General features: G+C 33.6%; 6 protein-coding genes and 1 non-coding gene across 7 annotated transcripts; 5 read left to right on the forward strand and 2 right to left on the reverse strand.

The window, feature by feature from the left end:
- Positions 1-2,740: 2,740 nt before the first annotated feature.
- Positions 2,741-37,295, reverse strand: LOC123668482 (autophagy-related protein 9A). The gene is made up of 16 exons (XM_045602212.1): positions 36,895-37,295; positions 33,007-33,277; positions 32,766-32,886; positions 32,555-32,679; positions 24,723-24,850; positions 23,782-23,966; positions 16,563-16,741; positions 12,793-12,924; positions 10,646-10,820; positions 9,903-10,049; positions 9,414-9,474; positions 7,387-7,550; positions 6,299-6,409; positions 5,427-5,600; positions 3,960-4,097; positions 2,741-2,966 (listed from the first exon to the last, which is right to left on the reverse strand). The coding sequence occupies exons 1-15, from the start codon at positions 37,052-37,054 to the stop codon at positions 3,999-4,001; spliced, it is 2,232 nt and encodes a 743-aa protein (XP_045458168.1). The 5' UTR covers positions 37,055-37,295; the 3' UTR covers positions 2,741-2,966; positions 3,960-3,998.
- Positions 37,296-54,821: 17,526 nt separating this feature from the next.
- LOC123668523 (dephospho-CoA kinase domain-containing protein) lies at positions 54,822-59,659 on the forward strand. Its single transcript, XM_045602258.1, has 4 exons — positions 54,822-55,022; positions 55,107-55,398; positions 57,461-57,664; positions 59,532-59,659. Exons 1-4 carry the CDS (start codon positions 54,911-54,913, stop codon positions 59,620-59,622), a joined length of 699 nt encoding a protein of 232 aa, XP_045458214.1. The 5' UTR covers positions 54,822-54,910; the 3' UTR covers positions 59,623-59,659.
- A 13,507-nt stretch (positions 59,660-73,166) lies between these two features.
- LOC123668650 (alpha-enolase-like) lies at positions 73,167-81,905 on the forward strand. Its single transcript, XM_045602361.1, has 4 exons — positions 73,167-73,249; positions 74,145-74,367; positions 75,094-75,187; positions 80,626-81,905. Exons 1-4 carry the CDS (start codon positions 73,167-73,169, stop codon positions 81,903-81,905), a joined length of 1,680 nt encoding a protein of 559 aa, XP_045458317.1.
- A 10,316-nt stretch (positions 81,906-92,221) lies between these two features.
- Positions 92,222-95,872, reverse strand: LOC123668580 (lysophospholipid acyltransferase 5). Its single transcript, XM_045602311.1, has 4 exons — positions 95,707-95,872; positions 94,703-95,422; positions 93,503-93,637; positions 92,222-93,387 (listed from the first exon to the last, which is right to left on the reverse strand). The coding sequence occupies exons 2-4, from the start codon at positions 95,409-95,411 to the stop codon at positions 92,804-92,806; spliced, it is 1,428 nt and encodes a 475-aa protein (XP_045458267.1). The 5' UTR covers positions 95,412-95,422; positions 95,707-95,872; the 3' UTR covers positions 92,222-92,803.
- A 9,918-nt stretch (positions 95,873-105,790) lies between these two features.
- On the forward strand, positions 105,791-105,870 carry LOC123669074. The gene has a single exon (XR_006745682.1). It is a non-coding gene; the product is annotated as a U6atac minor spliceosomal RNA (small nuclear RNA).
- A 3,670-nt stretch (positions 105,871-109,540) lies between these two features.
- On the forward strand, positions 109,541-110,741 carry LOC123668524. The gene has a single exon (XM_045602259.1). It carries the CDS (start codon positions 109,578-109,580, stop codon positions 110,739-110,741), a length of 1,164 nt encoding a protein of 387 aa, XP_045458215.1. The 5' UTR covers positions 109,541-109,577.
- Positions 110,742-114,602: 3,861 nt separating this feature from the next.
- On the forward strand, positions 114,603-120,802 carry LOC123668396 (ubiquitin carboxyl-terminal hydrolase isozyme L5). Its single transcript, XM_045602127.1, has 7 exons — positions 114,603-114,798; positions 115,799-115,886; positions 116,937-117,006; positions 117,748-117,853; positions 118,400-118,627; positions 119,256-119,413; positions 120,076-120,802. Exons 2-7 carry the CDS (start codon positions 115,814-115,816, stop codon positions 120,413-120,415), a joined length of 975 nt encoding a protein of 324 aa, XP_045458083.1. The 5' UTR covers positions 114,603-114,798; positions 115,799-115,813; the 3' UTR covers positions 120,416-120,802.
- The last annotated feature ends 1,094 nt before the right edge of the window (positions 120,803-121,896 follow it).

Consider the following 121,896-nt stretch of genomic DNA (forward strand, 5'->3'; position numbering starts at 1 on the left):
TTTAAAAAAAGAATTAGCGAAATCGGTCCAACCGTTCTCGAGTTTTGCGCTTAGCAACACATTCAGCGACTCATTTTTATATTATAGAAGAAGATTATTATTATTATTATTATTTATGACGTTAAAACTTCAACGAAACGAAATACTCCATTATCAGTAGGCTTTTGATTTATCTTTCATACAAAAGTCTAAACTATCAATAATGAGGCTATCAGGGCTAACTATAGTTGTACTTAACTTTCATCTACATTTAAAAACTTACAAGGCTAATCCCAGAAACGTTTAATTACAAATCTAGAATTTTATTAAAGTTATCGACTGAATCCAGTAGTATGATACACTAGTGTCTATGAAGACTGTTTATGTGCAACGCTAAGGCAGTGCGATTTGTGGCCGACTACTTTATTTACTACATTCAGCTCAAAAAAAATAAAATCTACATCTACACACATGTTACAAAAATAACTAATGAGTGCTTATAATACTACCTTTTATGCAGGTTTATTATTGCTCGTTTGACAGAATTGCAAATCATTTCTTTTGTTTTATTATTATTATTATTATTATTATTATTTAATTATAAAATTGATTTGTACTGTCAGTGTCGATAGAATTTTTAATACAAAGTTCGAAAAATATCAACCGAGAGCGGTTAACTGCTAATAAAAATTAAGCGAAAGCATTTCACAAGCCGATAAAAAAAATTTAATATCACGACCGAATCACTTCGTAATCGAATTATTATGTTATTTATCACAGTAAACTACCATTTACTAGCCGATGAGACCTACGTATTGTCATTGCAGTGTGAACATTAATTGTATTAGAAACGATCGTCGATTGTTACAGGTACTAAGCTAATTTACATTTAGTTAACGTACAAAAATTCAAATTCTTAATAAAAATCTATTCATTAATATCGTTTTTATACCATTAATCACTATGTACGAAATATTAGCAAAATATATGAGATACGTTATTTTACTTCTCACAAGCGATTTTAGTAAAGATTGTTGAACAATGACTTATAAAAATTACTAGATACAGGATGCACATTTAACACATAATTATCATCAATTTTCACATAGTTTTATATACATATGTAAATATAATAAATGACGTGACATAATTTACATTTGGTACTAATATTACATATAATAACACAATAATAACGTCGTTGTTATGGTATACATATAATTTAAATAATGGTGTCACACAATTATGAAACAATTGATATATAAAGTTGGTGTTAATACTAAAAAAATATTAATTTGTGTGCGTTTCTATAAACTTGGACTTTGGACGTGACATTCACGATTTTCTCGCTGAGTTCACATAACACATTAAAATAATCCGTATTAATCATTTAAAACATAGGAGTTTTACTTCCTACAAATTAGCAAATCAGATGAAGTAGTCAAACTATTGATGCATCTTATTAAATCAATTTAACGTAAGTTATTTTAAAAGAAGATCATTTTTTATATCAACTGTTATTACTTCACATTTTGATTACTTTATAAATATAAGGCAGTATTACAGAATTAAAAAATTAACTTTAAAAGTTTATTACTTATAATAAAACATACGTGCGTTTTGAATGCCTATTGTATATAATTTTGTGAATTTTACTTTCTTACCAGATTCATATCAATTTGAGCATGTCAGCATTATTAAAAAGCCACACACATATACAAACATACTTATTGCAGCGTCGAAATGTATATACGTATAATGATGTACATAATTTATGTACTGAGACTGTACTCTTGTATTACATATACTGATTTATGTATTGAATAAAACAGTGTGGGTAACTCACAATTGTGCACCAACATACAAAAAAAAAGCGCATAAACATTATTATCACATGTACATAACACACATTGATGGGTAACTAACTATATAATAGTCTATTTTCGTTAATAAAATAGCGAGTCATCGTTGTCATTCAGCTTATCACACCCTTGACCAATTAAATTTATTTAAAAGCGACTTATTTTATTTATTTTGAATTTTATTTAACGATTAGCGATGAGTCGCTGCTTTCTTATCAAAAATACACTGTATTTCCGACCGTAATTTACATTTCATATCAGCCAGTATTTACCTTAAATAATAATAATAAAAAAAATAACAAAATCAATATTGTGGCTTATAACACGGTATGTATTTCAGATAAATTGGAGGTAATCACAACCTAAATGTGTCATAAAAGAAGTTATAAAAAAAAAAAACAAATCTCACCACAAATTGGCACAGAACACAACCACTTCATGAAATAAACGTGACAAATACAAAGGATTGTGAGTAAACACACTTACACAGTACACACATACTTATACGACAAAAAAAAAAGTGATTTTTTATTTTAATTACTAGACTGGTTTTGGTGTTTACTGCTTAAGAATCGATTTTCATATAAAGCCCCCGGTATGAAAAATATATGAGGAGTGGAAAAACTGAACGATAGACCTCGTTACGTTTCTCGTAACGCCATCTATGATTTGATTTACTATGTATTTGATATGGTATTAATTTTTTTATTAAGACTAGTAAGCCTTTTTTGTGCCTATTTAACATTTGGTCATCTTTGTGATACGACGCTTTGTGAGGAGGGCGTTAATGACTGCGACACAGTTTTATACTAATGTAGTTATTATCGTTACAAATTGTTTTTGTTATATACCAAATATTCGAAATAAATAAATATTATTATTATTATTATTATTATTTAGTTAATCGATCTGAAGGAGTAAACTCCAGTCGTACGTCGGAGTAGACTCACACTTTTTATTTTTAAATTTTTCGTTACACGTGTTGATAATACACAAGTTCAGTTCGGCGCAGAGGTCACTAAGATGAAATTGAAGGTCGGAGGTCAAAAGGTCAGATGTTCGATTGTCGCTCATAGGCAATTACCACATCTGTTCACGTACTTATAATGTTCTAATTAGCACGACTCCCTGAGAAAAAAAAAATTGTATATATTTTTACGATCTTAATAGTAATATGAATGAACAAGTTCTAAATTAAGTAAAAACTCATTTTCATTAACTAACACAGATTTTTTTTATTTAGAAATGGATATATTTTAGAACAATGGAAACTATACACAAGATACACCTGACCAACAAAACAGTGTATATTAAAATTTTATTCGTACTGTATTTTTTACCGATTTTATCTTTTCCAACGAAGAATTGTATAAAAATAATCCAACATGCAAACAAGCCGTCAGGTATACAACAGTTCTAGAAGCTTCATTAAATATTAACTGACGTAAGTGTGCCCACAGCACGAAATATTCTACTCAAAATCTGGATCAGCCCGTCTGGGAAAGTACCTCAACTTTACAGAAGATCACAGCTTAATAATACTGCTTTCAAGCATTTTGGTTTTGTGGTGAGTAAGGTGACCAGTTTCTGGGCAGGGTAAGGGGTAGGGTCAACGCGCTTGATATGCTACCTGTGTTGCAGGTGTCTATAATTTACGGTAATCGCTTACCATCGGGTGAGCCGTACGCTTGTTTGCCGAACACACGACTGAAGTAAAACTTCTACACAATATGGCTGCACTTTGTCTTAGATATACGAAACGTAACTGGCTATGAGAGAAAGAGAGAAAGAGAATGTGTGCTCGCACCTCTCTCTTACTCCTTTCGCCTCGCCCAATCACATTTTTCGTAACTCTCTCGTTACGCATTCACCAGCTTACTTCGCAAGTCAAGCGTGTGTAAAGAAGTTTTACTTCAAAAACCTGCGTGCTTTAGCTCCTACAGTAATATACGAAACGTAACTCACTCTCTCTCTCTTTCTATCTTCACTAACTTATATCTCCCTCTCAACTTCCGTTCGCCTCTTACGATCACACTTTTCGTAACGCCCTCGTCATGCATTCACCAGCCTACTCCCCAAGTCGAGTGTGCGTAAAGTTTTACTTCGAATATACGACCATACCCGCTAGACCCACACAGCGCGGGAAGGGTCACGCCACTGTTATGGGCGGTGGAGGAGAGGCGTGTTCTCTCCACTCTCCCAGCGACTCGATCTCCTTTCGCTACAGTTGTTGGTACAGCACGCTGGGTCTGGTCTCATCTGTAAACAAAATATTTATAAAAAATTAATCAACGAAATGTATGTACGCACATAACTTCCAAATATTGCAGATAATGTATGTTTTTTTTATGTTCATTATTGCCAGGACAATTGTGGTATACAGGATTGTATAACACTAAATTTAAAGAAAATCGATATATCTAAAATATAGATAAAAATAATTATATCATGATAAAAATATGGCGGTATATTTTACGTATTACATGTTTTACGTTACACGTACGTAAATTTATTGGGTACAAAAAAAGTATAACGGACACTTTGCGACAAAGAAAAAATAATCAAAGCCATTGCCGACCATATCCCCAACCCCCCGGAAGCTCTGGCCACATTGGTAATTATACCACTGGACACAACACTGCCTTAGAGCAGTACGATATGGCTCCCAATATACCTTAAAGTCAATTTAATGCTATTATTAAACATAATTTATCCGTCTAAGCTTTCAAGAGAACTATACAACATTTACAGGTTTCTAGACAATGAATAATGCTGTTAAAATAAAACCGACTAAAATGATGCGTAGATAAAAATGACAAAATTATGTTTTCAATCTGACGCTATATCATCGAAAGTAACCTAGATATTTGAATTTTTGATAAGGTCACATTTATTATTGAGTTTTTATTTTACTTTCGTATTTTAATGACATGTGACATTACGCAAACTGTTTCAAGTGATACACCATTTTAAGCAATACAATCGAATGTGTAAAAATAACCAACATTTATATACCACACTAGTAACACATCTAATAACTTATAAATAAAATAGTCTGTTTCATCCGCATATATGATAAATATTCATCTCCCAGTTGAATCGAATTTTGCTCTTATTTATTGATTGTAGCCGCATTCTAATTATTATAATTAATTCAATAACTCCTAAGTTGTTCCTTACAATTTTAACAATTTGCTAGTAAAATTGTCACAATATTATTCCCGCTTTAAATTAATAGTAATAATTGACAAATGTAACTAACTAATTGTTACCTATAATAAAATTTAATTTTTTTATTATAATAAGGTAATTATGATATCCTCTAATAGTAACAAAAGTCATGTCAACTTTATTTCCTACAACTGTTACGATTATGATGCGATTACTTGATTTATATTTTTATTTTTTTTTAATTCAAGCATGTATGGCATAAATAAAGCCCTATTATTATTATTATATGACTGGATGTCACTTGTATGATATATGTCATGATGTATTCTTATTATCATTTTTATTATAACAAGAAGGGATAGGCTGGAGGGAGAAGCTGATTTGAGATTGAACTTGTCATTTTTGGACTTGACCCACCTGTTCATACTGCAGGTCGTACAAGTGAAGCGTGCTGACAGACATGTCGCGGACTTCATTTGGGAGGGTGTCTGCAGCTCCAATCCCAAGAGCACTCGCACCCAGAGCACTACTAGCACCCGCCAGCCCTGAAGACACCCCTTCCGCTTCCTCATCGCTGATCTCATCCATGTCCTAGTACAAAATATACACATTAGAAAACAATTTAGAAAAATATAACTTTTATGCTAACGGGCCTGGGTCACATCTCCACATGACGTGACATTAATTTATATAGAAATACAAAACTTTTGTACTAGCAGATGCAGGTCACATCTCAACTTATAACATGACACGGCGTTACATAAATATGATAGCTATAGAGTACAGAATATACAGGGGTTTGTTGTGAACTGGGCGTTTATATTTGATTGACAGAAGGTTACACTATCCTTGTCTATCCGTTTATAAGTAACCACGGCTAGTAAAAATTGCCTTTCTAATAATTGGCAAAATTAAAAAAAAAAGCTTACAAGTTGTAGTTTTATTTTACAAATAAAAATAAAGGAAAGCAATTATGTAGATAATCTTCAGTACTAAAGCTTTGTATAATAATAAATCATATCACTCAAATAAACAAAATTATAGAATTTTTACAGCAGACTTGTATCATCTATAGTTTCTAATAGATTATGATAAATAATAAAATATTTTTTATTAAATTAAATATTTTAGTATTTTAAGTATATTGGGGCTTGGGTTGTCTAGAAGAAATGACTAAAAGTCCGCCCATTATACTTCACAGTCTGTAAATGTTTTTTAAATGTGTTTATTGTTTAAAATGTAGTTGTAAAGTAGAAATAAATAAAATAAATTATAAAACCGCTACTTACGGGAAGCTTATATTGCGCGTTTTGTTGCTGGTAACCCGAAAATATGGCAGGAAAAGGAGTAGTCGTACCAAATATACTTTGCTGTATAAATGAACTGAGCATTGTCTTATTCTGGAAAAAATAATACAAGCTTACACTAACTAAAGTTACAACTATTCTCTAAAAGTTTTATTTATAACCTTTTTATTTTCTTCTTACGTTAATACAAACTCATTAAAATATAAATGAAGCAACAAATTGTGTTTTAATATTTGTATTAATACAACCAAAGAATCTCCTATTTAGTTAATATCAATATTTTTGTATTAATTGTAAATCATCAGACAGACAATGTCTTACTAGTGTTCAACTTGATTAATCAATGCTTATAATATGTAATTTTATAATATCTATATTTTTAAAGAACTAACTTACGTCATCAACTAAAATTAGCTAATTTAAATACAAAGTTAAATTAAAAATATATTGATTCCTCTAACATTTAATTAAACATTTTTGAATATCATATCAAAAATTGACCGCTCCAGCGGGGTTCGAACCCGCGTCTCCGACTGACCGTGTCGGCGCTCTAGCCAATTAAGCTATGGAACGATGTACCCGCTAGATCGAAATTTTTGAAATGATGATTTTTATATTTGGTTTAAGCGTTCGCGTAAGCGGGGTTCGAACCCCGCTGGAGCGGTCAATTTTTGATACGATATTCAAAAATGTTTAATTCCTAATGTGTGGGTAACACAAAGATAAAATCGTACATATTTAGTATTTTCTATAATATAAAAATGAGTCGCTGAATGTGTTGCTAAGCGCAAAACTCGAGAACGGTTGGACCGATTTCGCTAATTCTTTTTTTAAAATATTCCTTGAAGTACGAGGATGGTTCTTATGGAGAGAAAAATTCAAAAAAAAAATTAATAAAATTAAAGAATCTACTGTTAGGCGATACGAAGTTCGCCGGGTCAGCTAGTTAAATATAAATTTAACGATAACTTAACACTTTTTTATACTGCTAGGTCGAGAAATAAGCTACTGGCTCACCAGATGGTAAGCGATCGCTGCTAATAACAGAATCCCCGACCCCGTGTACTCACGAGTGCGTGGTTCGCGGGCAGTGCCTGGTGGACGCTCTGGCGCAGCGATCGTAGGAACTGGCGCTGAGGCTCCGCGGGCTGCCAGGCGGGGTGGCGGCACGAAAACGCGACCAGCGAGAGCTCCGTCTTGCCCTCCTCCGCTTGGTTGTATTGCGTGTTGCACGCTATTACATACAAAGCATCATCATTACAGCCTATACAGTCCACTGCTGGACATAGGCCTCCACAAGTTTACAAGTTTTTGCCCATAGTCACCACGCTGGGCAGGCGGGTTGGTGACCGCAGTACTGGCTTTGTCGCACCGACGACGCCCGTCTTCGGCCTGTGTATTTCAAAGCCAGCAGTTGGATTGTTATCCCGCCATCGGTCGACTTTTTAAGTTCCAAAGTGGTAGCGGAACTGTGTTATCCCTTAGTCGCCTCTTACGACACCCACGGGAAGAGAGGGGGTGGCTATATTCTTTAGTACCGTAGCCATACAGTACCATACAAAAACACATAAAAAAATACATACAAAACATATTAATACAATATACACAAAAAAGAACAAAAACCCTTTTGTGATTGATGATGAATGTTTATTTATAAGTCACTTCTTTTATTTTTTCTTACACTAATAACATGGCGCACCGAACATGCATTTTTTTCGTTGATAGTAAGTTAGGCTGATCCGTCACGCTCTGAGATGAAATCGACACCAACAATTTATACTACGCCAACTCGAATTTTCGATAAGTTGGTTTTTTAAATGCAAACTTAATAAAATGTGTTTTTATATGTAATAACAAAATTGTGAAATTGAAATTAATAAATTAACTATTAAAGATACCAAATTTCAAATAAGTTTCTTAATTAATATAAAAGGTATCACGTTATTCCCTTTTATAAGCCTCTATTATAAAATTCACTTTTATGAGTTAGCTTAGTATAAAATGCTGGTGTCGATAATACTTGATTTGGTAAACTCGAAACCACCGAGTGTATCCGAGCGAGAAAGATACAGTCAGCTGCTCTTCGCTGTGTTTAGTATATTCACAATGAAGTTTTCACTTCTGCCGTACGGCCTGAAGCACACAGTTTATTTTTTATTTTGTGAATGTATTAAGTGTATAGTTATGACAATGTAAATCCATAAAAAACATGTACAACAAATCCATATCCAACAAGCCATGTCGTGGTCAGGGCGTTTGGACTAGTGTATTATGTGTGTTTCCGGACCGCCGACACAGGAGAATATTCTATTGGGGGCCGTTGAGTGTGAAGCCTTTATTTATGAAACGGTTAATTTTTATTTTTAAACTAATTGGTATAGTGCGTTCAACGAGCCGAGATACCAAATGTAAACAAACCAAATGCGAGGTCATTCAACTATGCTGGGTTTTGTAACCTTTTTTTACTTGCACAAAATTTTTAAATGTAAAATATATTTATATGTTGTAATTACTGAATTAAATATAATAAATTAAATATAATAAATTAAATATAATTATGTATTTAAGATTTGATACTTCTTAAATAATAATTATCGAAATATAAAAATCACGCGAGCGCTTCAGGACACGAAATGAAATAAAAATAAATAATACAAATTCAAAGGGCCGTACGCGGTCCGATTTTTTTCAAGGCCAGTTAAAATATCGTTCGACCTTGCAGTGAGACGTGCAGCAGATAGCAAACAAACAAGATAGAAAGAGATAGACTACATTTTGTTTGTTCCGTCGTTGCTACGAAAAAATGATGGGCTTTGTCTACATTTGGTATCTCTTCTCGTTGAACAGACTTTAGTTACTTTTTTTTTCTTCATAACTCTTTTATTATTGCACCAATAATAAAATGAGATTAAAAAATATTTGAAAATAAATATCATCATAACTTAAAATCAATATAAATACTGATTGGCGTGTGACACAACGGTCAGAAAATCAGAACTTTTTCTAAAGAATATCTCAATATTGCCTCTGTTCATGATTAAATGACAAAAAAGGAAAAATTCTTACCAATATTTTAAATGTAACATGAATGAATTACCTTTGTTTCCGTTTTTGCCAGGAACTTGCCAATCAGGATGACCGTGGCGTCGTATATCCAACTGCGAACGTTACAAACTTTTACTTCAATGCGAACATTAAACTTACACATAATAAATTGGTTTAAAATAGATGAATATAATATATAAATAAATAAAAAAGTTACTAATAATAGAAAGGTTCGATAGCGAAATATAGAGAACAAATTGCGATAAATAACTGTATTATACTGTAACTATCTTAAATAACAAATATATAAAAGTTATCTCCTGTTATTTTACTGTCATCCCATATTATAAATCACACAAAAATAAAATTATACTATCATATCAGTTAAAAACTGAAATAGTTGATGAAAGAATGAAATGCTGAGAGACGCACTAGTGATAGCGCTAAAGATGTAAACGATTTTAGTGTTATTAAAATGATCGTAATAATAAAAATAAAATAAAAACACGAAGAAATTAAAGGTAATTAAGAACTAAAATACCTGAGCAAAGGAACACACGTCGCCAATACCGAGCACGCTTACGGTAAAATTCCTATAAAAATCGACAATGTCCAACGAACGCGAACGCAGTGATAGCAACACAAACGGACACAGCAGAGGACTTAGAAGCTCAAAAAGTATGTAGACCTGGGAACAAACAAACATACACATAAATAAAGATATTTTAATATACACACACGGTCGCCTGCTACTAAGGTAGGAAATTTAATGTCTTTGTGTAAGGTAACAATCGGCTGATGTAACAACATATATAGGCTGGTCGACTTCTCACTGCATTCCAAAAAAAAATTGCTATCCCTTTTTTAAATTTTAAGACTAACATAATTATTTAGGAGACCATGAAAGGTACCCCTCATTCTAACAGAAGTACCTTGACCTTTCAGAAGATCACAGATAAATAACACTGCTCTCAAACAGTGTCCTGTTCCTATGACCAGTAAGGTGGCCAGAGCACTTGGGGAGTGGCCAGAGCAGCTGGTGTTGATGGAGAGAATATGGTAACCGCTATCACCCGGGCCGTACACTTGTTTACCACCCTTGTTATATTTAAAAAAATCTAACGTTCTGGTTGTTTTCTCTGTATCATAAAAAAATCATATTTTTTCTACTGATCTGATCACTGGCAAACTTGATCAAATGGTTGGCACTCTCCCAGCACATTCAAGAGCTATTCCGATCTTACCGAACATTATAAATTATAAGAAAAATGTATTGTATGGTACCGCTCTATACTGGAACAATTGCTGGAAGTGAGTGGCCACGTCCTTTGTGTGGGCTCGACCACGCCACGCGACCGGCAAGTAATGTACGTGACCGAGCACTTGAACAAGTAGCTCCTCGCCCCTGGCCGGTCCCGTATACACTCCGCCCAAACGGTCCTCTTCACCTATCAGCGACCTACAACAGACAATAAAATTATTTGTGTTAGCTATAAAAAAAAAAAAAAACGATTTCAATTACATCACTTTTGATTCTAGGGTAAAAATCGCGGTAAGCTCCGTAGAATGCAGTGTCCAGAGTAACCGTGAAAGGTTTAAAAAAATCACTTACATCGACAAGTAATACGACGTAGGTAGTCGGTAAAACGGCCAATTAAATACGTGTTATACCTCAAAAAGTACTCTTCAGATCACGATCAAATTTAAATGGGACCAAATAAAAAGCTACTATCCATATATCCATATCCATCGACTATTCGATAATAAAATAATTGTGTTTGCTCGCAAACGAAAAAAAAACCGACTTCAATTACATCGACGAGTAATACAACGTAGGTCGACGAAAAAATAGTCAAATAACTACGCGTTATCAAGGATTACTCAAAAAGTAGTTATCAGATCTCAATAAAATTTATATGTGACCACATGACAAACATCAGCTATCGATTAAATTAAAAATTATCAAAATCGGTACACCCAGTAAAAAGTTATTGCGGATTTTCAAGAGTTTCCCTCGATTTCTCTGGGATCCCATCATCAGATCCTGGTTTCCTTATCATGGTACTAAATTTGGGATATCTCCTTTTCAACATAAAAAGAATTATCAAAATCGGTACATCCAATAGAAAGTTGTGCGGTATAATACAACGTAGGTCGACGAAAAAAGCGTCAGGTAAAAACGCATTATTAGATATAACTCGAAAGTAGTTGTTAGATCTCAAATAAATTTAAATGGGACCAATTGGCACACACCACCTTTCGATTAAAATAAAATTTGTCGAAATCGGTCCACACGGTCAAAAGTTCTGATGTAACATACATAAAAAAAAAACAAAAAAAAAACAGTCGAATTGAGAACCTCCTCCTTTTTTGGAAGTCGGTTAAAAAAGAATCATCAAAATCGATTCACCCACGAAAAACTTATATGATAGCACACATAAAAAGTACAATCGAATTGATAACCTTCTCCTTTTTAGTCGGTTAATAATACCCGATAAAACAATGTAAAATGATCAAAAATGTAGATAAAGTATCCTGTGGGAAATTTACTCAACTAAAAAAAAAAACCTAACCTTATAAAAAATGGAAGTATAAATGATTATTATTATTGATTGCAAAGGTATTACATTTTATTCAAAAAATATATTAAATATGAAGAATTATAGGCCTTAAAATTAACCAGTATCAACATAAGTTCATAATTGCCCGAATACAACGACTAATATTGGCATTATATTTTCATCTTATTGTCAGTCCATAATAAAAAATCGAAAAATAAATATAAACTTAAATAGTAGAAAATAGTATGAACGTTGTCCTGCCCAGAGAACACCTACCAAATTTTATTGCTTACATACCGATAGCAGAGCTACCTACCGGGTCTAATTGGGATAAAAAAAAACTACCCTATCTCCTAAGTTGGACCAAATTAAAGATGCTTACAAAATTTGATAAAAATTGGTGTAGTAGTTTAGGAGATTATCGATAACATACATTGTGAGACGAAATTTTTATATATACATATAGACATATCTTCTTAATATATATAAATTACGAGTCACGTTGTCTGCGATGGTCTCCTAAACTACTTAATCAATTTTAAACAAATTTGCACACCGTGTCCAGTTTGAGTTGGTTCAGGTTGTAGCTGTGTGGCTATGGCATTAAAGAATATAGCCCCTCCTGCTTCTCTCACGGTTAGCTATATGTAGCTTGCTCAAGAGTAGGAAATTCGAATATATATATATATATATATATATATATATATATACCCCGGACAGTAAAATGAAAAATGTTGTTTATAAACAAGTAGTGTAAATAATGAGAAAATGTTTTAATTATTTCAACTACCACGTAATCTCATATCAACTCCCGAGCGAAGCCGGGTATCATAGCTAGTATATATATATGTATATATCAAAAAACTTTACCTAGCTCCCGCAATAACGCAGCCAAGTATCGTGATGATAGTCAGTACATGTTCAACTAACAACACGTCCTCGTCGTAAACAGACAGCACCACGAGCACGCCTAAAACGCTCGCTGATATAAACACGACATTTCTGGAAAAAAAAAATTACTTTTAGAACAAATTGATACCATCTTTATAAAAATTTCGTTATCTCACAATATGAACTAATTTACTGTAGATATTTTAATTATTTAATTCTAAAATAATAAATTAAATTATTACTATAATTGTGTAACACAACGACATGTGACGAGTTGAATGTGATTGGTACATTCTTTATTGAACTAAAAAAAAAAACAAGTAAAAATCATATTCACAAAGAAGGTTGGCAAGGTTGAACTTATCTCTATAAGAGATCTCTACCAGTCTACCCATGGTGGTGAGAATTGATGTTACCGCGGGGTACTGTAGTGCAAGAGTGATTAATAATAATGATTATAAATCTATAAACTTATTCAAAATTAATAATATAAAATACTTGTCTACATACACACTCATCATCTAATCATGAAATCATGTAATCATATTCACAATCCGCCAACCCACAATAAAGCAGCGTGGTGGATTAAGCTCTGTTCCGTCTCCGACTGGGGAAAGAGGCCAATACCCAGCAGTAGGATGTTACAGGCTAAAGCGAGCGATGAAATTGTTTTTTTTTTTTTTTAATTTTTTTATTTGTATAACAAAACGTTAAAAAGATCAGTTTAGTCAAATAAAATGTTTCGTCAAAAAATTTAATTTCTTACCACTGTTGGTTACGCGGTATTGCAGTATCAACGACGATATTGTTCATCTATTCGGTATTCATAGTAGTGCTACAAAAGTTTTGATTTTAATTTTTTTTTAAGTATTAAAAGTAAAAGTGACTTTTTATATCAACACATTTCACTATTAGTATGCAATGCCATTATAATTTCATCAATTGAATCTTAATTTAAACATAACATACAACATATTATTTTAATTGAAAATAAGCAAACACTTTTTTTCTATAACATATACACGGTCGTCTCTTCCTACAAAAAGTCTGTTCTTACTACAAGCAACTTACTGCTTGTGTATATTATTTTTTCGATAAATGCACATGCATGGGTACTTTTATAAAAATAACAAGATGTATCCCACCTGGCCTCGAGGCGAGAATCTAACACGCAACCCGCGGCGCAGAAACCAGTGTCACTGCAAACTGCGCCAACGGGTTACTCAAATATTTTTTAATTATATAACACCATTTCAAAACATAGCTTATCAAAATAAGTAAAATTTTATAATACTGAAGATTCAATTATAATACTCGAAACTTTAAAATTGTTGTTGATAATTGATTCCATTTTTATTTGTCCTTCTAAAAATAAAATAGCTCAACATCATCTTTGGCATCCTCCCAGAATTAATAATAGAAAAAACGTTGTACATAATAATAATTATATGCAGTTTAACTGAAGAAAACACAAAGCGAATAGAAGCAACGAATGTTCTGTATCTATATCCGTACTTTACAAGTCAAATGACTACCTTTGTTCCGAATGACGCAGCGCGCTATATAAATGAATTATTCGAGACGTGGATCGGCAAATTTTAAATTCAAACAAAATGTGTATAACCAAATCTTAACTTAAGTGTAACAAAAAACCTTTTTTGTTATACGTTAGTACTTTAGAACTAGAAAGACACGTCTATACTGATTTTTTTTTACATCATTCGATTTTTCGATGGTAAATTTTTGAGCTAAGAACGTAATCATATTTCAATTTTTAAATGATTCGTAATTTATTAATACCTCTATACTTTCATGACTTAGTACGACTAGGTTGTTTAAGTATGTTTTTATATCATATCATAGTTTTTTATGGAAACTGTGTTAACATAAATGGCTTCCTGCATTTATTTTTCATACATCATGCAACATTGATGTTAATATAATATCTTTTATACTTTATTAATTAGAACGCTAGTATGATATTGTTATATATACCACGAGCAGGGAAAACAAGCGTACGGTAGAAAAATGATAAGTGAATACCGTAACCAATATTATAGACATCAACACCAGGATCATTGTAAGCACTTGGCCAACCCTACCCCCGACCCTATCCAGTAACTCTGGCCACCTTACTCACCACAGGAACAAAGCAATACTTTAGACCACTAATATGTAGCTCTAATATTCTGTATGGTTGAGGTACTTGCCAGTCGGGCTCCGAAATTTATCAAGATATTTCCTGCTATACCATATCTCAGTAAGAATGAATCAAATATGGCCTAATATAATATATTTATTTATATAATACTTTATTCTACATTTCTAATTTTATAAGGAAATCAACAATATTCTCTAACTTAAAAGAGTTTAAGAGCCATTTCACAAAAATCGGTAACAATCCGCGAAATTGTAATATTTTGACGTCGTTAATCTCAGTGTTGGATGCAATAATGTAATTTATATTCTTGAAATATAATAGAGCAACCTTTGTTGTAGTCCATAGTCAGATCAGAATTTTGATTTATATTATGTGTATAAAATTATTAACCTTTTCATCAGCCTCCTCTCTGGGTAAACGGTCGCAATGTATACTTTGAAGTCCTACTTTTCAATAACCTCTACGTTGAAACCATTTTTAAAAAATATCATAATATGTGGAATATAATTTTGTTGTCCACTATCATAGATTTTTATTCCATTTGTATCTCTATTAAACGATAAAAAAAATTTAAAGTTACGAATATTTTCCAAATAAGTACAATTTTAAAAGCGATATTTCTCTTAGAAAACTAAGAAATTTTAACGAACTATCTTCATCAAAGTAAACTTACATCATTAAGGAATACAAAAAAAATAATTAAAAGATGTAATTATTTTTAATACATTTTATATTAAATAATAAAAAGATAGTATATATTGCCACGCATCAAGCCCGGTAAATCAGTCGAGCGCTAGCGCTCTTAGAGGTAAGGTCCACGCCAAATTCTGCGCAGCCGTCTCTTTCGCTCACACGCGCCAAGCGCCTGTTGTTATAGCGGATAAAACGCATTTGATACTTTCATAATAAAATATAAATAAAATAAACATATTACGAAAATGACTGTAAAATAATATAATGATAATTTCTGTAAACAAATGTATAATTTAATTTTCTTTTCTCACACTATCAATACAAATAGGCATTTCAATCTGTTTGTCTTGTTATTTGTTAATTAATATGTTTGTCGGTGTCGATGTCATTAAATGCTTTTTTATTCATATCGTAAATATTAGATTCATTCGTAAACTGAAAAAACTAAATCAATTTAAAAAAATTGTTTAATAAAATTGATTTTTTTAATATTATTTTAAATTTATTGACTGTTGTTATATAACATACTTGAAATTTTTAACAAATTAATTATGTAAAAAACATTTTATACCATAGTTATAATTTTTATTATACATCAGAAAATGATCACGATGGTCTTTTGGTTGTCACACTATACGTACTAGCACAAAGATCGCGCGGCTCGTACGACTCGCGCGATGCGACCAAATTTACCTAAACTTGCAGAGCGTAAAATTGTGAAATGGCTCTTAAACGCAGTTTCATCACTAATAGTGATCTCTTACAGACAACCCCTATCAATAGAAAAATTATCGATAACACAATAAAATATGAAAATTAATTATTTCAATTACGTAAAATATATTAATTATGTAGAATATTTGTAATTATATCTTGTAAACATGTTACCACTTACTTAGCAATAACCGTCGTGATGGGGGAAGAGAAGCTTGCCATGTACTTCGTAGCAGGTTTATGAGCTCTGTTGAGTCTGTCCCTTATTTCGTGTTCGAGTTCATTAAAATGACGCAAATTGACCCTCGCATATAACGACCACGTGCGGAGCCCGAGGGAACCCGGTGATCTCTTTATTAACTGAAATAGAAAAAAAACTCATTTCATTTCGTGCTACAAATCAAATTCAACAGAAACTGCAGAACATATAGCATCTAATAAGTACCATACATAATTATGTTAATAAATATTGTATGTTTTCCTACTGTAGTGTGTAAGTACTTAGTTATATTGAATAGTCTTAAGTCAGCAAGTTACACCGATATACCGAGCAGCGAGCTTCATACATTTATAAAGTGGGGAAACTAAAACTAAACGAACGTGTTTACTTTCCTACTTACGACCTACCGTGACTACTAACACTACACAATACATGGCGACCCTGCCATAGAACTGGCGGAAACATCAACTCTTCTTGACGAACAACATTTTTTTTTTCAATGTCTACTAACTTCATTCGATACCCTAATCTGGGCATGAGGAAAGGTCAAAGTAAGTAGGATATCAGAGAGGAAGTTGTCATCGCACAAACATCGCCTGGTGGTGACAATCATGCTGAAGCAACCGTAAGCTACCGCAGCCGTGCCCGAGATGCTCGTGACCACGGCGACGACATCGAGCCGAAAGTGGAAAGTGCTAAAGTGCGTAGTACGTAGTACGCAATGTTATTGACACTGTATAACTATAAAAATATCATACTACATTTAAAGAAAATTTATTACGTACCTATATTATAATTAGGTTTTAATTTTATTAGGCAATCAGATTCAGAAAATATGGCTGCAGAACAGTTTATAAACGGCAGTTAGCCTCTTGCCTAAAATGACCGATGACGACCAAATAACAAAAGATCTTATTGATTCAATAGAGTTGTATGATTCGATGCTCTTAGATGATAATAAAAAAACTGTTAATAAATTTTGTTTTGAAAAGTAGATTATCCAGCGGAACAAAATGCGTTCAGAAACTTCTTAATAGTTCTATTGATTTACATTTAAAGGATATGCGTACACATTTGCTTACTCGGAAATCGGATATAAAAAAGCAGGATGATAAGTCTGTTAAAAAGTTAGGATATGAAATAGAAAAATTGTTTATCGATTTAACAATTTATCAGGCTAACGGAGAAGAAACCGTGTGTTGCAATAGTGTTTTTCCGATGGATTAAGAGGCCAAAGAGTAGGAACCATAATTGCGTCGCGCAAATTAACTTCTCCAAAGATGCCATCAGAGTTGCGGAGGATGAGTGTAGCGCATCTTTGAACCATCAGATTTTCTCATATAATAATGATAGGAACAGGCATGCTAAAGGGACATGATTATTGACACCCCACCTCCTACATATATACAAAAAGGGGTATAAACGAAAAGGACTACTAACTTGGGAGATTTTAATGCCCTAGTTTTTTTTTTATATTTAAATAAAAAACTATGTTACTTAACACGTTGTTCGAAACCCAATTCCGCCCCTATAACGAATCGTATCTTTTTCTACCTCAAATTGCTCCAATTCTTCGAATTATTATTCGAGTCTACCGATGTCGCAATACCATCAGCACGGCACGTGGCGTGGAAGCGGTTCACGTGGAGCGTCGAGTTACGGTGCAGCGGGCCGCGCTCATTCAGCTAATCGCAATACATCGAGGTATGGCCATAGTTATCATGATAATCGTAATAATATTGTGAATATTTCTAATGATAGAACTTTAAATCATTTCACTTCGAATGACCAAGGTGAAGAAAACGAGAGCTTTTTTATATAATTAAGTTACATCCACGGGCTTTTGAAACACGTGTCCTTTTTTATTTCTAAAAAATGCTATTCTTTTATCAAGGTAGGCGTTATTCAACATCATTGTTTGAGTTAGACTAACTTTTTGTCTCCAACAGAAACGTGAGTCCACCGACCGGTTTTTATTTTAAGTATTTTAACGTATAATAATTTTTTTTAACTATTCTATCATTTTTTTTATTATTATTGTAACGAAGTTTCTTACGGCAGGCTTGAAATTTGGCTGGGCGACCGAACTAAAAAAAATGTGATACTTAAACCGTAAGAAAAATATATAACGGAAGTGACGTAACATTAGTCACACGACTGTATAATACCTATGACGTTTGTAAAACTAAAATATTACTAGTAAACTTTTTTTAAAATTATTTATATCATTTTATACTGTCGACAAAAATAAATAAAGACATACGTTTTTTTATTTCACTTAATAGTTTGAATCATTATTATTATTTTGTTTGATTTATTTTATTTCACGGTATTTGTTATTTTCTAAAATACTAAATTTCCTAAATACTTTTATGTACTTAATTAAACACCAATCAACAAAATTAAAAAAAATCAAGAACTAGAAAATATATATAAAATTCAACATATTTTTTCAAATTGTGTTACTTTTATACTATCCGAAGGAACTTCGTTCCTACCTGGTGTCCCATGACACCATGTCGTTCATTATCTAAACGATCAACACATTTTCCTAATAATAATATATTTATTTCTAATATAATCTTACATTATTTACATGCGTAAAGGTTTTTTTTAAAATACATATTTTAATGTTATATCATATCACCACCTACTGCCCCCAAGCAAAGCAACCTATTCGCATTTTACTTTAACATCGCGAGAACACTCAACGACGGTGGTGTCTCTATTATGAACCACCATCTTGAGATTATGCTCGAGAATGTCTTTTTCTGTAGCCTCCGCCACCCTCCTGACGAAACGACAGATCGCGTCATTCCTGTCGTCGGTGTAGTATAAACAGGCCTTGGTGTGTCTAGTCACCGCGACTACCGCGTGCGAAATGCCGTCTTGTATTCGCTGCCTCCCATTCCTCGTCTGGATGACAATGACACTCTCACTCGTCTGGCCCTGCGCCTCGTTGATAGTCAAGACACGCGACTCCTCCCCTTTCCCGTATCCTTGGTCCACCAGCAATTTCATCTCTTCCTGCGTGAAAACCAGGTACAGGGTCCAATTCTGTCTTGCAGAGATTCGCGCGCCCGTGAAGCTTTCCAAGCGCAGGGAACGGATTATTGGACTTGAACTATAGATGTCATTGTAGACCTCGCTGATGGCGAAGGCGACATCCTTGGAGTTTCGGTGCGTGCAAGACAACTCCCACGATATGCCTGTTATCAGGGTTGGTCTGCTGTACCGCATCTTGAACAGGTTTTCCCTGTCGATTTAAGGCAGCTGGTTAATGTCCCCAATGAGGCCCACGCAGTCGCAGTCTGTCACTGCCTTATCTCTTTCAAACACCATCACTTTCGTCTTCTTTACATTCATCTTCATTCCCTTTCTTACAAAAGCTCCACTCATAGCCGTTACCATCTCCTGCAACTCCTCGGCCGAAGACGCAAGTAATACTTGGTCATCAGCATAGAGAAGACATTTGACGAGTAACTCATTCATTCTCAACCCACTTTCACTCTCTTTTAAATCTGTCAAACAATTTTCCATGAACAGATTAAACAGCCACGGTGACGCTACACATCCCTGTCTAACACCTTTTTCGATATTAAGCCATTCAGTTAGCCCCGTTTATCCTCACACAAGCACTAGAATTCCTATAAAGAAATTGCAATGCTCATATGAGGACACTGCTCACACCATTCACGGACAGTGCTGACCACAATTAATTCCTCATCGCTCTATCATAGGCCTTTTCTAAATACACGAACGCGCAATAGACTTTTTTGTTTTTAGCCGAACACTTTTCGGCTACGCACCGCAAAGAAAAGACCTGATCCGTACATCCCATTCCCTTTCTAAATCCCGCTTGTGCATCCCATACTTTTTCGTCTGTTTCATTCACAACCCTCTCAATCATTAATTTTGCATTCAATTTACCGACGACGCTGAAAAGGCTTATACCGCGGTAATTTATGCAGTCCTGCCGTGACCCTTTTCCCTTGTACAATGGGACGATTACGGCTTTGCACCAGTCTCCCGGTACTTGCCCATTTCACCAGCACAAATTGAAAAGGCGATACAGCTGGCTAGCCACTATGCCATGTCCAGCCTTCAGCATTTCGACGGTAATCCTGTCATACCTTGCAGCATTAGCTAATCTCATACTTTTCAACGCTTTCACAATTTCATCCATGCTTATCTCACTTTCATCACCATTTATACTCTCTTCCATGGAAAGTGCCGTATGTCGTACCTGCAATTCCTCTCTTTCGAACAAACTTTCAAAACACTCTTTTCATCTCTTTAGCACACATTCTTCTCCTTTTATTATAAAAGCGCCTCCTCCGCGCAGCTCTGTCGGTGCATAGACTCCAAGTATAAAAAATCGAGTGAGTCCGACTTTTAGCCTGATCAGAGGAGTCTTGGGCTTACACATTCATGCTCCATCACACATTCAACCATTCGAGAGGAAAGAATCACACCAACTCCCTGACAGCCTCAGCTGGTTTGGGGGACTCCCGACCAGTATGCCGTGTAGGGACCATGAACTGTGGTGTCACATCCCTTCCTTTTCATTTCGTTCACGCACAGAATATTTATACATCGTTCATCCATCATCTGACATACTTCATCTACCTTACCATCCATTCCTCCTCTTACATTCAACGTAGCGAAGCGACTCTCCATAGGCCACTTTTCGCCCCCGCGAGAAACGAAAAGTGATGGGTAGCGAACCACATCGCCGCCTTTACCTCTCGGTTTGCCTTTGTTATGGCCAGGAACACGGTAAGGGCATTTTACGTGTGTTCAGACGATATGGACGCTGGTCGAAGTCTTGGTGATGTTACTTGCCCCATATCGGCCCTTGTTCGAGCAGCTGGTGGCCCTTCCGGGTGCTTCGGACTGTCATCCTCGGTGAACCTTTTCAACGCCTCCATTTGCCGCTCGCTTGTATAGACCTAATTGGGGGCGAGGTGGGGCAGTTTATTTGCCTCGTTTTGGCGAGATCATCGATTGGATAAACTTCACCATCGACATCAGACTCGGTTCCGGTTTCGGTGTGGCCTTTGTGATATTGAAAAGAGATCTTGTGACGGCATTGATTGGATTAATTTTAGAATAAATAATTTAGATTTTTTTTAAATAGATACAGGAGCCTCTTTATCAGCGATTAAATATGAATGATTATTAAGCTTAACTAAACGTAACTGTACGGTCAACCAAGAAAATGGTGTATCAGTTTTGATTTAGTTATTAAAAGATATTACTGAAAAAGTCATATAATAATGACTTAAACCTAATTGATACGTATTCATACGTCATTATTATACATGACATTTTAATAACCAGGTTAAGACGGCAATAGAAGTTGTCAGATCGATCTGCAAGCGAAACTAATCTTTATCACCTATGAATCTATAAGGTTGCCTGGAAGAAATCGTTGCCTGTTTCAACTAATGCAAAAATATTAATTTTTTTAACCTAATTAAACTTATGTTACTTTTGTGTTGGTGTGCAAAAAGTGTAAATAAATAAATAAATCTGCAAGCGGCATTCAACCTTAGGGGGGCGTACACCACTTTCTTGGCCGACGGTACATAAAAAATGAATTAAGTATAAATGGCATAGGTGGTAGTTTAAAATACGAAGGTTTTGGAAAGAAGAAAGAAGAAGAAAAGCATGCTTATTTCAATTAAAATAAATTTATGTTATTGTATGATTAAGAATACTATATTTGCAAGCCAGTCTTCTTTATCAGTAAACTCGCGAGACGATTTATTGAAAGAGCTGGCAATTTTTTGTAGACTTAGAAATAAAAGAAATAATAGTAATGAAAACACGTAAAAATAAAGCATTTATTGAATGGTTAGCTAAATATATTGCTAGAAATAAAGAAAAGAATATACGTAGAATATGTATTGTCAACGTCGTTTAAAGAATATTCACAAAAGATGAAAAGAAATTGATGATAAATGATTTTCATTTATTACCTAGTAGTGGTCATGTAAGTGTGAGAAGAATGATTACTAAAAAAAATATTATGGCTGTGATGTACATCACAGGTAGATTCATTTATGGGAGGTTACATTTTTGTTATTTCTGACTCTACCTTAATTCCGGTGCTGCGGGAGGTGAACTCATGCTCCGTTCTGCGACTATCATGCGTTATTTTCGAACAAACGACTGACAAATAGACACTTTTAAACAAAATAACGCGTCAGACATAATATTCTAATAAAATTAGTAACATTGCGTGCTAGAATATAGGTATAGAAATTCGAAAAATACCCAAAACCGAATTGGAGCACCCCACTGTCCATGTGGTCTTGGTCTGCCCTACCCCTAGAGTGTTTGTTTAAGCCGGAGGCGCGCAGGGATGGCAGCCCTCGCACGGCGGCGGGCGGAAGGGCTGCACTTCCCGCAACGCCGGAGCCAAGCGTTATTCTTAGGTTAATTTTTTTCGATTTAAAAATTGAACCTCAATACCACATACAACTTTCAACCACGATATCTCTGTAACAACGGGGTTTCACGGAAATTGTTGTCCGGGGGTTGAAAAACCCACACTCCGCTAAACAGGCGTGTTTACTCTCCTACCATGACTAACACTACACAAGTGAATAGGTTACTTCTAAGTAAGAGTGCTCCATCTTAGACCGCATTCTTACTTATCATCAGGTGAAATGGTGGTCAAACGCAAGCCTATCATTGATAAAATAAATAAAAAAAACCTTACATGGCGACAATGCAAATTACAGTGTCATACTTATAACTTTTAGCAAAAAAGTATTCTAACAAAAAATATTTATTAAAATGGACTCGTTTAACAGATAATTAAACAAAGCACTATTATTTTACTAAATTGTAACATTAAGCTCATTGCCCTTGTATGCGTGGTTGAGGAATTCCTTATCTGTACATGATATGGAGATTTTTACTTAAAATATAAATTACGTTCTAACAAGTTTTTTACGATACGTCTCATATATTACGTTTTATAAAATACTATCAGCGTCTCGCGATTTCAACCGCGCAATTTCCGTCTATTTATGTACCAAGTATTATGGCAATCAGTTCAGTATCACAGAATTAGATCAATTAAACAAGCAATTTTATGAATATGAAATATGAGTCATTATATGATAGAATTATTACTATTTATGGATCTTAATATCAAATTGCTTACCTCAGCATAATTGAAGAAGAAGTACAGTATCTGCCAAGCTTGTATGAGTGGTGCCAGGACAAGGTTCACCATTGCCAGAAGAGTAATTTGCGTTCGTAATTTTTTCGCTAGTGCCTTCCTCTGAGTGGCATCCTTGTAACATGATCGTAGCTGCCAACAATTCTCCCAGGGACTCCAAGGGCTATCTATTAAAATGTGCACTTGATTGAAATTTATAATATGTTTTTTTAAAGTAAATTGTAAAACATAAATTATTTTCGACTATCCGTGGACGAAGTTTGTAGTGTCCCTGCTCCGCGATTTGTGGGTTCGATTCCCGCTTGAGCCTGGTGTAACATATATAATTAATTCTATATAAATACCAATTTATTCAATTAAAAAGAAATGTCTTTCTAATTTATTTTTAATTAAAAAAAATTAACTGAAGTACTTCGATTGAAGAAATTTTCAGAATATTATCATTAACGTATAAAAAAAAATACGTATATCTTAGATTACTTTAAACTAATTCTTTCAACAACTATAATCTGATTTAATTTTTGAAAACTAAGCGTCGGGATTCCCGATACATATTTTAAGTCAGATATAAAGGTGGCGGGGTGTTTGTTGTTTCCGTTTTTTTGGTTAAGAAATCGCAACCTACCAACCTACCAACGACCCCAAAGACAAAAAAAATGGACCTTAAATATTTCTTAATCTGTTGACTATTAACATTACAACGCAAAATATAAATTTTGCATTGTGATGTTAATTTATATACACGTCATATTTTAATACACGTTTAATAGTATAAATTATTTATATACTTATATAACTAAATACATTTTACTATTTAAATCTTAGAGCTCCATAAAACAATGTAACTCCTTTGTTACCAGATACAAGTTTGCTCAAATTGACTACTAGTAAATAAAGTAATTAATAATAAAAAAAAGACTTACAAAATAAAAGAAATTCTAAATTCCATTTTAAACCTCTGCTTAAATAATGAAAACTGCCAATACATGGTATGTGTATTTCCAGGGGAAGTAGATTCTTGTTAACCATGGCCACCATGTAATTGTTAAACCTATAAAATATATTATTATATTATATGAAGTGATGATCGATGTAGAAACTGCATACAAATAGCAAATCCATATAAATAAAAATATACAGCTATAAATTTACATATGTCCACAAGTAAGTTCCGAACTAAATTGACTAGTTTTTTTTCTCTTGGGTTCGTTATTACCAGGATAAGGTTTCTTTGACAGAAATGAAAAAATAAGAATATCGGTACCAAGTTAATTTACAATACTTATTTATACATTACAAAAATATTATTAGGTGAGTTTCGTAGCGGCATGCGCACGAGTAAGCCGTGTTTTTATAACGCAGAGTGTTATCGCAGTCCTTTGTTTACTCGGTCGATGCAACTATTTTTTTTTGCGCCTCGCCTCAGCGAGCGAGGTCCGACCCGTCCTACGGGCCGCCATGCAAATTACTTACTTATTCGTAAGGCATTATGAATGAAAATGAGAATAACAATATGAATGTGGAGGATATTGTTATTATAAACAAGACGAGCAACGATATAATAAACGAAAAAATGTTAGCGACGGAGACAGGGGCGTATTACCAAGATGAAGACGGCGAACAAATGGAAAGATCATTTAAAAGAGTAAGAAATGAGAGTGAAAGTGAATGGATTACAGTTGAAAGAAAGGGTAAAAAATTGAAAGAAAGTGAAACAATTGAAATATATATATCACATACGGAAGCTATGCCAAAACAGTTTGCTTTTGCTAAAATTTTAAAAGAAAATAGTATTCAAGATATTGTTAGAGTAAAATATATTAATCCATACAAAGTAAGAGTAGATCTTATCAATGAAGTTAGTGCGGATAAGTTAGAGCATTGCCAAGTACTCTTAAATAAGGGATGGCGAATGCAAAGGTCGATGGAGAGAAGTTTGTCGTATGGTATTATAAAATATGTTGATTTGGATTTAACAGATGAAATGATTTTGAATAATATATCATGCAATGAGCCAGCCAAATTAATTGCTGTAAGTCGTCTGAATAAGAGAGGTCCAACAGAGGATAAACGCTGGATACCTAGCGAAGCCGTAAGACTATGTTTTAAAGGTGCGTATATTCCACCATTTGTATTTGTAGAAGGCCTAAGAATAAAAGTCGAACGTTACATATTTCCAGTGACCCAGTGTGCACAGTGTTGGAAATTTGGTCACATTACAAAAAGATGCCCGTCAAAAAAAGTTATTTGTCCAAAATGTGGCAATAATCACCCTAATTGTGAAACTACTTCATTCAGGTGTGTGAACTGTAAAGGGAACCATATGGCGCTTTCCAAAACATGTTCCCACTATTTGAAGGAGAAAAAGTTGAGAGAGATCATGAGTGAGTTTAATTGCACCTATCGGAAGGCCTTAACTATTTATGTTGCCCCCTCACAAGAAGATAGTGAAGAGATGAACTTTAAACACTCACAACAACAGGAATTACCCCAAAACCTACCCCTAAGCACTGATACACCATTGCCTTGTGCTCAAAGTACGTCTACTCCTGCATTTTCATTCGCAGAAGCATTAAAATCTAAAGGACATAAACCGAAGCCAACAAGAAAACTTACAAATGAGCACAAACAACAACAGCAACGCAAACATCACGATTTCGATTATACTTCTCAATGTGAAATAGTTTCAGATAACGAAGAACTTCTTACGAACCAGGACTTCAGAAACTCAGAATCTGAACCAAATAGATCAAGGAACGTTTCTTTCGGTGAGCTCATTTCTCGTGTCAAGGATATGTTGTTTATAAGAGATGTCACAATGCCAGACAAAATAAGAACGATAATTAAGTTGTGTATTGAGTGGTTAATTTTATTAGTTGTTGATAACGTTGCGGACTGGCCGTTGTTGAAATGTATTTTAGATTATTTTAAAGATGGATAACACGAGTAAATTGGTTAAGCTAAATATAATCCAGTGGAATGCCCAAAGCCTCCGGCCCAAATTGCTATCATTTGAAAATTTACTAATACAGGAGAAAATTCATATTGCTATTGTTAGTGAATCGTGGTTAGTTCCGGAAAGTACACTCAAAATTAAAGGCTATAATATTGCGCGCCAAGATCGTGCTGACGGATATGGAGGTGTCGCAATTTTTACTCACAGGTCTATTAAATCTCAAATATGTGTTATTAATACGTCTAACCCAGGAATAGAAGTTGCACACATTAGGGTTTTTAACTGTGATAAAATTGAAAACGTAATTTCTTTATATTGTTCCCCTTCTGTTAATACTTCCCAGGCTGATTGGAATTCTGTGTTGAATATATCGAAAATGAAAACCTTAATATTAAGCGATTTCAATGGTCACCATACAACATGGTCAACCAAATCTGATCAAAGAGGCATTCAAATATTTGATGCAGCACTAGACAGTAATTTCGTAAGTCTTAATAACCTGGAAGCAACCCGAATAAAATTAGTTAACGGTACCTTACAATCAACTTCTCCGGATGTATCTTTTATCTCTTCAGATGTTGCGTTAAATTTTAAATGGAATGTCTTAAATGAAACTTTAGGTAGCGACCATCGTTTTATTAAAATATCCACGATTATTAAAGCAATTTTTAATAACACTAAACGTAGAATCTATAAAAATGCGGACTGGCAGTCATATAGAAATATGTTAGAAAACCTTTTTTCAAATTTTATGATCAGAGATAATTTACAACATTCTTACGACGCTTTTATTGACCTGTTGAACCTAGCAGCTAATTCGTATATTCCATATATAAAGACTAATAATAACCCTAGTACAAAATTCATTCCGAGACATTATTGGGATGTGACACTTTCAAAATCTGTAGCAGAACGTCGTCTGGCTCTTTCGAAATTTCGTAAAAATCCAACCCCAGAAAATCTAAAAGTTCTTCAACAAAATATTACTTGCACCCAGAGATTAATGCGCCGATGCCTTAATAAATCGTGGAACTCTTTTTGTTCTTCTTTAGATGAAACGTCTACTCAAAATGAAGTTTATTGTAAGATGCGTTGGTTTAAAGGAATATCTAATGATAAAAGGTTTATTAGTAGTAATTTGGCAACAGAACTACTAAGCTCTTTAACTCCTGATTATGTTAGTTCACAAGCCCCTAGTTTTATCTCAAAAAATACAATTTTAGAATCTGAAATTACAAAGCAAGAGTTAGAAAAATGTTTAAAACGTAAGGACACTTCTCCCGGATTTGACGAAATTACATATTCTATGCTTAATTTTTTACCAGAAAACGGAAAAAGAATCTTATTAAAGTTATATAATAGAATTTTTAGGTCAAATTTCATACCGAATCAATGGCGGGATATTACGATTATACCGATACCAAAACCCGGACGAGACTGTCGGTTGGTTTCTTCTCTGAGGCCAATATCAATGATATCGTGTGTATGTAAAATTTTTCATAACATTCTAGTCAAAAGACTAGAATGGTTTATTGAGAAAAATAAAATCATAGCAAATTGTTCTACAGGTTTTAGGAAAAATCAATCGACTTTACTGAATCTGTCTGCTGTTGTAAGCGATATTCAATGCGGATTTACTGAAAAACAAACTACTGTTGCATGTTTTATTGATGTAGATAATGCTTACAATAATATTGAGTTGGTTAGCTTAGTAAAGTGTTTGGATGGTTTGAATGTTGGTGCTAGGATTAGCAGCTATATTTGGAATTTTCTTCAGCAAAGATGGTTAACAATTCGAGGGGATAATTACACGATCAGTAGACAGACCAACCGTGGCTTGGCACAGGGTGATCCTTTATCTCCATTGCTATTTAATATTATAACAGCACATATTTGTAAAAGGCTCTGCAATGTAGTTTCAATTTCACAATACGCGGATGACTTTGTGTTGTATACCAGATCTAATCATATTCATCAGGCGGCCGAATCGTTACAATTTGCTGTAAACTTAATAGTTAAATTACTTTCTCAAATTGGTCTTGACATATCTGTATCGAAAAGTAAAATATGTTTGTTTAGAAGAGGATTTAATAAAAATAGTGTTGATATAAAAATTAATAATCAGAAGTTACAAGTTGTAGATAGTTTTAAGTATTTAGGCGTTTGGATGGATCACTCACTACGTTGGGCTAAACATATAAACGAATTGGAACGTAATTGTGTAAGATTAATTAATGTATTTAAAATTTTAGCGGGACCAGGTTGGGGGGTGCACCCAAAATATTTGAGGCGTCTATATATTTCTATAATAAGGAGTAGAATAGACTATGGAAATTTTCTTTATGACAATAGTGCTCAGGTACATCTTAACAAATTAGATAGAATTCAAAACCAATGTATGAGAGTAATTGGTGGGTTTTTAAGAACTACTGCTATTCATGTGATGGAATGTGAGGTTAACTTACAGCCTTTACGCGTACGGAGATATTTTTTGGCGGGAAATTTTTTGTTAAAATTAAAGTCTTTTGATAGCTACGGATTAATTCAAATCATATCATCATTAAATGATCATTGTCAGAGTCCTTATTGGTTACATAAGAAAAAACCGTTACTAGTTTCAGTTTATCAAACATTGCTTGAGTTACCAATTCAAAATAGTACAGTCCTGGGTATGTTCTCGTTGGATACATGGATAGGCAGTATGGATTTATCTCCTGTGATTAGAACTACCGTTAATAATTTAAAACACGCGAAGAAATGTTATAGTTTAAATTCGATAAAATGTATAAGTGAACAGTATATATCTTCTATGTACTCTGGCTTCTATCAAATATATACCGATGGCTCTAAGGAAAACGATTACATAGGAGCAGCTTTTTATGATCCACAATTAGACTCTTTCGCTAAATTTAAGATTAATTGTATAACTTCGGTAATGTACGCTGAATTATTTGCTATTTTGGAAGCTTTGTCTTATATTGAATCATTATATGAGAAAACTTTTGTAATCTTTAGTGACTCAAAAAGTGCTCTTCAACATTTAATTAGTTGTACGTATGGAGGGCGTGGCATTCCATTGGCTTATACTATTTTAAATTTACTATGTAAAATGAATAGCGAAAGGATAAAAGTTATTATACAATGGATACCTGCTCATGTTGGTATAGAATACAATGAGGTGGTGGATGTACTGGCGAAGGAAGCTTGTTCTGAGGGTATTGTTTGTGATTGTTTACCACTATACTCTGACATGTTACATGTTATTAAGAAGAGATGTCATTACATTTGGAAGGAGTATTTTGATGAACGTTCACGGACAAAAGGAGTATGGTATAAGACTATCCAACCTAGTATATTTACTCGCCCATGGTTTGATGATGCAAAGATGAGCAGGTCTGATCTTGTTATTGCCTTCAGACTTCGATCGGGACACATTCCCCTTAATGCATTTGCTTTTCTTATGGGAAAGATAACTTCACCAAATTGCACGGAGTGCGAAAGAACAGAAGATGTCCATCACATTTTGACTGAATGTGTCCGGATTGAAGCCGAGAGAGAGGTTTTTCATACAAAATACAATGTAATACGTAGTAACATAGGGGTTTATAATACTATCCTAGCTTTTCCTCTTAGCGAAGAAGCAAAAAAAATATATAAAATTGTACAGCTATATCTTAAGCGTCGTGTGTAAGATTTAGTGTGTAAAAATGAGGGTGGCATGTTCAACCTGTGAACAAACCCTCTATAAAAAAATAAAGATTAAAAAAAAAAAAAAAAAAAAAAAAATATTATTAGGTCATACATTGCTATAAGAATTGTAATAAGTAATCAATTTCAATTTTAAGAACTGTCTATTATCATACATAAAATAAAATTCGCAATCTGTACAGCAATGTCTTTAGCGATAAAGAGTTTTAAATTTCATCCCTCCCTCCCAAGGGAATTGTAGTAAATTATGAGATAAAAACTAGAGTGACCTCCAAAAGGTCTGTATAATATTTTCATAACAAGAAACACACAAAACAGAATTTGACCTGTTACGGTTTTATGATAGATAAAATTTATGAACTACTAGATTTAAGATAAGATAAAATAAAATTTATTGGAAATTCTAAATATAACAAATATGTCAATAGGTATATGTGTTAAATATGTATTATAACTCATATTTTTTCTAAAATTTAAGTCAAAATTTTTACATTTTGAAGCAAATATACAATCAGCTTCATTCATTGCAACGATTACATTACTTTTATATGACTAAATGCACTACTTAATGTCCATATTTAATAAATATTTATGAAAATTGAATACATATGCTTTATCACAGCAATGATATTGTTAATGTAAAAGTGACAATTATATAAATTATACACATATCTCGAAAATATGATTGGTATTTATTTATAAAAACACTATCTCAATTGTAAAGCCAATAGTAAATATTATTCGAATATTAGTCTTATTAATTTCTGTACTGTATACTGTTATCAATAATCACATTATATTATTGACCAATGTATCAAAAATATCTATTGTGTCAAATTAAGTACAAGTAATGCTCTATTGTGATTATTATTTAATAATAATTTTTTTTCATTGAATCATCATTACAGCCTATACAGTCCACTGCTGGACATAGGCCTCCACAAGTTTACGCCAAAAATAACGTGAACTCATGTGTTTTGCCCATAGTCACCACGCTAGGCAGGCGGGTTGGTGACCGCAGGGTTGGCTTTGTCGCACCGAAGACGCTATCATTTCATTGAATCACATTTCAGTAATAAATAATTGGTCTTTATAGCGAACAATCTAAATTTAACCTTTCTATAAATATGAAAGTAATTTATGAATAATTTCGCATCGCACATTCAGCATAGCATTTTGCAACAATTTAATTTGCACACGATGACAACATTTAGAATGTAATATTTGTCTGGATGAGAGCTCTAATTTTAAGTAATTTTATTTTAAAAAAATGCCTTGACAACAAATGACAAATATATTTGGATTGGAAAGTATATACAACTCATAAATCTCATCTTTGTAACATTTGTGAACATTTATAACATTTTTGTACAGATTTTCATTTTGAAAGCAATTCTTGATACAAATGTTCCTTTTTTTGTACATTAAATAATATTTAATTATATACTTAGTAATAAATGAGAAACAAATTTATCACTTTTATATCTTTACTAGCTGACCCGGCGAACTTCGTATCGCCTAACACAAACTTTATCATATGGTATTAAAGTTCAAATTGACTTTTAAGTATTATCACAAATCTTTTGTATGGGAGTATAGAAAAGTGTTGTTTTTAGACTTTTTCAGGAAATTTAAATTTTTTTTTTTTTTAGGAGTTTTCTCTCCGTAAGAACCATCCTCGTACTTCAAGGAATATTTAAAAAAAAGAATTAGCGAAATCGGTCCAACCGTTCTCGAGTTTTGCGCTTAGCAACACATTCAGCGACTCATTTTTATATTATAGATAATATAATTTTTACTATTCATTAACCTATAAGGCCTATTTGTACCTTCGCAAACGGGAATGCAAATAATATACACATTATGTATGGGCTTAAATTGTTTGATCATTAGCATGCATGAATTATTTATCAATACTGAATTTGATCAGCTGTGTAAGTATTATCAGTTCACTCAGGCTTGTGACGAGCATTATAAGCCTTATAATATAATTAGTGTATCATAACAAGCCAGTCATGTTAAAATTAAAAATATATTTGACTGGTTAACAAGTATTAAAATTATTAGTTTTAACTAAGATTCTATAAATACCTGAGTATCCTGTGGTAAATATCAAGCTCGTTTATCTCTCGTTTGTGAACACACATGTGATGTTCGGGTTGTGCTTCTCTTACTCTCTCCTGTATGGTTGACCAGTTTATCCAAGCCAAATCACTCTACATTAAACAAAGAAATATATTAATTATTTAAATCAATTATTTATTCATTGATTGATTTGAAACAATTAGTTACTATAACATACCTCTTTAATTTTTAAAGCATTATTGTAAAATAATTTTGTGTCATAAGCATAATATAAGTGATATATTGATATAAATAACCGCATCGTCCAAATAATAGAACACAATGCAATAATACACCACCTACAATAACAACATAGAATATTAAAATTATAAATATTAATCAAATGTTACATGTGACAAAAATATCCAATAAAACATAGCCATTACTTTATTTTTATAGTTTCATTAAAAAAACCTTACCACGTCCATGATATATGTCTAACACATTCTGAAGAGGAATATATTACATCATTTAAACCTAATTTTTCAGTCCTGTTTGCATTTGGTTCAGTCCTAAATAACTTTGGATAGTCTATACAATATGCCAGAAATGATGAAAACCATACAATAAATATAAATTGAATCAAAGATAACGAATCGGATATCATCATTGGATAAAAACCACCCCTAATATAATACTTATACATTCTAGTAAAAAATGAATCAAGGTCCTCTATATGAGTCCATCCCCCTGAAAACAAAAAAAAAGGAATTATAAAAATGTTCAACTCATTATAAACAAAAAGACAAATGTATCAACATAAAAATATATTATAAAAATATATTATAAAAATATACTATAAAAATACATATTCAATACTAGCTGTGCCTGCGACTTTGTCCGCGTGAATAGTCTTTGAGAAGAATTTTTAATTATTTAGGCCAATTATTTTACAAATAAGAAACATACGAATAAGTACGTGAAGCTGAGTAATGTGCAGTGTTTCGCTGCATAGAACTTATAAATTCGGGTAAGCACACTTAGTCATATTTCCTCACCTACACAGAGCATTACCACGACCTCTCCCCCCGCGCGGCTGCACAGAGCTCGTTGTATATGGCGAGGTACTTGGCAAGTTTCTTACTCGTGTTAAGTTCCGTTTCACATTTTGTAATGACTCCGTAAATGTCACATCAGAAAAGCTCTAATATTCGGTCTCTTATCACTAACATATAAAACATTCACATAAATCTTACATATTTCCATACAAACTTTCATCCTCTATTCCCTATTGTTATTTTACACCCTTGAGGGTAAAATTTTTACAAACTTTGAATGTCATATTTATTTATATCGAATCAACAGCCTCTAAAATAAGTTTCAAACTTCTAGCTCTAAAAATGTCGATATGTACTTCCATACAACTTTTCATCACTGCCTTCCAACCCCTTCCACATTTTTTTTCGCATTAAATAGTAGCCTTTCTCAGGTTCTACTATCTGTGTACCAAATTTCATTTAAATCGGTTCAGTAGTTTTGGCGAAAAGCGCGACAGACAGAGTTACTTTCGCATTATAATATTAGTAAGGATGATACGATTATCTTATTATTATTTTTAAAGAATCAAAAATAATTACAATATGTTAATTCTGTTTTACTAGTTACCAACAAAGTTTATTGCAGAAATAAGCTACAGATAGGTTATAAACATTTTTCATGTGTTGGTATTACACAAAAAAAATAGTAATAATACAAAAAATTAGAGATAAAATATATTCTCAAACCCGGTTTCAACAGTTGCTGATAAAGTTTCAGATAAATTTTTACCCAATTACTCAACTGACAAATAAAAAGTTGTGTTGATATCTCTTTCGCCATCAAATCATCTTCGAAACTAACGGGGAGGTAAAATTCGTCTGATGTTAGATACAAAGTATAGATCTTACAATCGACGAGCGCGCGGCGCCCTTGGTTGTGCGAGTGACCAATCTGTATACGCGTCAATGTAGACATGCGTACGGTTAGCAAACAAAAACTCATTAATGCAAGTTATCGATTTATCTATTGGTTTAATATAGATGAAAATTAGGTTCACAACTCTGTGTTTACTGTTAATTGTTATTTATTTGGCCTAATCCCCTTTTCGAATTTGTAGATTATTGTCAAAAAAAAAAAATTTTTTTTACCCTTACATTGTTTCAATTCTTTTTATAACATTTAAAATAGATGCGCCGCGCGCTCGCCGATTGCAAGATCTATAATGTGGCACATAAATAATTTTAAAATCTTAAAAATAAACAATCAAATTATTCAGTATAAAAGATATTATATGTCAATTTACAATAATAATAGATACATTTGAATGGCACAATTTTTCAATAGAAGTTTGCTTTAACAGCAATAAAACAAACCATTGCTACATTCTATTTTAATTCTCATCTAATTTACCTAAAATTCTCAAGCCAATCAAAGGATTTGGAAATATATTGTAATATCATAGACTATTCAATTCCAATAGACTATTCCAACTATTTATTATCTACCAGATACAGCCTTTTAAAAATCACCTAATTCAACTGATAAATGATGAGGCTCATATCTGTTACCTTTGAAACCAAATGCCTGTTTCATCAGTTGTTGACAGGGTTTATTTCCTAAATGATACAATAAACTAAATAATTAATAATAATAATAATAATAATAATAATAATAATAATAATAATAATAATAATAATAAATAATACATAATAATAATAAACAATACTGGTATTCTATTAGACTATATCGGTAGAAAACCAGACCCTAAGCAATGCAAACGAAAAAAAACTGTCTTCAATTAAATCAACAAGTAATACAACGTTACCTACATAACAAAATAATATTTAAGTAAATATGAATTATCAACAATTCCTCAAAAAGGCGTCATCAGATCTTGATCAAATTTAAATAGGACCACAAAAGAAACATCAGCTTTTGACTAAAACATGAATCATCAAAATCGGTATATTACTCAGTGAAATTTTATGCGATATACCTAACACAAATGTACCTACGTAGACTAAAAAATAGTCAAGTAATAATATTTGTCAGATGGAATTTATGTGAGACCACATTACACACAGCCTTGGTTGGAATAAAAAAAATCGGTCCACCAGTCAAAAGTTCGGGAGGTAACATACATAAAAAAATACAATTGAATTGAGAACCTCTTCCATTTTTGGAAGTCAGTTAAATATACTATTGTATTATCTAATATATAAAATTTTAGTGTCGCGGTGTTTGTAGTTAAACTCCTCTGAAACGGCTTGACCGATTCTCATGATATTTTGTATGCATACTAGGTAGGTCTGAGAATTGAACATCTATTTTTTATTCCCTCTAAATGTTAAGAGTAGTCCACTGCAATTCTTTTTTTTTTAATTTTTAGATTAATTATTATTTTTTATTTTTTTATGATACACCATTAAAAATTACATACAACCCTAAATTTGCAACCCTCTACGATCAACCCCTATTTTTAAAATAATTTAGTGGCAAGACAATGTTTGCGAGTTATGAGAAATGAATTTCATGTTTTTATATTTATTAATGTTGCATTGTTTTTGTTTTTAGTATTATTGTTTATGTCAGCTAATTCTTTTTTATATTGTAGTTTAGCTTTTTTTTCTTTTTTTTTTTGGCTCCTTTACTATGGCAAATGAATTGGGTTATGCCTGTAATATTAGATTTAAGAAAAAAAAGTATTTGCTAAGCGTTTTAAACTGAACTTGATGATAAAACCAAAATAACATCAATAACTATTGTCAAAAAGACCAAAATAACATGTAATCTGTAACCAATAAATTTGATTTTTAAAAAATATACAAATATAACAAAAATTGATGCATGAAATAATCTTAGCCACTTCCAGATTTGGTCTGATCTATATCTAAAACTATATCAGTTTTATATTTTTATTAACTTCATTTCTTTTAACCTCATTTTTTTATACCTTAATTTGTGATGATATGATGTGACTGTTTTTTTTTACATATTATAGATATTTTGTCTAATGTGTGTGTTATTCTCAATTAAATATAAAGATTTGAAACCAGTTATAATATTGTTAATTTATTAAATAATTTAAATAATAAAATTAATTCTTAATTAAATATAAAGATTTGAAACCAGTTATAATATTGTTAATTTATTAAATATGGACTACAATTACAATTATTACAAGTTATTACTATTATTTTTTTCTTTATTAAAAAATAGATTATGTACAAAGAAACGTAGCACGTACGTGTTTTTGAATCTATTGTTTAATATATAACATTCAAACAAAGGAAATATGCACTATTGCGTAAAAAACAAAGATGCATTACCTTTCGTCTGTGGAACTTTATGAATGATCACATTGGTAGCATCGTCGTGTTCTTGATCCAGAGTGATCATCGTTGGAGTATTTTCTGCAGATCTTGCAAGTGGCGGAGTCAATTCGTTGTCTAGAGCACTATAAGTAATATCACGTCTAAAATGTGCCATATTTACACAGTATTTTTAAAATTAAAATTTGTTTCTGCGTCTTATTAATCGATAGATACTACTCAATGTCTACACATTCTTGACTTTGGCCCAGAAACATAAAAAAAACTTTCATGAGAAATGACTGATGAAAGAATGATAACGGATTATGATTTTTTATTACTGAATAATTTAGTAATAATTGAAAAATTTCACGAGTTGAAACAGTCAGTCCGTGTTTTCTACTTAAAAATTAGTACAAGGATACAAATAATTTTGAAAGAAAATCTTTTTTGTGTCTGTATTGATGAATACACTTCACAAACCAAACGTCGAAAATAAACGATCAATGTGACAGCTGGGTATATAGGCCGCGTTCCACTAAGCGACCGCAACGTCCACAACGTTTGTAATACCCTCTATCGTTCCACCTAAGGCCCCTGGTCGTCGCGAGCGATCGCTCGACGTCATAGAAAACATCACCATGCCTGATGCCATAATTATATTATACTAGCTGTGACCGCGGCTTCGCCCGCGTTGAAATCAGTGTGTCACAAAGTTTTCCCGGCAAACTTCCAGTGAAACTCTCATCAAAATCGGCTTAGCCGTTCCGTAAACCTTTCTCTTGAAGCCCTTTCTCCATTGGTGAAACTGCATGAAATTCCATTCAGTAGATTTTGAGGGAATCGATTACTTACACTTTTGGGGACTTTGTTTTATAAAACACTAACTGTTGAACGGCGACTACGTCCGCGTGGTTATAAAGATATGCATTACTATTAAGATGTATAACGAAAATTATTTTTTTTTATTTCAGTCATGTTATCACACTGAGTAACTTTTTAAAAGGCACAATTTAGTCTAATTTAATAGTTATTTTTATAAAACCTCTTTATGGTTTCATTCATGGTCACCACATTTTTAGTTTTATTTTCAGGCTGCAGCATAAAAAACCTATCAGGCGAACTTATAGCTGCTGTATATGTTTCATACAAACTATCAACCCCAATTAAACTCCCTTAGCGGTGGAATATCGCAAAATCCATTCTTAACGGACGTCTACTAACTATAATCTACCTCCCTGCCAAATTTCACCTTTCACCACCCACCACCCACCCAGCGGTTTTTGAGTTCTCATGATGAGTGAGTCAGTGACCTTTCTCTTTTATATATATATATATATATAGATTCCGATGCATTATTTGGCCACCTACTCACCATTTAAAATTTTAAGTCTCTTACTTCAAAAACATAGGACTTTCATACAAACTTCCAACCCCCGCTTTACCTCCTTAAGGGCGAGTTCAGAGTCAAACTATAATAAAACAGTAATGGTGATAAGATAGTTCAAGGTTTTGGCTCCTTGCTTAATAACAATATAAAGAATGTTTTGAATTTCTGTTCACCTGGTGCCAGCTATGAAAATCAAATAAAAAAAATTATTCAATAGAACTAGATGCAAATTCTGTCGTTATTTTACTCCACGGTGAGAGTTTGGTAATAAAAAATCTGATTTATTAAAAAATATGGAAAATTTAATACAGATACAAAACAAAAAAAAATGTAAATTCATATTAAGTACTTTACCTTATTCATATACATTGATCTCGGACTAAGAATCAGGCATTGAAAGATAAACAGAATAATTACATATACCTTCTCATTGAATTTATATTTGTATAACCTGATTCGTTGGTATAGTAACCTCACACTGTTTGATATAAATAAATTCAACTCTAGATTTAAATTAACAAATAATGTAATGTACTTGTCATTAAAATATGAAAAGCAAATAGCAAACTTATTAACATATAATAAAAATCATTTATTTAGATATCGAGATAGTTGAATTATATAAAAAAATATTCTAAAACTTTTAAAGCTATACAAACGTATGGCTGCTAACTCAAAATATATCAAAGATAAAATTATTAATTCTGATGATAAAATTAAATGCACATGGAATATAATTAATAGTGTTACGAACACACAAAGAAACTAGCGCCATCTAGCGGCAACCATTGAAACCACACAAAGACAGCGATAGCATCAAACTCTCTACTCAATACTAGATGGCGTTAGAGGAACTATCGTGGAACTATATAGAAGTATAGTCTCGAAAACCGGGTACATGCGCGAACTTTCCAGAATGGTCTGGGCCTCGTGTCGGCCGATATAAATAGCTATAGGTAGGCGAGCGAGTCCAGTTCAGTTTGAGCGATCTTCGAGGCGACTTCAAGAGTAAAAACTAGTGATCAAGAGTGGTAGCAGCGAAACCTACGACAGTGGCTACGACTTAGGACATCGTTAGTGCTTAGTGTTTGGACCTAGTGCTTAGTGTTGGACCTAGTGCTAGTGAATAAAGTCTTGAAAAGAGTCAGCAGGTTTTTTTCTCCAAATCCTTCGAACCCTAGCACGTAACAACTGGTGTCGGAGGTGAGATTTAGAGATGCCATTGACTCCGAGAGAAGACTTCAAGGACTTCAAGGGCGTCAGGACAAGGGCACAACGAGCTGCGGAGGCCACACCTACTGGGAACCAAGCTCCGCCCACCGTGGACCAAGCCCCGCCCACTGACCCCGCCTATCATGCCCCGCCCATTCGGACTCAGGCCCCGCCCACTCGGGCTCAGTCCCCACCCACTCAGGCTCAGGCCCCGCCTACTCAGACTCAGGCTCCGCTTAATTTGTCTCAAGCCCCGCCCACTGGATCCGCCCACCTTACCACGCCCACCAGCAACACCGTAGCTTCTACAGACTCTCAAGTGGCCCTTTAATTAGGAAATTTAATTAAATTAATGGAGCTACAAAAGGCTGAAATTTGTGGTGCTTTGCAAGAATCACAAGAGCAACAAAAGACTGAAATTCGTGGTGCTTTGCAAGAATCACAAGAGCAACAAAAGGCTGAAATTCGTGGTGCTTTGCAAGAATTACAAGAGCAACAAAAAGAGCTCCAAGAAAAAACGCTTTGGGCTGTAAAAGATGTTAGTGACGCGGTGACTAAGCTTTGAAAAGATGTCGACGTAGTGGAAGAACGAGTTACCGGGTTAGGATTGGATCTTGAAAATGTGAAAACCGGCCTCACTGAACTACAGAAGAGAGTAGTACGCCTTGAAACCATGGGAATTGCGATGTCTATTGGAACTACCGGAGTGGCACAAGGACCAAAAGTGAAAATGCCTCCATACGACGGTACTACTTCGTGGAATGCTTATCGTCGACAATTCCAGGCTGTTGCTACTGCCAACGGATGGACGGAAGAATGCCTGACCGCTCTCACTGTTGCGCTCAGAGGGCAAGCTTTGTCGGTTCTGGAAGCACTACCACATACAGAAAACGGGTTCCAAGACTTGATGGAGGTACTTGAATCCCGATACGAGGATCGACATCTGGAGCACGTGTTCCGTGCCCAACTGCGTGACAGAGTTCAACGCCCAGGAGAAGGACTACAACAATGGGCGTTAGAAAACGAAGAACTCGTCAGGAAGTCATACCCAGGAGCCGACACCAAGATGGTAAACACGAATATTGTTCAAACATTTGTCGACGGAATCAAAGACCTGGAAGTCAGAGCTACAGTATCTGTGCATATCTGTGAGAAACATAATAAGCAAACTATACCAATTGAATTAAATATAAATGGTGCTTTTATAAGCTCGGATGACAAGTTGACAAACGTCTTTGAAGCCTTTTTCGATAAAATACCCATTGACTTAACTTCTCGACTGAATTCATCTTCAACCGATTGTACCCAACTTTTTAAAAATAACGTAAGCAAGTGTAATGATCATTTTTCATTCTCGCAAGTTGATTCTTTAGATATCCAAAAATCATTTAAGAGTCTAAATATTTAAAAAACAAATGATCTGTGGGGCATTTTAGTTAAATTAATTAGTACTATCATTGATAGCCTCGCTCCGTACTAAGCTTTAACTTTTAACAATGCTATTAAAGTGGGGTATTTTTCACATTTGCTAAAATATATTAAAGTTTTACAACTTTTTAAAAAGGGAAATTAAAGTGGTCTCAGTAATTATAGACCCATTTCCATCCTACCGTCCATAAGTAAAACATTTAAAAAAATTATACTAAATCAACTTGTTTTCCATTTTAAAGTCAATGGAATTTTTCACAGTAAACAATATGGTTTCACTAGAGGAGTCTAAATATTTAAAAAACAAATGATCTGTGGGGCATTTTAGTTAAATTAATTAGTACTATCATTGATAGCCTCGCTCCGTACTAAGCTTTATCTTTTAACAATGCTATTAAAGTGGGGTATTTTTCACATTTGCTAAAATATATTAAAGTTTTACAACTTTTTAAAAAGGGAAATTAAAGTGGTCTCAGTAATTATAGACCCATTTCCATCCTACCGTCCATAAGTAAAACATTTAAAAAAATTATACTAAATCAACTTGTTTTCCATTTTAAAGTCAATGAAATTTTTCACAGTAAACAATATGGTTTCACTAGAGGTCGCTCTATGACAGATGCTGGTGTGGCACTTCTCAAACATATATATGACGCTTGGGAGAGATCACAAAATGCTATTGGTATATTTTGTGACCTATCAAAGTCATTCGATTGCGTGGAGTATTACGGCGTTAATGGTAAAGTTCTTAATCTAATTGCTTCATATCTATCTAACAGAATTCGACACGTATCAATAAACGGAACAAAGTCTTTTGGATCTGTGCTAAAAATGGGCCGCTGGTGTCGATTCTGGGTCCATTTCTTTTTTTAATATATCTAAATAATCTGCCATTTTATGTTAATATTTGTGATATGGTGCTATTTGCAAAAGTAAAAAAGGATATTATAATGATGTGAACACTTCTTTGGCGCAAATTCAAGATGGGTTTAAAATAAACGACTTGGTTTTGAACGCCAAAAAAAACGAAGTGCGTTGTATTTTCTATACCTAATTTTAAGCATCCAAATTATAATTTTATAATAAATAACGAGACGTTTATTGTCAATGATACTACAGTTTTCTTAGGGTTACACTTGGACTCAAAACTTCAGTGGAATTCCCATTTGTCATCCTTGAATAATAGACTCGGCTCCACAGCATTCGCAGTTAGAAAAGTACGACAACTGACCGACGTTGCAACTTCACGCTTAATATATTTTAGCTATTTCCATAGTGTTATGTCTTACGGCCTGTTACTGTGGGGTAATGCTGCAGATATTGGGACTATATTTATCTTGCAAAAAAGGGAGTCTCCCTACGGGATGTTTTCCAAAAGGTAGACCTAAACAATTGTGTCACAGTATATTTATAACAATATTATGTATATTCACCAAAATATTCATTGTTTTGAAATAAATAGTAATAATCGCATTGTAAACACGAGAAGGAATAACAAAATTGTAACGCCAAGTTTCCGACTGCACAAAGTAAGCATTTCCTTTCTGGGTCATGGTATTCGCATATATAATAAAATCCCACAAACGATTTTGGAATTGTCTCAACATAAATAAAAAGTTTTTATAAAAAAATAATAATAAATAAAGCTTATTACTCGGTGCAGGATTACATAGTTGATAAAGATGTGTGGACTTAGTAACGCTGTATTTCATGCAACATGTTACTAATTTTGTACTAAAACACAAATTACAAATACCTACACTAGCAGCGTTGCTCATCCACGGACTAGCGAAACATAATTGTGTTTAAAAAAAACCGACTTCGATTACATCGACAAGTAACACATCGTAGGTAGACGACAAAACAGTCACGTAAATACGTATTATTAGATATAACCCAAAAACTACCTACTAGATCGCAATCAATTTTAAATGGGAACACACGACACATAACACCTTTTGATTAAACAAAAATCATGGAAATCGGTCCACGCAGTCAAAAGTTCTAAGGTTCTGAATCGAATTGAGAACCTTCTCCTTTTTTTGGAAAACAGTTAAAATTGGCGGCTCGCGGCTCGCAGCGTTGTCACACGCACGAACGGAGGCGGGTTACGAGCAAAATTTCAAACTTGTCGGATCGCCAACGAACTTAATCGGTGGTTTTAAAGTACGCCTACTTAGGGTGACACACTAGCGAAAAAGGTCGTCGAGCCACAAGTTCGCGAACTTACTCGCACATCTATCACCCACTTTACATCAATGTTTACTATGGAGGCGTTGCACCTAAGAACCACAACGCCGTTGATGGCGACTGTTGAAATTGCCGTTCCACTAACGTAAAAAACGCCGCGGACATTGTAGGCAAATTTTATAAGTGGAATGCGTATTTGGGCGGTGTCAGGTGTCACCTGTGTGCTAAATGACGTGTGCTAATGAATGTGCACAATATGACGGCACAGTGAAAACATGCAGCTGTGGGGATTATGAGGGAATATTTCGCAAGGATTGGAGTAAAATTTAAATCAGTATGGATTCCCGAGAATTAATCGTTGCGTTTTAGTAGAATCGAATGAGAGATAACATTCACAATTTAACATTGTCAGTTGTGTGTTTAAAATTCCCGCCACGTTTTGATGAAAGCAAACTTTGACTTCATCTATGACGTCGAGCGATGACTTGCGACGACCACGGGCCTTAGGTGGAACGATAAAATGGGCTTTGAGGGCGTTGCGGAGGCTTAATGGAACGTGGCCATAAAAAACAATAAAAATCCCTTTTACGGAATAATTACTTGTAAGAAAGTGTGCTTTAAATAAAAACAGAAAAAAATGAAACTTTATAGTAAAGTTATTTTATACTACTAAAATTTCCCTGTTGGATAAATAAGTTTTAATTATAAGCAATAAATTTTGTTTAAATTATATTCCAAAACAGAGACATACATAAAAAAAAAGTTTTATATGGCTTCTTTCGTATCTTAGACTTTGATCTGAATGGAGTGATATTTAATTAAATTTTGCAATTCTAATCTATAGTTAGATTTAATTGCTATACCACTTCAATGCTTCTTTTATTACAGCCTCAAAGTATATCGCGAAAAATTAAGGTGCCTAGACACATCTCTGTTTTAATCATCTAGCGACATAGAAATTTTTAGAAAATTCGTTTTCATGCGGAACCTGAGCTTTTATACCATCAGGAACTCAGGCATTATCAAAAAAAAAAGCGCGGGAACTTTGAAGTGAAAAGGCGGTCTTTTTTTTTTCAAAAATATTTTATTAATTTTATAATTCATTCACTGGAGTTTTTTATAAATAAATACTTATAAATTAATCAAGAGATGGGGAGAAGTAAGAAAAGGAAAAAGAAGGAGGAAGGTAACGCTGAGGACGACTCGTTGAGCTCCGACTCCGAGTCCATAAAATCTGTTGAGCTAACAGACGCCGAAAGGTATGCCCCGTTTCGGGTAGCCGATTACGTGCGGCACTACCCTGAGAACGGGGGTAATTTTGACTATATTGTATTCCTGGAGAGTACAGAGGCTGACAAGCCAATCGGAACAAGAGACATGATGACACTCGCTAATAGCATAAAAAAATATAATAAAGGCGTGAAACAACTAAAACGCATTAATAAAAGTAAAGTTGGAGTTATCTTTGATAGACCTGCTTTTGCTAACGCGGTCTTAGGCAACAAAAAATATCTTGATGGGTACAAACTTAAAGCTTCCCTTCCGGCTGCCGCTACAGAGGTCACTGGGGTAATTTCTCATGTGCCTATAGAATTATCCAATAAAGAAATATATTCAGCTCTAACTAGCACGAAAAATATTATATCTATACGAAGATTTATGCGACGTGTAAGAGAAAATGGAGAAATAAAATTAATCCCCACAAAAACAATTTCTATAACCTTTTCCTGTCCCAATTTACCAGATAGTGTGGACCTCAACAGCTGGCGGTTCGAAGTACGGCAGTACATCCCGCCAGTAAAGCAGTGTCTAAAGTGTTTAAGGTATGGTCATATTGCAAAATTCTGTAAAAATTCACAAAGATGCAGCATTTGTGGCGAAGGTCACAATTTTAAAGATTGTCAGACTCCTTATACTGCAGCCAGTTGCTGTCACTGCTCTGGCAATCACATTGCCATATCCCCTGCATGCCCTGTTAAAAAAGAAAAAATCCAGCTTAACAGAGATAAATTTCAGAAAAAAAGCTTTGTTGATGTTTTAAACAGCTCTCACTTTCCATCATTAAACAAAACTGATCAGTTCTTATCTCTTTTAAATTCCGAAATAATACTCAAATCTATTACAGAAGCTTTAGTAAAACTTATAACACTAAACAAAAATAATGAAATACCTATCTCTTCCCAAAATATTAAAAATGTCCTGCAAGATACATTAAAAAAGGTTACTAATAAATAATTTGTACTTTATGGATACTTTAAATATTGTGCAATGGAATGCTCAGAGTATTCTACACAATCAACATATTTTTAATTATTTCCTTTTGGACAAAAATATTCACATTGCGTTAATTTGTGAGACTTGGTTAAAGCCTTGTCAAAAATTTAAGATACGTCATTACAATGTAATTCGTCTTGATTCAGGAAACACCCACAATGGCGTAGCCATATTAATACATAGCTCTATTTCTTATTCTAAAATTGATACTTTTTATGATGACTCCATTCAAAATGTTGTTGTTCGTATAAAATACTCTAGCAACAAAGAACTTACTATCATAAGCTTTTACAGTCCAACTAATTGCAATCCTGCTTTTTCTAAATCTAAACTAGACAGGTTAATTAAAAGTTTACCAGAACCAATCTTCCTAGCAGGAGATTTTAATGGCCTAAACTCAGCCTGGGGCTGTTCTACTTCTAATTGTCGAGGCAAAGACATTTTAGAGTCTATCAATAACAATAATTTGGTTATACTTAATGACGGAAGTATGACCACTGTTGGTTCGCACATATGGAGACAGAATGCTCTTGACTTAACCATAGTATCACCTTCATTGGCTCTAGAGTGTGACTGGTCAGTACATGACGATCCCTTAGGCAGCTACCACTTTTCTGTAATCACAAAAATTTTACTTAATAACAATCATTACAATGCCACTCCTATTCCCAATAGTAGCTCACTACCCTGCTTCCCTAACCTGAACAACGTTGATTGGAACATTTATAATTTAAATGTCCAACTATTGCTCACTGAATTTTCTCTTGATACACAAGACCCCCTTCATAACTACACAAAATTTACAGATATTTTACACTCAGCACTGTGGAAATCATCTTCTATTTCTAAGCACTCTTTGGTTAATACAGCTTTATCTTCATGCTCTCCTTCTAACTTAAATAAAAAAAAAAAACTTCTTCCTTGGTGGAATTTCAATTGCACCAAAGCCGTATTAAATAGCAAAAACGCTTATTTGACTTTTAAATCTGATCCCACTGAGGCTAATTACATTAATTTTAAAAGACTACAAGCCACCAAAAAATATATTATCAGAAATGAGAGAAGAAACAGTTGGATAAAACTTTGTGAACAATTTAACAGATCGACTCCTATATCAGTCATTTGGACGTATATGCGAAAATTTAACAAAAGCTATTCTCCACCTTCCCATAACAACTCTGACTATTCTTGGATCTTTGATTTTCTCAAAAAATATACTCCAGATACTGTAGAGCCAGCCTTTAATCTTAATTCTTTCTGCCATATTCTTCCTAATCAAAATTTTATTATAAAATCTTTTACCATTGTCGAATTAAATTCTGCTATTTCATCCAGAAAAGACTCTACACCTGGCCTTGACTACATTTCATATAAAATGCTTAAACACCTGTCTTCTCAATCTAAACTAATTTTATTAAATATCCTGAATCTTCTTTGGGAGCATAATCTTATTCCTATGGATTGGAAGGTTGATTGTTTAGTACCTATCTTAAAACCCAACAAGGACAAGTTTAACTTTGATTCATATAGACCTATAGCATTGACTTCTTGCATGGGAAAAATATTTGAACAACTTTTAAAACAAAGATTGGAACATTTCATAGAGTCTAATCATATTTTACCTTCTAATCAGTTTGGTTTTAGAAGAGGCAGGTCTTCAAGGGAGAGCATTGCTCACTTACATCTTGATATTTATAATGCTATACAATCAAAGCAAGCTCTCGCTGGAGTTTTCTTCGATGTAGTTGGAGCCTTTAATAATGTTAACCATCATATTCTATCCACGGAATTAGCTGCGATTGGTTTACCTGTAAAAGTTATACAATGGATTTTTAATTTTTTGCACAGTAGGAAGGTATTTGTTAAGTATAATAATAGACTTATTGGTCCAAGGCTTTCTCATAAAGGTACATGTCAAGGTAGCATTTTGAGTCCATTGATTTTCACACTTTATATACATAGATTAAACTTAATTCTAGGCTCTCATATATACAATTTACAGTTTGCTGATGATTTGGTAGTCTATTGTTCTAGTAATAATATAACTACCCTAAATCTTAAGTTAAACGAAGCTTTAGTTAAATTAAATTCTTATTTTAATTATCTTGCATTGGACATTAGCTTTGAAAAGTCTAAAGTCATAGTTTTTAATAAAGTAGGGTCTGAAAGAATTAAAATAAACTATAATAATATATCTCTTCTTATCACAAATGAAGTTAAATTTTTAGGTGTTATATTCATGAATAACTTATCATGGAACAAATATGTAGACCACATAGTTGATAGAGCTCTTAAGGCTCTTAATATTTTAAAGTCTCTTGCAAAAACATATTGGGGTTCTGATCCAAAAATCCTTCTTACCCTATATAAATCTCTTGTACGCAGTCATTTTGAATATGGATTTCTATGTTTTTCTGCTAATGACAAGTTGGTTAACAAATTAAATATTATTCAAAATCACAGCCTGAGACTTATCACTGGCGCCATGAAAACAACCCCAATTAATTCGTTACAGGTCGAGTGCAACATTTCCCCTTTACACCTTAGATTTAAATATTTGAAATACTGTTTTTTGCTAAAACTGTTTTCCATTAGTAATCATCCTCTAATTAAAAAGCTTAATTACTTACATAGTAAATATCCTGTAAATGCTCCATTAACTTCTAATAACCCATTTATTCTCTTCGAATATTCATTCATGTTAAATCTAAATAACCAACACAAAATACACAGTTCTAGCAATTGGATGTGTTACGAAAAGGAGTTTGACTGTCTTATTAATCAAATCGATATTATTATTGACCATAAGCTAAAAGAGCGCCAGGAAGTTTACAACCTCATAGCACAATACTCTGATAAGTTCAAACAAGTTTACACAGATGGATCAAAAAATGATATAAATGTTTCCATGGCCTATTATGTACCTCATCTGAAGTTTGGCCAAGGCGTCAGATTGAAAAAGGAGATATCAATATTTACAGCTGAAGCTCTAGCAATTACTGCTGCCCTAGAATTCATTAAAAAACAAACTAATCAATATTGGCTGATCATTACTGACAGTATGAGCGTTCTAAAGGCTTTAGATAATTATCAATTCAGTGCTAATACAAACTTCATCATTTTAGAAATAAGACATCTCCTTTATCAACTATCCAGAAGAAACTACAACATCAAATTATTGTGGACACCTTCACATATAGGAGTAAGGGGAAATGAACATGTGGACTTTCTGGCACGTTCAATTGTTGACAGTGACAGCGGCAGCCCTGTTGATGAGAATGTTGCCGTACCATACACTGATCTATTAGTTGCTATTAAATCAAAAATCCTATCTGATTGGCGTGATCTTTGGCGACAAACCTTGTTAAGAAAAGGATCTTGGTATGCTCAGATAAATCAAGATATTGGAAAAAGTCCTTGGTTTACTAAATCGCATCAACATAGAAGCAGAAAATATTATACAATACTATGCCGCTTGAGATTTGGACATTGCAGATTTAATGCACATTTGAATCGTATGCGTATCATCTCATCGCCCGTTTGCCCACATTGCACCAACAACTCTACACAGTCTTTAGATCACATATTTTTTGAATGCTCCGCTTTTAATCTGGAACGCCTCTTATTTATAGCCAACTTGTTATCAACTTCTGGACCAAAAAATGTCCCGCGCAATACACAAGATTTATTGACTAATTTGGATAACTATACTAGTATATTTGAATTTATTTGCAATACTATCAATGATATTTGAAACAGGATCAGGACCTTCATTCATCGGATGTGAAATTTTATTTTGATATTTCAGGCTTCGGCCTATTACAGACTTGGTTTCGACCTCGCCTATCACTTATAGACAAAGAAGAGTAGACGAAAATATGAAATTTCAGACTTGGTTTCGGCCTTACTCTACCAGTCATCGAATCAGAAGAACAATAAAGTTACTTCAGACTTGGCTCCGGCCTTTTGATATATCAGAACGAAACTTACAAATTCAGACTAGGCTGTATGGATTATAGTCCTTTGCCTTTCCCTATTGGGGATAAATTTTAAAACAATCAGGCATTATCATACAATACTACCTAGACGTAGGATTGCTGATCCAATACAGCTTTGAATTTAGAGAAGAAACTGCACCACCTCTACCAGATTTTGGATGGCTCTCTGTTCATGTCTGAAATTGTAGTGTTTACACAGCGCTAATTATTCTCGTATTGCTATATAGAGGAGAAACTTTGTGTACGTTTCAATCAGACACAAAAAGCTTAATAATTTTTCACTAAGGTGTCTAAGATTTATTTCATCACATCTTGTGTCGTCCCAGAATGTGTGGTATAGATGCTTTACGATCGTCTTTTGCCCTAGGCAGTATTTTATTCTAAGACGACAGAGGGAAACCGATGCCGCATTGGCGCAACGGTCACAGTCATGGATTGTACCTGTTGCGCTGGTGGTTGCGAGTTTGATCCCCGCACATGACAAATATTTGTATTGGCCGTACAGGTGTTTTCCGTGGTCTGGGTGTTAGTGCAGTCCTTGTGGGTCTCCCCACCGTGCTTCGGAGAGCACGTTAAGCCGTCGGTCCCGGTTGTTATCATGTACACCTGATAGTGATCGTTACTCATAGTAGAGAATATATCCGCCAACCCGCATTGGAGCAACGTGGTGGATTAAGCTCTGATCCTTCTCCTACATGAGGAAAGAGGCCTATGCCCAGTAGTGGGATATTAAGGGCTGAAGCAGAGGGAAAATGAAGGCACGGCTGTCAAAACTTATGACATAAGAATGTGTTCTTATGGCGCTTGAACGCTTGTTTGTTCATCCCGAATGCTGGGAAAATCTCGCTTTAAATAGGTCATTTAATCTGCTATCAATAAAAGTTTAAATTGTTTGAGTAAAATCAACTTTGAGCACTAGATACAAAACGTAATTTAAATAAACAGCTGTTTATTTAAATGGCGTTTTTATTAGATCTAAGCCCTCCTGTACACAATGTTGTGGGACAGCTTTATTGCTGTAGGGCATTTAAGATAACAGAGAACAGTTATTTTTCATACCCCTAAGCTATAAAGGGGGGGCATGGCATATGGAAACACGTTTGCGGGCTCAACTTGTAACTTTATAAATTTACCTACATTTAAAAATATGCCAAATTTATTCAATCTCAAATTTTATCGATAACTATATTTATAAAAACTAGTGGTCGCCCAGAGGTCGAAATCCGACCATAATTAAACATTTAAATTTAAGAAAACCAAAAAATTATGAAAATAAAGACCTTTTTTAGTTTTTTCTATTTCACTACAGACTTTGACAAAAAGAGTAAAACAAAAAAAAAACAAAAACAAAAGAGTATATATATATATATATATATATATATATATATATAATAGTCGACCCGTGCCCACTTTGTTGGGTGTTAATTATTATTATATTAACCAAATAACATACTTTAAAGAACAAATTTTATAGCACTTACATAAATAATATGTTGCTCCCGTGTATTTATTATTTTAAATTACAGAACCAAATAGTTAACATACTTTAAAGAACAAATTTTATAGCACTTAAATAAATAATACCAATAACCTCCAACGCCATCTATCAAAAATCGAGAAAACGTCGTCGATAGACTAAATAAGACTAAATTAATAACGTCGAAAGACTAATAAATTGTTTTCTAATAGCGATAGAAGGCACTAGTTTATTAGCATTTTGATATTGTATTTTAATCTTTTTCTTATTTACTGAATTTTTTGTTCAATTACAATAAAATATAGCCTATATCACTCCTGAATAGTGTAGCTTTCTGTTAGTGAAAGAATTTTCATAATCGAATCAGTATTTGCGAAGATTACCCCCTACATACAAACAAAGTTATAAACTTTACCTTATTATAATATTAGTATATATATATATATATATATATATATATATATGCGTGAGTGTGTTAAATACATTGTAGTGTGTATGTTTTTTTTTTTATTGATTTAATATATTTTTTTGCATAATTTAAAAAAATATTAGCACTCTGCGCTCCTTGTTTATATAAACTATCTATAAGTGTACGAAATTTGACTATCTTCCGTCCGCGCAGTTTTCGTAAAAAGGGTTACAAAGATTTTGCTTCACGTATTAATATATAGATTTTGTGTCACGATGTATGTTAGCGATAAGCCTCGAACCTACTGTACCAATTCTTAACAAATTTTGTAAGCATCTGTAATTTGGTCCAACTTTAGGGTTTTCTATCTCAATCAGTGATCTCCATATTTGTTAAAAATTAACTAATGTTTATTATACGACTATAGTGTGTATTTATCGGTTAGTTCTATAAAATCCTAATAGATAGCGGTTTGGCATCTAAGTTGAATAGATATCCAGTAGATGTCGCTGTATTTCTATTTCTTTTTAAGATGACGGTTGGCATCTAAGTTGCACAGATATCTGGTGGATGGCGCCATATTTCTAATTCTAGATTATAGATGGCACGTTTGACTTATAAATTTATGAAAACATGCAAAAACATATAGTGGTTTTTAAGCAGGAGTGTAGCTACCGTCGTATCAACCATATCAATCATACGGTGCTTCCTGGGTTACAGAGGCTCTTAACGTATGTAACCAAAAATTTGTAAAATGTTAATATCCACGATGTCACTTAATCTCGTGCTTCCCGGGGAAAAACATATGAAAAAACTATCTATGTGCCTATAAAATTTTCACTTCAGAAATGACAAAAGTCACAAAGGCAATCCCCTTTTTTCCGGATAAACCGTGCGCCCAAAACTTAGCAACATACTACATCGGTTATTGCGGGATTCAGTTAATCTTTAGGAGTAATTAATTACTTTGAAAAAATGCTTAAAAACCGAAATTAAATAAATTCATTCCATTAAGGTTAAGGTACTCATGGAATTATTGCTGATAAAACTCAATAGCCTAGAAAGAAGTCTTTCAAAATTGTACTGATAAAAAAATTACCTAAGGACAAAGACGGCTACCAGACTTGTCTATTTACAAGCTTTTATTTTGTCTATTTTATGAGAAGGTAATAACTTGTAATCAATTCATATCTATTTTAATTTAATGCAAGCATTTTTGTTTCTTTTTTGAGAAATTTTTACCCTTTTTGGGACCATCAACTAATTTTGATATAGGACACGCTAGGCACGCTACACCACTGTTTTTAAGATTGCTTTTACAAATATTTCGTGCTGTTGATGTGGCAGCATGCGGATCGGTAACCTTTCCCACCAGTTAGTTGACACAGACAGAGTCTCAAGGGACTCAGCATTCGATATCCATCGCTGGTTGAATGCACCACATGACATGGATGACCTCCATGAATGAGTAATCGAGAATGTCATTCGTGCGTACTATAGTAGCTGTAGAAAAGAAAACCGGACGGACTGGCTACCGGGCAGTAATGCATTACCAGTTCCTGCAACCAAATTCAAAACCTGGCAAATCGAGCTTGGTGCATCCAGCGAAAGGGTCTGGAGTCGAACCAGAATGCGGCGCAGTTACTAAACAACATGAAAGTGTTCGTTACAAAGCGCCTGTGGATGCGATCGCTGAAAATGCAGTTGCCCAAAAAGTAGAGCAGATGAGAGGAATCTTGCATAACGCGATTTCCGAGATTCGGGGCGCTCCTCTGAAACCCCCCAATGCTGCGACGCGGAGTACCGTTAAGGCGGCCAAGACCACATAGAGGAGGATAGAACGCCGTATCGGCCTGGCCAGTATTCGTAGGCTACTATCTCTTAGGTCGGGCAACACGAGGCCAAAGATTGTGCGCACTGTTAGAATGGCCGTCAACGTCGTCGCATCGACAGCCTGAATCAAAAAATAGGAGCATGGAGAAACGCAATGAGAGGTACTCTGAAAGAGTAGACAGCTTCTAACAAAACCACCTCTTCTTGATTGATCAGAAAAGGTTCTATAGAAAACTGGATAACCCGATACCATGCTCTGCTTCCCAAAAACCGAGTACGGTTGAACTCGTCGTCATCTATTGCAAAATACGGTGAAGGGAGGTGAATCACGAGGCGATTCAATTTCGGCGGTAGATGACCCATGAGCTAAGATCGAACCGATGAACCCAATCACCATCTTTGTGCATAAGATTATTTTCTAACTTGTATTTTTAAGATACCTATGTATGTTAACTTGTATGCACAATAAAGTATATTTCTTCTTCTTCTGGCTCAAAACTGGAAAAGTGTGGGAGCCGACGACTTATATAATCACTGCTGGCTGAAAGGGTGCTTGGTCTGCGATGCAATCTTGGCTCGACAGTTCCAAAAGGTAATAGATCGGAGGATGCCCCGAATCTTTTCACGGACGGGATCATTCACTTAGCTCCTAAATCCACCAACACCGCTCAGCCTACCACCCCATATCGTATCTGACTTTCATCTACAAGACACTGACGTCCATTCTGAGCTGTGAGATCTCACGACAAATTGATGAGTTTAATATTTTAAATTAATGGTTACAATCTGCAGCTCAGAACGAAAGGTCGTATCTCAGGACAGCTTGTCAGACCCAACCTTCGGAACTTCTCAGCTGCCTGGATTGACTATAAAAAGGCTTTCGACTCAGTGCCTTATTCATCGCTTCTAAGGGTCCCCGAGCTGTATAAGGTTAACGTTGAAATTCGAGACTTCCTCGGAGTGTGCGTGGAGCAATGAAGGACGATCCTCTGTCTCCAGAGCAAGTGAGTGACGGGCGGGGATGACTATGTGTTGTGTCATAGAGGTATGTACTTTCGGGTTGTTCCACGCTTGCGAAATCTGAGTACTTGGTTAGGCTTAACCAAGCGGCCAAGATTCTCCACCAAGAGCTTGCTCTTATGTACGGTCTCCTAGAACAGAGGATACGTATTATCAGTACTCACCAGTGCCAGTACTCACCACCTGAGGCAACTGGGGATCCGGGGCGGTTCACTAGCGGCCAGATGCAGGCGGTATTATTCGACTCAGCTAGGATTTTCAGTCTACAGACTTAACTCTCGGCCGTTTGATCTCTCTGCCAGGGCTTAATCCTTCACCAGCTTATATTTCTTTATGTACGTATATATAAATTTATATAATAAGTATTTCTTAGTATATTATATGTATCTATTATATATCAAAAGAGTGGACTGTGAAGTCATGGAGTAACATCCAGTCCATCCAGAAGATAATAATGAAGTCTTTGGTATTTTGTTTAGTCTATAGTTGCGTCAAATAACAATCAAATATGTAATTGCCGTTTTTTCGTCAGAAACGATTTAAATGGATTAATAATTTTGAATATAATACGATTATAGGGCAATAATATTGTTAATATAATAAATATTTTAGTTGATGTATTTGTGTATTTGATTTATATATCGTTTAATAGTTGCAGTAGAAAAATTTATTTAAATAAAAGTCAAGCAAGCAATATTTTAGTTTTTTTTTTATTTAATTTGTATTTGACAGCTTTAAAAAAATACTAGTTTTTCGATCAAATCGATGTTTTAATAACTACGGTATCGGTGTAAACTTTAAAAATGTTTATCGTTGGACTAACAGGAGGATTAGCTACCGGAAAAAGTACTGTCCTTTCAATATTTCGTGATAATGGAATAGCTGTAATAGATGCGGACGAAGTAGCTAGAAAAGGTAACTTAAATAAAGACTTAAATCAGGAAAATTAAAATAGTAGAAGTGATATAATTATGCTCTCATGTATTTTGTGACTTATAGTGCTAGAACCTGGCACGAAGGCATGGAAAGAAGTGAAGAACTACTTTGGTGATAGTGTATTACATCCTGATGGTAAAATAAATAGGCTCAAATTGGGTGAACTAATCTTTGATGATATAGAAAAGCGACGAAAATTAAATGCCATAACACACCCAAGGATTCAGAGAGCCATGATGTTGATGGCGCTTAAGTACTTTTTCTCAGCTCACAAATATGTAGTGATGGAGGTCCCATTGCTCTTCGAAACAGGGAAAATGTTGAACTTTATGCACAAAATAATTACTGTTATATGGTAAGTCTTTTGACAATTGACAAAACTTTTTTTAGAATAAAATCTTATAAACATTTATCTATATATATAAAAGCGAAAGTTCACTCATCACGAAATCTCCGAAACTATAACACCTACAAACTTGAAATTTCGCAGGTAGGCTCTTTATAGGATGTAGACATTCGCTAAGAACGGATTTTACGAAACTCGACCCCTAAGGGGGTGAAACATGGGTTGAAAGTTTGTATGAAAGTCCTATGTTTTTGAAGTAAGAGACTTGAAAATTAAAATGTATTCTCTGTAGATGGTGAGGAGGTATCCAAATAATGCATCGTAATCCATATATATATATATATATATATATATATAATTATATATATAATTGTGTTTGCTCGCAAACAAAAAAAAAACCGACTTCAATTACATCGACGAGTGATACAACATAGATCAACGAAAAAATAGTCAAGTAACTACGCGTTATCAAAGATTACTCAAAAAGTAGTTATCATATCTCGATAAAATTTATATGTGACCATATGATAAACATCAGCTTTCGATTAAATTAAAAATTATCAAAATCGGTACACCCAGTAAAATTCGGATTTTCGAGAGTTTCCCTCGATTTCTTTGGGATCCCATCATCAGATCCTGTTTTTCTTATCATGGTACCAAACTAGGGATATCCCCTTTCCAACAACAAAAGAATTATCAAAATCAGTACATACAGAAGACACTTATGCGGTATAATACAACGTAGATCGACGAAAAAAAGCATCAAGTAAAAATGCATTATTAGATATAACTCAAAAAGTAGTTGTTAGATCTCTTCTTTTTCTTCTTCTTCTTTAAAGACTATGGCTCCATCAGCTTTACGCCAATGATTTTCCAATGACAAGTACTGAAAGTGTGTAAGTCCAAATGATGGTTTCATTGGGGTTGATAGTTTGTTTGAAACATATACCTACAGCAGCTATAAGTTCGCCTGACAGGTTATTTATACTACAGCCGGAAAATAAATTTAAAAAAGTGGTGTTCATGCGGTTTCACCAATAGAGAGAGTGCTTCAAAAGGAGGGTTTACGGAATGGCTAAAGCGATTTTGATGAGAGTTTCACTGGAAGTTTGCCGGGAAAACTTTGTGAAACACTGATTTCAATGCGGGCGAAGCCGCGGGCACAGTTAGTTCTTTATAAATATAATAATAAATCTTTAATAAAATAAATTATAATGTTTTATTTTAAGGTTCTTAGTATATAACATTACATATGTAATTTTATGATATATATTTTTAAAGAACCAACTTGAATCACTTTGAAGTCATCAACTAAAATTAACTAAATTAAAAGCAAAGTTAAAATTGAAAGTATATTGATTCCTCTAACGATTACTCAATCGGCAAACAAGCATGGCTCACCTGATGGTAAGCTATTATCATAGCTTATAGACGTCTGCAACACCAGAAGCATCGCTAGTGCGTTACCAGGACCATTCCTAATTTTCCTCAGGATCTCTGGTCACCATATGACTACAGTAATCATTATCATATAAAAATTTAATTTTTTACTATATTAGGAGACAGGTTATTTTATTGTATTTAATAAAGACTAAAAAGAAAAAAGTTCAGCTTTAAAAGTTCTCCCTTAAAAGTTTTTATGAAAGAAGAAAAAAGAGAGACCATAAAAAAGACAACCGCTGAAATAACAATTCACATATTTTTTTTTTAACCAGGGATGTAAGGATATGAATATAAAATTTTGGATATAGGTATTTAAATAATAGGATACATAGATATTTGATATTCAATTATTTTGGTATATTCAATAGTTTTGGGTACGGTTGCGAGTTCCAAGGTCTCGCTTTTATTTACTTTAAAACAAAATTTTCACTTTATCCTGAAACAAATGAATTTCTTACCCAGGAAGACACAGTAATGTTTGTTAATTTATCAGGTTACTAAGTATTTTGAATTACTTACACAGGCAGTGGCTTATATTTAACAGTAGCTATGTATAAACACATAATTATTATGTTTTCGGCCATGTGGTCTATCAAACTATTTGATGTTATCTTTAATTTTGTTTTAGCGAAGATCATCAACAATTAGAACGACTATGTAAACGCAGTGACTTCTCAGAAAAAGTGGCCAAGAAAAGAATAAATACTCAAATGCCACTGGAGCAAAAAGTAGCCAATTCCCATTTTGTTATAAATAATTCTGGAGATATTGAGAACACAAGAAATCAGACTTTAGGCATAATAAAAGTTTTAAGCCGATCTAAGTTCACTTGGTAAGTTGAATTCGTAATATGAAATTTATGTTGTCCATAAAATACGTTTGAAAATTAGTGTTAAGGTCTTTGTTTATCCTTTTGGGATGTGTTAGAGGGAGGTGAGGTCAAAGGAAGTGTGACGTTCCTACTTCATTAATTTTTCTTCATGTTTTCATAACATTTCACATTATTTATATATATATATTTATAACTTATTATCATACTCAAAAGTGTATCAAATCAAAAATAGCTTTATTCAAATAGGCTTCAAAAACCCCTTTGAATTCTCATTTTACAAATTAAAATTTTAATTATTTTAAAAAATTGAAGCTACCACTAGTTCAAAATGCAGATTGTGCTGAGAAGAACCAGCAAGACTCTCCACAGTTACTCTTTAAAAAAAATTGAAACTGATTTTATACAAATTTGTTACGTCCGCGACGATCGCGGCGCCAATTCTATTGTTCTACCTAAAGATGGCCATTGACGATTAGTTTTTCGCATCAGTTTAACTGATCAGTTTTTCGCGTCAGTTGAAATATTTCCCCACTGACTGGCGTCACTCCGGCTCTTCAGTTTTCGACCGACCGGGCTGTTTTAATGACGTGTAGGTACTACCTATTTTTGTTGAAAAAAGAATGGATTCTGATTCCGAAGAAGAAACATTAATTCTTAAAGCGGCTACTGTTTGTTGCCATAGACTGGTCTACAATGGTCTATAATTCTATATGAACAGTTTTTATTATTGGTACCTCATCTGTAATAAGTATGTCAATGGTCAATCGATCATGCACGGTGTCGTTAATGACATTAATTATAAATTTATTGATTTCTAAGTATTATTTATATATATTTATTAAAAAAAATGTATCTATCACAAGCATTACATTGCTTACTTGTAGAAAGAGACGACCGTGTGTATGTTATTAAAAAAATAGTAGATGTGCAAAATATAACTTTGTCGATGTTGTTTAATTTTATAATTTTCGTCCGTTTTCCACAAACATTCTGAATTTATATAAATATATATATATATATATATATATATATATATATATATATATATATATAGATGACGTCACTGTTCGCGACCGCATCGCGCCCACTTCGCCCACAAAATATAAGTGGGTCAAAGTTGACTTTCATCAAAACGTGGCGGGAATTTTAAAAACCAACTGTTAATGTCAAATTGTGAATGTTATCTCTGATTCGATTTGGCAAAAACGCAACGATCAATTTCCGGGAATCCATTTTGAATTAAGTATAACTCAAATCCATGTATTCGATTCCAAATATTCACTCACAACCCCCACAGCTTCATGTTTTCACCATGCCGCCATATTGCGAGCCCACAGATGACACCTGACAGTGCCCAATTCGCCCAAATAAGCATTCCACTTATAAAATTCGCCCACAACGCCCGCGGCGTTTTTTCCGTTAGTGAAACGACAATTTCAGAAGTGGTGAGCGTTGGCGTTGTGGGCCGTAGGTGGACCGTGCGGCGTGCCCAATGTCTAGCATGAAATATAGTATCACTAAGTCCACATATCTTTGTCATTTATGTAATCCTGCATCGGATATATATAAAGAAAACTTAAATAAAAAGTATTTTTTATTTTATCCACAGTTATGTTGAAGGGGGTCTTGCTTTTGTGATGTAATACTTGTTAAGGGGTTGCTGAAAATTTGATTTGGCATAACAAACGATTCCGAAATGTTAAAATTTCGCCATATGTATCTGGACGGTTTTCTCCTAGAAAATAATATATCATTTTTTCAATTGAATTTCACTAAAATTTGTATTTTATTGAATTGTTATTTAAAAAAAATGTATATGTTTGTAATATCATATCACACAATGAATAAAACATTTGCTTTTTTTCAGGTATTTCCGAGCTATTTTTGGAATAGCATTTCTTTCTTTCATATTTGGAGTTACTCATATAGCTGTGAAGTTATTTTATAATGAAACTTAGAACACCTAAGTTGTAATATATTGTATTATATCGTAAACAATTGTTTTATTTCACTGCACATTGTCTCATTTAAGAATAACTATTTCAAAAATATGATTTTAACCTGACACATTGCGTTTATATGTAGGTAACTATTTAAAAAAAAAAACTTAGATCATCATATTCTTATATATAAAATCTCGTGTCACAATGTTACATGAATTATTTTACATATATTATTAAGATTATTTGGTCACAAAAAAATAGAATAAATAAAAACTCATATGCAACAATAAAGCAATATTCCAAAAACACCAAAAAGACAAAACGAGAGTTGGTTGTAGCTGGTCCATTCATAAATTTTTCTCGTATCTTCGAATATAGTCTAATATATAAAATTCTCGTGTCGCGGTGTTTGTAGTTAAACTCCTCGGAAACGGCTTGACCGATTCTCATGAAATTTTATGTGCATATTGGGTAGGTCTGAGAATCAAACATCTGTTTTTCATCCCCTTAAATGTTAAGGGTAGTCCAACCCAATTTTTTTTTTAATTTTTAGATAAATTATTTGTTTTTTGTTTTATTATGATTTGGCGTTGAAAAATACATACAACCCTAAATTTTCACCTTTCTACCAATGACAAAGCAAATGCATATCTTGTACATTAATACTTACGGGTACATTTTTAGTTGAGAGGAAATCATTGAAAATACAAGATCAGTTAACTTTATTTTTCAGGATCAGGATATTACGTAAACTATAACCCGACAAATTTTTAAGCGGGAGGAAAATATAAAAAACTTTTTCTCCATTCGTGGGAGGCTGCGACTGCCAGTCCCATCCACGGAGTCGCAGCTGACGGTCGCGAATATTTATAATATAAATCCCTAATTCATTTTACGAAGTTTCGAATGGAAGGAAATAATTGACCTAATTTGTACCTGACTACCGGACAATTATTAAAGTAAGGTGACCTTGTTCGGTAACACACTCGTCACTAGATGGCGCTGACCTTAGTTACATCACGCTATCAAAGTTATACGGTGGAATGAATTACAGCTTACTGACTACCAATTGTTAATAGGAGATTCACTTCTGGTAGTACATTAGTTTCTAGCGTTTGTGCATGCTGTTAATTGTGCCTTCCTTAACTTTACTTTCTTAATTACTGTGCCTTTTGACCAGTTGCTTCGTTGCTCTCAGAAAATCTCACCCCGCTACGATAAAGATTATCTTCTCTACTGGCTCGTCCCTAACCGTACGTCGTGTCGTCGTATCATCGTATCATCGCATCATCAACCTTTTGTCTTTCCTGTGTCTCCGTCGTCCTGTCGTGCGCCGTCTGGCGTCTTCCCCCTTCCACCCACTACACAAGCACTACGCTGTTAAATCTGTTGTTTACCGCCATACAGCGTGACCAGATTTAGTTGATTTCTACTTTTTTTGGTAGATTTCGTGGTACCGTTAACACTAGTAGATAAAAATTATTTGGTATATTTTGGTAGAATTCACGCTTTTCAACTATTCTGGTACCTTTTTTTCCTTCATATGGCAAACCTCTCGAAAAAATGTGGGGTATTCTCCTGTTCATCGAATGGATTGTAACTATCTCTTTCTAATATTAGTTATTCGAGAGGGAAAGCTATTGAGGGAATCCCACATGTATTGAAAAAATTGATTGGGCAGGTTTATCATTAATTTTTATTCTTTTCATAACCATTCATGCCGTGAGCCAGTGATGTAAAAGTTACCGATTTATAGGCGGAATTCCCGATTTTGGTGAATAAATACCGACAAAATGATTTTAGTGTATAATCTTCCGATTTACTCTATTTTAGCACCCGAAAGTTAAATTATACGAGTTTTGAGGTATGTAACATTGTTAATACCTAAATTTAACTGTACATAAATGGTAATTCCCGGAGGCATTTTATATAGACTCTTACTAAACAAGCCAATCTAAGCTGTATTTCATAGGATTGAATATTATCGTCCTTGGAATGTAGGGGCTTCCCTCTGTTATCAATTCCGAGTGAAACACAAAATTTCAATAAAAATTGAAATAGGTTAAAGATGCTAAGAAATAGAGCTTTCAAATCAAATTAATGAACTCAAAAAAGCTTTATGACAATGTTACCCAAAATAAAGAAGAAGAACCATAACTCGATCACAATTTAAAAATACCTATATAAATTTTTGATTTTAATTTTAAGTAACAAACATTGGTTTATCTAATTTATGGTGTTTTCTTTATTGTTTTATCGTTATAATCAAGAGAACAATTATCCTTCTTCGTTGTAACACGACGGCGAAAAAATGTTATAAATTTTTAATATTTTCTCGTTCTCTTTTAGTAGAATTTAGTAGTTTTTAACCGCCACAGGCATCAGATTCGTGAAATGAAATCTGGTCACACTGCCGTCATATGTCAGACAGCTTTAATGCCACACGGTGAAAAAGACACTCATTCATAATATATATCTCGAAAACGAATTCTTTGGTTTTTTTTTTAACAAATGTTTGGCTTTTGGTTTTTTAATAAATGTATAACAACTTGTACCAAAAAATAACACACGATTAAATAAATCCGTACGCTTTATTTAAAACAAAGTGCGTGCGTACAAATTACACATGTCAGAAGTGAAACTTCTTTGGCAAACTAATTTTTAAGTGTGGTTTTTAAGCTTTAGATTTTCGTTCCAGCGCCATCGACAAAAAAAACGTTACCGTTTCATCAAAACATTGACGTTTCATCGGTAAAAAAATTTACTAGCATGCGCCTAAAGAAGTTTCACTTCAAAAATACATTAATGGCTTACAGTTTAATTTTCTTTTGATTGGTTTTAAAGTTACTGGTTGAATTTTTTAGAAATAATCGCGCATGTGTCCACCAATCGATGGCCTTAAGAGTTTCAGTGACAGCTACATGTTTTCTTAAATTTTTATCGACCACAGTAGAAGAAGAATTATTGAATATTAGGTCATATATACTAGCTTCCGTTGTTGTAGTACTATTACTTGGAAATACGAAAATTCCTTTAACAACATCATAACTGTATGAGCCAAAAATTGCCCTGGAAAAAAAATAGGTATATATATATTTTAACCGACTTCCAAAAAAGGAGGAGGTTTCAATTTGATTGTATTTTTTTTATGTATGTTAACTTGACTGGGTGGATCGATTTCTATTTTATTTTTATTGAAAGGTGGTGCGAATTGTGATCCCATTTAAATATAATTGAGATCTGTCAAGTAGGTACTTTTCGAGTTATATCTAATAATGCGTATTTACTTCAATATTTTTTCGTCGACCTACGTTATATTATACCGCATAACTTTTCACTGGGTGTACCGATTTTAATGATTCTTGTTTTAATCGAAAACTAATACTTGTTTTGTGGTTTTTTTTTTAAATTTGATCGATATCTGATGACGACATTTTGAGTAATCTTTGATAACGCGTATTTACTTCACTATTTTTTCGTCTACCTACGGTGTATGTGTCGATGTAATTGAAGTATGTCTTTTTTTCGTTTGCGAGCCAACACAATTATTATACTTTATAATTAGGGCAATTGAAATCTTTGCTAGAGCTCGAACGCCCAGATACTAGGTCATAAAATAAAATACAATTATTTTAAAGTAATCTTGACCAGTTCTTATTGACTTTAATAATAGTAAGTTTATATAATTTACTAGCTGTGCCCGCGACTTCGTCCGCGTGGAATTAACAAAAAGTTATTGTTCAGTTTGCAGTGTTATAAAATAAATAAATGTCTAAAATAAAAGTAAGCTACTCTTAAGCTACTCCTTATTACATCAGCTATCTGCAAGTAAAAGTCCCGTCAAAATTGGTCCAGCCGTTTCAGAGATTAGCCGGAATAAACAAACAGACAGACAAAAATTGTAAAGATTGTAGTTTTGATATATGTACCGAATAATCATCCATATGCATTTAGTAAAAAGCGGTTATTTTAATATTACAAACAGACACGCCAATTTTATTTATTTGTATAGATAAAAAGAATAAATCAAAATTCTCGTGTCACAATGTTAGTTAACATACATACCTCCGAAACGGCTGGACTGATTTTTATGAAATTTTGTGTGCATATCGGGTAGCTGTGAGAATCAGCCAACATCTACTTTTCATACCCCTAAGTATAGGGGGGGGGGGATTAAATTCTGAACCGATTTTTATGAAATTTTGTGTGCATATTGGGTAGGTCTGAGAGTCGGCCAAAATCTATTTTTCATACCACTAAGTTATAAGGGAGGGGATTAAGGGGGTTAATAACATATATGGAAAAACAACGTTTGCGGGGTTAACTAGTAAAAATATAAGTATAAATCACTTACGGCTTCATGCCAGCCTCAATGACATAGCGAGGAAGTTTTGCTCCATCAACGCTAATGAAAAAGGAAAACAATATTTTCTCTAAATATTTATGGTACTTATACTATTTATTTGTTGCAATCAGCGGTGGTAAAATTTTAATGCATTTGCACTACATCTAACACAAACAATAACTAAATCTATATGTGACTACTAATTTTAAAAATATCCTAATACTTACTTGTATACAGAAATAAAACAATAAAGTATAAAGCAATCGAGTAATAACATTATAGTTCGAAATTTTCGATAATCGCTCAACATCATATTGATTTATTTTATTTGAGATCATAAAAAAATGCTTGTAATAGTAATAAAGTATCAAAAGTGTTCTCTCTGATTAAAATATATACATACACTACACACTCGTGACTTTGTTCTATGTAGTTATACTAATTTATATTATTTACTAGCTGCCCGGACAGACTTCGTTCTGTCAATACTTATGAGTAAAATTAAATTTTTCAACGTAATTTTTTTTTTAGCCGACTCCAAAAAAGGAGGAGGTTACTCAATTTGACTGTATATATATGTATATACTAGCTGACCCCGCAAACGTTGTTTTGCCATATATTTTATTAACTCCCTTAATCCCCCCCCCCCCCCCCTTTTAACTTAGTGGTATAAAAAATTGATGTTGTTCGATTCTCAGACCTACCCAATATGCACACAAAATTTCATGAGAATCGGTCAAGCCGTTTCGGAGGAGTTCAACTACAAACACTGCGACACGAGAATTTTATATATGAGATAAGTCAATTGTCAATAAATAAATAAAATAATAATTATACAGTTTTTAACCGACTTCCAAAAAAGGAGGAGGTTCTCAATTCGACTGTATTTTTTTTTATGTATGTTACATCAGAACTTTTGACCGGGTAGACCGATTTCGACAAATTTTGTTTTAATCGAAAGGTGCTGTGTGCCAATTGGTGTCATATAAATTTATTTGAGATCTAACAACTACTTTTCGAGTTACATCTAATAATGCGTTTTTACTTGACGCTTTTTCGTCGACCTACGTTGTATTATACCGCATAACTTTCTACTGGATGTACCGATTTTGATAATTGTTTTTGGTGGAAAGAAGATATCCCTAGTTTAGTACTCTGATAAGGAAACCAGGATCTGATGATGGGATCCCAGAGAAATCGAGGGAAACTCTTGAAAATCCGCAATTACTTTTTACTGGGTATACCGATTTTGATAATTCTTTTTTTGTTGGAAAGGACATATCTCTAATTTAGTACCATGATAAGGAAACCAGGATCTGATGATGGGATCCCAGAGAAATCAAGGGAAACTCTTGAAAATCCGCAATAACTTTTTACTGGGTGTACCGATTTTAATAATTTTTAATTTAATCGAAAGCTGATGTTTGTCATGTGGTCACATATAAATTTTATTAAGATCTGATAACTACTTTTTGAGTAATATTTGATAACGCGTAGTTACTTGACTATTTTTTCGTCGATCTACGTTGTATTACTCGTCGATGTAATTGAAGTCGGTTTTTTTTCGTTTGCGAGCAAACACAATTTTTTTTTGTTTGTTATCATAAAATAACTGAAACCATTCATATTGAGTTTTCCGTTAAAATTAACTTTCAGGAAAAGCTCGAATCTTGTATTGGGGCTAGGTTCCGCTTCTAAAAAGCTGACTATGAAAAAATAACAAGTGCCCTGAATAATATTCTTGGGAGAAGAAATTGTCGAGTTATGACTGCTGTTCTGAGAATTATCATTGCTAAACATGTGCCCAAATCCAAAACACGGTCTAGTAAATATCCGCTATGGTTTTCTGCAGCACTGATAAAAGTCATCAATGAAAAGTTTAAGTTGCTCAGGGAACGTTGCGCGAAGCTTCATAATCTAAACTATAAATTGTATTTGAATAGCCTGGAAACAATTTTGTCTTCAAACCCTAAGCTTTTTTGGAGCTTTATCAAGCGCAAAAAGGGTAAGTCAATTTTCTATCCTGCCACGATGTCCTTAGATGGCGAAGTGGCTTCTTCCGGACCTGGACAGATATAATATCATAAATAACGGTTCGTTATTAAACAGGTTTGTTATTTTTGTTGGCGTCCTGTCGTATTAGCGAGTTGGCGTATTTGCGTGTTGGCGTGTTGGCGTATTGGCACATTGGCGTGTTGGCGTGTTGGCGTATTGGCATGTTGGCGTATTGTCGCATTGGCGTATTGGCGTGTTGGCGTGTTGACATGTTGGCGTGTTGGACTGTTGGCGTGTTGGCGTATTGGCACATTGGCGTGTTGGCGCATTGGCGTATTGGCGTGTTGACCTGTTGGTGTGTTGGCGTATTGGCACATTGGCGTGTTGGCGTGTTGGCGCATTGGCGTATTGGCGTGTTGGCGTGTTGGCGTATTGGCACATTGGCGTGTTGGCGCATTGGCGTATTGGCGTGTTGACGTATTGGCGTGTTGACCTGTTGGTGTGTTGGCGTATTGGCACATTGGCGTGTTGGCGTGTTGGCGCATTGGCGTATTGGCGTGTTGGCGTGTTGGCGTGTTGGCGTATTGGCGTGTTGGCGTGTTGGCGTGTTGGCGTATTGGCATATTGGCACATTGGCGTGTTGGCGTGTTGTCGTGTTGGTGTATTAGCGCGTTGGCACGTTGGCGCATTGGCGTGTTGGCGCATTGGCGTGTTGGCGTATTGGCGAGTTGGCGTATTTGCGTGTTGGCGTGTTGTCGCATTGGCGTATTGGCGTGTTGGCGTGTTGACATGTTGGCGTGTTGGAATGTTGGCGTGTTGGACTGTTGGCGTGTTGGCGTATTGGCACATTGGCGTGTTGGCGCATTGGCGTATTGGCGTGTTGACCTGTTGGTGTGTTGGCGTATTGGCACATTGGCGTGTTGGCGTGTTGGCGCATTGGCGTATTGGCGTGTTGGCGTGTTGGCGTATTGGCACATTGGCGTGTTGGCACATTGGCGTATTGGCGTGTTGACCTGTTGGTGTGTTGGCGTATTGGCACATTGGCGTGTTGGCGTGTTGGCGCATTGGCGTATTGGCGTGTTGGCGTGTTGGCGTGTTGGCGTATTGGCATATTGGCACATTGGCGTGTTGGCGTGTTGTCGTGTTGGTGTATTAGCGCGTTGGCACGTTGGCGCATTGGCGTGTTGGCGCATTGGCGTGTTGGCGTATTGGCGAGTTGGCGTATTTGCGTGTTGGCGTATTGGCACATTGGCGTGTTGGCGTGTTGGCGCGTTGGCGTGTTGGTGTATTGGCGTGTTGGCGTGTTGGTGTATTGACATGTTGGCGTGTTGGCGCATTGGCGTATTGGCGTGTTGGCATGGTTGCGTGTTGGACTGTTGGCGTGTTGGCGTGTTGGCGTATTGGCACATTGGCGTGTTGGCGTGTTGGCGCATTGACGTATTGGCGTGTTGGCGTGTTGGCGCATTGGCGTATTGGCGTGTTGGCGTGTTGGCGCATTGGCGTATTGGTGTGTTAACCTGTTGGCGTGTTGGCGTATTGGCACATTGGCGTGTTGGCGTGTTGGTGCATTGGCGTATTGGCGTCTTGGCGTGTAGGCGCATTGGCGTATTGGCGTGTTGGCGTATTGGCGCATTGGCGTGTTGGCGTATTGGCACATTGGCGTGTTGGCGTGTTGGCGCATTGGCGTATTGGCGTGTTGGCATGTTGACGTGTTGGGCTATTGGCGTGTTGGCGTATTGGCACATTGGCGTATTGACGTGTTGGACTGTTGGTGTGTTGGCGCATTGGCGTGTTGGCGTGTTGGCGCATTGGCGTATTGGCGTGTTGGCGTATTGGCGTATTGGCATGTTGGCGTGTTGGCGTATTGGCACATTGGCGTGTTGGCGCATTGGCGTATTGGCGTGTTGGACAGTTGGCATGTTGACGTGTTGGCGTATTGGCGTGTTGGCGTGTTGGCGTATTGGCGTGTTGGAGTGTTGGCGTGTAGGAGTGTTGACGTGTTGGCGTGTTGACGTGTTGGCGTGTTGGCGCATTGGCGTGTTGGCGTGTTGGCGTTTTCGCGTGTTGGCGTATTGGCATGTTGGCGTATTGGCACATTGGCGTGTTGGCGCATTGGCGTATTGGCGTATTGGCGTGTTGGCATGTTGGCGTGTTGGACTGTTGGCGTTTTAGCGTGTTGGCGTATTGGCACATTGGCGTGTTGGCGTGTTGGCGCTTTGGCGTGTTGGAGTGTTGGCGTGTTGGCGTATTGGCGTGCTGACGTATTGGTGTGTTGGCATGTTGGACTGTTGGCGTGTTATCTTGGCGCATTGACGTATTGGCGTGTTGACGTGTTGGCATGTTGGAGTGGTGGCGTGTTGGCGTGTTGGAGTTTTGGCATGTTGGCGTATTGGCGTGTTTAAGTTAAGCGGACAATAAAAAAAATCTCGATGTTTCCGATTTTAGTAATTTTCCAATATGCAATAAAACAAAACTAATGAATGAAAACTATTGCTAACGGGCGTCAGATGTAGCCCGGACGACGACCACTGACTACTGCGCTCAGTCAGGCGTTATACACATTATATAATTTATATGTAGAAAGCCGGTAGAAATAACATTAGAAGAAGTCTCTTCCAGCTAACCTGCGGTAGTTCTTTTATTTATTTTTCATTTTATTACTGGACTTTCATTTGAACAAAATATCTGTGTTGTTACGGCAATAAAATATATAGCCGCCCCCTATCTTCCCGTGGGTGTCGTAAGAGGCGACTAAGAGATAACATAGTTCCACTACCACCTTGGAACTTAAAAAGCCGACCGGTGGCGTGATAACCATCCAACAGCTGGATTTGAAATACACAGGCTGAAGACGGAGAGCAGCGTCTTCGGTGCGACAAAGCCAGCCCTGCGGTCACCAATCCGCCTGCCCACCGTGGTGACTATGGCAAACACACATGAGGAGCTTAAACTTGCGGAGGCCTATGTCCAGCAGTAGACTGTATCAAGCTAAAGTGAAGATGATGATGATGATGATGAACACGGAATCGACTATCTGTTTAAATGTTATATCAAGTCAGTCAGTCCACTGCTGGACAAAGGCCTCACTGAGTTCGCGCAAGACATCCCGGTTTTCCGCAATATAACAATATATTTATATATAATTACTAGCTGTGCCCGCGGCTTCGCCCGCGTTTAAATCAGTGAGTCACAAAGTTTTCCCGGCAAACTTCCAGCGAAGCTCTCATCAAAATCGGTTTAGCCGTTCCGTAAACCTTCCTCCGTCTCTCGATTGGTGAAATCGCATGAAAATCCGTTCAGTAGATTTTGAGGGAATCGATCACATACACTTTTGGGGCCTTATTGCTATAATACACTAACTGTTGCCCGCGACTACGTTCGCGTGGTTATGAAGATATGCATTACTATCAAGATGTTTAAGCAAATTATTTTTTTATTTCAATCACTTGAAATGCTTATCACGCTGAATAATTTTTTAAAAGGCACAATTTAGTATAATTTATTAGTTATATTTATAAAACCTCTCTATACATCACATTTTTAGTTTTATTTTCAGGCTGCCGTATAAATAACCTAGCAGGGGAACTTATAGCTGCTGTATATGTTTCATACAAACTATCAACCCCAATCAAACGCCCTTAGCAGTGGAATATCAAAAAATCCGTTCTTAGCGGACGTTTACTAACTATAATAGATTATAGTTAGTAAACGTCCGCTAAGAAGGGAGGTAGACCTCCCTACTAAATTTCATCTTTGTCCATCCTGGATAGATGGACCATCCAGCGATTTTTGAGTTCTCGTGATGAGTGAGTCAGTGACACTTCTCTTTTATATATATAGATTACGATGCATTATTTGGACTCCTTTTCACCATCTATAGAGCATACATTTAATTAAAATTTAAATTTCGTCTCTTACTTTAAAAACATAGGCCTTTCATACAAACTTCCGACCCCCGTTTTATCCTCTTAGGTGTCGAGTTTCGTAAAATTCGTTCTTAGCGGATGTTTACGTCCTATACAAAAGTTACTTGCCAAATTTCAAGTTTGTAGCTGTTATAGTTTCGGAGATTTCGTGATGAGGGAGTCAACCTACCATCCCCCGTTTTAACCCCAAAAAGGAGTTGATTGCTAAAGATACATTATTTGGGCACCTTCTCACCATCTAAAGAGCGTACATTTTAAATTTCAAGACTCTTACTTCAAAAACATAGGACTTTCATACAAACTTCCAACACCCGTTTTACCCCCTTAGGGGTCGAGTTTCGTAAAATCCGTTCTTAGCGGATGTCTATGCCTTATAAGGAGCCTACCTGCCAAATTTCAAGTTTGTGGGTGTTATAGTTTCGGAGGTTTCGTGATAAGTGACCTTTCGCTTTTATATAATGTATAGATAGATTATATTTTTTTATGTATGTTCGGGGATAACTTCGTCAATTATGACCCGATTTTGATAATTCTTTTTTTGGCTATATCGATTTATCGCCTCCGAAATCCCCTGCATACTAAATTTCATGATAATCGTATATATATACAAGAATTGCTCGTTTAATAGTATTAGATTTCACGACTTAGCATATAAATTATGATTTTTGAGCTTTCATTGGAAAATAAGTACACCCATTGCATTCTGTTATTTACCACAAACAGTTCTAGAGCTAGCAACTTGAATTTTGTGTTTATTTCTAATATTGTGTGAGATTACTTTCATATGTAGTTGTATGATTGAGTCATGAGTTTATTGAATTTGTCAAAAGTTTTTTTTTTTAACTACAATGCATGTAGTAGAGGGTGTTAGACTCCTAACTGCGTTCAATCTTACCTATCGGTTCTGTAGATGTTATATATCATACTACACGTGAAAAAAAAAATCACTAATACACGAGCTACTCTGGAAAGGTATTTCTGCATAACCGTCCAATACTATTTATCTTAGCCTTATAAACGTCGATAAGGTGAAATATTAATACTAACTGCCGCATACAAATGAAGAACCGCATAGGGAACAAATTCTTTTTCTCGTAAAACCTTTTTCATTATAAAATATAGCTGTGCTTGCGCGCTCACGAAACGTATAGGTAATAAAAATTGTCTTTGCTTGCAAACGAAAAAAATGACTTCAATTACATGGACCATTAAGGGGCTACCCTACCTCAGCTCGAATTCAGATTTCACCCGTACTAAATACACATGAGAATTGAGAGCGCGTGGTTGTTCATCGCGCGAATTACATGTATTTTCTCCCCACAAACATTATCAATAGTTATTTTTTAAAAAACGCAACATATAAAATGTTCGTCATACTTATTTCAATTACCATGCTTAATCTCAAGTCCATAACTTCTATATTTACTGAGATATTAAGGTTTTAGTACAAAAATAGAGGTAACTTTGCGATTTTTTTCTATCGAGAAAATTTTCTGGAATCGTGTTTTCGAAACATATGAAAGATAGTTTATGTCCTGAACTTTACCATACATAAATTTCAAACTTAAATATTCAGTAGTTTGGAAGATATGGACATCCCGCCGAGTGGAAAATAAGCAATTTGAGGTAGCATACACTCTTAACACAACGTCGGTAAAAATAGTTAAGTATTATGCGTTATTAAAGACTACTCAAAAACTCGTCATCAGATCTAATTTAAATGGAATCATATAGCAAGCACTACTTTTCAACTAAAATAAGAATTATCAAAATAAGTACACCCACTAAAAAGTTATGAGGTAGGTTTACCTAATATAAAGTAATTAGACAAAAAAATTGTCAAGTAAATATGTATTATTAGAGACCATGTAGCTGGTCCCACGAATTCGTCCGCATGGAATAGTGACTTTGGACAGCTTATTTTCTATACCTATATATTTTGGTTTATTTTGGATTATAAACACCGTCGTTTGATTATTTACATGTCCAACGTGATTCTTTAAATTGGCACAACTTTGACATGAAACAAACACTAAATGTGAACTGAAGCTTACAAGAATATGCTAGTGAAAACCAAATCTAAATCAGATAAGCCGTTTCTGAGATTAGCGAGCACAAACATATTCAATTTACATTTTTTTGTCAAATTTCTATTAAATTTAAATGGGACCACATGACAAGCAGCTACTTTAAAATTACAAAAAAATCATCGAAATCGGTCTACAAAGATTTTTTTTTGAGGTAATTAATACAATAAAAAATTCAGTCGAATTGAGAACTTCCTCCTTTTTTGAAGTTGGTTAAAAGTGGTATAACTCAAATGTTTTTTTCGTAAATAACATTAAAAATTAAATTATTTCCAAAAATCTAAAATGTATATTTATAGAAAACTAGCTGACCCGGCGAACTTTGTATCGCCTAACACAAACTTTATCGTATGGTATTAAAGTTCAAATTGACTTTTAAGTATTATCACAAATTTTTTGTATGGGAGTATAGAAAAGTGTTGTTTTTAGACTTTTTCAGGAAATTTAAATTTTTTTTTTTTAGAATTTTTCTCTCCGTAAGAACCATCCTCGTACTTCAAGGAATATTTTAAAAAAAGAATTAGCGAAATCGGTCCAACCGTTCTCGAGTTTTGCGCTTAGCAACACATTCAGCGACTCATTTTTATATTATAGATGTTTTATCTACAGAAGAGGATACTTCAGTTGAATCTAACCCTTTCAGCTCATGGACATTAATTGAATCTTGTTTTTGCTCTCGTGTAAAATAATGATTTTTGACTTGTATTAATTGTCGTAGGAGGCACAGATTTTTGTTATTAATGTATTAAAATTGCCTTGTCTTTATTTACTGACGTTTATGGAAACCTTAGTAAATAAATGAAAGAAATAATAATTTAAAAAGTCCGCGTTGCAAAATATAATATTTTTAGCTTTTTAAGAAGGAAATTTTTCCTACGTTATACAATAAAACTTTTCTTATCGAGATTTCCATAGAATGGCTTCGTCGTTCTACCCAAGTGGGCGGGATGTAGGGGATGGGCGGGCCTTGCTATCGTTACCTCAGCCCTCTACATAAACCCTCTGTACGTCGTTTCGGCGTGGAGTGTATTTCCATCACTGTGACAGCGATGACCAAAGTACAATAATGAGTGTCAATATAAAAAGCGTGTTGTAGTTAGGCCTAAAAAATCATCAAATATGGATAGCGAAAGTCACAACGCTATGGAGACAAACGGGATTGCTCTGAATTTAAATGGGTCTCCTACTTCGGGTAACAGCTCTGATATGTTTATGTACGATGATTCCTCGATGTCTGATGGTAGTCTGTACGCAAGTGACCAAGAAAACCATTCAGTTCCGAGAAAAAGGTAAGTTTTCAAAGATATTTTCCAACAGAAACTCAAACGTGCAATTATTATGTACGTATAAAAAAGTTGAACACCAACATGATTTATTCAATTTTATTATTTTATAGCTTGCGTAAATTTTTTCAATATTTACTGTATTTCAATTCGTCGTGTACTAAATAAATGTAATAAATATAAATAATAAATGTAAGTCTTCATAGCTGTGTATATATTAGATACAAGTATTTTTATGCTTTATATTATTTTCTTCAACAAATGCAATAAAATAAAAAGTAGTTATAGAGCAAAATCTTCTAAAACTTAGTATTAAAATCATTATATTGGAAAACCAGTTCATAGTAGAATATTGCTTTGCGAAAGGTATGTTAAAAGTAATTTCATTTAGCCTTTTTTGCGTGCGTGTGCTTGTTATAGAAATCATTGGAAAAGTAGGTATAGTTTTACATGTCAATTTTATTTTTTTTTAACATAGTAATAATAAATTTTATGTGACATTGACGGAATGAACCGTACTCCACTGGCACAACTGAAAGACATGAAACCTATCAGTCATCAATAGTGTTAAAAACACACCATACAAAATCATGAGGTTTATAAAAGATACGCTCTGACATTTTAGACAAAAATATAAACAGAACTATATTAAAATATGATACTCATATTTTTTTCTATAGGACGTAAACTTGATTATCTTGTACAGTATCATTTTTTGGATACAAAATACCTACTATTCCTTCATATAATTAAATTATGCACAATAACATACATGACCTACCCTTGTCCTGAGTACAAATATAATTATGTAGGTACCTATAAATTCATCCGTACATCTTCGCTTGTGTATATTCGACGGAATTCTAAAAATTTCTGCTACAAATCCTTGTTTTTTAATTAGATCGGGGTATCGACGGCTGCATAAGCGTCGTATGCGATGCCCGCAACAGCAAATTCAACAGCGTCAAGCGGCAAATCTGCGTGAAAGACGCCGCATGCAGTCGATTAATGATGCTTTCGAAGGCTTGCGCGCTCATATCCCAACACTACCATACGAAAAACGACTGTCGAAAGTGGATACTCTCAAATTAGCCATCGGATATATAAGTTTTCTTGGAGAACTAGTAAGTTTATGCAGCTTTCAATAAACAACTGATAGCTGTCGATATAGAATTAATAGATGGTTTATCTAAGCAGCAAATTTAATGTAAGATATAGGTACTACTGGATAGCGATATATCATACTACTTTGAAATCCATATTCACTACTTTTCTATCATTTTTTTTTACTTCTTTGCAATTAAATATCTATACCAATAAATAAAATTGTAGTGTCTGTTAGTTATATTAAAATAACCGCTTTTTACTAAATGCATATGGATGTATACACGGTACATAATATACCAAAATAATATTTTTTACTATTTTTATCCGTCTGCCTGTCTGTTTGTTTGTTCCGGCTAATCTCTGAATCGGCTGGGTCGATTTTAACGGGACTTTCACTGGCAGATAGCTGATGTAATAAGGAGTAGCTTAGGCTACTTTTATTTTAGACATTTATTTATTGTATAACTCTGCAAAATGAAAAACAACTTTTTCGTTAATTCCACGCAAACGAAGTCGCAGGCACAGCTAGTATATGTATAAATTACGCGTCTCGTTGTTTGTCTGTGATGGACTGCTAAACTACTTAACCGATTTTAATCAAATTTGCACACCGTATGCAATTTGATCCAACTCGAAAGATAGGCTATGTTTTATTTCTATATATGTAATTATTATATTTAAGAAAAAAAAATAAGGCAATATGAAGTTCACCAGATCATTTAGTAAAATATATAATTTAACAGGTACGAGCTGACCGCAACGGGCCAGACACGATGCTGGCAGGAGTCACCAATCATCAGAATACGAGCCACGAACAAAAGAAAATTATTATACGAGGTACTGAAAATTTACTTAACCAACTTATTTAAATAAGCAAATGCTTGATATTTTGTAAAGCCCAATAGCCTTACTTCGTTGAAATTTAATTTGTAAGGTTCAGTCAGGAAATTTTGTTGTTAAAGATGCATTTCGCTCTATTCGCCCAGTTACGCATTAACGTGACGATATTTTTGAAAAAGTGCAGCTATATCGAGATTTAAGTAGTCACGATACAGCTGTAGATCTAAGAATTGACCATTAAACAGTTTTGATCAATTTTAAAGTAGCTAGATATATCAAAGAGCTCGATATATGGGTGCCACATGAACTCAGTAAAAGAAATCTAATGGACAGTGTACCTACTCGTTTGCGATTCTTTCTTAAGACGAACCGTTTCTGAAGAGATTGATCACTGATGACGAAAATTGGATTACCTACGATAAAATTGTACGAAAGAGATCGTAGTCAAAGGTTGGTCAAGCTGCACAGACTATTGCGAAACCCGGGTTGACACGCAGTAAGGTGATGTTGAGTGTGTTGTGGGATCAGAAGGTCAAAATTCATTATGAGCTTTTTAGCCATACCTTTCGTCCAGTTTCATAATCCAGCATCTTTAGCCAACAAAAATTGAGAAAGTTTAGCAGGAAAGTCTTAATGTATCCACCATATAGTCCCGATCTTGTACCCTCAGATTTTAATATGTTTAAGTAGGTATCTACAGATTTTTTTAGATAGAGTAAAGTTTGTTAACTTCTAGAGGGGAATGTCAATGCTTCAGCTCGTAATATCCATGTGCTGGGCATAGGCTTCTTTCCCCATGTAGGCGAAAGATCAGAGCAGGTTGGCGGATATATTCCCTACTATATGAGTAACGATCGCAATCAGGTGTACAAGATAACAACCAGAACCGACGGCTTCCGCTCTCCGAGGCACGGTGGGTAGACCCAAAAGGACTGCACAAACAGATCACGGTACATATCTGTATGGCCAATACAAATGTTTGTCATGTGCGGGGATCGAACCCGCAACCGCCAGCGTAACAGCCTCGAACCATTGCTGTGATCGTTACGTCAACACGTTGCAAAACTAATTGCTATTTATGTATTTATTTATTAAGGTTTGCTAGCAGTTGTTACATTTATGTTACGTTGAATTTTAATTTTATTAAATACTACATGTCTAAATGTACAACAGTATTAAAGCAAACACTTGTCACGGTATTTTAATGAGAAGTGTAAAATCTTTCCTTGAGCTTCTATACATATAAAATACGAAGAAACTTTTTCCACGACGATCGTAAGAGTTTTGCTACGGTTGTTTCATTTATTGTAATGAAATTTCACTTTTAAACTACAGGATTCCTTCCTAATATTAGCTAGCAAACAAATAGAAAATAAAGTATAGGAAATTATTTTTAGATGTGTATACATATAATTTTCATAAAATATGCTGAATTTTAAATATATTTTACAGCGTTTGAGTTCAAAATTATTAGAAAAATTTGTTAATATCTGTCTGGTACCCATTCAAAACTTTCTCATAGCACTTCACCTGTAATCATGTACATAAAACATAAAGCAGTTCCTCAATAATTATTGAGACGTCCTTTGTACTTTGCAAGTTAGAATATTGTTATTTTCTTTAATGTAATTTAAATATGCAAAAAATTATTGAATAAATAAAAAATAAATAAGTTGTACTGATCTACATATTTAAAATGTACATAACTTGTAAAATCTAAAATGATGCTTTCCTCGGGTCAAGCAGTGCCAGCGTCGAGGGCACGACCCCGGCGTAATTTTTGTTTGTGCACCTTTTGACGATCAATACTTTTTACATTTGTGCATTTACCAAACCTAAGAATTATCAAATGTTAGCTATGTTAAATTTCTGATTTTTTTAAAGTAATGTTAACATTACAATATACACAAATTGTAATTATGATATTATGTATGTATGTAAAGTGTTCTTCTGTTAGCTCACTTTGAGGCGATATCTCTGTTTTCTCGAACAATTTTTGTTTTGTATTTTTTTCGAAAAAAATTCTAAAGCTGATACTAATGCTTTTTGTACAAAAAAAAAAGCGTATCAATGCCCGCAGGGTACAGTTAGTTGTACATAAATAATGTATGTAGAATTCAAAACATAATTATAATTATTTATTTGCTCGCAAACGAAAAAAAAAATACAGTCGAATTGAGAACCTCCTCCTTTTTTGGAAGTCGGTTAAAAAACGGACTTCAATTACATCGACAAATAATACAACGTAGATCGACGAAAAAATAGTCAAGTAACTACGCGTTATCAAAGATTACTCAAGAAGTAGTTATCAGATCTCGACAAAATTTAAATGTGACCACCTGATAAACATCAGCTTTATTAAATTAAAAATTATCAAAATCGGTACACCCAGTAAAAAAATATGCGGATTTTCGAGAGTTTCCCTCGATTTCTCTGGGATCCCATCATCAAATCCTGGTTTCCTTATCATGGTACTAAACTAGAGATTTATTTTATTTTATTTTATTTTATTTGGGAAACAAACAATTATCACAACACCCTTCAATAAAAACAATACAAAAATAACACAAATCAATCAAGTTTCCACAGAAAAATATAACAAATACTTGACAATCCATGATAAACACCAAAAAACTAAACATAAAGTAAACACAGTAATTAACAGTTAAAACAATTGTTCACAAAATAACAATTTATGTAAACTATTCTTATAATTACTAATTTGCATGTTGAATATATCTAAACTCTCACAATGCTTATTATAATTCCTACAGGCACGCAGCAAAAACACATTTTTGGCATAATCATTTTTACAACGGGGCACGAAGAGTGATATCTTCTTTCCAACAAAAAAATAATTATCAAAATCGGTATATCCAGTAAAAAGTTATGTGGTATAATAAAACAACGTAGGTCGACGAAAAAAGCGTCAAGTAAAAACACATTATTAGATATAACTCGAAAAGAAGTTGTTAGATCTCAAATAAATTTAAATGGGACCAAATGACACATAACACCTTTCGATTAAAAATTTTTTCGTCGAAATCGGTCCACCCAGTCAAAAGTTCTGAAGTCACATACATAAAAAAATACAGTCGAATTGAGAACCTCCTCCTATTTTGGAAGTCGGTTAAAAATAGGAAGTATAAATTCGCGTATGCGTTCGATTGAACAAAACATTGCGTGTTTTAACCGTTATCGTTTAATCGATGGTCCAGACCCAGGTGTCATCACTGCGCGATTCCCACGGTGCATTGCGTGACGATCGAATCCTGTGGAAATGTGAGAGAGCAATGTAGAAATGTCCTATTAACGTGTCTCATATCGTACGTAATGATGCGCTTCCCTCTGTGTTTCAATAATAAAAACAAAATTATTTTATCAGGAAAATATTATTACTTGAAAGTATCATACTAAATTAGTATAAAAATACTAGCTGGTACCCGTGACTTTATCAGCGCGGGATTAGTAAGTACTTATCTTCTCAATATCTATCGTTATACTAAAATTCATCAAAATTGGTTCTGCGTTAAAAAAATCAATTTGTTACTACCAAATGTGTATTAGAAATATATTATCAATTTCTATTGTATTTATAGTTTCACTGTTTTGGCGATAATGGCTTACTCATAATAATAAATAGATATATGTTGTTGCGGACTTTTTTGTAGGACTAATTAAGATAAACATTTCTCTTATACATTATATACATGTAAACTCTACAGGTTTTGCAGCGTACGCCAGTATAGCTCGCAGATGGCAATTTTTTCCGAGTTACTGTGACAATTATCGTTACATTATAGACAATTCACACACTTTCTTTAAAAATTATAGCCCATGTGCTATTTTTATGTATAAACTATATTATTGTAAGCTTTCATTAAAATACATTCGGTAGTTTTTGCGTGAAAGAGGAACAAACATCCATACAACCATACATCCATAGAACCATACATCTATACATCCATACATCATCTATACATACATACAAAACTTTCGCGTTTATAATATTATAGTAGGATATATCTATAATATAAAAATGAGTCGCTGAATATGTTGCTAAGCGCAAAACTCGAGAACGGTCGGACCGATTTCGCTAATTCTTTTTTTAAAATATTCCTTGAAGTACGAGGATGGTTCTTACGGAGAGAAAAATTCTAAAGAAAAAAAAAATTAATAAAATTAAAGAATCGACTGTTAGGCGATACGAAGTTCGCCGGGTCAGCTAGTTCTAATTAAATCGCAAATGATCGAACTACTTACTCTATGGATTATTTTTATTTTTTACTCTAACCAATTTGTGCTTCTATATTATTGAGTGCATTAACAGTAAAATAAACAAGGGTGTCTATAGCACTGCATTGCGAATCACACCATAGCAAATTGAGAGTTGGCACTTTGTAAATAGGGAGGCGGTGTGTATTAGAAAACTATTAAGAGCTCTCCCCCAATTCATCTTCCTAATACTTGATATAGTAATTTGTGAACATTATACATATCATAATCATTTTGATGTTATGATATACCTATGTACTGTAATTTATGTACATATCTAGTAAATTATATTTATAATTAAATAATAAAACTTATTAATTTATTTCCTATGGAAAATCTAAGCTTTAAGTAATACTTACAATTAAAGACAAGTGAATTAATATTCATACAAACAAATATAATTGGAGTGTCTGTTTGTAATATTAAAATAACAGCTTTTTACTGAATACGTATGAATATATATACGGTACATACCAAAATAATCATTTTTTACAATTTTTGTCTGTCTGTCTGTCTGTTTGTTCCGGCTAATCTCGGAATAGGCTGGACTGATTTTGACGGGACTTTCACTGGCAGATAGCTGGTGTGATAAGGAGTAACTAAGGCTACTTTTATCTTAGAAATTTATTTATTTTATAACTCTGCGAACTGAAAAATAACTTATCTTGTTAAATTCCACGCGAACGAAACCGCGGGCACAGCTAGTTTATAAATAAATACGTAATCCTCAAACTACCTCTTGATATTTTTAAACGTGTACCTATATACTTTTTGTTTCTATACAGTTATTTAACAAAGTAATAAAATAATGTATATTAAGATACAATTTGTAAGGAAATCTTTTTTCAATTAACAAAAATACCTTATCGCGATACAATGTAGGATTTACATAAGGATTATCGCGCACGTGCGCGGCCCCCGCATGACCTCTTCATATTATTTGCAGTGTATTATTGTTCGAAAACGAAAAACGTTTGTATTGTAATTACAAGATTAAAGTATTTTAAAAAAGCTAGCTGAAATAAAAAGATTTTTAGAAACAATTGAGTTGTTTATGACACTTATATAACCTGTCACAAAGGTTTCATTTATTAATTTGGTATTTTACTTATAATTTAGTTTGTCATTAACCGTAACAATGCCGATTAAGATTTTACTAGCTAGGCAAATTTTTGATGCAACCGGCGTACCTACGGTTGAAGTTGATATGGTGACAGAATTGGGACTTTTTCGAGTAGGTGTTCCATCAACTGATACAAAGAAAATTTCTGAGTCTGTACAGCTACGGGATAATAATCCGAATGAATATTTTGGCATGGGAGTAACTAAGGCAGTGAAAAACATTAATACAATTATTGCTCCGGAGCTCATAAAGCAAAATCTTGAAGTAACGATGCAAAAAGAAATTGATCAATTTATGATAGCTCTCGATGGGACCGAAAACAAGTCAAGACTTGGTTCAAATGCTATCATGTGTGTGTCACTAGTGGTAGCAAAAGCAGGAGCAGCTAAGAAAGGCGTTCCTCTTTATAGACATATATCAGATATGGCAGGTGTTGCTAGTATCATACTACCTGTACCACATTTTACAATACTAACTGGAGGTATTTTGAGTAGTAATGGACTTCCATTTCAAGAATATATTATTATGCCTACAGGAACGTCGTCATTTGCGGAAGCAATGCGTATGGGAACCGAAATATATCGATATGTTAAAAATATTATAACATCGAAATATGGTGTCGAAGCTTCATATGTCAGTGAATCAGGCGGATTTTCAATTCCATTAGAAAGCCATAGAGATGCGTTAGTATTTCTAACGGATGTTATAAAACAATGTGGGTATGCCGCGAAAGCAGAGATTGCCATAAATGCTGCAGCTACGGATTTATATAAAGATGGAGCATATGATGTTGAATTTAAGAATCCAAATTCTAATCCCCAAGATTATATGTCTTCGGACAAACTTGCTGAAGTATATTTAGATAATATTAAGGAATTTCCTGTGTGCTCTGTTGAAGATGCTTTTGAATTCGACGATTGGGCTGCATGGTCTACTCTTACAGCACGTACTCAAAGTCAACTTTTTGGTAATGACCTTACTCAGACAAACCTGCGCAGGATTGGATTAGCCGTAGAAAAAAAGGCAGGTAACACTATAGCTCTGAGAATTAACCAAGCTGGTACCCTTACTGAGGTAATCGAATCATATAAATTGCTGAAATCGAATGGATTTGGAATAGTCGTATGTGATAGATGGGGAGATACTGATGACTTGTTCATAGCAGACCTAGTTGTCGGTTTGTCGGCTGGACAAATAAAGTGCGGAGCGCCAGTTCGAGGCGAGCGCGTGGGTAAATACAATCAAATTATAAGAATTGAGGAAGAGCTGGGTGCATTATCTAAATATGCGGGAAAAAATTTCCGTGGACAAATGTAGAAAAGCGATGTATGTGCCTTTTAATAAACAAAAACTGAAAAAATTGCTTTTATTCTTGGGGTCTCAAATGTAGAAGTTGCGTAGTTATACAATTCGTACATAGCACGATATTAACACAATACTTTTTCTTTGTATGAAATGTTTCGAACTAATACAATAGTAGGTAATAATGTATTTTAACTTTAGGCTAATGTAGACAACTACAAACAACTACACATTTACAATACGTATATTATATAAATTAAGTATAATTAAAAATGAGTTAGAATTGGTGCTGATGTTAAAAATATGTTACGAAGTTCTTAAAAATATAAAATCCTTATGTGAGGTTAAAAGGTTTAGGAGACACAGCACGATAAATGGCAATGATAACGTAGATACAAGACTTGCTTACTTGACATTATCGCAAAATTTAAAAAAAAATCTTGAATGAAAGTGACATTTTTTAATATTGTAATATCATGGATGTATTTACATTGGTGAAATTCAATGTCCTAAAGGAAGTTAATGATCCTTCTTTATTAATCGAAAAATGTAGACCCAATAACCTAAGAAATATTCAAAACTCTAAAAAAAAATTGTTATACCGAATGCTAGAAATTTTTACGGAGCTAGAATGTTAAACACAATTACCCGCATTTGCTAATGAACTTCCCGAAGACCTACAAAAGTTATACCTGGACAAACGCAAATGTAGAAGATCACTAAAAGAATATTTATTGAAATCTTTAAGCGTTTAAAAGTCACAAAATTTTGGTAATTACCTTAGTTTAGATTTAATTGCTATAATAAGGTACGGTACGGTATAGATATTATATGATAATATGGTATGCGACGCAGCGGCTTGTCCGGATAAGCTCTTGTGAGTTTTCGTGACAGGCTTATGTATAAGTGTTAAGTATGTATTTTTTTGTATTTATGAACATATAAAAAAAAGCATAAATTTTATGGTCGTCGAGGAAGAAGGAGGATAGGAGACGTTATGCTGGTCTAAAGTCTTGTGTCAAGCGGCGTCCGGCCACAAGCGTTTGTATCTGTTGTGGAGATTGGTGTAGACTGTAGAAGCATCGGTCGGCAGAGGAAACCTAATAGCAACTGAAAAGAAATCGTATATACTTTCCATGTGAACTAAGTCTAAATAAGGTATACAAAAGTTAATATTTCAATACTCCCATTAATTAGTACAAAAGTAGTAAATATTTAAAAAAATATTACAAAATAGAATTTTATTTGGCTTTAACTCTGTTATACTCGAATTGCTCGCTTTGCGCCTCTACGTGTTTATATCGGGCATGTTAAAGATTGTTGGAACGAAGTTCCTTCTAGGGCGTTGCAGAGGGGTACCCTAGCCGGCAAAAAACATTCGCGTAAGATGTATAGTCATGTATGATGGCTATACAGTATCTAATGTATCATCTAGGGATAACTGTAATTATTATTGCAGTTTGCTATTATTATTATATCATTTGATAATTATTATATACTAGCTGCCCGGGCAGACTTCGTTCTGTCAAAAGTTAACAGTAAAAATTATAATTTTTTAAATTTTTTTGTTCAATTTTTTAAGTATAAAAACGTCCCATGGGCCTTAAGGAGCATACAAAAAAATAAATTAGCCGAATTGGTCGAGTCGTTCTCGAGTTGTGCGCTTAGCAACATTAATTTTTATTTATATAGACTTTTATAAGTCATTATAAATAAAATAAAGGTGTTAATTTTGAAAATAGTTTTTTTTTTGTCAGTTTAAAAATCATAATAAAAAATGTTATTTTCTATATACCTCGACTTAAAATTAATATTTTATAATAAGGAGCTTCGTTCCTATCTGGTGTCCAAAGTCACGCACGGTTTTTGAATTTTAAGATACAGTACAATTAAAGTTGTTTTCTTTATGAGGTAAAAATTATATTTATTGACAAAATTTTAGAACATCCCGTTTTGAAACACGAAACTAAAAATCAACTGCAATAGAAATAGCCGTGACAAGTGGTCAAACAACCGGAAACAATGCGCGTATGTTATAATCAATCTAATTGGTACTTATCTGTGCATGAATATACTTCTATGTAGGAATATTAATTTTTCGTTAGTGTATTTTTTCTGATAATATAAATCTGCTTTGTTATATATATGTATATTGGTATGTTATATTGATATAAAAGCTAGTATTATACACAAAAGTTTACAATTTTGTAATAAATGATAATAATATCCGTCCCATAATATTATCTGCCAAACCTCATTGGAGGGCATGGTTGAATAAGCTCTGATCCTTCTCCTTCATGGGTAAAGAGGCCTATGACCAACAATGGGATATTACAGGCTGAAGCGCCATGATTACCTATTACAATTTCGAAATTATATTTTGCTTTAGATTCAGAAGAAAAAAAAAAGTATTTTTGTCAGCTTCGATGAAGTACACTGCTTACACTCTCTAGCAACACTCTCAGCATTACTACTGTTTCGTTGTTTCAGACGAATTCACTCCCCGTATTTTTTTCATACCACGTACCTTATATTGTACTAGCTGACCTGGCGGACTTTGTATCGCCTTATTTTTTTTGTTTCTTAAATATAATAATTACATAATTATATCAAATTAAAATATAACATATATTCCAGTTGGATCAAACTGCACACGGTGTGCAAATTTGGTTAAAATCGGTAAAGTAGTTTAGGAGTTCATCGTTGATAAAAAAAGGAGCTGGGTAATTTATATATATATATATATATATATATATATATATATATATATATATATATATATATATATATAAGATAGGAGTAATCTCCATTTTTTTTTTGATACAAGCACTATATGTTAACATATTGATTGTTTTTAAATGACACAAACTTTTTTTATTATTAATACCTGGTTGAATAATAATGACTAAAAATATAATAATAAATATGTATGTATTATACTGCCACAATCAAGATAAATCTAACTCAGACCGCTTCGGCTAAAGAGTATGACAAAGAAATAGACGAAAATACACACATTCAATTGAAGAACACAATAGTGTAATCGTGCACTGAACATCTTAAAAAATGATGTACCTAAGCGACAAATAGAGGATTCAAATATCACATGACATTTTTGTCATCTATTGTATCGCGTAAGTACCTACTAGCGTAATCAGAGTTGTTTTTGTCACAATTTCTCTAATAACAACTGAAAAAAAATATAATTACAAAAATTAATTATACCTTAAGTAAGAAAAAAGAGGTTAAAATAAAGAACGATGATATTTTATTTTAATATGTTTTTTATGTACCTTGTCACATAAAAATGACTGTTGTTAATAATCGAGTGGCACAGGTCAGCCCTATCGGCGGTTGTAAACACTGGGGCTAAGGGCTATAACAGCGCGCACGTGCACTACCCTTCATCGCACCCTATTTTACCACATTCGCGAAGTTTAGACAGCCCCCGGGGATTGTATTCACTATCTTCTGAATAATTGCTGATAAATAAAACTTATGTTTACGCTCGCTTAGGGCTCGTAAGCGTTAAGCGTAGTAAATTAATGACGTGAAAGGTTAATCTTATTCAATGCAATTGTAACATGGCTACAGGAGGCTACCTTATGAAATTATTGGATAAGATGAATTTTATATACTATGTACGAATACGTTTATTTTTTTCTGAAATATAATTGTTTTAATATTTACTTCTAGTAAAAATTCTAACATTTTATCATATTTTTATAGATCGACAATTAAAAACGTTATTCACTATTTAGGTAGTGTATGAAAAATGTGAAAAAGATACGATTTAGTTAACTGAGACTAGAAATAAGAGATAATGAACTTCGTGCAGTATATATGTAGTCACAATATCGTGTCGAGAGTTGATTGGGGTAGCCTTCCTTCTATAACATAATTATAATTCTTTTGTAATACCTTACTGCTCTTCTGTAAAGGATGTAGGCATTTGCTTAGACCCAACCTTGTCATGGAGCAATCATACAAAAGAACTGAATAAAAAGACATTTGTCATGTTGTTTTCAGTCATTTCTTCCCATTTGCACTAAAACTATGTTAGCACAATCCCTACTACTGCCCATTCTTGATTATGCTGACGCAAGCTATACCAACCTAACTGAAGATCAACTTAATAAATTTAAGCAGCTTCAAAATGTTGCAATCCGATTCATATTTGGGTTGCGCAAAGTTGATCACATTTCTGACTTTCGGTGGCTTCCTATCCGTCTTCGCCGGAATGTACACATCCTCTCACTTCTGTATTGTGTATTATTTTTAAAACAACTAGTCCTTTATACTTGAAGAACAAATTTGAATTCGATGGAGATCACAGTCAGGTACTTCGTTCGTCTGGAAATCTTACGCTTAGAATGTCTGTACATAGGACCAAATATTATCGAGGTTCATTTGCTATTCAGGTTAGACATTATTTTGTAGAATACTTTACCCTTACACATTCGCAAAGCTCAAAGCATTGCTTCATTTTAAAAAAAAACTTGTAAAAGACCATTATCTGTCTTTTAATATAACATAATTGTAGATATAAATATATATGTTTATTACATGCATATATACTAATATTTTAAAGAGGATATTATTATATATTATTTTGCGTATACTTATATAGGAATATTTAATAGTTTACTGTATATAATTTATTTGTATTATTTGTATGTTATTCTGTTTAATGTACGTTTATTATACACCACTTACTTATTACTTTTCTTTCTCTTAATCCTAACCCTAAGATTGCCTAGAAGAAATCCCTAATGAGTGATAAGGCCGTCCTCTTCCTTGTGCATTATAAGTACTTTTTACTTTAAAATTCTGTATTAAATTGCTCTATGTGGTGTACAATAAAGAATCTTATATGCATATATATAATTTGTATATAAAATTCTCGTGCCACAATGATTTTTATGAAATTTTTTGTGCATATCGGGTAGGTCTGAGAATCGGTCAACATCTAAGTATTTGTCATACACCTAAGTTATAGGAAGGGACTAATAACATATATGGAAAAACAACGTTTGCGGGGTCAGCTAGTAAATAAATAAATATTTTAATATTCGATAGTTAAGGAGGTTTTTGGAAAAATTAATTTCATTTTAACTATCTGAATATTATATAACTAGCAATACCCGTGCGAATAATTCGCACTAAATAAGTATAATAATTATCATCGTCATATATATAATTTTAATAATTAATTAATTTACAAAAACAAAAATTATAATTTTTTTTAGTTGTGGATACCGGTAAAGCAAGCAATTATCTATAAAATGATAGGTATATAATTTATGTGGAGTAATTGTGAGGCAAACACCTTAGCGTATTAATATATTACGATGATTACTTGATACTTCAATCTATGAATCAATCAATGCATCAATCTGGTCGAAGCAGTGCTATAAATAATAATACGACACACGTTTAGGTACTAAGCGTGTATTTCGTTCGTGTATTTGCAAGGATAATTTTTTTATTTTTTTATTTAGGCAGCAACTTGCAAGCGCATTCGTTGTCATGGTCACGTCGGGGTGAGCGTCCGCCGGGCGGGACACTACACGCGAAGATATGGGTTCCTGAAGATCCAAGGATGTTCAATAGTTCTGCCAATGTTTTAGAAAAGGAGGAACTCAGATAAGAAGTATTTAAATTTGAAATATTGGTAAAGTAACGATCTCATTGTTGTTGTACCCAGTGGGAGTTTTGTTCGTACGTATCGACTTGGGTGTTTCAACTTGAAATAGTCTATTATATTTTCAAATACTGTAATTTCTATTATATGAAAATTAATAAGTTTATACTAAAGTTACGTTCGTAAGTTATTTATTATTATTGTTATGACTAGCTGTAATATACCAAAAAGTATTTTGTCTGTATTAGTGGATATACTCGCGCGTAATTATTTGTGTGTTGTCTCAAATTTATATTCGGTACTATATATTTAACATACTAAAACCGAAGTATTTGAATATTTTGAACGCTTACTATTTCCTTAATTTAAAGACCGTATTGAAAAAATTGTTTGCTTAGAAATCCTATAAGTATATGATGATATGTTTATAAGCAACTCTTATCAAGCTATAACAAATAGGAAAATAAAAAAAAAACAAGTGTAACTGCGCGATTCGTCTAGTCAAAGTTTTAAAAATATGGCATGTGGTACATAATTACTTGAACGTAAGATTTAAAAAAATTTTGTAGTATATTATTTCGGTTTAAAGAATTTATTTCTCATAAAAACATAACGTTCACATATGTATAATGAGACACAATCAATATACCTACTATAGGATGTAACAATTTTTACCTCTGGAGCGCCTAATCGAAATATTTACAATTACATTGTATATACTTACGTGTTCTTTTAATTTTGATTTAAAATTTAAATTTTTTAAATTTCATTAATATAAAGTATAATTATCATTAATCAATCTCGTAAAATCGATATGTACATTATATATCGATATATAGATACTTAACCAGTAAAAAATTATAACCTATTTACTAATACGCTAACTCTATACTTTTATCATGTTTAGATACACCACACTATAATACATAGAGTATATGTTTATGTATTGTGGTAGATCTTTTTTAATTTATTTTTATTTTCATGTTTATACATAGGTAGGTACTGTCTAAGATTAAAAGCGATGCAAATCTAAATCTAAAAATATCTTTTCAGATTCGTACCTAAACGTGCTCTAGTCTAAGTACCAGATGATATATATATCATCATATATTATAACCCTTTTTCTGAACTGAAACTCAAGTTTGTTTTTAAGTCTATCTCATTTTATATTTAAAACAAGTACTGATTGTAAATTTGGAAAGAATTTCGACTTTTTGTACCTCTTGAAGATTTATATATACCTACCTACTTACAATAAAAACTTATGCTAATAGATGTATTTTTTTTTCTTTTAAATGTAAGTCGATTAATGAATATATTTTCTAAATTAAACAAATTGTACCTATATTATTTCCTGGAATTTGTGTGTGAAAAACTTTAATTTCTGATAATTAATAATGAAATATATCGTTTTTAGTAGAGCATTAGAATATTAGTAAGAACAAATTTTCTTTTATCGTGGAACAGTAGTGTGATTAAGTTGAAAATTGAAGGCTTTGGGCGGCACTGGATCAATATGGGCGAAAGATGCGGATTGGCTACAGGTGTTCGTTCCCACCGCCCTTTTCGTACAAATATCATCAGTCTTACACAGTTTACGATGTTATTGTGTTTTAATTTTGAAGTGTAGAAAGTTGCTTTTATTTTATTTTTTTAATACTTTTAATATGTATCTAATAAAAGTCTTGCTTTACTTCTTAACTTACGTTACTAGGTATGGGTACAAATTGATACCCAGCGGATTGGGATTAAAAAAGATAACAAAAGTCAGTCAGTTCAGCCTATTGCAGTCCACTGCTGAACATAGGCCTCCCCAAGTTCGCGCCAGACATCCCAGTTTTCCGCATACCTCATCCAGCCGACACCGGCAATCTTACGTAGATCGTCAGTCCAACGTACCGGAGGACGTCCCACACTGCGTTTGCCAAGACGCAGTCTCCACTCCAGGACTCGTCTGCTCCAACGGCCATCGGTCCAGCGACACAGATTACCAAATGAATGTTCGGTAGATTATTCAAAAGACAGAAGAATATAATCAGCCGCTGTGTATGGCATTTGTGGACTACGAGAAAGCTTTCGACTCTATCGAGACCTGGGCCGTCCTGGACTCTCTGCAGAGATGTCATATCGACTAGCCATATATCGAGGTACTGAGGCGTATCTACGACGCGGTGACAATGACAGTTCATGTCCTAGACCAGAGAACAAGACCTATTTCCCCCCGGCATGGAGTAAGACAGGGAGATGTAACGAAACTGTTTACCAATCATTATCATCATTACAGCCTATACAGTCCACTGCTGGACATAGGCCTCCACAGTTTACGCCAAAAATAACGTGAACTCATGTGTTTTGCCCATAGTCACCACGTTGGGCAAGCGGGTTGGTGACCGCAGTACTGGTTTTGTCGCACAGAAGACGCTGCTGCCCGTCTTCGGCTGCTGTTCGTCTTTCGGCTACGTTTACCAATGCGCTGGAGGATGTCTTTGATTGATCTTGGATCGGAGGGAACGAGGCATCAAAGTCAACGGTGAATACATCTCTCACCTTCGTTTCGCCGACGATATCGTCATCTTTGCGGAGACGTTGCATGAGTTAGACCAAATGCTGGCCGGCTTAAACGAGTCCTCCCGACGTGTCGGTCTCTGTATGAACTTGGGCAAAACGAAAGTTATGTATAACAACCAAGTCATACCGAGACTGGTGTCGGTCGATGGTACCCTCCTCGAAGTTGTTCAGGATTATATTTACCTAGGCCATACTATCCAACTAGGCCGCAAAAACTTCGAAAAGGAGGCCGATAGGAGGATTTGGTTGGGCTGGGCGACGTTTGGCAGGCTTCGTCGAGTCTTATGTCCGAAGATTCCGCAATGCTTAAAGGCAAAATTCTTCGAACAATGCGTCCTGCCTGTGTTAACATACGAAGCCGAGTCGTGGACACTAATGAAGGGACTGGCTCACAAGTTTAAAGCCGCTCAACATGCAATGGAACGGGCTTTGCTTGGGGTTTTTCTCAAAGATAGGATTAGAAATGAGACTATCCGCGAGAGAATGAAAGTAACCGATATGGGCCACAGAATTTGCATGTTGAAGTGGTAGTGGGCTGGTCATCTGTGTAGCAAGCAACATAAATTAAAATGTTTTTATTAGTCATATAAAAACATATAAAAAGTCTTATGCGGTTGTCCATATTAACGTGAGGCTTGAAAGAGGGGAGGAAGATCAGAAAATATCACAAGGAGGAGGAGGGGCTGTAATGAGATATCAGGTGTATTTATTTTAAGACTAGCTGTGCCCGCGACTTCATCCGCGTGGAATTTAAAAAAGTTATTGTTCAGTTACGGGGTTATAAAATAAACAAATTTCTTAAATAAAAGTAGCCTAAGTTACTTCTTACTACATCAGCTATCTGCCAGTGAAAGTCCCATCAAAGTTGGTCCAGCTGTTTCAGAGGTTAGCCGGAACAAACAGACAGACAAAAATTGTAAAAAAAAAATATTTTGGTATATGTACCGTGTATACATCCATATGCATTTAGTAAAAAGCGGTTATTTTAATATTACAAACAGATACTCCAATTTTATTTATTTATATAAATTAGCGTTTAATAAGAAAACCAAAAGTAACTTTTTATTTATTTTAATACTCATTTTTTACTTTTTGTAAAGTACATAGCTGTATGAAATAAGAATAATAATAATATAATATTATTATAGCTGTATGAAAGTATAATAATAAGGGCCTGTTTCCGCAGGTAGGCATAGCGCTATTTGGCAGAAACGCTAGATGACAGTATTCAAAACAAAAAAGTTTTTGATATATAATTCTTTTTTTTCCATAGAATTAAAGTATATATTATGACATATTTCTATTCCTTTAGTTTATTAATAAATCGAGAAGAAACAGGTTCTAATAGCCCGTTCTTCCTTCTGCTGTTAAAGTCTATTTATAACTTATTTGTAGGATAACCTGTATCCATAAATCCGTTTTGATGAATGGGGTGATTAGGACTCCATTGTATAATTGAATTAAATACAAGTAGTATAGCAGAACAAGCTTATAACTAGTGGAAAGTTTTTGCATTACATTCTAAAGATAATAATTATATATATATAGTTACAAATAATATTAAATATTATACTTGACACCAGTTAAATAAGTTGTTTAGTACACTAGTTTTACGGTTTTTTTAAAAGAATCATCCGTTTAACCACATGAAGTCAAGTCAAAGGTCACGAAGTGTCGGCCTAATCAAAGTAATATCCAAAAAAACGGTTACCCTGTTTTATTTATTTAAAAATATTATTGATAAATAGTTAAGTTTCAAACAACTAAACACCTACTCCATTGTTTCAGTCAACATACAAAATAAATCTACTTTATTTCATTGTACTTAGCATAATTTTGCAATTCTAATCTACCCAAACAATAAGAATTCAATTTAAATTGATTACTCACTGAAACTAGAATAACAATCCTAAAAAAATATCTTGAAATAATAAGTAATTAACCGAAAATATAAAAAAAAAAAAATATTTTTTGTTAATACTTTTATGCCAAATATTCGTGTAACATAAAAATTATTATTTGGTGTCACCTTAATTTATTAGTCATTTTAAACACTATGTTCAAGAAGAAAGAAAATAAGTTGTGGATCTGGATATCGCCAGAAGGAAAAACTATTAAATTAATTAACTGTAAATATATTTAAAGTACCTTAATGCTACTCAATCGATCCAAGCTTTATCTACAATATGTAAATATTTTTAAAATTCATTTCTTAGCTTTCCTTTTCTTCTTGCTCTTCCTTACCATTATCAATAATCTTATACAAATACATCATTTTGTATTCGAAACAGCCACATTTGTAATATTAGTTCCTAGAATGCAACATGATTAAATACACAAAACTATTACTTACTTAGTCATGATTGCAGTCAAAAAAGCTATAATATTCTATTATGTAAACTCACAAAACAAACCTGATCTACACATCAGAGGTATACCGTGAGTATTAAGACCTAATGTGACTTTTTTTATTTCTAGAAATAGAAATTATAAATCCTTTACTTCTAACAAGTTTTAGTCTTAATGGATTACATAACTATTGCTTTTGATAGTAAGAATTAGAATATAATCACCAAAAAATTGAAAAAAGAAAACCACGAATAAAGAATACAACCTAAATTTGTAGACATATTTGCTTTTTTCATAAGTAATCAACCTATATTACAGTCTAATTTGTTACAACACTATCATTTTCTGCATTTTACTGAGATAGTGATAATTTCTTTAATACTTTTATTAGGAGAGGCTTATAAACAAATCCCCAAGGCAAGAAAATTATAAACCCAGAGAAATATAGACTAGCATAGAGCCCCCACCATTTCGAAAATACTTTTACATCAAATGGAATGAGGCTCCATCCCATAAATACAATAGTATAGGTTTTAAGTAAAACATATAGCAGGTATTTGGCATTTGAATTCCAGAGCTTATTATACATTTCTGTTTTACTTATAATGCTTTCGAATTCTTTTTCCATATATATTATAATAAACTCATTGAAAAATGTCATGTAATAACCGGAGCGAGTACCATGCCAGAGTGCCAAGAAAAATAAAGTGAAAAATTGACTGAGGTTTCTATTTCCCAAAAACTTTAGACGTTTGTAGATGTATTCAGCAGCGAAATGATTAGTATTGCAGTTGAAACTGTCAATGTAGTGTTGGAACTTAGTAGCTCCTTCAAATCTCATTAACTTAATATTATTACACCCATCCCATTGGGAGACTTCGCCCTTTTCGGTTTTCTTCTTGCCATTATATGACAAACCAAAACGTATGCATGAAGCTGTAACAAACATTACAATAACATTCTAATTTGTTTGTCTGTTGGTAAATTCTTTACATTAAACAATAAATTAACATACAAAAATGGGACAAATAAAAAAAATAACAATAAGTACCTTCTGTTAGCAGCCAACAAGAAATATATTTGTACAAGGCAAAATGTGCCCACAAGCCACTGTAAAAATGACGATATATAACTGAAGTCTCCCAGAAGTCATCAGAAAGCATATACTTCATATCAAAAACAGAAACTGAAAATTAAAGCAATGAATTGCAAATTACAATCATAATCATAATCATCATCATCATCATCATCATCATCATCATCATCATCATCATCATCATCATCATCATCATTTCGCCTATCACAGTGCACTGCTGGACATAGGCCTCCACAAGTTCACGCCAAAAATGGTGTGAACTAATGTGTGTTACCCATAGTCACCACGCTGGGCTGGGGGGTTGGTGACCGCAGGGCTGACTTTGTCACATTAAAGAAAACTGGAACTGTGTTATCCCTTAGTCGCCTCTTACGACACCCATGGGAAAAGAGGGGGTGGCTATATTCTGCATTGCCGTAACCACATAGCAAAATAACAATACTGTATATCAAATGTTTTTTTAGACTTTATATAATAAAAACTATTACATATCATACAACTATAAAAGTTAGAGAAAATAATAGTTAAGGTAGAAAATAACAGCTGAAGAAGTGTAGCTTCTTAACCAAAAATTACAAATATTGTTCACTTTAAGAAGCATTAATAAATATTTTGCCCATATTGAAAATGTGTATTTGGGTATCTATCTTTCACATCAATAAACATTTAACAATATCTCCTTAGCTACTTAAGTCACAATGTAATGTAACGCTTTTATTTTCTGGACTATGTAGCTTTTTAATATTGAAAGAATTTGTAAGTTTTTATTGAATACTTACAAACAAAATAATCTTTAATCTCAAGGTTGTCTCTAAGGGATCACTATTCGTGATAAGACCGCCTTGGCACTTTTGTTTTTTTTTTTGTTAGGATATTTTAAATCTGTTATTTCAAATGTTCAATAAAGTATTAAATAAATAAAATAATCTTTCTTCTATTTTATGGTATTTTAACCAATGATTATACTCTTAATGATTAAGATTTAAACTATATGATTTCCTTTTGAGATAGAAAGGTTTTAAATTATACCTCTGATTTTCTTATACAACCAAGTGAATACCTGTGGTTTACAAGATCAGTTTATTACACTGCCATTCTTTTTTCTTCTCTGTACAACTTATAGTATAAATTTCAATAAATATTATTAGTACTTACTTCCAACTTGAAATGCTATCAGATAGCTTAGACCCTGGATAAGCCTCTTCATTGCTTGATCTTCTAAAGAGTGAGCTTCCTTATCAACAGGGAATTTGTCAGAAATAAAATCAAGGTATCTTCTAAATGAAAATATAGGACCAACAAGGAAACAAGCAGGGAAATAAACAAATCCAATAAGTTCTAAAAATTGTGGTGTAGATTCCAGTGCAGTCTGCTTATTGTTATCAGAAAGTTTCTCCCCCTTTAACATTTTCTTGCCATCCCATAAATCAAATGAGAGAGCAATTAATTTTAATGTTAGAACACAGTGAGGCATTGTCCACGTTATATCATAATCCTCCGATTCTGTCATGACATATCCAACCAAGAGGTAGGTCATATTGAATATAAATGTGACAATAGCATTGTTTCTACCTGGTCCTAAAGTTTTTGTACTAAGATAAATAACAATTGCTGGTATAAGATTGTGATAGAACGACAAACCAAAATTGTAGAATGCTATATCAAGACCAGTGACTATAAAATAAATATTTCTATATCTTTTGTATTTCTTTACATGCTTGTTATATATGATGCCAAGAGGATATCCTAATAGGATAGAAATTAAAAGTTTTATTGCTGGTTCTGTGGTTCCAATTAAAGATGCTGCAAGTGGTATTGGGCTCAATCCTATCCAGCCCAGCAGAGATAAAAATAGGCCAATCATGATGATGCTTCCTGTTAACAATATTATATAATATATTAATATATAAATGCTGTAATACAAGCACTTCTTATAACTAGGAAGTTTTGGACGAACACTGAAATTATGTTTAGATCGTAACTGAAATGTAGGTTATTGAAAAATTATATCCTAAGCAATATTACATTTTATTAAAATCTTTTATTTTTCTAAAATTATAGGATAAAGCAGTTTTCTTATTCGTAATTAAATTCATATATCTATATAATTATGTATAATAATGAATGTAAATAGAAAATTAGAAATATTTTAATGCTACCTGAAATATATTCTGAAATTCCTGATTCACAATATTTAGGAATAAGTATTATTATACGTGTGCCAAGGCAGGCATATTACAAAAAAGAACAATTCGAGATAATAAGACAGCAACAAAGAACGAATGCAAGGATTAAAGGTCAGAATTACATGTATAGTATAGTCAAATTAAATAAATGGTGCACAGTAACACACAAATTTTTGATTAATTTTGTGTGTAAGCAATAATCATAGTTTAAAAGAAAATCTGTCTTATCAAAGGCAATGTTGCCAGCAGTGTGACCACATTTCATTTAACAAATCTACTGCTTGTGGAGTTTAAAAACTGAATTCTACCAAAAGAGAAGAAGAAAATACTAAAAAAACTATTACATTTTTTTGCTGTTGTGTTACAACGAAGAAGCATAATTGTTCTCTTGATCATAACGATAAAACAATAAGATGAACACCTATAATTTAGATAAATCGATGTTTATTACTTAAAATTTAAATCTACAGAAATATTTCTGTAGATTTTAATTTAAGCTAGGTCTGTAGATTTTAATTTTTAAATTATTGTGATCGAGTTATAGTTCTTCTTCTTTAAGTTGGGTAACATTGTCATATAACTAGCTATTTTAAGTCCATTAATTTGATTTAAAAGCCCTATTTCTTAGCATCCTTAGTTTATTCTACTTTTTTGTTGAAATTTTGTGTTTCACTCAGAATTGATAACTGATGGAAGCCCCTACATTCCAAGGACAATAATATGCAATCCTTAGTACCTATGAAATAAAACTTAGATTGGCTTGTTTAATAAGAGGCCGATATAAAATGCCTCTGGGAATTACCATTTATGTATAGTTAAATTTAGGTACAAACAGTGTTACAAACCTCAAAACTCGTATAATTTAAGTTTCATGTGGTAAAGTGGAGTAAATCGAGGATTACACCCTAAAATCGTTTTATCGGTATTTATTTACCAAAATCGGGAGCTCCACCAATAAATCAGTAACTCTTACATCACTGGCTCACGGAACTAATGGTTACGAAAAGAATAAAAACAAAGATAAACCAAATTCAATTCCGAAATTTCTCGAATTTGTTTTCAACTGGTAACTACTAATTACAAGTAGAGTACACAGAGTACTTTGTAATTTTGTATCAGACACATCACTAGTCTTGGGCTTAATCGGACGTTGTCAGGTGCACACTCTATTCGTACAATTCGAAAAATGTACTAGTACACCTTATTAGTACTATTAGTATTTATAGTATCTACCTGGCTACAAAAAAGTGTACTGGTCAAAACACTTTTTTTTATTTTGGTTTTTTTTTTGTCTTCTAGCACCAAAGATACGATTGTGAAATAACAAACCTCATTATACACTTTATTTGATATCCATAAATATAACGTAAACAAATTCCTTTTACGTAAAAGTGTATTTAAAAGATTTTTAAATCACTAAAATTCTCCATTCTTACTTACCTACGCTAAACAAAAACTATAACAAAAAAAAAAATAACTTTTACGTAAAAGGAATTAGTTTATGTATGTTCATAAAACTTTGATTAAAAAGGGGACATTAAAACGGGAAATGAATAGAATGCACTACGTGATGTAACTCGTACGGTCTTAACAAATTCAACATTAATCGTTTGTTCGTACCGTTCTGCTGTATAGCTCTGTTTCATTTCAGAGCTAATGAACGCTGTACGAATAACATCATCTCCAGTGTTGCCAACTTAGTGGATTTTTTTTTCAGGCACACACAACAGGCAAAAATGGTATATTTTTGTTGTGTAGGCAACACCGAACGAATTCAAGCCTGTCGGCTGTTGGGAATTCCCCGAAAAATTTTTATGAATTTCTTGAATGAACATAAACTTTATATGTTCAACTATTGGGTTAAGTTTTATTTGATTCGAAAGACCAAGTTGTTATTTATTTACTCAGTCGTCACTCGTCAGTCAGTTCAGTGAACAGTACAGTTCGCTATTGATTCGCTATCGTTCTCTAATCTGTAAATGATACTTACTTCTCAATCTTCTTTAGTAGTTATGTACTTTTTTTTTTTTTTTTTTTTTTTTTTATTAGCCCACAAAACTGACTACAATCGTTTAATATAGACATATAAAGTGAAGGACAAAGTGTAAAGTAGGTATGTACAATTGAGTCTCCTAGATGTGGACATAGCATGCATTTCACAAAAAAAAAACAAAACTAAAATCAAAACAGGTAACTTAACAATAGTGCAAAATCAAAAGTTAGGAATATAAAATACTAAACACATGCAGTTCAAATAATAAAAGAAAAACAAATTAAACATTTCAATATAAAAGAGGGAAAATTAATTACAACAGAAACCTAAAATACTGTACAGCAATATACAATTTAAACACGTAGCTCATTATACAGCTTATTTTTAACTGTAGCTATACTATCACAGAAGATATCTATTACGTCTCTCTTTCCATTCGCGAAAAACTGCATTCTGTGCAATGGACTATGTCTACCAAGATTATTTTTTACTCTGGGCAAACTAAATATCTTACGGTTATGTAAGCGGCAACCCTTACGAGGAACAAGCAAATTAAGGCGTTCAATCAATTCAGGTGCATCAATTAACCCCTTCAGAAGTTTAGACAGGAAAACGATATCCGCGATCCACCTACGGTCCTTTAGCGTTACCATTTTATAGTAAGAAAGACGAGCTTCATATGTGAGCAATTCTTTATACTTGAAATCTCCGTAAACTAGATGGAAAAGGAATCGCTTTTGGATTCTTTCGATTCTATCGGAATGAACTTGATAACTCGGGCTCCACACAACACTACAATATTCAAGAAGGCTACGGACAATACAGTTAAAAACTAGTATCGATAAAGTGGAGTTATTGAACATTTTCATCTGTCTGTAAACTAGCCCCGACAACTTAGAAGCTTTGGTCGTTACGTTCTCAATGTGTTTGCGAAAACTTAAAGTTGAATCTATAACAACGCCAAGATCCCTGATACAGTCAACCTCAGTCAGGTCTATATTATTTATTTTGTACACGCAGTTAAACCGGTTTCTCTTCCTTGTGAATTTTATATGGTAACATTTATCAATGTTTAGGGACATGCCATTTCTGATGCACCAGGAATTAACGGCATCTATGTCACTCTGTAGTACACGTATATCATGCTTGCAGTCAATCGCTCTGTAAATCTTTAAATCGTCAGCAAACAGTTTCATTTTAGAATGTAAACAATGTGTTAAGTCGTTAATAAAAATTAAAAAGAGAGTGGGACCAAGATGGGAACCCTGTGGGACACCAGATGCTACCTGTATTTCGTAAGACTTAAAGCCATTTACAGCAACGAGCTGTGACCGATTCTCTAAATAGGACTCGAACCAACGAAGTAAAGAACCGTGAATTCCCATGTACTCAATTTTCAACATGAGAAGTTTATGGTTGACCAAGTCAAACGCTTTGCGGAAATCAGTATAGATTGCATGTACCTCACCAGCTGAATCCACTATTTCTGCTATATCGGAAATATAACTAACTAAGTTAGAAGTCGTAGATTTGCGAGGGCGAAAACCGTGTTGGTTGTTGTCTAAGAATGGAGCAATGTGAGAGTAAATTCGCTTTTGAACTATACTTTCCAAAACCTTACCACTAACTGACAAAATGGATATTGGACGGTAATTTGTAATATCCTTAGAGTCCCCTGATTTGTAGACCGGTGTTACATAAGCAGCTTTCCACCTGGCAGGGAAAATACCTGAGTTCAGCGAATGATTATATATAAGGGTAAGTGGCCTAGCTAATTGACGAGCGCATTTTTTAAGAAATAATGGAGCAAGGAGATCTGGCCCGGCTCCTTTGCATGGATCCAAATTACAAAGATGCTCAAAAACTTCTCCCTCTGACAACCGACAAGCACTTAATGGCATATTAGAAATATTGTGCACAGGGGGAGGGGTGGGATAATCTTCCAATTGACAATTACTAGGGCAAATATAGATCGATTCAAAATATTTAGCGAAGGCATTGCATATACTTTTACCTCCTATGGCTACGAAATCTTTGAGAAACATTTCATTTGGAATAAAATTATTGCTATTTTTGCGTTGATGCTTAAAGAAGGTCCAAAAATAGGAAGGGTCACTACGAATACATTCAGAGACACGCTTTTTAAAATTTGTATAGCAATCTTTTATCATTACCGCGCATCGTTCACGCAGTATCTCATAAGAGTATTTATCCATTGAATTATTATATTTCTTGCTTTTACAGTGATATTTTGCCTTCTCCCTGAGTGCCCTCAATAATGGAACCGAAAACCATATGGGATAGTGGCTATCTCGGGGCTTACGCATAGGTGTATATTTATATATAATAGGCATTATTGTCTGATAGAAAATATCTACTTTTTCGTCCACCGAGGATGCATTATTAAATGCGGATAACCAGTCTATGTCATCTAATTCATTGGATACACCGTCAAAATCACACAAGAAAAAATTCAGAAATGGTGCACGGGAAGATCTAATATAATTATCACAATGAGTTTTTAAATTAATAAAAACATTTAAAGGCGGATGATGGCGATCTATTGATACCAAAGCATCATCTGTTTTGCTCACTTTTATCCAATCAGAACTATTCGCTAGTACTAAATCTAAAATACGATTATTTACATTTTTAATGGAATTATATTGTTTTAAATTATTAAAAGCCATGTTTTCGAAAAATATACTATCTACATTATTAGAAAATTGTTTGGGTAATAAGTCACTATCATTATTGTTAGGTTCCCACAAAATATTAGATAAATTAAAGTCACCAACGATGAGAACTGGTGAACGAGGCGGCATTCTATTATTGCAGATATCTGTGACATTTTTAAGAAAGCATTCCAGGTAATCCTCCCTAACAGGTGGCGGAACATAGGCAACGCAAACAGATATATAAGTATTATGACTAGTTTTAATTGACAACCACAAGTCTTCACAAGCCGATTCCCATTCATATTTTCTTATTGATTCGATTTTTTTATTAACAGCGATTGCCACGCCACCACCTTCCTTTTTGTGGAAAGAAAGAGGACATGACGACCGATCACGCCTATACAAAATATAGCGACCATCCAAAATTTCGTTGTCAAAAACCGTGCTGTTTAACCAAGTTTCGGTCAAAACTATAATGTCATAGTCATGAGAGAGAACCGCGGAATAGATATCCTCTGTTTTGGTCCTTAGACCTCGTACATTTTGATAAAATATGTTTAGTGTGAATTTATAACAAAAAAATATATATCTAAAATCGTGCAAATAGAAATGAGCATCAGTTTATTTTAAATTTTTTAAGACATCAATATTTTTAATCCACTGAGCTGCAGACTCATTATTTTTTCGAACGAAAACGCGACCGTTTCTTATCCACACAAATTCATACTTCTTCTCTTTTGCAGCCAGTCTGGTGGCAGCATGGAGCCTTTTATTCTTTAGAGACAAGTGTTCCACAACATAGACCGGTGAGTTTTGTCCAGCAAATCCCAGATGCGATGTGTTAAGTTTGTTCTGGGGATTCTTTTTATTAAATCGTTTGACGGAAGCCAGAAGGTCGTCCCGTATTTTTGGGCTAGCTAATCTTACCACAATGCTTCTTGTGCGTTGCGAGCTCGAATCCACCTTAGGAACTCTGTGGCAACTCAGAATATTTTGATCCGATAAGTCGCACTACCTACTTACCTAATTGTTTCCTTTTTTTCTGTAGTTACATTAATTATTGTTTCCTGTAGTACGTAACTTAAATAATTATTATTTTATTTCATGATAATAATTACGTTGTTGTTGTTGTATTTTCAAATTATATTTAGGTAGGTAGCCGTTGTCTTTGATTTTTTTAGTGGATTTCTGGTGGTTTGAGAGGCCAATAAGTTTTAGTGGTTTCTAGTGGTTTACACGGCTTCATTGGTAAAAATAAAGTTGGCAACACTGATCATCTCGGACACATAGATCAAGTAAAAAGAATAGATAACGCACTTAGAACAAAAAAGTGAAGCCACTTTTTTAAATATGTGTGAGTGAGTGAAGTGTTGACACTTTTTAAAAAAAGTCCCTGAAAATTTTATTAAATGGGATTAAACACAATTAATTTAATATAGGTAAAATGGGTATGCGAAAATAAAAATCTGTGTATAGTTTTAAATATATTTACTCCTTTTTTGCTTCAAATTGTTAAATAAATCTATTGCAGCCCTGTTTTGATTTAATGAATTATATAAATCTGTGTCAATGAAAATTGCGTTTTTAAGTAATTGATGATTCCTCTGAAGGGCAAGTTCCTGTTTTAAAGACGTCTAACTCTTGTACGTGTAATGATTTAATTTTTTTACATTTTTTTTTAAATAAAGTTCCTATTTTTTAACTTTTCTTTTAGTCTATGTTTTCTAGGTGTATTAAAGACTGAATCTTGGTTAACGACTAATTTTAGACTCATCCGGTAGGTCCTAGAACAAAAAATTCAACATTAAAATACCTAGTAGTAAGTAGTAGTCACGTATATACGTGACTACTACTTACTACTAGGTAGTAGTCACGTATATACGTGATGGTACTCTGCGAAGTCCACGTTTTGTACCGTACATGTCAGCTTTATCAAAATGGTTTGAACAAACGACACTAGATGAGGATGGCTGTCGTTGTAGTTCATTTCAGCTCAGTCGCACAGCAGCTACCTATTCTATCTATCTCCTATTAAAATATTCGTTGGAAACCTAAAATCATGATATTTAGTAGTAAAATATGAGTAGTTAATTCACAAATTTAAACAGACAAAAACGAGTTAAAAATTCATATTGACTTCAATTTAGGTAAAACATAAAATCACACGATAAAAAAAAAACACAATAATGATGTCCACTTTCTACTTAATTATTTTTCTATGATTGCCTACAATTTACTTACCCGCATTTTGGGCTAATGGAAATAAAAATTACTGGTAACACTCCCTCGGTACGTCATTTTGGCGCATAGAAATTATAAGTTCCGAATAACCTCAATATTATTTTGGAATAACGAAAAATATAAAGTTTTGTATGTATTTACGTGTGAAACAATATTTCTTCAGACTTTTTGTTTACTTTGGTATTGTTTTTGCACCATTTAATTACAAAAGAACGGCATTTTATAGGCAAAGTTACTGTACGAGGCCTCGTGAGATACTAACGAAAATGAGCGTAGTTTGATGCATATGTGTGCGTGAGCGCGTGTGTTTACTTGAAGGAGCCGAGTTTTGTGGCTTCACTAACAACAAAGGCCGCGCATTATCTACTTTTTTTTACTTCATCTATGCTCGGACAGCCGGACAATCGGACAGTCGGACGGTAATCGGACACAGCGTTGCAAAAGCTACCGATTTATCGGTAGATCTACCGATTTTGGCCCTTGTCTACCGATATACCGATTTAGCAGTGCTATCTACCGAATTTTTGAATTTTTAATGAATGTAAAATAATTAATATACGGTAACACCAAATTTACATGCTCAGATAATTAAGGAAAGCCTGTTATTAGGTTACTATAAGATTGTAGAGTGAGTGTGTGAGTGAGAGCAGTGATATGTTTAGTAAATAAGGCTGTTGGTTTTGTAAACAAAATAAATAAAATAAATAAATTACTTCTTTTTGTCTCCATTGTATGGACTACTTCTATAATTAATGTTTCTTAGTGATAAAACGTATTGCTTTAAGTACTTCTTTTTCTGTAATGTAAAATAATTATAATTATAAATGGAACAAAAATTTGCACGCCGTTTAAGGTAGATTATATGAGATACTAGCTGTGCCCGCGGCTTCGCCCGCGTTGAAATCAGTGTGTCACAAAGTTTTCCAGGCAAACTTCAAATGAAACTCTCATCAAAATCGCCTTAGCCGTTCCGTAAACCTCCCTCTTGCCAATGGTGGAGCCCTCTCTCCAATGGTGAAACCGCATGAAAATCCGTTCGGTAGATTTTGAGCGAATCGATCACATACACTTTTTGGGACTTTGTTTTATAATACACTAACTGTTGCCCGCGACTACGTCCGCGTGGTTATGAAGATATGCATTACTATTAAGATGCTTAGCGCAAATTATTTTTTATTTCAGTCACTTGAAATGCTTATGAAACTGAGTAACTTTTTAAAAGGCATAATTTAGTATAATTTAATGGTTATTTTTATAAAACTCTCTATACACCACATTTTTATTTTTAGTTTTAGGCTGTATATGTTTCATACAAACTATCAACCCCAATTAAACCCCCATAGCGGTGGAATATCGTAAAATCCGTTCTTAGCGTACGTCTGCTATCTATAATCTACCTTCCTGGCAAATTTTATCTTTGTCCAACCTGGATGGATAGACCATCCAGCGCTTTTTGAGTTCTCGTGATGAGTGAGTTAGTGACCTTTCTCTTTTATATATATTACGATGCATTTGAATACCTCGTCAACATCTATAGAGCATATATTTTAAATTTCAAGTCTCTTACTTCTAAAACATAGGACTTTCATACAAACTTCCAGCCCCCATTTTATCCCCTTAGGGTTCTATTTTCATAAAATCAGTTCTTAGCGGATGTCTACGCCCTATTAAGAACCTACATGCCAAATTTCAACTTTTTAGCTGTCATAGTTTCGGAGGTTTCGTGATGAGTGAGTCAACCTACCATCCCCCGTTTCAACTCCAAAAGAGTGTTGATTTCTAAAGATACATTATTTGGACACCTTCTCACCATCTAAAGAGCGAACATTTTAAATTTCAAGTCTCTTACTTCAAAAACATGGGACTTTCACACAAACTTCCAACCCCCGTTTTACCCCCTTAAGGTTCGAATTTCGTAAAATTCGTTCTTATCGGATGTCTACGCCCTATAAGGAGCCTTCCTGCTAAGTTTCAAGTTTGTAGGTATTATAGTTTCGGAGATTTTGTGATGAGTGAGTCAACCTACTATCCTCCGTTTTAACCCCAAAAGGGAGTTGATTTCTAAAGATAGGTTATTTGGACACCTTCTCAACATCTATAGAGCATAAATTTTAAATTTCAAGTCTCTTACTTCAAAAACATAGGACTTTCATACAAACTTCCAACCCCCGTTTTACCCCCTTAAGGGTTGAGTTTCGTAAAATCAGTTCTTAGCAGATGTCTACGCCCTATAAGGAGCCTTGCTGCTAAATTTCAAGTTTGTAGCTGTTATAGTTCCAGAGATTTCGTGATGAGTGAGTCAACCTACCATCCCCCGTTTTAACCCCAAAAGAGAGTTGATTTCTAAAGATACATTATTTGGACACCTTCTCACCATCTATAAAGCATACATTTTAAATTTCAAGTCTCTTACTTCAAAAACATAGGACTTTCATACAAACTTTCAACCCCCGTTTTACCCCCTTAGGGGTCGAGTTTCGTAAAATCCGTTCTTAGCGGATGCCTAGGTCTTATAAGGAGCCTACCTGCCAAATTTCAAGTTTGTAGGTGTTACAGTTTCGGAGATTTCGTGATGAGTGAGTGACCTTTCGCTTTTATATATATAGAGATTATATGAGACAACTAATAACACACATTATATGAGACAACTAATAACACCTTATGTATTAATTATATTCATGCAAATAAAGAATTTGATTTAATTTAACGGAACAAATTTAAATAAATGAACGCATTATTGTTTAATACTTTTGTTTTACTCCGAGTAAAAATCTACCGATTTCTACCGATTTTTCGGAGCCAAATATACCGATTTTTTATTTTACACTTTTGCAACACTGATCGGACAGTCGGACAGTGTGATACTCGGACCCATAGACGTACAATACAAAAACTCGTTGGACCGCGGTGAACTGTGATAGTTGATAGTACTGTTACAGTGTACGATTAGTCCGATTAGGTCCGAATAGCCATTGACGTTTGGTACTATTACATTTTGTACCTTACTAAGTAATATAACATTATAACCTTTTAGTACATCGTACATGTGCTTACCAAGACTACACATCACTAGTCAAAGGCAACACTATCAGTATCTAAGTGTATAATCTGGTATAATCTATGGGCAACACTAATCATTTGCACCGTGTCTATTGAAAGGAGAGACGGTTAGCACTCCCCTTGACAAGGATGGAACACATAAAACTGGTGAAGGCACAACTTTACCTACCCCACCCCAGCCCGCAAAATAATGATATTTGTAATAAAAAAAATACTAATTGATAGATTTTGAATTGCTCAATTCAACTACGTTGTCCTTTTAAATTGCTCACCTCAAATTATATAATTAAAAATCAAAATTTAAAAAAAAAAAAACAAATATTTTCAAACTCCTATATCTTTCGATGTATACAATATTTTAAATTGCTCAAAGTGTTAAAAAACTGCTCAAGTTGTATTTATAATTGCTCAAGTATAGTTTGGAACAGATCCACTTCCCTTAATTTTTAAATAAATATAAATAGTTTGCACAAATAAAATATTGATATTTGTAAAAAAAAAAATACTAATCGATACATTTTCAATAGCTCAATTGGACTACGTTGTCCTTTTAAATTGCTCACCTCAAATTATTTAATTATAAATTAAAAAAGTCGTTGAAAAATATTCTTTTATCAATATTTTCAAACTCCTATATCTTTTGATGTATACAATATTTTAAATTGCTCAACGTGTTAAAACCCTGCTGAAGTTGCATTTATAATTGCTCAAGTACAGATTTGAACAGCTCCACTTTCCTTAATTTTTAAATAAATATATAAAGTTGGAACAAATTTAACGTTTATATCGATAAAGTGAGCGCTGCAGATGCGCATAGACAATGATGGGAAGCCAAAAAAATTGCGGATATTCGTAATAAAAAGATGCTAATCGTTCGATTTTCAATAGCTCAATTCAACTACGTTGGCCTTTTAAATTGCTCACTTCAAATTATTTAATTAAAAATCAAAAAAGTCGTTGAAAAAAATTCATTTATCAATATTTTCAAACTCCTATATCTTTTGATGTATACAATATTTTAAATTGCTCAACGTGTTAAAACCCTGCTGAAGTTGCATTTATAATTGCTCAAGTACAGATTTGAACAGCTACACTTTCCTTAATTTTTAAATATATATAAATTGTTTGAACAAATAAATTAATGGTATTTGTAAAAAAAAAATACTAATCGATACATTTTCAATAGCTCAATTCAACTACGTTATCCTTTTAAATTGCTCACCTCAAATTATTTAATTATAAATCAAAAAAGTCGTTGAAAAAAATCATTTATCAATATTTTCAAACTCCTATATCTTTTGATGTATACAATATTTTAAATTGCTCAACGTGTTAAAACTCTGCTGAAGTTGCATTTATAATTGTTCAAATACAGTTTTGAACAACTCCGCTTTCCTTAATTTTTAAATAAATATAAATAGTTTGAACAAATTTATCGTTTATATCATAAGACAGGTGTATATACGCTGCGCGTGCGCATAGACAATGAGGGGAAGCCAAAAAATTGCAGATATTCGTAATAAAAAAGATACTAATCGATAGATTTTCAATAGCTCAATTCAACTACGTTGTCCTTTTAAATTGTTCACCTCAAATTATTTAATTAAAAATCAAAGAAGTCGTTGAAAAAAATTCATTTATCAATATTTTCAAACTCCTATATCTTTTGATGTATACAATATTTTAAATTGCTCAAAGTGTTAAAGAACTGCTCAAGTTGCACTTATAATTGCTCAAATACAGGGCTGGGGATGGGGCTGTTCCAAACTGTACTTGAGCAATTATAAATGCAACTTGAGCAGTTCTTTAACACTTTGAGCAATTTAAAATATTGTATACATCAAAAGATATAGGAGTTTGAAAATATTGATAAATGAATTTTTTTCAACGACTTTTTTGATTTTTAATTAAATAATTTGAAGTGAGCAATTTAAAAGGCCAACGTAGTTGAATTGAGCTATTGAAAATCGAATGATTAGCATCTTTTAATTACGAATATTCGCAATTTTTTTGGCTTCCCATCATTGTCTATGCGCATCTGCAGCGCTCAATTTATCGATATAAACGTTAAATTCGTTCCAACTTTATATATTTATTTAAAAATTAAGGAAAGTGGAGCTGTTCAAATCTGTACTTGGGCAATTATAAATGTAACTTCAGCAGGGTTTTAACACGTTGAGCAATTTAAAATATTGTATACATCAAAAGATATAGGAGTTTGAAAATATTGATAAATGAATTTTTTTCAACGACTTTTTTGATTTTTAATTAAATAATTTGAGGTGAGCAATTTAAAAGGACAACGTAGTTGAATTGAGCTATTGAAAATCTATCGATTAGTATCTTTTTTATTACGAATATCTGCAATTTTTTGGCTTCCCCTCATTGTCTATGCGCACGCGCAGCGTATATACACCTGTCTTATGATATAAACGATAAATTTGTTCAAACTATTTATATTTATTTAAAAATTAAGGAAAGCGGAGTTGTTCAAAACTGTATTTGAGCAATTATAAATGCAACTTCAGCAGGGTTTTAACACGTTGAGCAATTTAAAATATTGTATACATCAAAAGATATAGGAGTTTGAAAATATTGATAAATGAATTTTTTCAACGACTTTTTTGATTTATAATTAAATAATTTGAGGTGAGCAATTTAAAAGGATAACGTAGTTGAATTGAGCTATTGAAAATGTATCGATTAGTATTTTTTTTTGTACAAATACCATGAATTTATTTGTTCAAACAATTTATATATATTTAAAAATTAAGGAAAGTGGAGCTGTTCAAATCTGTACTTGAGCAATTATAAATGCAACTTCAGCAGGGTTTTAACACGTTGAGCAATTTAAAATATTGTATACATCAAAAGATATAGGAGTTTGAAAATATTGATAAATGAATTTTTTTCAACGACTTTTTTGATTTTTAATTAAATAATTTGAAGTGAGCAATTTAAAAGGCCAACGTAGTTGAATTGAGCTATTGAAAATCGAACGATTAGCATCTTTTTATTACGAATATCCGCAATTTTTTTGGCTTCCCATCATTGTCTATGCGCATCTGCAGCGCTCACTTTATCGATATAAACGTTAAATTTGTTCCAACTTTATATATTTATTTAAAAATTAAGGAAAGTGGAGCTGTTCAAATCTGTACTTGAGCAATTATAAATGTAACTTCAGCAGGGTTTTAACACGTTGAGCAATTTAAAATATTGTATACATCAAAAGATATAGGAGTTTGAAAATATTGATAAAAGAATATTTTTCAACGACTTTTTTAATTTATAATTAAATAATTTGAGGTGAGCAATTTAAAAGGACAACGTAGTCCAATTGAGCTATTGAAAATGTATCGATTAGTATTTTTTTTTTTACAAATATCAATATTTTATTTGTGCAAACTATTTATATTTATTTAAAAATTAAGGGAAGTGGATCTGTTCCAAACTATACTTGAGCAATTATAAATACAACTTGAGCAGTTTTTTAACACTTTGAGCAATTTAAAATATTGTATACATCGAAAGATATAGGAGTTTGAAAATATTTGTTTTTTTTTTTAAATTTTGATTTTTAATTATATAATTTGAGGTGAGCAATTTAAAAGGACAACGTAGTTGAATTGAGCAATTCAAAATCTATCAATTAGTATTTTTTTTATTACAAATATCATTATTTTGCGGGCTGGGGTGGGGTAGGTCACAACTTTACCACATTTTTTGTATTGTAGTGGACTTTGGCGGGAACCTTGAAAAAGCGCGGTTGACTTTAAAATTTAATTTTAAAATTTTTCTGATAAGTGATTTTTTTTATAGCTAAAGTGTATTTAAAATATTGCTATTAGCTGCTGAAAAGCACAATAGCAATGGAGGTAAACGAGGGGGGCGGGTCTCACCCGCCCGCCTCAAAAAAACGGCCACGGCCTACGGATGAAGGAGGAGGCGTATCATCTGGCTGCGGTGATGAGCGAGATGCGTATTTACCGTACTACAAACCGAATTACAAAAGACTGTATCCGGAAAACTCACTAAACACAGATTTTAAAGTATATGTAGAATCCACAAATGACGATAGATTGGGTAACAAGAGCCCTATATACTTAAATCATATTTTCGCAATGGATGTAAAAGGTGTGACGGGTATTCAGAGGGTGAATGCAAATAAAATAGCAGTTATTTTTAAGCAATATAATACGGCCAATAACTTTATTAATAACACTACTTTCCTCACAAAATATAACATGAAGGCGTTCATACCGGCAGCGCAAATTGAAAAAACTGGCATCATTAGATTCGTTCCAGCGAATATATCTAACAAAGAACTTTACACAAGACTTTCTTCAATTTATGAAATAGTGGCAATAAGAAGGTTTTCAAAGAAAGTAGGACAAGAGCGCATTCCATTACAGACTGTAAGCATAACCTTTTTATCTAATGTACTGCCTAGTAATGTACAATATGATCTATTCTCGTACAGAGTTTTCGAATACATTCCACCATTATTACAGTGTTATAAGTGTTTTAAATTTAATCATTCAGCAAAGATTTGTAACGGTAAACAAAGATGTAGTATTTGCGGAGGTGAGCACTTGTATAAGGAATGTGATAAACCAACAGAAATCAGCTGCATAAATTGCAGTGGACCTCATCTTGCGATATCTAGATTATGTCCTATTAAAACAAAGAAGATTATCGAAAAGAAAAACAACATATCTTATGCAAGTGTCGCCTTTACAAAACAAGTCACCACAAATGAAACAGATTTCCCTCCACTCCCATCACCAAAATCACAACCTGTAAAAAGTAATGTTATTGTAAATAAGTCTGTAAATATCTCTGCAAATAAGTCTGTACAAGATGTAAATAAAGTTAAAACAGTCCATTCTAAAGACCTTAAAAGTCAAATAATTTCCAACAACGATGTACTTATGGCCCTAGTGCAGACGTTGGTGGAATTAGCCAATAAAGATGACAGTATACCTACTAATTTTAAAACTATTAAAGATGCATTATTAAAAAACTTAACATAATGGATTGTGTAGGGCCTAGTTCTACACAATCCAAGTTACGTATTGCGCAGTATAACATTCAAAGTGCAAATAGTAAAAAACCTTTATTGATACAATTTTTAAAACAACAAAATATTGATATTTACCTTCTTAATGAGACATGGTTAAAAGATAATAATTTTAAAATACCAGGGTATAATATTTACAACAAAAATTCAAACAATTCACATAATGGAGTTGCAATACTGATAAAACCATACCTTAAGTATAATATATTAAATACCAGATTTTATGAAGACATTCAAACAGTTGCTGTATCTGTATCAACAGGACATAGTAGTTTAACAATTCTCTGTGTATACTGTCCACCTTCAAGTGGGCGTATACGAATTAATAGACTCCGTTACATTATTAATGATCTACCAAAACCCATATATATGAGTGGTGACTTTAATGCTCATCATATTGCATTTGGTTGTCAGTCAACGAAAGGTAGAGGTCAGGAGTTATTTAATTTAATTGATGACTTAGATTTGTGTATTTTAAATGATGGTAGACCTACAACTATAAATCGCCCTAGACAAACTTCTTCTGCCATTGATGTAAGCTTCATCAGTGGCAGCCTCGCACCACTATGTGAATGGTCTGTACATGATGATACAATGGGAAGTTACCATTATCCAACAATAACAGAGATTTTATTACATGTAGATAAATATCATCTCAATTCCCCTGTAGATAGGTTCATATATAAAAAAGCTGACTGGGCAACATACACAGCTCTTTCCAAAACAATGTTTAATGATCTCATACTTCAATCACATGATCCTATTTCAACCTATAATAATTTCTGTCTTCATTTAGATACTCTTAAAGAAATGTCAATTCCAAAGCTCACTAAAACAAACACTTTCATAAGCAGGCCACCATCTCCCTGGTGGAATAGTATATGTGAACAAAGTGTTATTGCTTCATATAATGCACTAAAACTATATAGAAAAGAGCCTACTATTGAAAATTATATTAATTACAAAAGAAAAGATGCCCAGAAAAAGAGAACAATTTCAGAACAGAAAAAAATTGGATGGAATAATTTATGTAACACTTTTAATAGAAATACTCACATAAGTAAAATTTGGAATTTATTAAAAATGTTTAAAGGCATAAGACCTAAGAATAAATCATATACAAATGAGTTTATATCTCCACTCTTGGATAAATTATCAGATAATAGCAACTTAATTGAGGTAGATCAACTGAACGTTCTTTTTGAAATCAACAATCACAACCCAAATTCTAAATTTTTACTGGATCCATTTTCATGGTCTGAATTTTTAACAAGCTTGCACTCTAGACGAAATACAACTCCTGGCTTAGATGATTATCCTTACATAGTAATTAAAAAGTTAGATGTATCTGCCCAAAAGTTGTTTCTTAGCATCCTCAATTTGCTTTGGCGTAATAAATCTATTCCACAGTCATGGAAAACACAGTGTGTTGTCCCAATACTTAAGCCCGACAAATCTCCTGAGTTTGCTAGTTCTTATAGACCAATTTCCTTGTCATCCTGTCTTGGTAAAATATTCGAAAATATGGTGAAAGTCCGTCTTGACTGGTATGTTGAATCCAAGTGTTTCATTCCACATATACAATATGGCTTCCGTAGAGGGCGTAGTAGTGCAGACAGTTTCACCTCTTTAATCTCTGACCTGAAAAATGCAAAACATAGAAAATTAAACACTGTTTGCGTATTCCTAGATGTTCAAAGTGCTTTTGATAGTGTTGATCCTGGTATACTAGTTCAAATCATGTCTAGGTTGGGTGTGCCCGGGCACTTATGTAAGTGGATTTTTAATTTTTTGAACAACAGAACAATCTATGCTAGGCATAACAATATTTTATATGGACCCAAATGTGCCTCAAAAGGCACAATGCAGGGTGCCACGCTATCTCCACTACTATACAATATATACACAAGTGAAATTTGTAAATATGTAAATAATAAGAATGTAAATATTTTACAATTTGCTGATGACATTGTATTATATAGCAGTAATTACAACTTAGAGATTGCAATAGATAATATGAACAAATCCTTATTTCAACTATTACAATATTATAATGATCGTTTACATTTAAAAATTAACCCCTCTAAAAGTAGTGTTATGTTTTTTGGCAATGAAACCTCAAATTCGAATGTTATTTACAATAATGAAATTATAAATAGAGTCACTTCAAAGAAGTTTTTAGGAATAATACTGGACCCAAAACTAACTTTTGAAGAACATATTAAATATGTATCCAAAAATGCTCACACAGGACTAAATGTTATCAGATCACTTTGTGGTGTAACATGGGGTGCAGACCCTAAAATATTGTCAATATTGTATAAAAGTATTGTTAGAAGTCACTTAGATTATAGCTCACTCGCTTATATGAATAGTTCTCATGTAAATAAATTAGACATATTGCAGAATAAGGCTTTAAGAATAATATCTGGTGCTATGTGCTCAACTCCCATAAGGGCCATGGAAGTTGAGACAAAAGTGATGCCTTTGATTTTGAGGCGAATATTACTTGCTGAAAGATACTGTCTCAAACTAATAGCATCAAACAATACTCAAGTAATAAATAAAATTGTACCTTATATAGATAGAACACCAAGAAGACCATTAATAACAGCACAAGGTCTATTATGTGGTAATTCTCCAACACTGTCCGATATACTCCTGGAAATAGACAATAGCTTTTCTAAAATTAGAAAACAGTTTCCATGGCCATGTTACTCTTTCTCTTATCAATGTATTTCACATCCAATTAATATAGTTCAGCAGACAATAAACAATAATTCAGAAATGCTTAAATTTTTGGAGGAAAATTCAATGTACTATGTTATCTACACTGATGGGAGCAAAGCAAGTGATTATGTACATGCTGCTCTATATGATCCACAAGCAAAATTTTCTTCAAGTTTTATTCTGCATGAACCCTGCTCTATATTTACGGCAGAGGCATATGCAGTGTATCAGGCATTAATGCGTATTCGCGAAATCAATAACATTAAATATTTTTTAATAATTTCTGATTCCTTGAGTTTGATAACAGCTTTAAGTACCCTCACAGTTAAATACAAGTCTAATTATATACTTTATTTCATTAAACAAATAATTCACCAATACCATAATAAAAATATTCAAATTTTCTTTCTATGGGTGCCTTCCCACAAAGGTATCTCTGGCAATGAAATGGCTGATAAAACTGCATATGAAGGAGTTAATGCTGTTGACGTTAGAAATGCAATGAATGTTCCTATGTCCGATTACTTGCAATGTATTGACCAGAATACTCAAAAGTTGTGGTTAGAAATGTGGAAGAAAGATCAAGATACGAAAGGAAAATGGTATGGGAGCATACAAGAAAGTTTACCTGCAAGACCTTGGTATCATCGTATGCAAGATGCTACTAGAGACTTTATTACTATCATAAATAGACTACGTTTTGGTCATAATACTGCACCGTCACACCTTGTTCGACTCGGCATTATTGCGAATAAAACTTGTCCACATTGTAATTCAAGTGATGGAACTGTGGAACACATTATTTTCGATTGTCAAAAATTTTTGATTGACAGACTAGTGTTGGCCAGTGAACTTAGTGATGTTGAAAATAAGTGTCATTTATTGTCCCGCCCGCCGCCATTAAAACAATTATTACAAGACGAACATACTTACAAGCACATCTACAAATACATAAAGAATACAATTAAAACAATTTAATGAAATGTGCTCATAGCCGTATTATTACATATATGAAGAATAAGAGTTGACCTAAAGGTTATAGATACCAGGTCATAAAATCCCAAAAAAAAAAAAAAAAAATCATTTGCACCAATTTGCACAATCATATAATGCCAAATTGCCATTTTAATTTGATTTCAATTCGATATTTTGTTATAAATATACTCTTTGTCATAAATCCACGGTAATTCGGTAAATTAAATACACGTCGTTACACTGTATACTTTGTACTTCGTACTTATCAATTGATGGAGATTTAAAGTATTACTTCATAAAATCCAGTAAGTCAATTTGAAGAATTTTCTACTTTCGGAATTTATTTCAACTAAGCTAGTACATTGTCAGTTCGTGTTAAGTCTCATGGAACGATTTTCTCAAATAGTAGTTAATGAACAAACACTATTAATATTTATTAATAAATAATGTGACTGCGAAAACTTTAACATACAATAGTAACAGAGTTTGTTATTCAAACAATAAAACATGATTTTTTAGCCACTATGTGGTCTAAGAATTAAGTTGTATTTGTTATTTCGATTTCATTGCCTTGTTCTCGCTATATTATTCAGATCTAGGCTATCTATGCGTTTTTTTTAATTATAACTTTTCTTATAATTTCTTCGTATTCATGTATAATGCAATATTTAATAGCTTAAAACGTTTACAAATAAACAATTTTTAAGACTAGAATGTTGATCAATCAAGTAAACCTTTTTGCTTTATAATATTATTGTGAAAGATGCAATTGAAATATTACTTTATGACAATTGTAAACAGAAAACCTGACCTTTGCTTGTTTCTAAATTGTTTAATTTTTATTTAACTTTTGACTTGTGTGTCAATAAAATACCAAACTGTTTATGCCTTTAATTTGTTTTCGGTATCTATTTATATAACTATTCTGTAACTAGCTTAGCTAGCTTGTTTAGATAGTATATTATTTATAAAAGTCCAATAATGATCATAATTTAGTTTAAATAAGTACCAGGCGTGACATTCTTGCAAGTATCTTTGTTATGGATATACTAAATATATATTTTTTTGAGTTAGGTAAAGCATGGCTACAAAATTTTTGCAAGCAATATAATTACTCTTCACGTAGGATTGATGTTGCATGTTTTCAAAAAGTGAGAGTTTTATAACATATTCGGAAAAGCTTGTTTATTTTACTTCTAGGTGGAGACATTTTTTGATATTATTTTTGTAATTTAATTTAAATGTCAACTGATTCTTTATTTTCATTCAAAAGATGTTTAATATATTATTATGATTACTTAATAGAATAAAACCAACATCATGGAGTCTGCTGGTGATTGGTGTCTTATAGAGAGTGACCCCGGGGTGTTCACACAGTTAATCAAAACATTCGGTAAGATTTGTACCATTTTTTATTTTTGTGTTACCCACACATTAGGAAATTGTAAACATTTTGTTAATATCATATTATGTCACGGTCGCTTAGACTGAATATAAAATCATCATATCAAAAGTTTTGATCTAGCGGATACATCTTTCCATGGCTTAATTGGCTAGAGCACTGACACAATCAGTCGGAGACGCAGGTTCGATCCCCGCTGGAATGGTCGATTTTTGATATGATATTAAAAAATATTCGGTAAGATATTATTTAGTGCAAATCAATAAATTTAGTATACAAGAAGACCTTGAATTATCATTAGTCTCGCAAAAAACACTAAATTGTAATGTTAATGTTTCAACAATAGAACTTACCTTATTCCTACAAAAGTAAACCTGGACAAGCATCATCATATAAGCACAATATTTTTTTTATAAATTGTACTGTAAACAACAACCATTTTAGTTTAGCAGTCTCAAGAGTCATCTGTAATCCAGCTGTTGCTTTTTTTGATACCAGAGGCAGATTCAAGTTGTTCAAGTAACTGTTTCTGGTTTGTGTATGTGCTTTAAGATCTCCTCATTGTGCTTTGGGGAACATGTACAGTCCCAGTAGTTATCACAGACTTACCTGAGTTAGGGCACAGCAGCAGGAAATATCCTACTCAAAATCTGGAGCAGTCTGACGGGGGAACTACTATCTCAACCTTATATAAAATTGCAACTAAATAAAACTGCATTCAAGCATATTATTCCTGTGGTGAGTAAGGTGAGCCCCTGGGGATTGAGGGTCGGCAAAGCGCTTGGGATGCTTTGGGTTTTGCAGGTACCTATAAGCTATGGTTATCGCTTACCATCAAATGAACCATATGCTTGTTTGCCGACCTAGATTTATAAAAATAAAAAACACCTAATAATGTTACTCATGGTAGGGAATTTGCCTGCAGCAAGCAGAGTGTAGGGGTTTTAACTCTTCTACACAGAGAAGAGGCCTTTGCCTTATTATAGGGACACTTAAGACTGTTTAATGTCTTTTAAATAACCTTTTTTTAATCATTTGTAGGTGTAAAAGGGGTTCAAGTTGAAGAAATGTGGTCAATGGATGAAGGAGAAGGTATATTTGATAATTTAAGGTAAAAAATTATTAATATGCAAAAAAGTTTTCTCAAACATATATTATAGTAACTTAAAAAGAAATAAAATATAAATAAAAAATGCCATAAAATAAAATAAATCAAACAAAATAATAATAATAATAATAATAATTCAAACTATTAAGTGAAATAAAAAAACGTGTCTTTATTTATTTTTGTCGACAGTATAAAATTACATAAATAATTTAAAAAAAAATTTACTAGTAATATTTTAGTTTTACAAACGTCATATTATACAGTCGTGTAACTGAAATATTACGTCACTTCCGTTATATATTTTTCTTACAGTTTTAGTCTCACATTTTTCTCAGTTGCCCAGCCAAATGTCAAGCCTGCCTGTAAGGAACTTTGTTCCAATAATTTTAAGTTTGGCTTTTGGGGGTACGATGGTATAGGGTGTTGAGTTCCTCGTCCCCCATTGAAAAGGGAGGATCCTCCAACCAGACGGGTGTTGTGTCTGGTGGGCTACTGCCCCGACGGTTGTTGTCGGGTTCTTGTATAGATATACTCAATCACTTTGATTACTTTGATAGTGCGATGTAGGATACATCAGTTTTTCTCTAGTTTGTATGTTGCAAGATAGATGTCTGTCTGTCTATTTACAATAATAGGCCCCTTACATTGTATTTTAAATGTTGTCTCAGGGGGAATAATAGAAAATTTTAGATCAATATATTATACTAAATGAAGAACACTTGTACATTGTCTTACAACTTTTAGGCCTGTCCACGGACTTATATTCCTATTCAAATATTTACAACATGAGGAGCCACAACTTCCCGTTGTGAATGACAGTCGACTAGAAAAGATCTATTTTGCGAAACAGGTACAATATGTGTTGTTTTTATTTTATAATATGCAGTTACGATTTGATCGCGATCTGTGATTATGCATCGATTTTTTAAAAAGTGTCATGTCATGATGTTTTATCATAACTTAGTATAAAACAAAGTTGCTTCCCGCTGTCTGTATGCTTAAATATTTAAAACTACGGATTTTGATGCACTTTTCTTTAGTAAATATAATGATTCTAGAGGAAGGTTTATATGTATAATACATGCATAATATAGTTGAGGAACACTGATAGTTTTTGCAACCGTGCAAAGCCAGAGCTGGTCGCTAGTATTTTAATAAATTATAATTACTGAGCCACAGCAATGTGTGGTTGGGTCAGCTAGTATCCAATATTACAAGTATGATACTATACTTTAACGTTTTTCTAACAAGCAATGGTGTATATTTTTGATCTCGATATTTATTTCAATGAAAATCAAGCAACTGAAGCAATTATTGTTCATAAAATTTTATAGTTATGATAATAAATTGTAACATGTTTCATCATCAAAGAACATGATTGTATTTTTTTTTTCAGGTTATAAACAATGCATGTGCAACACAGGCTGTTATTAGCCTGTTATTAAATTGTGATCATCCAGATGTAGACTTGGGCCCTGAATTGACCAAGTTAAAGGAATTTAGCATGTCATTTGATCCAAAAATGCGAGGACTCACCTTAAGTAACTCGCAAACTATACGAAGTGCTCATAACTCAATGTCAAATCAAACACTTTTTGAGTTTGATCAAAAGATGCCCGCTAAAGTAAGTTTAATTTCATTATTTTGCTGCAGCACAGATAATTTTGTTGTGTTTATTTCAATAGTAGATTATTTATTATTGGATAATATGTTGTTGGGATTTGTTTTTGGGATTTCTCGGACTTTAAATATTAAAAGAAAGCTATTATTAGCGCTAGTTTACTTCATTGTACTTCAAGGTTAATAGTATATTTTTCTGAATTGTATATGGTATTGGAAGCTGACCTTAACACAAGATTATTATAGTCTAATATAGAAAATTCATTTCACATAATTGTAAGTATACATTCAGCAACTTAATTTTTTTTAATAAAAAAAATTATTTCTCATCTTGGATGTAATTTTGTTTATTATTCATACAATCAGGTCAGCAAATCAACAGGTAAATGATTACCGTAGCTTAGCTTATAGACGCCTGCAACTCCAGAACCATCTTGAGCACGTTGCTGACCTTACACCCATCCTCCTATGAGCTCTGATCACATTACTCACTACAAGAACACAACACTGCTTGAAAGCAGAATTATTTAGCTATGATCTTCTGTAAGGTCGAGGTACTTCTCCAGATTTTGAGCAGGATATTTTCTGCTGTGCCCTACTTAAATTAAATTTAAAATCACTTTGTTTCACAGGATGAAGATGCTTACCACTTCGTCGGTTACATTCCCATAAACGGTCGGCTTTATGAGCTAGACGGTTTACGTGATGGACCTATTGACCATGGACCCATTGCTCCAGAACAAGATTGGCTCGACGTTGTGCATCCTATCATCATGAAAAGAATTAATATGTAAGATTTTTTTCACTGTTTCAATAGTCTAAAACTAAAGAGTTCGAAAAGATTATTTCAATAAAGAATCATTCTTTTTAAGTTTTAATCAAAAGGGAGTAGTTAAATGTACTGAAACTGCGCAGGTTGCCTAGTTTCATTATAAAGCTAAAGATTAGAGGGGGCAGAAGGATTTTAAGTTACCTGAAATCGTCTTCTAGAGAGACGTATTAGTACAATTAAGAATTCTTTCTGAATTAGTAAACTTGTTTACCAAAAAATATAGGTACTATCTGACCCAGCAAATGTTGTTCTGCTTTTAAATGCTATTAAAAAATACCGCCAAGTGTGATTTTTCAATGCCAAATCATAATAATATAAAATTAAAAAAATTGCCAAAAAATGAGAAAAAAATCCTTTTGGGGTGGGTCACCTTTATAACCTAGGGCTTAAAAAAATAGTTTACGACCGATTCTCAGATCTACCAAATATGCACAAAATTTTTAATAAGAATCGGTCAAGCCATTTTGGAGGAGTTTGGCCCCTAACACTGACATGAGAATTTTATGTAATGTAAATTATGATTTCAAACAAGCCACTTAATAATACAAATATATAAAAAACATATTCAAGTACTTGGTAATTATTTTACTTAATTATATAAAATTACTGATTATTCACAGATACACCGAGGGTGAAATACATTTTAACTTGATGGCACTCGTGTCTGATAGAAAAATGATATATGAGCGACAAATCGGAGAATTGATGCGGGAAACACAAATGCTCGGGATGGAAACTGACGACACGGAAAAAGAAATCCGTAGATTGAAAATGTTGATAGAATATGAGGATGCTAAGATGTTAAGATACCGTCAAGAAATGGCGCGGAGGAGACATAACTACCTACCATTCATAATAACGCTTCTAAAAATATTGGCAGAGGAAAAGAAACTGATGCCATTATACGAGAAGGCTAAAGAGCGCGCCCTTAAAAAGGGTCAGAAGAAACTAAAAGTATAACAGAAAGCTTCGGGAGGGCGTAAGGGTGAACGAAATCGTCCCCTACGCCGCGTCTCCCAGTCTAGCCCTTCAAGGGTACTCCCTCCCTCTGAAAATACATATTCCTTAGCAGATTTAGACTCTATATTCACTGATCCACAAGAATCCATTAATCAGAGTTTCGAATCTCAAACGTTGGAAAGTAGCTTTGAATTGCCCAAATTTGACATGGAAATGCCTGATGACTTTTTAAAAGACGTTATTTTAGAACCGGGATTGGATCACAACCTATTGGATGTTGACAATATTTTTGGTGACAGTATGATGACAGAAAGTGCTAATAATACTACTATACTAGACGCCGATGAATTGCTTGTTGATAGCTATTTATGTAAGCCAGAGCCCGAACAGAAAAATTAAATGATTAGACGATGCGTTGGCGCAGCGGTCATAGCACTGGCTGTTACGCTGGCGGTCGAGGGTTCGATACCCAATCACGACAGAAATTGATATCGACCATATAGATGTTAGTGGTGGTCTGAGTGTTGTGTTTTGTGTGTTTTTCCGGAGCCCCAACACAGGAGAAAATCCTACTGGGGGATCCGTTGAGTGTGAAGTGTTTATTAATTCTTATTAATTTTTATATTATAATCTATATTTTTTATTTCCTTGACGACATAACATTATATGTATAGCTTTTATTATATACATAATTTCATAGATTCATTTTTTTTTCATCATCATTTAAGCCTATTGCAGTCCACTGCTTGACATAGGCTTCCACAAGTTCGCACCAAAAATGGCGTGAACTCGTGTGTTTTGCCCATAGTCACCACGCTGGGCAGGCGGGTTGGTGACCGCGGGGCTGGTTTTGTCGCACCGAAGACGCTGCTCTCCGCCTACGGCCTGTGAAATTCAAAGCCAGCAGTTGGATGGTTATCCCGCCATCGTCGGTCGGCTTTTTAAGTTCCGAGGTGGTAGTGGAACTGTTATCCCTTAGTCGCCTCTTACGACACCCACGGGAAGAGAGGGGGTGGCTATATTCTTACTGCCGTAACTACGCAGCATTGGGAATATATGTCTGCCCTTAATTATATATATCCATCAGAAGTTGTATGACTCAGATACAACCATTAAAGCTAATTAGGCCATGAAGGTTATAAAGTAAGTTTTTGTGAATATGTTCATGATTAAACCTTCTTGAAAGAGTAGTTAATCGTGGTAGCGTGGTGACTATGGGTAAAACATATGAGTTCGCGCCATTTTTCGCGCGAACTTGTAGAGGCCAATGTCCAACAGTGAACTGTATTAGGCTTAAGTGAGTGAGTGATATGTTCACAAATTATAATAGAATAGATCAGGCAGTGTGTAGCAGACACATTTTGGCTACTTAAGTAATCTAAACAAATTCAAAAAAAATTTTGTGATATCGTAACAAATTGTTGACATGTATGTGTTGTTCGTTACTTATTATAAAGGCTACAGAAAAATCGAAAGAATTG

This window comes from Melitaea cinxia, chromosome Z (assembly GCF_905220565.1).
Source record: "Melitaea cinxia chromosome Z, ilMelCinx1.1, whole genome shotgun sequence".
NCBI lineage: Eukaryota > Metazoa > Arthropoda > Insecta > Lepidoptera > Nymphalidae > Melitaea > Melitaea cinxia.

What these genes read in the sequence shown, in the direction of transcription:
- LOC123668482 (XM_045602212.1), bottom strand. Translation starts at nt 37,054, where the DNA reads ATGGCACATTTTAGACGTGATATTACTTATAGTGCTCTAGACAACGAA. An exon ending in ACGCGCAATATAAGCTTCCC is followed by an intron (nt 5,601 to 6,298) that starts GTAAGTAGCGGT and finishes ATTTTGTACTAG; the next exon opens with GACATGGATGAGATCAGCGA. An exon ending in ACGACCTGCAGTATGAACAG is followed by an intron (nt 4,098 to 5,426) that starts GTGGGTCAAGTC and finishes TTTTGTTTACAG; the next exon opens with ATGAGACCAGACCCAGCGTG.
- LOC123668523 (XM_045602258.1), top strand. Translation starts at nt 54,911, where the DNA reads ATGTTTATCGTTGGACTAACAGGAGGATTAGCTACCGGAAAAAGTACT. An exon ending in GGACGAAGTAGCTAGAAAAG is followed by an intron (nt 55,023 to 55,106) that starts GTAACTTAAATA and finishes TGTGACTTATAG; the next exon opens with TGCTAGAACCTGGCACGAAG. An exon ending in AAAATAATTACTGTTATATG is followed by an intron (nt 55,399 to 57,460) that starts GTAAGTCTTTTG and finishes ATTTTGTTTTAG; the next exon opens with CGAAGATCATCAACAATTAG.
- LOC123668650 (XM_045602361.1), top strand. Translation starts at nt 73,167, where the DNA reads ATGTTTATGTACGATGATTCCTCGATGTCTGATGGTAGTCTGTACGCA. An exon ending in CATTCAGTTCCGAGAAAAAG is followed by an intron (nt 73,250 to 74,144) that starts GTAAGTTTTCAA and finishes TTTTTTAATTAG; the next exon opens with ATCGGGGTATCGACGGCTGC. An exon ending in TAAGTTTTCTTGGAGAACTA is followed by an intron (nt 74,368 to 75,093) that starts GTAAGTTTATGC and finishes ATAATTTAACAG; the next exon opens with GTACGAGCTGACCGCAACGG.
- LOC123668580 (XM_045602311.1), bottom strand. Translation starts at nt 95,411, where the DNA reads ATGATTGGCCTATTTTTATCTCTGCTGGGCTGGATAGGATTGAGCCCA. An exon ending in GATAGCATTTCAAGTTGGAA is followed by an intron (nt 93,638 to 94,702) that starts GTAAGTACTAAT and finishes TTTAATTTTCAG; the next exon opens with TTTCTGTTTTTGATATGAAG. An exon ending in TTGTTGGCTGCTAACAGAAG is followed by an intron (nt 93,388 to 93,502) that starts GTACTTATTGTT and finishes TGTTTGTTACAG; the next exon opens with CTTCATGCATACGTTTTGGT.
- LOC123668524 (XM_045602259.1), top strand. Translation starts at nt 109,578, where the DNA reads ATGGAGGTAAACGAGGGGGGCGGGTCTCACCCGCCCGCCTCAAAAAAA.
- LOC123668396 (XM_045602127.1), top strand. Translation starts at nt 115,814, where the DNA reads ATGGAGTCTGCTGGTGATTGGTGTCTTATAGAGAGTGACCCCGGGGTG. An exon ending in ACAGTTAATCAAAACATTCG is followed by an intron (nt 115,887 to 116,936) that starts GTAAGATTTGTA and finishes AATCATTTGTAG; the next exon opens with GTGTAAAAGGGGTTCAAGTT. An exon ending in ATCATGAAAAGAATTAATAT is followed by an intron (nt 119,414 to 120,075) that starts GTAAGATTTTTT and finishes GATTATTCACAG; the next exon opens with ATACACCGAGGGTGAAATAC.